The 125,950-nt window shown below is 46.4% G+C and overlaps 2 protein-coding genes and 2 long non-coding RNA genes across 6 annotated transcripts; 1 reads left to right on the top strand and 3 right to left on the bottom strand.

The window, feature by feature from the left end:
• Positions 1-10,539: 10,539 nt before the first annotated feature.
• LOC148516998 (uncharacterized) lies at positions 10,540-14,671 on the bottom strand. Its single transcript, XR_015879349.1, has 4 exons — positions 14,556-14,671; positions 12,847-12,975; positions 12,353-12,474; positions 10,540-11,098 (listed from the first exon to the last, which is right to left on the bottom strand). It is a non-coding gene; the product is annotated as an uncharacterized LOC148516998 (long non-coding RNA).
• Positions 14,672-23,241: 8,570 nt separating this feature from the next.
• LOC148516997 (ciliary microtubule-associated protein 2-like) lies at positions 23,242-32,154 on the bottom strand. 2 transcript variants are annotated; one of them, XM_088479375.1, is made up of 6 exons: positions 32,019-32,154; positions 24,902-24,989; positions 24,250-24,352; positions 24,050-24,172; positions 23,347-23,482; positions 23,242-23,280 (listed from the first exon to the last, which is right to left on the bottom strand). In XM_088479375.1, exons 2-5 carry the CDS (start codon positions 24,982-24,984, stop codon positions 23,369-23,371), a joined length of 423 nt encoding a protein of 140 aa, XP_088335501.1. In that variant the 5' UTR covers positions 24,985-24,989; positions 32,019-32,154; the 3' UTR covers positions 23,242-23,280; positions 23,347-23,368. The 2 variants fall into 2 exon arrangements, 1 of the variants encoding a protein (XP_088335501.1); XR_015879348.1 differs by lacking the exons at positions 23,242-23,280; positions 23,347-23,482; positions 24,050-24,172 and having other exon boundaries at positions 24,189-24,406.
• Positions 32,155-32,320: 166 nt separating this feature from the next.
• LOC148516996 (uncharacterized) lies at positions 32,321-79,054 on the top strand. Of its 2 annotated transcripts, none has more exons than XR_015879346.1 (5): positions 32,321-32,367; positions 40,887-40,934; positions 49,714-49,837; positions 78,727-78,798; positions 78,897-79,054. It is a non-coding gene; the product is annotated as an uncharacterized LOC148516996 (long non-coding RNA). The 2 variants fall into 2 exon arrangements; XR_015879347.1 differs by lacking the exon at positions 32,321-32,367 and adding an exon at positions 33,360-33,592.
• A 36,477-nt stretch (positions 79,055-115,531) lies between these two features.
• LOC148516995 (ciliary microtubule-associated protein 2-like) lies at positions 115,532-117,148 on the bottom strand. The gene is made up of 4 exons (XM_088479344.1): positions 117,067-117,148; positions 116,413-116,571; positions 116,213-116,335; positions 115,532-115,645 (listed from the first exon to the last, which is right to left on the bottom strand). The coding sequence occupies exons 2-4, from the start codon at positions 116,458-116,460 to the stop codon at positions 115,532-115,534; spliced, it is 285 nt and encodes a 94-aa protein (XP_088335470.1). The 5' UTR covers positions 116,461-116,571; positions 117,067-117,148.
• Positions 117,149-125,950: the final 8,802 nt, after the last annotated feature.

Genomic DNA, 125,950 nt, shown 5'->3' with positions numbered 1-125,950 from the left:
GATAAATGATTTCCTCTGTGTCCTTTTTTTTTATTGTTTTGCAAAAAATTTTTTTTTAAATGTTCAGACTACTGGATCTGATTTGGATGCTTTTCTTGCCCCAAAACGTTATGTCCCACAATCCTTGAAACAGTCTTCCATGATTATTCCCTACCAGTTAGGAATTGGTAATCAGGGGTGTTCGAGGAGTTTAGGCGCCCAGTGCAAATCGAAAAATGGCGCCCCCTCCAAAAAAATTTGTGGCCTGGTCCTATTGCCCAAGGTCACTTACAGGAGCATGGGCCTGATGCCCACTAATCAGTGCCACAGACCTAAGGCCTGATTACAACCACGGGTCTAGTGCCCGACAACCTGGTGGTCTAGGGAGGGGTTAATGACGGGAAGGCCTCATAGAAGGCTTACCTGTCTGGCGGGAGAGGCTGCAGTGGAGAGCTTCGTTAGCTCTTTTACTTTCCCACTCTCCAGTCCTCTGCTGCATTCTTCTGCTAAATCAGCCACGGCGATTGCATATGCAGCTTGAGAGCCCACTGTGTGCTAAGACACTTGCAGTGTCTGCATCAGGTCAGACCAGCTGTAAATGCTGCGTGAGTGGTCGATGTGCATCAATGGTACCGATGTTTATACAGAAGACCGACAGTGGACGGATGTGAGATAGCAGCAGTGGGAGTCTTTATGTCGGCGGTGCTTTGGCAAGCATTAGCCAAATGCTTGCCAATTAGCGTTCACAGCTGTGATCGCCCGCTGAATCAGGTCCACTGTCCCAGCGCCGGCCACTGATGTGTCCCACTGGGGACACCTCTCACTGGACTGCTGGTGCTGGAATCACACACTCGATCCCAGTGTGTAGCACATCTACACACTCTACATTGCCCTGGCCGGCGGCGCTCCTCTCTTCCGGGCCTGTCATGGCACCCAGGGCACGTGCCCCGCTCACCCTGGCCTCGTTACGCCACTGTTGGTAATGGCTCACCTGTAGACAGATGGTGCCCCTCCTGCTACCACAGGAAGGAATACTTAATATTTTGTGAGAAAGTGAGGCTAGTAAGGAATGGACATTGGAGGTCAGCTGAAACCTGGGTTTTGACAACCCTCATGCACTGAAAACCTGAAATATATCGGATCCCAGAGTCTGAACCCTTTCCAGAAAGAAAAAAAAATTGTGTGCGACACCCCTAATGTGGACAGTGGTGGAACTTGCACCCCACCACCCAGAGATGGAATTACCTCCACCTTTTAAACACACGTCCAATTTTCGCTGGGAGTTCTGCTTGCCCTGTCTACTAGGCCCCAATAGAGCCACACTCTGTAGCCTGTTAGCTGTTGGAGAAGACTCTCTGCTAAATCATTCCCTTATCTATAGTAGGAAGGCAGGTTGCCCTGGGTTGCTATCCAGGACTGCAGGAGGATACAGGCAGGACAAAGTCCTGATTAATCTGCAGGTAGTTTACTCTGACATTTGTCACAGCCATTATCTGCATCAAGCAAGGATTAAGGCTCAAGACAATCCTGTAGATCACTAAAATGATTTAGGCTTTCTAGTTGTCAGAGTAAAAGGACAAAACCCTTCCCTGAGTAGGTAAGAAACAAACAGGAGACCATCCTCATTGGGTAGTTACCATTGGTCCGGTCCATATGCAGGCTGATGTGGCAGGACAATTGGGAGGAAGAAGCACTGGGAGACTGGTTATAGATAGTAGGCACATGCATCTGTAAAGTGCAAGGTCCCCGACCAGTCCGAAACTGCTTCTATAACTCCTACTATTGAACACGTCATGTGTGCAAGACTCAAATGCTGCTGTGTTTATTTGTAGCCTGATTTGTTGCTAACTCTTTTAAATGTGATATACTTAGATATTAGTGAGAGCTTATCATGTTGATGGATCTTTGGTGCAATATTTCTACATACAGTATATCCTGTTTGTATTTCATTTCAGTTGTAGTCAGTGTTAGTGGTATATTTACTGAAGATCATATTTAATCGATTGAAAATCATTCAAAATCCATCAACATTTTTATTGTGTTTTTAAGTATTAGTAAATGTGTGATTTAGCCCCACACACAACATCGATGGTAATCTATTTTGAGTGATTTTCGAAATCAATTAAAATCAACTTTTAGCAAATATACCCCTAATGCTGGGTACACACTAGACGATTTCTCGGAGGATATGGCGAATTGGACGGACATATCATCTGGATCGTGTAGCGTGTATGCACTATGCGCACCCCTGCACAGCGACATGGGGGTCATTCCGTTGACCGTGCATGTATGGCAGATGGAGCGAGCCATCTGCCGAAGCCAAGAGGGTGAACAATGTATCGGTCGGTGGGACACCGGATAGTGCAGTGTGTACGAACTGCCCGGTATATCGTTCCAATCGTACCATCAGGTGTCGCATTGGCGGGTCGGGTAATGTGTACCTGGCTTTAGTGTCAAGAATTCTAGACTAAGGGCCTGATTCCCTACGGATCGCTATTGCGATTACACACACATGTCTGCTGTGAAAATATGCTAATGAATGCAATCGCAAAGCCGTCGTACAGCCAGCATAGAGATGCCCACTACCACTATCTCACATCTGTAATACCTTGCAGTCCTGTGTCTACATTGGGAACATCGAGTAACATCGGCCCCTCACGCACAATTACAGCAGGTCTGACCTTACTCGGAAATTGCTATCCGCATTGCACGCAGTGAGTACTCAAGTTGCGTATGCTTTCGCAGTGGCTAATTTATGCACGCCCATGCAACGGCGTTCAAAAGGACTGGCACGCCTGCGTTTCTCCGACCACTCCCACGTCACCACCCCCAAACACTGACCTCCATCACTCACTCTGCGATGGCTTTCTTTCTGCGTGGGTGATCACTGTGCGATCACAATGCTATCACGCACACGGCGTTTCATACGCAAGTGCAGTACGCCCCATCGACCAATCTGCGCACGTGGTTGCAATTGCGATTCGTGATCAATCAGGCCCTATGAGTTGAGCTTGATGCAGCTATGTCCAGGAGCAATTTTGTTTTTACACTGGAATTTAAATTTGAGCTAGCACGTGCTCTTCCCAACTAGGGGATAAAGGGCCTGGTTCAGAGCTGAACGCTCTGAATCAGGGCCCTCCTACCTGTTTTAGGAGCATCCTCATGGACGCTCGCATAGCTGTGGGTTACCACCCACAGCTTATGCGAGCGTCCATGATGATGGTCGCGATGGTCAAGACCATCGCGACCATCGGGCTTGCGACAGAGACCCTGCAGTAGGGTCTCGCTGCCGCAAGCCCTGGAGTGATTTTGGCTCTATCAGAGCCAAAATCGCTTCCACTGACATCACTAGTGATGTCAGTGGGGCCGGCTTCAGACGGTAGGCGTTCCCATGGGAACGCCTCCGTCTGGCAGCCACGCCCCCGGCACGCCCACCAAAGGGGGCGTGCTGTCAATCAACATCGACAGCACGCCCCCTTTGGTGCGAGACCCGGAGCGATGGAGAGCCCGTCGCTCTCCGGGTCTCGCGCATGCGCACGACGGAGCTCCCTCCATCGTGCGCATGCGCAGTGGGGCAACATCGACTCGTTTGCGAGCGTCCTTTGCTCGCGAACGGGTCTGAATGACCCCCAAAGTTACTTATGGTCGTTTTTAGTCTATTAAAAAAATCGATCAATATCGATGTTGTGTTTCAGAGACTAAATCACATATTTACTAACAGACAATTTTTTATATACATTTTTCAGTGTTAGTAGATGTGTGATTTAGCCCCTAAAATCAATCTTGATTGATTTAGAATTAAAATCGACCTTTAGTACATTTTACCCCTAAATCTCTCTGCAGATTAAGGGCCTGATTCAGAGCCGCTCGTAAGCGGCCGGTCGTTCGCTCCGAGCGATGTTTGCCCAACTGCGCATGCGTACGGATCGTTATACGCATGCGCGAACCAGTCAGTGCGGCTGAAAATCGTTTGTTCGCTAAATAGCGAATGCCTGCTAATGAGTGACAGGAGGAGGCGTTTGTGGGTGGTAACAGGGGAAGGTGCTTGAAAACGGGGAGTGGAGATCCGAACGCAGGCGTGCTTAAAGGTCAAAACGGGTGTTTTAAGGGTGTGCATAATTAATACTGGAGCGTCATTGACCACGTCACTGGGTTATTTTATAGCCAGAACTGCTCGCAAATTTGTGGTAGCAAACACCAGCCACAAGAATAGCAAGCAGTTCATACGCTGGTCGATGTACTCGATTAATCTAATAAATAGCAGACATGACGTATGATGCGAGCGGCCAGGGGGCGTCTCTTTCAAAATTACAACCGCAAGTTTTGTTCGCTCGTTCAGACATAGAGGCGTGAACAGACCGCAAAGAGCGAACGGTTCATTTGAATAGCCACCCCTTTTTGTTGAACGAACGACCGCAAATAGCGACCGGCTCTGAATCAGGCCCTAAATCTGCCCTGTCTGCAGTGCAATGTGGTTTTCCAAGGCTCAAATTCCTTTTTTTGCTTTGTTCCTAACCCTGTATCAGCCCCTTTGTTGGGTTTTAAATCATGTAAATCTAGGGTAATAAACCGTGGTTCTTGGGCTTTTGTCAGGACTCCTGAGTCCCAGGTTGCAGCACATTTATCTTTCTGCTCTGTAACTGTATATTACATTTTGAGGCATATGTTCTTTTCTTTATTACAGGTTTACCCACTTTGGCTTTGTCCATTCATATTACCAAGTCAGCCAGGCATGGTACATCCCAAGGGCAATGAGGCTGAGCCTATGTAGATATTGGAGCATATGGGGAACCCAAGACAAAGCACTTTGATGCCAAGGCTTCAATGCGCCAGTTAGAAATGTTTGTCAGAGATGCTCATGGGTAAGTTACCGATATAAATTCCAGTTGTAGCCTCATTGGGCAGTTACTTTACCTGTATTATTTGCCTGGACTTATTTGGTCAGTATCACAAAAAACTATATTATTCCAGTACAAATGTGCAATACTACACTATTTTACCCTTAATCACTGATCTGCCTATTGAGGAAATGGATAGAATTTTGGGGCCTATTCATCATCGATAAATGGCCCGGTAATCATGTGGAAACGCTAGTTTCCACATATTTTAGTTACCGGGCCATTCATCATTAGGGGTCCCAAATGGGCCACCTGATATTCAGCAAACTCCGAAAACTTTTTGGAGCTTGCTTGCAAGAACAAGCGCCATGTTCAGATGGCGCTAGTTTTCTGATCCCCCGCTCCTTCATATGGGTTCCTATGGGAAGGAGTTCCGGGGATGCGAAGAGGGATCCAAGCGGATCCCTCTGCCGCCTTCTCGCTACCTTTGCACATGCGTAGCCGCGCCAACGTGGAGGAGGTAAGTAATGCAGCTACTTCTCTAGTTGCGATACTAACCGAGGGGACAGTTGCCTTTCAGAGCAGTTGTCCCCGCACCGAAGAAATGATGAATTAAGTTTTCCCCGCTGCGAGTTGGATACTTAAGTATCCCTTGCAGCGAGATCAATACTTAATCATCAGGGACCATGCGGCCTCCGATGATGAATAGGCCCCTAATTGCTGTAGCATCTGTTGTACAGCTGCCGGAAGCATAGAGTGTGATTTGTTTATTATAACCCTCCTGTGGTTGCTTTAACTGGTGCTTTAACTGATGTTGCAACATTAATTTACTTGGGGTCTGATTCATGAGATGTACGGAAACCCGTTTACATACATCTCTGATGTTTTTAGATCTGCGCAGAGACCGCACTACGCATGCGCAGATCTGGGGCTGTGATGTTGCTTGCAGTGCCCCACATGCTGCAGCATGATTGACTTGCTGCTGGCATTTGGGGGTGGCAACAGGTAACGTCCTCGGATGCATCAGCGAATCAGAGAAGCCTACAGGTGACGTCTATTTACAGAAGACGCCTCCTGTGGCATTAGTCTATTATCACACAGCTGCTGAGTACAAAGACGCGGCAACTGTATGATTTCCATCCGTTTCTGACACAGGCCATTGGTGCGCATATACAAGCAGACCAAATGCATATTTACATCCTGTAGTTGTTTATTTGCCTCCAAATGATAATTATTTCTTTCTCTGTTCAGCTTCCAAATGCTGTATGCAGACTGTTACATGAGCCGTGATGAATTCTGGGAGATGTTTGACTCTTCTTTGTATCAGAAGCTGCGAGAGAAACTGAACTGCAAAAACGCTTTTCCAGAGGTGTATAATAAAATCTGTAAAGCCGCACGTCATTGATGGCAAAAGACATAAGCTACAGAAATGGACTGTATACAAAAACCCATACTACAAGCCTTTTCCCAGCCGCTTGTAGGGGCTCTGAGCCTAATATTGTGCCATCACTGACGCAAAGACTCTTTAGAAGCTGCACCTTGTACAACCTTGTGCAATTACACCTTGGCAGTCCCAGAGTAACCTATTGTTGTCCAACGCCACAGATTTTTAGGACCCATGTAATTCAGACATAATAATTGTGATAAGAGGTCCAAAACGGAACACAAGTTTGGGAAATGAAGACCGAATTTCTATCCGGGGCTGAATGTGAGTTTTTTTTTTTCAGAAATGTGAAACCAAATAATGGTAATGTTTGTGTATTGGGAAGTGCCAACAAGCATAATGGTTTAATCAAGTGCTTTGTTTGTTTCTCTATATTTTATTATGTCATAATAAATATTGAGTTGTGTGTAGCCACCTATGACTATTTATGAAATGCATATGAGCAATGCTCGTACACCAATATACTTACAGCATCTGCCTGTACAAATCATTCCGTGGGCCCGATTCAGAGCAAAGCATTGGGCACAATTGCGCATGCGTCCGAGAAGCACTACACGTGTGTCCTGATGGTTACCAGTAGGGATCGCAGATCAATATTGCATAAAGATCCATGCAATTGCAGTGGGGCTCTTGGGCGATGACTGTGGGGTGGGGGCTCACGGCAGCGGTCATGCCCGTGACACTGGCAGCCATGGACCCACTGCAGGTCCAATGGTGCGGCCATGGATTCGCGTTGCAGCCGGTGAGCTTCTCTATAAAACACACATCCGCCGCAGCATTACCCTACAGCCGCTACCTTCCTGCCTCCACCTCGGAGTAAGGCCCGTTACCTCTGTTTGTTATGTTTAGTAACTTCCATAATTATAGAATCTCTCATTGTGCAGTGAGAGAAACATTTCATTGGGTGATCTTCTCGCATCTACATCTATATCTGCCTGTTATCTGCGTACAGCTCAGTCTTTCCATATGACTTTCCATGCAGTTGCTCATCATCTTAAAGTGAGATTAAACTGCTAATTATCTTTGCTTTGCTCTAGAGCTGTGGTGTTTAACTTCTGGGAAGTAATTTGGGGGGAATTCAGGGCCTGATTCAGACCCGGTCGCTCTGAATCAGGGCCGGGGTTTTTTTGTTTTTTTTAGAACGGCCTCCTGGCCGCTCGCATAGCTGTGGGTGACCACCCACAGCTACAGCGAGCGGCCATGATGAGGGTCGTGATGGTCAAGACCATCGCGACCATCGGGCTTGCGATGAGACCCTTGTGGTAGGGTCTCGTGGCCGCAAGCCCCAGAGAGATTTCGGCTCTAACAGAGACGGAATCTCTCCACTGACATCACAAGTGATGTCAGTGGGGCTGCCCCCAAACGACAGGCGTTCTCATGGGAACGCCTCCGTTTGGGCAGCCACCCCCCCGGCCCGCCCACCAAAGGGGGCGAGCTGTCACTCAACATTGACAGCTCGCCCCCTTTGTTGCAAGACCCTTAGCGATGGAGTGCCTGTCACTAGCCGGGTCTCGCGCATGCGCACGACGGAGCTGGCTCCGTTGTGCGCATGCGCTGTGGGCCACCATCGACCCCGTTGCGAGCGCTCAGCGCTTGCGACCAGATCTGAATCAGGCCCTCAGTTCTATGCGATGTGATATCAGGCAGTTACAGGAGTGCCCACATCACAAGTATCCTCTCATCTCTATCTGGTGGAAGAAGAGATTTACGATGCAGGCGGATGCTATATGCCGTTTTGCGACGGTAAAGCGCATGGATGGTGGATAATTTTATTTATTAAATGAAATAACCTCTCTCTTATTGACAGTACCAAGCCTGGCATTCCTGCAGGTCTCGCTGTATTCCATCTCGTCTCTGATGATTACCGGTCATTACTCCATGTATTGGCTCCCCGGAGATCTATGAATGAATGCTGACTCAGAGCTGTGCGCTATTGCTGCCACAGATGAGATTTTCACAGTTGAGGATTTGTGAGAATATGCTAATGGCACAGCGGCCGGGACTTGTACTGAGATGCCCACCTGAGCCATCACACCTGCCGCAATTGCGTGCACATTCGCTGCATCGGACACAGATAATGCAAACATCGACTCCCTGAGTGAGTCTTTGGCCAATCAGAATGTCCACCAGAGCCATGTTATCTGCGTACTGGATCACAGACACAGCTGGAGAACCGCCCGGAACATACCTCCATTTTAGTTGACACTCCCAGTTACCTCCCACAAAATGTTCGCTTCCTGTCCATCACTTGCAAATCACTGCACCGTAATCGCAATTCAATCGCCACGTGTGCTCATTGTGGCTGTGACGCATGCGTAGATCATCGATAATCGCTCAATTGCGTGAACATCAGATTAGCGTACAACTTTGAACCCTACACTTGCTAATGACTGACTTTTGGTTTGTGTACTGATTCCCAGTGCTGTGCTGCCAGCTCCTGACCCCCGGCCTATCCCTAACAACATGTCTCATGATTCTATTGTCACCTCGGCCCAAACTTCTCAGTTGCTGCCTGGAGGAGCCAGGGGGCCACAGAATGTGCATAGCTCACAACAAAGCAAATTATGTCCTTAGGGTGGCCCTGTTCCATACTGGGGTATTCACTAGACCCATCCCCCATGTGAGCCAGCACAAACTACTAGTAGAAAGTGGGTATATTGCTGGTGCTGTGACAGCAGGTGTTTACTTGGTTCCATCAAAGACCACATCAAACTGTAAGTCCTTTTAACAGAATATTACAACTTTCGCACATTTAGTTATTAAAGATTCCACATATATCTCTCTTCTGTGCTCCTGTAACACTTTCATGGGTGCTCTGATGTCCTACAATATGACTTGCAGGATCACGCCACCTATATTAGAGCTTTAAATACTAGGGAAAAAAATACAAAAGAATTGAACAGAGGTACAGGAAAGTGAGAAAGATGTAATTATAAGGCAACCTTGTGGGAAGTAGCGTAAGCCTCCACAACTCTGTGTGTGAGATGTGATGGGTGTAGTGTATGCTATAGTAGATGACTTGGGGGGTGATGTATCAAACATTCTAAAGAGTGGATAAGTTGGGCTTAGCAACCACTCAGCTTCTACCTATCATTTTATAGAATATACTAGATAAATGCTACCTCGGAGCTGATTGGTTGCTATGGGCAACTTCACTTGTCCACTCTTTTTAAGCAAAAGAGGCCCTCCAGCTGTTGTTAAACTACAAATCCCAGCATGCATTGTAACAGTTTTAGTAGGGCATGCTGGCATTTGTAGTTCTACAACAGCTGGGGGGCCGCTTATTGCCCACCCCTACTTTAGAGGGTCTGATTAATTTCCCTCTAACAGTCATAAGTCCTCCTTTTTAATTAATTGTATATCAATTTATGTGGTATGAATATTTGCATTTCCTTACAGTGCATAATTGCAGGCTATACAAAGTTGGATGGAAGCGTAAATACAGCTAATTCAGACAATTCTTTTACCCCAAGTATAGGCTGGTGCACGTGTGAGCTGATGTTGATAAGTAATAAGCTACGCATATGGATAGTGGGCAGGGCAGAGCACAGATGCATACAGCTCTGCTTCCAGGCGAACATACGCATCCTTTTCCATGCACGTAAAGAGGGAGCATCTGCGGTAGAGTTGCGTTCAACTCTGCATTGACCCTGTAGTTTGTGTAGGAGAACTATCTCCTCTATAGACCATGGGGTACATTTAATAAGTGGTGGGTTTGGTTCTGGTTCTGGTTGCGATTGTGGTGGAAAATGAAGGGAAACAACAGATCTGGTATTCTGCCTTTTACAGATACATTTTTCACATAAAAAACACTCACATTTACAACAATAAAATATAGCCCTGCATAAAATCTTTGTTCTCTCCAACCATAGTAGTGCACATCTTCCTACCAGAGAGCAGGGTTATGTCCTGCACCACTAGGAGATTCCTCAGATTCGTTTCCTTTGTCATCCACATAAGTACAAGTAGTGAGATCTGCTTCTACTGTGCTGTCATTCATTTATACTTCAAGTTGGAGGCACTCATGTATATAAAGTGTGGTTTTAAAATTGGATCCTTCTAGTGTGTTAAAGCATAATACTGTGAGTTCTATTCGCTGAAAAACTTACTATGGCTTTCCTTTGTTTACCTCTTTTTCTTGTTTGTTGGGCTTTTAGTATATTATTATTTAATATATCATTAAAATTTGTATTGCAGTATATAATTAGTGGGTTACTTATGTACACCACCATAGTATAACTTCCTTTCTCATTTCATTGAACATGATCATGTTGTAGTTATTAGCGGTAGCACCCTATGAGTTGAATATAAATCTGTTATAGTGTCAATGGTGAAGTTATTTAATCGGAGGGGGATATCATTGCCAACAATTATTATTGAAAGATAACAGCAGTGACTACTCCCTCATAGGACTCTAATTCATTTACCCATCCATGCTGAATCCCTCAATTACACTGAAGGACAGTGTTATGAATTGAGCTGTTGGAAAACCTGGGAGTGCTTCATAAAATAACAAGAGGTAATAACTATTGAATATCTCCTGGAACATATAAGAAACAGACCACTATATATAACAATTATCCTGATGAAAATGAGTAACGTGTGCAATTAATAGCAATAGACAGATTTTTGCATTAAGATGTTAATGATTAATTCCCACAGTTCCTCTTAACACATAAAACATTAGATTATCCATCATTTCAAGTTCTCAGCCAAAATGATGTCCGGTAAGCCTCATCCTCTCTCTCATGTAGTAGTAGATTGTAGTAGAGGACCATTAGCCGGTGCTACTAATGGCTGAACAGGCAAAGTACTGTGTGATCTCTGGATCCGTTCCCTAGAACAACAAACAGTGGAATTAGAAAATATAATGGCCGTCAGAATGAGAATTCAAGTCCATCTTCTTGTAGGGCACAACTTACATGTTAAGAGGATGTATAAACAATACACTACTGAGGGGGACATTTCTGAGACTGATGCACAGATAACAGAACACAAAAGTTGCTGTAACTCAGCAACCAATCAGTTTTTCTAGTACAGTTTGAATAAATTAAAGGCAGCATCTAGAGCTCTTTAGCCTCAGTGAGCCCACTGGTTGCTAATCACATGTTAGTATATATTATACTAAGGATGTGGTTCCCAAACTGGGTTCTGTGGTACCTGGGGTGCAAATAAATTACTTGGGCCACCATATTTGTAGGCTGGGCCATGTGCTACCTGTTAGCCTTAGAACGTCAGAGTGCAGCCAATTACACAGGCTGCACTACTTGTGTGTGGCTGTGCTGTACAGCCCCATCTGTCTTCTCATTTCTCCTCCCTCCTTCTCTGTGCAGCAAAGTGAGAAGAGGTTAATGAGCACCAAATATTTGCTGCCAATACAACAAGGGTGAATGAGCGCTCTGCACAGATTCCTGTCCTGATGGGAGAATTCATTGTTGTCTCTTCTTCACCAGTCCAGCCCTGACTTTGGTCCACCCACCCAAGTTTGTCACATCCTCTGTGTGCATCTCTGCTCCCTCTCTGTGTCCCTATCTGTCCCTCTCTATCTCCAAAATGTAATATGTACCTGTTTCTCTGTCAATCCTTTGTGGGTATATCTCCCATTGTCCCTCATCCCAGCTATTCCCCCTATGTTTTTTTGGGGGGAGATTCATTTAAGTATGAAGTTCCAACTGTGCACACAGCAGGTTATTACTGATGAAAAGTCTAGCTTACTCTTGCTTGCACCTCTATGGGGTGCAAGAAAAAACGTGTTAGGAATTCCTGTCATAGGACCCACATTGTATTAGTGCACAAGGTTCCAACAGAACCTCGAAGCTAATGGAGGAGTCTATTTACTAAGCTTTAGATGGAGATAAAGTGGACAAAGCTAAAGTACCAATCAACCAGCTCCTAGCTGTCATTTTTCAAACACAGCAGTTAGGAGCTGATTGGAATGCACTTGATCTTAGTAAATAGCTCCCCCCTGGCCTAGGGACGCTGTGAAAAAAATGCTGAGGACCTAAGGGGACCATGTACCAAACAAAGTTTGGGAACCACTGTACTAGGGTATGTTAACCATTGAATGCAAAAGAACCAAATTGTAACTCACTTGAAAGCTTTTTCTTTTTCCCGATCAGAGAAAGAGCGTGCGGTTTTTGAGAGAAATGCGGATCGGTAAGTTTTGCCACTTGTGGGTTTGTTGATATCGTATCGACCAACGCCGACTGGGTTCTGCAATGTGACAAGTACAGTAGATTAACTGAATGTGAGAAACAAGGGGACTGGATAATCCGGAGGTTCTAATACTCTGTCTAAGACATAAGCTTTCAATTTGAAGACAGTACTAATTCAGGGTCCATATTCATAAACGTGGCGAACAGAAGGAAAATGCTAAAAGTATTTGAAACTATTTTTATACTATAAAGCAAAAAAATAAAAAGCTTGCTGTAAATGTGAGTGCGAAATACCCATAGATCTCAGGGAGTTACTGTGTAAGTTTGTGCAGAGCAACCCAAAATCTTAGGAAGAGCTAACTTAGGCCGAGTCAGCACCAGTAATGCAGAAATAAAAAGAACATCTATATTCTATGCACAATAAACTTACATTACTTCCAAAGAGGACTCTGCATGACTTTCTGTCAAATCACTTAGCAGAGGTCAGGAAGGGAACCGAGGACTGCCTCACAGAAGCGAACACTGATTTTACATCATAGGAACCAGGACCTGGGGAATGCTATCATGAAAAACAATAGATCAAGATGCAGTGACACACAGTATATTAGTATAACACAGGCATAACAGGCCGCACAGACACTTCCTGTAAGAACTCTTGCTGCGCGTACATAAACATTGCAGATGTTATTGCCTAGGTGTCATTAGTATTGATACTGGAAGCTAGTCACTAGGAGGACTGTCACAGATCACCCCACTAACCATGTGCACTTTATTGCTCCCTCTAGGGACTGATTCTGAGCCAGACAAAGTGGCGTACGTGTTTGCGCTCTTCTGTCACAGTCTCACCTGTGACTTTATGCTAATTCTACAATAAGCACTTGGTGTACAGCCGTGCGCAGGAATGTGCAAGGACTGAGACAGCCACTTTGTGCATCTGTAGGTGCTACATTACTGCTTGGTGCGTCACTGCTAGGTGCAGATTCTCCGTCAGAGTGTGGCCTCCAATGCACGCAATTAAGCATCTGATTCCAAAACCCCTCCTGCGACACACCCGCAAAACTCCCATAACACACCCATAAGATGCATCTTCCTGTGTCAGAAGAGCCACCTCCCAGTTACCGTTCAGGAATGCCCAATACATTTCTGATTCCATGCAAAGGTATCATTGGGTCCTGCGACTTTGTACCCACATACTGTGGGACGCTCAAGCTGAAATTTAAACGCATGTAAAGTTGAAAAAACATTGACCAATGCGAGAATATCGGCATTGGAACATACTCATAATAGGTCTCAATGGGTACATTTACTCAAGTGAGTTTTTAGAAGTGGAGATGTTGCCCATAGCAACCAATCGGATTCTAACTATTAGATTCTAGTTAAATGTTAAGTAGAATCTGATTGGTTGCTATGGGCAACATATCCACCTCTAAAAATTCTCACTTTATTAAATATATCCCCTAGTGTCTTCATTTACCTTTATGTAGCATATGTGGTGTAGCACTTGCATGAAAGTACGTGATCACCAGCCAGCATCAGTGGGCTACTATAATTATATATGAGACGCAAGAGTGGGATGGCCAAGTATAAGCTTCCCCAATATATCATTTCTGCACGATTCATGCTGCCCAATAGACACCAGCACAGCAGTTCCAATGCCTTATTTAGCCCCTCAGTTCCTTCCATCTTTAACATACTGTATGTGCAGTCCTTTTAAATAACCAGCTCTGGAAAGCTGTGTTCTATATGTACAGTACATACATTTTGTATTAAGGAATGTATCAAATTCAGGATTCTGTTGGAGACTTGGATGGACCTTAACAGCAACTCAAACATTTGGGATTCATTTAGATCCATGGGATTCAGCCAACTAAACCCAAATTCTGAGCTTACAGGAATGTTAGTGCACAAAACACTTGTTACAGCCAGGAGTCAAAATACTATTTTATCATGCTAAGTCTTAATATGCAATTAAGTAATGGAAACATATTATATGGCCCATCCATAGTTGTGTACATTTGCATAAAGGGTGCATTTGTATACATTCACACCCATCCAAGTTTCCATGGTAATACAGGCTAGATTTTGAAGCAGACATCCTGCAAATGGTTTGTACTGGATAATCAAATCCTGAATACTGACAAGTGGCCGGGGACAGTGGGCAAGCGAGCTGTAGAATATCCTGTCCGTTGGAGTTTTTGGAAAGCGATGAATTGTTCCAAACTTGCCATGTTTCTTTTTTTGATCATTTTCAAGATCTTCAATGAATGACTTTGCATCAAAGTATCCTAGCTCTGTCTGATAACATTCCTAGGGATATAATGAAACAGACATAAATACACACACAGAATAACCACCATATTCTGGCCACTTGTTTTTGCCTTTTTGGGAGAATGTAGGTGGGTTGAGTCTAGCACGTGATGTTCTGAAGCTATATCATGTGCACTGTGAATATATTTCATACACTTCTATTAGCACATTCAGTCATATTTTTAACCTCCATCTGTATTGAATCAGGAATACTAGAAGCAGAATTTAGGGTTGGCCATCGACCATTGATGATTGGCAACCATCGATGGTCTGATGTCGATCATAACTAGTTTTACCGTCAATCGGAGGCCACCAATGGTGAACATCAATGGCAAAATCCAAATGGCTAATGCCGGCTGTGTTCAGCGCATGCGCAGAGTTAAACCATTGATGGCTCAATCATTGATGGTTTCTTACTGATGGTTTGAAACCATTAGCCATGGATAACAGAGCCGTTGTTGGTCGACCCTAGTAGAATTTTGTGCACATGATTGGCGTAGCAGCACTGATAGCAGAAAGGCCGAGTTTTGCATAAAAAAAAAATCCTGTGGATATTCATGTCCCTGATGTCCACTCAAAGCACTAATCTTATAGGTAGGCATGGTATGTAAAACAGTATCTATGCTTATAAAGTAAATGCAAAAAAGATGAGGCAGTTTGTGTCCAGTTCTCCAAAGAACAGGAAACCCAATGTAAGGGCCGATGCAGATTTGAACGTAACTTTGTTTTGCAATTGGCTTCTGAGTGTTTTTGTGCTGTGTATGCTCCATAGCTGAGTCCTATGCAACTCAGTCGCATGACCGCTTCGCAGGCCTATCAACAGAATTGCGTGCTATGCAGAGTAGTGTGTACACAGCGATATGGCTGTTATCAGACTGGTGCATTCATAACAATGGTGTCTATGAAAGCGAGCAAATGCATAGGGACAGTGGGCTGAACAGATGGGACAGCACAGTTGGTATAGTGGTTAGCATTGCAGACTCACAGTTCCAAGATCAGGAGTTCAGTTCCTGACCAAGGCCTTCGGCTCTCCCAGTTTCCTCCCAGACTCCAAAAAACATAGCGTAGATTTACTGACTTCTGATAAAAAAGGACCCTAGTGTGTATGTATGTTCATGGGATACGGACCATAGATTGTAAGAACCATTGGGGCAGTGAAGGACTGAATTGTTCTTTGTAAAGCGTAGCATTATATATTCTAAATGTAAATAAATAAATGCGTACAGCTCTGCAAACAGGTGATCAACCACATTAGTTTCCTGTGCGCACAGTAGCGTATAACTGCATCCAACTTACATTCAACCCCTCATCGGCCCCATAGTGTGAAACTTGTGAGATTATTATATATATAAATAATATAAAATAAGAGATATGGTAAGAACTTACCTTTGATATCTCTATTTCTGCAAGGTCCATAGGGTTCCACAGGGATACCTTGGGTTATAGTCATGGCTTGGCCATCGGGCACCACACAGTTAACTTTGTGCTCCCAGTATGCACTGGGTTCCCCTCCCCCAGGCCAAGGCACCTCAATTCAGTAATAAGCCAAGGCCATAGGAGGAGAGAAAAAGAGAGAAGGAAGTCTGGAATACACAAGAATCACATTCTCACAACAGGGAGACGGAAAATCGGTGACCAGAACCAGACCCATATGAAGCACAGGGCGACAGGGTGGGCTCCTTGTGGAACCCTATGGACCTTGCAGAAATAGTGATAACAAAGGTAAGTTCTTACAATCTCTCTTATTTTCTGCAGCAGGCTCCATAGGGTATCCACAGGGATACCTTGGGAGTTCCCAAAGCAGTATCCTCAATGGTGGGGGCGCTCCTGTGCAGAAAGGAGCTGCCCATGATGGACCCACAGACCTCGTAGAATGAGCAGTAACAGAGGGCGGAACAGGAATGCCCTCATGACTGTAAGCCTCAGAAATCGCCATGCGAATCCACCTGGCCAACGCTTGCTTGTTGGCCGGCCAACCCTTCTTATGGAAACCATAGAGGACGAACAAAGTGTCCGACTTCCTAAGGGAACTGGTACGGTAAAACCGTAGAGCTCGTACCACAAGGTCTTGTGAGTTAAAGGCCGGCACTACAATTTCCCCATTAATGTGGAAACTATAGACCACCTTAGGCAGGAACCCAAGGCAAGTCCGAAGCACTGCCCTGCTGCTGTGAAAAACCAGAAAGAGCCCCCAAATCTGACACCCTCCAGGCGGAAGCAATAGCCAGGAGAAACACAGTCTTAGCTGTGAGCCATTTGAGATCCACTGAGCCCAGTAGTTCAAATGGAGGTCAATTCCCAAGGAGCCACAGTAGGCACAAAGGGAGGCTGTATGCGAAGAGCACCCTGCATAAAAGGTGCGAACATCCGAGAGTGGAGCAATCCTCCACTGAAACCACACAGACAGTGCGGAAACATGTACTTTCAATGAGGCTAGACGAAGACCCTTATCTAATCCTGCCTGGAGAAAAGCCAGAACCCTGGATATCCGAAATACCTGGGAATCGTACCCCCTGGGGCGACACCATTCAAAGAAGGTATGCCATACCCTGTGGTAAATCCTGGCAGAAGCAGGTTTCCGAAGCATGGATGTCTCAAGACCCACGCCGTCAAAGACAGACGACTCAAATCCGTGTAAACACAAGGACCCTGAGACAACAGGTCCGGACGTTGAGGAAACAGCAACAGAGCGTCTATGGAGAGACTCTGAAGATCTGAGTACCAGTGACGTCCGACCACACTGGAGCCACCAGCAGGATCATGCCTCCCTCTTGCTTGAACTTCTTCAATACCCGAGGAAGAAGGGAGAAAGGAAGAAACAGGTACGCAAACTGGAAGGTCCACCGAACCGACAGAGCGTCTACCAGGAGAGCCTCTGCGTCTCTTGTTCTGGACCCGTACACTCTTAGCTTGCATTTGTATCTGGAGGCCATGAGATCTATCTCTGGAAAACCCCATTTGTCCACCAGGAGTTGGAAGACCTCCTGGTGAAGTGACCACTTCCCTGGATGTACATCGTGTCGACTGAGGAAGTCCGCTTCAGAGTTGAGTACTCCTGGAATGAACACTGCCGTATGGAATCTCATGCATGAACACCGCACATTATGCACAGTTAAGCTGCTAACATGACGCTCAGTAGCGAATGCACAATATCCTGCATGCGAACGCTGTTTATTAGCTGCATGCGTGCACATCTGCTCCAAATCAGATAAACCTAACTAGCGTCTTTACATCAATCCCCACATACTCACACATTACATATTCACATACAAGGTTCCAAAAGCTTTAAGGTATAAGATTCAAGTATGCACATTTACTATAATTGCTATGAAATAAAGATTATTTTGTAACTAAGGTTTTATATGTGATAAGTAAGCCATGTTTGGTATTGTACTGATGCATACTCTCTCAACAGTATTCCGGTAACATCGATGTAGAGATCGCAACAGGCATTCTCAACTTATGGACCGCAGAGACTTCAAGCAACAAAATGAACATTATATGACCAACCATTAGGATTTGCATGAGGTGGGAAACCAGAGACCACCAGTTGTTAGAGGCTGGACTGTGTATATTTGAACCAACCTGTTAAATGCCTTGTAACATATGCCCTCTCCTTTAGGACCAATGGTATTAGCAACAAACTTCTCTATTGTGTTGTCTATTTCTGGAGGGTATAAATATGTGTGCTCTGACCCTGGGTTTCGAGTCTTCGTGCTGAATGCTGATTGACGAGGGGTTTCTTGCTGATGCCTACATCTGGTCCAGAGCGCTGCGTATGTATAACTGTACTTGGGTCTGTATAATTCCTTTGCGCTAAATTTGTACTTATAACTAGCGTGTAACTGACTGTACTTTTGCTTGAATAATATTTTGTGCTTTGGAACCACAGGTTCTAGGTCTGGAGTCTTTATTTACTGTATAACTGCGTACGCAAAATAGCGTCGTCCTTAGAGGTTTATAGGCAGGATATCAGAAGGTATAGGCAGGGGTGTATAGAGGTTCAAAGGCAGAATCCTTAATCCGACCATGTGATCCATCCCATCTGAAGAGGATCAGCCTCTGTAGAGGTCTTGAACGAAACTGGGCATATTCCACCATGTCGAATGTCGACACCATGGAAATCAGTAATCTCAATGCCAAGTGAATGAACACCTGGCGACCCTGGAGACAGGAACGTAACCTGGTATGTAGGGCTGAGATCTTCTCCTCTGTAAAGAAGATTCTCTGCTGCTGAGAGTCCAACAGTGCTCCCAGATGCATCATCCTCTGAGATGGCATCAGTGAGGACTTTTTCCAATCGATCAGCCGTGAGTATGCAACACCGATATTGTCAGTTGCAGATGATTGCGAAGTACCTCCGGAGACCCTGCTAGGAAAAGCAGGTTGTCCATGAAAGGTAACAGGCGAACCCCCTGTAACCGCAGGCGAGCCGCCATGACCGCCATTACCTTGGTGAACACCTGCGGAGCCGCGGAAAGAACAAACGGCAGCGGTTGAAACTGGTAATGGTGATCCAATACAGCAAATCTGAGAAACCTCTGAGGAGCCGTAGCAATGGGGATATGCAGGTAGGCATCCTGAATATTCAGGGACACCATGAAATCCCCAGGTTCCATAGCTAATATAATGGAACGTCGAGTCTCCATACTGAATCGAGGGACCCTCAGAGACATGTTGAGAGCCTTGAAGTTGAGAATAGGACGGACAGAACCATTCGGTTTTGGTACCAAAAAGAGATTGGAATAAGAACCCATCCCCCTGAGGGACGGGGGGACTGGAACTATGACCCCGTCTTGGAGCATAGAACTTACCACTTTCTGGATTTCCAGAGCCTTTGTGGAATGAAGGCCTACCTCCGGAGTGTAGGAAACAAAACTGATGGGGAGGCCTTCTGTTGAAGGAGAGGGCGTACCCGTGAGAAACCACTTCTCTGACCCAGGTGTCTGTGATAATCATCCACCAGTGCTGGGCAAACCAAAGAAGTCGGCCTCCCACCCTGGGGTTCCCCAAGGGGAGGCCCAACTCATGCTGAGAGTTTGCCCTAGGCTTGGTGACAAGGCGTCTAGCACTCCAAGGTCGCTTCTTGGACTAGGGTGTCTTCCTGGTGGCTCCTGATGGCCTGGGAAAAGACTGCACCTTCTGCTTACCTTGAGGACGATCGTCTTTTCAGCCTAAGTAGCAGTCCTAGACGGAGCCTGAGGCGATGGCAGACATGCAGACTTTGCAGCTGCCAATGTACTTACAATTTTATCCAGGTCTGGGCCGAAGAGGACCAGACCATTAAACGGCAAGCCTTCCAGGCCCTTCTTTGAATGCAGACGTGGAATCTAAGAACGTAACCACCACGATCGGCAAGCCGAAACTGCTGCTGCTGAAATCCTGGAAGTAAGCAGGCTAACATCCAACGCTGCTTCGCTAATATAAGTAGCAGAATCACGGATACTACCAGCACCGTCTGCTCCTCAGAAGCATCAGAGGAGAATGACGATTAAAAAGCATCAGCCCATTTTTCCATGGCCCAAGCCACCCAACAGACCGCCATGAGCAGTCTGGCGGATCCCCCGGCCAAAGAGTAAATGGATGTTAAGTAAATCTCTACCTTGCGGTCCGAAACGTCCTTAAATGAGGACATAGACGGCATGGGTAAGATTGCACTCTTAATCAGGCGTGTCACATGGGAATCCACCTGAGGAGGGGTGTCCCACTTAGTGAAGTAATCCTCTGCAAAGGGATAAGAATATGAGTCTCTTTTGGGGCTGAAACATTCTGCCTGGGAATTTCCACGCTTCCTCCATATGGTCCACCAGCTGACCAGAGAGGAAAAACTGACGCCTTACCTTTTAAAGTATGCGTAAGACGATGCAGTCTCAGGGAGACAGTCATCCTCCATAACCCTGCGGAAAGCTTTAATTAGCCCGGATACATAAATCCTGCACTTATACTCAACCGCTTAAGTGGGTCGTTCCGAGTCAGATTCCGGGAGCTCCCCTTCATCTGACATCATCATCGTCATAATGTGGTAACAGTGGCGCTACTAATGGTCTCTCAGCAGGCCGTAGAGCGGGCACCTGCAAAACGTCCGTTAAGTTCTGTACTGTGGCGGACCGAGGGCCTGATTCAGAGACGGATGCTCTGAAAGAGCGCTCGCTCTGGTTCAGGGCGTTTTTTTTTTTGTGCGGCCTCCAGGCAACTCGCATAGCTGTGGGTGACCACCCACAGCTATTGCGACCGGCCAGGCCATCGCGACCATCGGGGCTTGTGGTAGGGTCTTGTGGACGCAAGCCTCAGAGAGCTTCCGGCTCTAATAGAGCCGGAAGCTCTCCCACTGACATCACTGGTGATGTCAGTGGGGCCACCCACAAACGGCAGGCGTTCGCTTGGGAACGCCTCAGTTTGTGAAGCCACCCCCCCTGCCACGCCTCCAAAATGGTGCGAGCTGTCGATCAAAATTGATAGCCGCCCCGTTTTGGTGCAAGACCCGGAGCAACGGAGCGCCCGTCGCTAGCCGGGTCTCACGCGTGCGCACGTCAGAGCCGGCGCTTGCCTGCACTAACAGCGCTATCATCAACCACTCAGATGCTAAGTCTGAAGTGGGAATAGCGCTACCTGACCAAACATTAAGCTGTAGGAGAGGTAGGATGGTGGGGGACCCAGGCTCCACATTCCTACTCAGCGTTGCTGTGCATCCAAGATGGCCACCGTGCGTTCTGTAGGCGGAGCCGTGGGGAAGGATCCCAAGCACCAGCGCGCCAAGCCTCAGTAGAAAGGCAGCTGGTGCAGTGAGAGAGGGGTCTTTCCCATAGTCTAAAACCGGAAAAGCACCCTCTCTGGCAGGCCATTAACCCGCAGGATGCTGGAGCGCTTCCTTAATGCTCCAGCCCCATATCCCTGGTGGTCTAGTGGTAGCGCAGGATGAGTACCTGGCTCCACTAACTGCACCCCTCAGGTAGCCCCCAGCCCTGAGGACACTGGACTGTGCCACAGTGGGCTCCGTCTGCAGACGCCCCCTGTGCTTACCTTGTTGCTCCCTGTGCACCTGACCACAGTCCTGCTAGCTGGGACCCCCAGAAAAGCCTGCCGAGTTCCCTGGTTCAGTACCGGTGGCTCAGCGCCAGCAGGGGTGTAGGTGGGGGTAGTGGGGGCTTCCGCTGGACTGTCCCCACTAGCCGCACTTGCAGTCTTCTTAACTTCGGGGGTGTTTTTGCCAGCAGCCCCCATGCAGTGACCCGACTATGGCCGGGTACCAACTGAAACTGAGGTGCCTTGGCCTGGGGGCGGGGTTATAGGAGGGGGGCCCAGTGCATGCTGGGAGCACAAAGTTAACTGTGTGGTGCCCGATGGCCAAGCCAGGACTATAACCCAAGGTAACCCTGTGGATACCCTATGGAGCCTGCTGCATAAATATATTTTAAATAAACAAATTCAAATGTTTTCTGTATTAGTTCCCTAATCGTAAACAATTATAGACATTCCACCCATAACTGCACCAAGTGGGACAATAATAACACCAATTTGACCTACAATGTTACAAGTTTCTCCAGATAAAGTTGGCCAAATCTGGCAATTTCCACATACAATTTATTCATTTACCACCCCTGCAGTGTCTTTGATCAAGAGGTCATAAAATCTTGTGGGTGGCTGTATTTTATTGTACTGTATTGTATTGTATAGGGTGCAGTTATTCAACCTCACCTCCTGATGGTCAGATCTGCCTTATTCAGAGATGTACGCAAACCCAATGGTGTGAGATCTGTGCATGTGCAGATCTCGTTCTGAGAGATCGCTAGCAGTGCCCCCTAAGCCACAACATGAATGACAAGCTGCGGCAGTTTGGGGACTGGGTGGTCTTGAAAACAGATGTGTCGGCCCCGTTTTTGAGGCACGCCGTGGCCAGTGTCTGCGTCTTGCAACACAGGGTTACTCAGATGGCAGATGTTCCCACAGAGTGAGCCGATGCTGCACCCCTCGGATCTGCAATGCATACAGTAGGCGTCATTTTAAACTAGACGCCACCTGTGGCATAAGCATATTATTGCACAGCCGCTGCATGCAGAGTCGCAGTCTGTGCATTATCACCCATCTCTGATCAGGCCCAGAGTCTTCTGGATTTCCAAGTTGGCCACAGAACAGAGAAGATTGCTTTTTCTTATTTTTTTAAACAAGGGAATATTGTGATCATTACATGGTAGCCATAAATCACAAACAATACTTAAAGAGAAGTATACCATTTATATAATAATTGAAAATAAAAAAGTACAGGCATATACTATTGTATACCTCCTGTACCGTTCGTCATATACTGGTTCCCTAATTTCTTATATTCAGTTTTATACATGTACATACTATATGTGGTCAGCATCTTCCATTCAATGACCTCTAATGGAAGCGTTCCACTTTGTAGCATACTTACAGGTGTAGCAAAGTGTCCGTACAGGATGTGCTGTGATCTTGGCCCGGTGAATAGGTCATAAGGTCCTCTTTTACCCACAACGTGCTTCAAGGTTTCATCTATGGAGCATTTTAGGTTGTAGGTTCCTGGTCCCGGCACACATTCCTGAAATATGAGCAGTGCATTAGGAAAGCAATGACACACGGCCCCTCTCATCCCATAATCACTTACATTGCTGCTTGCTGAGCCACATTTAGTCGTTTCGCTGTCCATTATACCCTTGGAGCTGGCAGACTCTGAAGCCCTCTCTTCTATGAGTGTGTGGATTCCCTGCTTTGCCGTAAGTTCCAGGTCCTGGGGTACAATTCTGTGTGGAGGACAGAAACAGGAATCATGAACAAAATAGATCACATAGCAAACATTCATCTGCATGTGACATCATTCACACACTGCCAGGAAGGGGGTACAGAACTGATTCAGGTGTCTATTTATTAAGATGAGAAAAGTCCTTTCTCTGGTGTTTTCACCAAAGGGCTTTTCTGTGCTTTTATTACATTATTAACAGATTAGCACCAGTGAAATCAGTTTGTGAGGCTTACCCCCGCCCCTATAAATCTCTATGGAGATGGCAGCTTACTGTAATTTATTCAGATTGCGTTACACTGTACCCGACAATGGGGACATGCAAAAATGGAAATACTTTGCTTCGCCAGCGTCGGGTCAAGCTACCGTGTAAAACAGAGGGGGCGCTGCCAGGGCATGCTTATATTACTGTGACCGTTCGCCGGCAGCACTAGGCTGGGAATTGGTTAATCGGTCCCATAAATGCACAGTGTGTACCTAGAACTAGCCTACAGTTTGGCTGACCCACAATGTGTAGAGGATCATTGTGCATATTCCTAGAACTCCTCTATCACTGTTTAACATGCTCTACCTTTAATTCGTCCTTGAATCGCACATCTTTAGTGTTACACAGTCCTCGCACGCTGGCAGGTTTCTTTTCCATTAGCTCCAGAAATGACTTTATGTTGTATCGACCCGGCCCCATGTTTTGCTTCTAAAGTAATCAAGCATACAAACGTTTCAGAAAATTGATTCATGTTTCCCAGAGTGTAAATTACAGCTTCACCTCACCAGCAAACGGTTCCTCTCCCATGTTTCCTTGTACAGGACATGTGGCATCACAGTCAGCCGTTCTGTTTCTTCTGCTTTTCCATCCAGGCGTAGATGCAACTCGCTCCAGAACGAAAGGATTATAGGGATTATAGGTTCCAGGCCCTAAACGTCTTGCCTGGATTAAATCACAGTCTTTTTACAGATACAATTTATGTCCAACATTCACATTCTTACTTAAAAATAAGAAAAAACGTGAAAAATGTTTTCTTTCTCAAGAAAAACATATAGAGAAAACCAGTCTTACCCTATAAAATACAGCCCTGCAATCAACAGAGGCTTAGGTAGATGAGGGACAGAGGGGGTAAGTGGTGTCCTGTGACCTCTAAAAGGACATTATTGTTATTCGGATGTAGCCTTGAACTGTACATCTTTCATAAACTTTCTTGAATCTAAAATCAACTTCATCAACTAGATCTTATTTAATAACATGGTGCAATGAGCATGAACTGTTTCAATCCACAGCAACCAACCAGATATCACTTTACAGGACTCTAGAGACACAAATTAATTTATGTAGTTGCCATTGGCTACTGCATGTTCCCCTCCTAATATTTTATGAAATATGTTCTTTAGAGTTTCTTAGCCAGTGGTGTATCATATATGTACTCACTGTCTCTGAAGTTGCCCTCTTGCAGTAAGGTACTTGTGTGTAGGAACCAGGTTTCTTAAATTCAGGATAAACCGCAGATACATCAAATCTATGGGATAAGATAGAAAATCTAAATGTAACTATTTATGTAAAAAAATGTATTTGTTGTTCACTCATTGGTTCGTGGCTAAAAAGTGTGTAAACATTAAAGAACAGTGGGGCCTGATTCACTACGGATAACTATTGCAATCGCGGCTGCGATTACGCACACAGGTGTGCTGAAACAATATGCTAATGAATGCTATCGCAATGCCGTCGCACAGCCAACATAAAGACGCCCACTACCGCTATGTCACATCCGTAATACCTTGCAGTGCTGTGTATACATCGGGAACATCGAGTAACATCGGCCCCTCACGCACAATTACAGCAGGTATGACCTTACTCATAAATTGCTCGTTGCACGCAGTGAGTACTCAAGCTGTGTATGCCGTCGCAGTGGACAATTTATGCACGTCCATGCAACGGCGTTCAAACGGACAGGCACGCCAACGTTTCTCCAGCCACTCCTCCATCACCACCCCCAAACACCCTCCTGTCCTTCAGTCTGTGATGGCTTTGTATCGATCGCAATGCTAACTCACGTACGCGCACTGCAATGCATACGAAGTACGTACCATCGGCCGATTTGCGATCCGTAATGAATCAGGCCCAGTGACCGCAAGCCATGACTGATTCTACATAAGTAACTAATTGCTTCCTGACCATATGATAGAGGTTCCCAAACTCCGCCATACAGTCCATGTTTTAAGGATATCCATGCTTGAGCACAGGTGATCTACCGTATATACTCGAGTATAAGCCGAGTTTTTCAGCACAAAAAATGTGCTGAAAAAGTACCCCCTCGGCTTATACCAGAGTCAAGTGTAGCGCTGACCGGATGGAGTTCGGTCAGCGCTACACACTGCCAAACACACAGCCGCCGGAGCCGGCTGCTGCGTGTTTGGTGTAATCAGCAGCGGCTGAGAGTCTGTCAGACTCTCAGCGGCTGCTGCTGCTCCCACTGCGGGAGCCATCTTCCGGCTCCCGCAGGACTGTATAAATCACCGGGACTCTTGGAAATGGTTGCACCAGTTGTTTAGCAGATTAGAACTTAGATGCTGATTAAGTACCGCCGTGTGTAAAGTGGAATCCAGTTCCGACTTATATATTAAAGTAGGGTCATATGTTAATTTTTCATATACTGCAGTGTCCAAAAGTTGATTATCTAATTCCTGTTTGTACTGGAGAATATTTTGAATATTCAGGATTGAGGATGTTCATGGACACCATTGTTAATACACCGCTATTTAAGGTAAGCTTCCTTATTTGTCACACTTTTGCACCCTGATGACAAGACCGCCCAGGTCTTGAAACGTTGGCGAATAAAGTCACTTTTCTTCATTTATAAAGACCGTGGAGTGCCGCCTGTAGCTGTTTTCTGACAGACATCGCATTTTTACATACATACACATATATATATATATATATATATATATATATATATATATACACACTGTACAAAAAAAATAGGCAGCACTCGGAGACTGGATAAGACTCGTGAAACCCTCAGCGAGGGACTTTTAATCAATCATAGGTCGACGTTTCGGGGTCTTGCACCCCTTCCTCAGGACAGCAGAATAACACAATTCAAACAAACAGACATATTTATATCATAACTACTCACCACTAAACAGGCACCATGCACACCTGAGCTCCGTCCAGCAGCCGCACTTCCGGTCGCGGCAAGTCCGCAAAAACCGGAAGTGACAATTAGATATCAGGTCTAAAAAATTTGAGAGGAGAGGGTATCCGGTGGAAGAATTGATTAAGGCTAGACAAAAAGCATTGTCTGAGTAGGGAAGAGTTATTGAGAATTGATCCTAAGGACAAAAAGCTAAATCAGCTACCATGGGTCCATGAATACGATGTTAAGAGCAAATATACCAACAAAAGAGCTAAGAAGTTATGGCCCATTATTACATCTGATCCAGAGCTAAAGTGTTTGCACAATACTAAACTATTACCTAGCTATACCAGAGGGAGAAATATCAAAGATCTGGTGGTTAAAACTGATGTGACAAATTTTTTAAAACCTATGCCTAAGCCCAATTTCTTGACACGTAAAGATGGATGTTTTAAGTGCCTAGGGTGCACGACGTGTTCATATCTTGAGACCGGGGATACCATACTCCATCCATACTCGGGGAAAAGATATAAAATTAAGTGGCCTTTGACATGTACCTCTAGATTCATCATCTATGTTATTATATGCCCATGTGGCCTATATTACATAGGCAAAACTGAATGCCAATTTAAAATCAGAATGGCTCAACATAGATCGGCAATTAGAACAGCTATCTCCACTAATGGTAGTGAACAACCGGTAGCACGCCACTTTGCGCATAACAAACACAGTATAGCGACCCTCAGATATAAGATTATTGACCATGTACCCTTGTCACTAAGGGGTGGTGATAGAGGAAGGAAACTCCTGCAATTGGAGACACAGTGGATCTGTAGATTGGATACTCTTTTTCCTCGAGGGTTAAATGACTCTTTGGGTCTTATTAATTTCTTATAAATTTGTGTAATTTTGGATGGCTTTATATGCCAATGTTGTGGATCTTCTATGACATGAATATGTTCATTAAGGATTGTATATGCATTTAAATTTGGTAGTAGTGGTGTTTTTTTGCCCACTAGATGGCTCCATTTCTCCATTATGTAGTATTGATTTTTTACTTGTCATATTGATGACAATAAGAGGCAATGTCATTAGTGGCAAAATGTTTTTTATAGTGTTACTAATGCATTTTTTATCTTTAGTTATATGTCCACGTTAGAATATGTGTATTTTATTTGAGTATTTATATGTATGTGTATTCACTTTACACTTTTTGTAAGTATCACTTTTTATACACAACAAAGTTTGTATAATCCTTTCTGTGCATGATATTTGTACGCAGATCTTATGTTTTTTACACAGTGTACATGTGCTGAGATATATACACTTTATGGATCTATTGCATTATGATAATGACTAAGTTTGTTCACGATCGCACTGTGTATGTTATTGCAGGTTGCCATGGCGCTGGGTCCCGCCCGGGTGACGTCACTTCCGGTTTTTGCGGACTTGCCGCGACCGGAAGTGCGGCTGCTGGACGGAGCTCAGGTGTGCATGGCGCCTGTTTAGTGGTGAGTAGTTATGATATAAATATGTCTGTTTGTTTGTATTGTGTTATTCTGCTGTCCTGAGGAAGGGGTGCAAGACTCCGAAAGGTCGACCTATGATTGATTAAAAGTCCCTCGGCTGAGGGTTTCACGAGTCTTATCCAGTCTCCGAGTGCTGCCTATTTTTTTGTACAGTGTGTATTGGGGGTGCTGTCCTCCTAATAAGGAAGGCACCGGAGCAAGGTGTGGGCTGTTTGTCCAAGTTACACTGCGTGAAGGAGTGCCGGAGTTGTTGCTTATATATATCTATACACACACACACACACACACACACACGTATAATACGAGGGCAAATAGCACCCTGCCCTCCAGGAGGGCAAAAAGCGCCCTGCCCTCACAGCCTGCGGGTGCCGTCTTCACCCGCGGGACGCAGTGTCCCGCAGGGGGAGAAATGTGCGGTGACCCAGTCACCGCCGGAGAATAGACGCCGGGTAGCATCTATTCTCCCTCTCTGCAGCGCTTGGGGGCTGCCCGGCGTGTCCGTAAGTGCCGGGCACGCCCCCAAGTATGACGAAAAGGGGACGCGTCTTATACACACACCCCCTTTTTGGGCGCGCGCACAACGTTGCCCTCTCTAGCTCCGGCACCCTGCCTGCCGCCGGAGCTAGAGTGAACACTAGGACACTAATATATATATATATATACACACCCACACAGGACACTATAGAATTATATATATTTCTGCTGGTGCCTACCTGGTGCTGCAGTACTGTACAATAATATTGGGCAGTTTGCTGCTGGGCGCTGGCAGCCTGGCTCAGTGCTGCATTACATCTGCTGCCTGGTCTGAAGTCTGAGGCTGACGGCGCAGGGGCTAGAGACAGAGCAAAGGCTCCGTCAGCCATTTTTTTTTTTTTAACTCCATCAAGCATCCAGCTGCCTGATCGCATTGAGGGGGATCAGATATTGAAGGGCGGGCTGAGTGTGAACTGACCTGGCGTCCCGGCAGCCCAATCCACCCCCATCCACCCCCGGAATCAGTCCAGGAGGGGCGCATACATAGCACCAGGACTCAGGGAACATTGAAGACTGGAGGCGGAGCAGCAGACTGGGCCGGCCAATGACATCGCCGGCACAGGACCCAGGCAGCTGCCGCAGCCTCTAGCATTGTGAGCCATATTCAAGTAGAGGTGTAGTTTTCACCTGTCCGACTGTTCGCTTCATTCGCCTGTTTCAGAGGCGAATTTATTCCATGCTCGTCCCCGCTTTTCGCCTAATTCAATTGCAAGACAGGCGAAAACGGAAATAGGCGACTGCGGAACAGGCGAAAAATACTGAAAGAATTGGGGAAATGAGTCTGTACCCCAGAAAAAGATATATTAACCTAGGGAATCAATATAAATGTGTACTAATAGCCCTAATAAGACTATTTTGTGTACTTAAGTTGTGTAAATTGCTTGCTATTAGCGTCTTTGTAAAAGTGGTGAAGAATGGCATAAAGCTGTATTTTTTGGTGAAATTAAGTAAACCAGTCAAATTTGGGGTGCTTGAAAAGGGTGCTAGCATGTTTTTATGTCTCTAAAGTGAACTTTTAAAAAACGTGAAAAATCCACCTGCTGCATGCACCTGCAATCCCAAAAACCCCTGACCCATACTTGGGGACCCCCAAGAAGTCTATTTCGATACTTTTAATGTTTATCCCCCCACTTTTTAAATTCTCACCCCAAAAATGACATGTCTTTTTTGGGGTGTTCTTAGGTTTTTGTTTCTGTTTTTTTTGCAGATTTGTCCTTTGGTGGGCTGTCCCAAGGGGTCAGAGTTTTTTCACCACGTTTACACCCCAAAATAAAGATTTTGCATTTCTTTTCACCAGCTATTGATTGGAGAATCATTTTTGGAGAATTGTTTCCACTTAGGCGAAATTGTCCTGGAATTGAATTTGGCGAATTTTTTTTTAGGCAAATTTTTCACAAAAAAACAAGTGAATATGGCTTTTCGCCTCTAATTGAATTCCCCTCTATGTGTGTCTGTTTAGTTTGTCTTCTCCGCGGTTGGGTGGGAGGGAGCGGGTGTAATGGGCGCCGCCACTGGGATTCACCGGGTCTCAGCCTGCAATAGTGGCTTCTAAGAGAGGGAAGGCAATGCCCTCTCTCCAAGACAGCCTCAGCGGGCCGCCCATCAGGTCCCGACGCTCTTAGGCAGCTGCCTAAAGCTGCCTAATGGAAGCGCCGGCCCTGGAAGTGTCAGCTTATAAAACCTGCCACTACGTAAATAAAGCCCCTATAGTGCGAAGTTAGACTTCAGCTGGAGACTATGGTGTATCCCTTCATGAGTGTTGGTGCAGTATTATATACATCAATTACCAGACCATATTTCAGTTTTTCGGTTATTCCAAAAAAAAATATTTTTTAAAATGCTTTTTGTGCCCTGTTGTATGACACCTGACAGGAAGATCTCAACAGAAGGACAGCACTAGAGCATTTCATGGTAAAAAAATATTTTTCTAAGTTGGTTTAATTTCACTTTATTTTTCTATAAACATTTAGTTCTAATTTTAAGTTGCATAACATATCTGCAACTGCACGTTTAAATGTATTAACATGGGTGGGAGCTTTCATACTGCTAATCCTGCCACTAGCTAAAATACACTATAGGATTTGACGGCAGATAGGAACCACTTGGCCCATCTAGTCTGCCCATTTTATTTTGGTAAAAGAACCGTATATGATGCTTTAGAAACATAGACTCTAGGGAAATAGTGCACATTTATCAACAACATAAAAAATTATATTTCCATTTAAAATTCGATTCGCTGTTTACCAAACATGAAACTGGCATTTCACCTAAAAATTTTCAAAGTGTCTTTTCAAGGTCATCAAGGCAAATTTACATTATTATTGGTAGAGTTCAGTATAAATGGACTTTGTCATTGTGTAATGTCAAAATGCCAAACTATTGGTACAGTGTGGAGGGTCAAAGAGCCTGATTCATTACGGATTGCACAGCGAAAATATGCTAATGTTTGCAATCTCAGTGCCATCGCAGCCTAAAATAAGGATGACCACTTCTCCTTACTCACATCCATAATACTTTGCAAATCTGCATAATCATCGGTAGCAACGAGTACCATCAGACCCTCACGCACACTTGCACAAGGTCAGAATTTGCTAACCTCATCGCACGCAGTGAGATCCCAAGCTGCATATGCCATCGAAGTGGCATTTATGCACGCCACTGTAATGGCGTTCAAATGCACTGGCATGTCTGAGTTTTGCCGACCACCCCCCCAATCACCACTCCCAAACACTCACTCTGTTATAGGCCTGTGTAGTCACTGCGATCGCAGTCCGATCGCAGTGACATTTGCGCACTGCAATGCAAACGCAACAATCGGCCGTCTTCGTGCATAATCGCAGTTGCGATCAGTAACGAATCAGGCCCAAAGTGCAAATAGGGGTGTGTTTACTTAATACAGAGTATTATCCTTTATTTCTTGCGCTGCTTATACATGAATGACTTACACCAATATTGTACCGTGTAAACCTTTTTTTTATCAGGAGACATCTGGGCATTATAGAACAGTTCTCTACTTGAAAGCAACTTCTATTACTATAATTGATGCTGCTATTATTCTAGTGCCATTTCAATTATAATCTATGTGATTCCCACTGTTGTCACATTCTCATTATTGCATATATTTTGCCACATTTTGGACTCAATTACTAAACATTATTTGTCCATATTATCTATTGTAGGCATTATTATTCTTTATAAATGATTGTCTATCTCCCCTTTAAAATACCTTGGGCTCATTTCAGCCATCTACTTAACGCAGGGGTGTATCTAGGGGTCCGAGCACCCCTGGCAAAGTAAAGGACCTGCGCCCCCCCTCCCACTCCCCTCCTTTTTATAGGAATAATTATACTTTCTGGAAGACTGCTGGGCCCTGTCACTGGTAAGCGGGCTGCTGGGCTCCCTGGCTGGTGCTGGCTGCTGGGCTCCCTGGCTGGCAGGTTGCTTGTCTAACCAGATGCAGCATGCAGACTCAGCATAGGGAAGTAGAATCCATGTGCAGGTGGAACGCATAATTCCTTTCTACTTCCCTTCCTGTGTACACACAGCACAAGTCCACTCACCACTATACAGGCAATCATTTGTCCAGTAGCCTGTCATTTAAAGTTTGTCCCACCCCCACCATTGGACCTTATCCAATCAGCGTGGGGTGTAGTGGACGGGTGACAGAGAGGACAGAGACAGAGACAACTTCAAGTACTGTATGTAATTTATGTGTTTAACACTTTGCTGCCAGCCAATTTTATGCGTTGGGGAGGAGGATTTGTGCTATAGAAGCTGCTGCCTGTGACTAAGAGCAGACGCTGCCTCTTGCCTGTCTGCTCTAAATCAGTGATCCCCGCAGCAGCAGTACACACACGATACACAGAGCAGTCAGGGAGGAGGGAGGACGGGCTTAGGCTGCTCAGCTCCAGGACAGCGTGTCCTGTCATGCTGCAGCTACATTGTTTCACATACATGATAGAAGAACTAACCAGCCAGCTGCTGTGTGTGTGTGATAGCGCTGGATGTAGATACGCCCCTGACTTAACGATACATTAAAGAAAGTTAGGCTGTAACATTATAGACCTTCTCATACACCAAGGTGTGCTGTTATGTCTCTGTTTGCTTTAGTTTCCCACTGTCCCAAAAGCATTATATTCCCGCAGCCTGTGCGTCCTGGGCTGGACATTTGTACCTGGCCTCCTGGCTGCCGAAGGGAGCTCCACTAAACTTCTTCTTCTCCGCCATACCTGCGCCTGGTCACCATAACAACGGAGACGCCTGTCTCCTTCCCTGCTACTACCGCATCACGTGATGACACTCACTAGCCAATCAGAGCACTGGCACAGTGGTGTGACGTCAGATGCCATGCAGCGTCCTGTGTGTGTTAGCGCCTGTCTCCTCATAACCTGCAGATGATGTCTCCTCCTGCCCTGGCTAGTGGCTACCTGTCAGTGCATTTTACTGTGATTGCTCTACAGAGAATATGAACTGCTTTATGTACCTTCCCACAAATACTGAGCCGGCCCTAGGCATACTAAGCAAATGCCTAGGGCGACTGAAACGCCTTGGGGCGGGGAGGCATTCCAGGGCTCTGATGCTGCCCCCACACCCTTCGCGACGCTGCCTCACCCCCTCCCCTCCCGTTGCAGCTCCGATCGGGCACTACAGTACGGTAGTCAGCCAGTCAGGTGACTGACTGTGAGCCAGGTCAGAAGAATGAGCGTCTGCATAGAAGCTCATTCTGGCTATTGGCTGCAGTAGGAGAGAAGATGGCCGCGGAGGGTATGCTGCGCATGCCCAGTCACGGCCACTCTTCCCATGTGCCTTTGCGGAGCAGAGCCATGTGTGACCTCACGGCTCTGCTCCCAGACTAACCGCCGGCGCTCCACCCGCATTGCCCAGCGCCCAGCCTTTGCCCAGCAGCATTACCTGCATCAAAAAGTAAGTGTAACCTGCGTAGGCAGGCAATGTTGGCAGAGAGGGGGGCTGAGCTGTCATATATATATATATATATATATATATATCCCCCAAAAAAACAACAATGTCATAGATATGTGTGTGTGTATTTATATCTATCTATATATAGATAGATATACACACACACAAACAAACATATCTATGATATCTTTGTTTTTTTGGGGATATATATAGATATATATCTATAGATATTTATAATATATATATATGTTGACAATGGATCAGCGGCACTCAGGAGTCTTTAAAAGTTAGTGAAGAAAAGGTGTCTTTATTTCGACGTTTCGGGGGTTAAGTGACCCCGTCTTTAGGAACCTGTGTGTGTTCCTGAAGACGGGGTCACTTGACCCCGAAACGTCGAAATAAAGACACCTTTTCTTCACTAACTTTTAAAGACTCCTGAGTGCCGCTGATCCATTGTCGACTTCATTGAGGGGAGTGATCTCTACCCTCTGAGGGCACCTGGAGCAAGGTATATACCCTGACTAGGGTTTGCAGAGTGCCGGGCCATTTGCATATTATATATATATATCTATATATATATATAATGTATCTCAAATAGATATATCTCAAATAGATATATATATATATATATATATATATAGATAGAGATCTCTCTCTCATCTATCTCAAATGAAGTAATTGCAGCACTCTGTGGACTTCAAGGAAATAACCACGGCACAAGGCATAGGGCCGTATTCAATCACCCGATTTTTCGGCGATATTATCGCCATCATGTAAAAATGGAGAAAACTTTCCTTCATTTTTAAAAAGGTGGAAAATGGGCAAAATCCCTATTTTTGTGTAAAAATGTGGGGATTTCTTACAGAGCCCTTTGGACAGCCCCCCCAATGATACTTTGGCAAAACATTTTTACATAAATTGCGTGCTTTGGCGAAAAATGACAGCTGAAATTTATTTATTTTTTGTGAAAAATGCATTTAATGTATTGGGACTGGTATTTTGAAGGGACATAAAGATGCGCCAAGTGTTTTAAACATCGTACGTTGCCGGCACAGGTGGTTTTTTAGTGGTTTTAAAGAACCACCTGCGCCAGCCACGTGCGATGTTTAAAACACTTGGCGCAGCCTTATGGCCCTCCGAAATACCAGACCCGATACGTTAAACACATTTTTTACGGGGAAAAAAAATTTAGACTGAAATTTCAGCGCCTGATTTTTGACAAAGTACGCAATTTACGAAATATGTTTTCGCTAAATTATCATTAGGGGGGCTGTCCAAAGGGTTCTGTAAGAAATCCCCACATTTTTACCCAAAAATAGGGATTTTGTAAATTTTTTCGCCTGCCCTAGGCTGGAGAAAAGGTTTCTCCAGTTTTTAGGTGAAAAATGTCAGTTTTTCGCAGTTTTTCACAAATCGGCCGATTCGCAAACGAAGGCGAAAACGGCCGATTTCGCCTCTGATTGAATACGGCGCTTAATGTTCGTAAAATGATGCATTGTGCTGTGGTCATTTCCTTGAAGTTCATGGAGTGCTGCGCTTCTCTGCGTTTGCGGTCAGCTTTGGTCTCTGGATGTGCACCCTTGCCGTTTATATTTTGTGGCGCCGACCTCTGTCCGTATAGTATATACATACATACAATACTGCGCACCGGCACTCCCACTATCCGTGTCATAGGGCAAGAAGCCCAATACTTGCTCTGGTGCCCTCCAAGGAGGACAGCACCCCCAAAATGTAATAGTAACAAAAGTCAGGCGGCACTCAGAGTCTCAGTAAATCCAATACCCTCACCAGAGGGATTTAATGGTCAATGGTCGACGTTTCGAGGTGATCCACCCCTTCCTCAGGACAACATAACAGTGAAACACATACAACAAGGCATATAAACACATAAAACAATATGCACTTACCCCACTGTACAACCATGCAACCATGGATTTACTGAGACTCTGAGTGCCACCTGACTTTTGTTACTAATATATATATATATATATATATATATATATATATATATATATTGTATATTTATATATGTAAATGTGTGTATATATAAAAGATAGCGAGAGCTATAATGACAAACAGCGGTAATCTTTGATTATAACTGTTTTCTCTAGAAAAGATGGCATAACCCCTTTAGCAAGCGCTAAAGGGGTTATACTTCATTGATAAATAGGGGCCTTAGATTGGTGGTGGGATTATTTGATAGGGAGACCAGTCAAAATTTTGCCTAGGGCCAGCTCTATTGTGCAGCCTTAGAAAGTTTACCTTATGTACATATGCTTAGTCTGGGAGCCTCTGTCTGGTCTTTCCTACTGTTAGAATTGCTAGATTACATGTGACAGAGCTAACAGCATCTGACATCTCCTGAGACAGATCTCCCTTGCAGCAGCAATGTCTGTAATAAATCCCTGCTGACAAAAAGTGCTAAAACTCATGGGATAGATGCCTAGTATCGTGTAGAAAGCCCTCTAGACTGGTGAAGTGCAGCAACTCGACATGACATCGATTTCACAAGTGGACGGAAGACTTCTGGAGAGATGTGACCCATGCTGTCTGGATAGCTTCCCACAACTCCCTGATATTTGTAGATGCAGGAATGAACCTCTCCACCACGTCCCATAAATGCTAGATTTGATTTCATGTTGGGAGAACATGGTGGCCACACCATTTGTCAAATCTCTCCAGAATGCTCCTCGAACCAATACTAGACGACTTGGGACCGATGACACGGTGCATTATCCTGCTGGAATATTCCATCATTGTGGGGGTGCATGAAATCCATGAAGGGCTGCAGATGGTCATAAAGCTATGCAACGTAGAGGTTAACGGTCAGTGACATTTTCAGGTGGCCCCAACCCATGCTAGATGAACACACCCCACATCATTATGAAACCACCACCAACCTAGACGGTACCTTGTTGACAACTGGGGTCCATGGCCTCATGTTGTTTGCGCCATATCTGAACCCTACTATCAGCCCGAAACAACTGGAACCGTGACTCACCGGACCACGCCACATGTTGCCAGTACTCCAGTGTCAAATTAGCTACAGTCAGGTGGATAAATATTGGGACATTGACAGAATTTTCATATTTTGGCCTCTATTCACCACCACAATGGCTTTGAAATGAAACAAACAAGATGTGCTTTAACTGCAGACTTTCAGATTTAATTTGAGGGTAATTACATCCAAATCATGTGAACGGTGTAGGCATTACAACGGTTTCTATATGTGCCTCCCACTTTTTAAGGGGCCAAAAGTAATGGGACTATCAACTCAAAAGCTATTTCATAGACAGGTGTGGGCTATTCCCTCATTATTTCATTATCAATTAAGGTCTGGAGTTGATTCTAGATGTGACACTTGCATTTGGAATCAGTTGCTGTGGACTCTCAATATGAGATCCAAAGAGCTGTCACTATCAGTGAAGCAAGCCATCATTAGGCTGAAAAATCAAAACAAACCCATCAGAGAGATAGCAAAAACATTAGGTGTGGCCAAATCAACTGTTTAGAACATTCTTAAAAAGAAAGAACGCACCGGAGAGCTCAGCAACACCAAAAGACCCGGAAGACCACGGAAAACAACTGTGGTGGATGACAAAATAATTATTTCCCTGGTGAAGAAAAACCCCTTCACAACAGTTAGCCAAATCAAGAACACTCTCCAGGAGGTAGGTGTATATGTGTCAAAGTCAACAATCAAGAAAAGACTTCACAAGTGTGAATATAGAGGGTTCACCACAAGATGTAAACCATTGGTGAGCCACAAAAACAGGAAGACCAGATTAGAGTTTGCCAAACAACATCTAAAAAAGCCATTACAGTTCTGGAACAACATCCTATGGACAGATGAGACAAAGATCAACTTGTACCAGAGTGATGGGAAGAGAAGAGTATGGAGAAGGAAAGGAACTGCTCATGATCCAAAACATACCACCTCATCAGTGAAGCATGGTGGTGGTAGTGTCATGGCGTGGGCATGTATGGCTGCCAATGGAACTGGTTCCCTTGTATTTATTGATGATGTGACTGCTGCCAAAAGCAGCAGAATGAATTCTGAAGTGTTTCGGGCATTATTATATGCTCATATTCAGTCAAATGCTTCAGAACTCATTGGACGTCTCTTCACAGTGCAGATGGACAATGACCCGAAGCATACTGCAAAAGCAACCAAAGAGTTTTTTAAGGCTAAAAAGTGGAATGTTATGCAATGGCCAAGTCAATCCCCTGACCTGAATCCGATTGAGCATGCATTTCACTTGATGAAGACAAAACTGAAGGTAAAATGCCCCAAGAACAAGCAGGAACTGAAGACATTTGCAGTAGAGGCCTGACAGACCATCACCAGGGATGAAACCCATCGTCTGGTGATGTCTATGCGTTCCAGACTTCAGGCAGTAATTGCCTGCAAAGGATTTGCAACAAAGTATTAAAAGTGAAAGTTAGATTTAGGATTGTTTAGTTTGTCCCATTACTTTTGTCCCCTTAAAAAGTGGGAGGCACATATAGAACCGTTGTAATTCCTACACCATTCACCTGATTTGGATGTAATTACCCTCAAATTAAATCTGAAAGTCTGCAGTTAAAGCACATCTTGTTTGTTTCATTTCAAAGCCATTGTGGTGGTGAATAGAGGCCAAAATATGAAAATTCTGTCAATGTCCCAATATTTATTCACCTGACTGTACGTCAAGAGCCCAGGTGAGGCGCTGTGTCTGGTGTCGTAGTGTTAATGGGCACTCTGGTGGGTCTTTTGCTGCCATATCTCACAGATGCTAAAGATCGCTGCATTGACCTTCTGCATTTGCGTGTCTTCTGCCAGGGGTGGATTGGCTGTTGGAGTCAGCAGGAAGATTCCCGGTGAGCCGAGGCAGCCTGCAGTGGGGCCGGACCACATTAAATTACACACGGCAGGCTAAAGTGTGAGGCCAGGCATATATTACAGTCTGCAGTCATCCTGCGGGGCTGAGGGGCGGGCTGACAAATGAGGTGGGCGGAGCTAAGTGGGCCGGAAAGTGCTCTACAAAGCTCCGTACACACGGACCGATCAGCCAGCGATAACGATATCGCTGGCTGATCGTCCTGGTGTACTGGATGATCGATATCGATCATCCAGCACACCAATGACTATAGCGAGGTCCCTATAGTAACCTGCTCGATATCGAGCAGGTTGGCCAGCATGCATGGCCGATGGACGGTATCGCTATCGTCCATACGTGCCCGCACATCGCTGATCGTTGGTAGGCAAAAAATGATCGATAACGATATGAACGATATCGTTATTGTTCAAATCGTTCATTTAAATTGCTGCGCGTATACGCAGCATACGTCAGTCAGCCGGTTGTGCTGGGAGGCCACGCTGACAGATGAGCTGGGCGGCAGATGGAGCTGAGGGGTATAAAGGAAGGGTAGTGGATAGATCCCTTTCATTATTTGTACCCTGACATTAGTTACTGTCCAATGTCATTCCTTACTGCACTCAATCCACGTCACTTCCATAGTGTTCACTCTAGCTCCGGCGTGACGCAGGGCCGGAGCGAGAAGGGGGCGTGGTCATCAAAAAGGGGGCGTGTCTATAAGACGCGTCCCCTTTTCGTCACTCTTGGGGGCGTGCCCGGCACTTACGGACACGCCGGGCAGCCCCCAAGACCTGCAGACAGAGAGAATAGATGCTGGGCGCATACGCCCGGCGTCTATTCTCCGGCGGTGACCGGGTCACCGCAAATTTCTTCACCCGCGGGACACTGCGACCCGCGGGTGAAGACGGCTCCGGCAGGCTGTTAGGGCAGGGCGCTTTTTGTCCTCCTTCTGGAGGGCAGGGCGCTTTTTGCCTTCCAGAAGGAGGGCAGGGCGCCGCGCCCCGCTAAAACAGCCTAGCGGGAACGCTACTTCCAAGTACATATATTGAAGGGGATCTAAACACTCCCATAAAGGAAAGTAAAGGAAGCGCCAGGGCACAGATCTGACAGATGGGCTGCTGGTGCTGATGATCGCAGCTGCAGCCTGCCTCTCGCTCACAGCCACATGTCTCTGTCTGTGAGTCAGAAGCCGCTTGGGCTGGGATCGTTAGCACCAGTGGCCCCTCAGTTTTGATCATTAGACCCAGCCAGATTTTAGATGGGGGCATTGGTGGTGTGTGCTCTCCTCCCCCACTCTTGCAGGGGACTTTAGTCTCACTGTCCGGCTGAGTTTCACTTTCCTCTCCCGACTACTCTGCATGATGCCCCACCCCAAGGTCCCCCACAGCTCCTCCTTTCTCCTCCGCCCCCTACTTCCCCTCGCTGGGCTAAATAGAGGCACTCAGACGTTCCTCACCTGTGCCTCTCCACCTACCCACCCCACGTGTTCCCCTAAACCGCCACCAATGTGTGCCTCTGCCACCGTTATATGCTGTGCCTCTGCCCCTCCCCTTACAGGTATGCCTCATTCCTGTTTCCCATCCTTTGCCACATTTTCCTTCTGTCCTCCTCTATCTGTGCCTCTGATACTTCCCCCTGCTATGTCTCTGCCCCCTTTGTCATCTGTACCTCTGCAACCATCTCCATTTGTCCCTATGCTTCTTTCCCCATCTAGTACCTCTGCTACCTCATCATGTGTGCATATTCCACCTCCCCATGGCTGGTGTCTGCCATCAGAAGTGGTGCAGACCATAGAAATACAGGTGTGTACAGCACCACTTCATTCATCTAAAGGATGGCAGCTAAGCACAATGTTATGTTAATAATAATTTTATATTTCTATTTTATGTATTTTATTATTATTATTATTATTATTATTATTTTATGACCGGACAGGAAAATTAAAGGAAAGGATGGCGGTCCACAGATCAGCCATCCGGGCAGCACTGGTGTTAGTGAACAACCGGTGGCAAGCCACTTTCTAGAATATAATCATCCCCTTACATCGCTAAAATACAGAATGATAGACCACATCCCTCCACTTAAACATAGGGGTGATCTGGGCAAGATGCTGCTTAGACGGGAGGCACAGTGAATTTTAAACTCGATGTTGTCGCTCCTTGGGGCCTAAATGTAAGTATTTCGTACTCATGTTTTCTGTGACAGTTAGACTGGCTTGGACGGCTGGGTTGCAGACCAGAGAGAGGTGCCTATGGATGCAGTCTCCTGGTTCGGTCCCCATACATACTTCTGGCCAATATGTTTCTTCTGGGACTATTCCCTCATTGACATCAATGATAGTGACATGAATATGTGTTGCTTTCCTCATATGGTGTATACTACATACTATACTTTTTGATATTATATTTTTCTTTATGGCTGCTCTATCCTATTGACAGGACCCCCGGCAGGAGGCTGAGCATGGTGAAGGGGAGCACATATAAATGGTGAATACACACTTATTCTTTATTTCTGATGAAAATGTTGGTTTAAACATTGAAACGTTGACATACCAAAGGCTGCTGTTTTATTCTTTTGAGAAACCCTGAGTGCCGCAGTCAATACCTGCATACATCCTCATGTTGGAGACATGACATAATGAGAGCAGCGGGGTGAAGTATAGAATTAGAGAGAGTGCCGGTATGCACTGAAAAAAAACAGCACTTCAAATAACTATGCCAAAATGTAATTTATATATAATGCATGCTCATAAAACAGCCTCCAGTATTATTCTTCAGTCACAAATCAAAGTGCTACATGCAGAAAATACCAGTTAATACTTAACGGACTTCATCTGCCTGGAGCCGATACAACAGCAATTGATCATGATATATAGATAGCCCGACGGCCGCTTCGGTGGCCACTGGCATATTCATCACGGGGCAAATCACAGTTAAACAATAACACACACTACTTGTTTTTAGTGCATACCGGACTTTTTCATTTATCACCTATGACTGAGCACCCATCATTCATTTGATTATTGAGTATGCAGGATTTGACTGTATCTTTATATATATCGTGGTCTGGCGCTTCAAATACCAAACCTTTAACTGCAGACGGTGCCTTCACATAAAATCCAATAAGTATGTCATAGGTGCAGCACTCATCCATAAAGAACCACTCCACTCACAGTTCGTTTCAGTGCTTTAATGCACTATCTTCAGGATGCAAAAGAAGACTAATATAGGGTTAAGGTGCATACACATAGTCAGATCTTCCTTCAGATCTGTACAATAACGATTTTAAAAATCGTTCATATCTGAAGGAAAATCTGACATATCTGACATGTTGGTCAGATGAACGATGCGCGTTCCCGCTTGTCAGATAACGATATCTGACATCTGATGTCTTTGCAGTCAGATTTGGACGATTCCATTCATTTTAATGCAGTCAGAAATCATTCAAATCATTGGTAAAATTGTTTAATTGTTCATTTGACACATCTGACCGTGTGTATGCACCATTAGAATACCTAGCGTTCCCGCTAGGCTGTTTTAGCGGGGCGCGGCGCCCTGCCCTCCTTCTGGAGGGCAAAAAGCACCCTGCCCTCCAGGAGGAGGGCAAAAAGCACCCTGCCCTAACAGCCTGCGGGAGCCGTTCTCACCCGCGGGACGCAGTGTCCCGCGGGTGGACAAACATGCGGTGACCCGGTCACCGCCGGAGAATAGACGCCGGGCGCATGCGCCCGACGTCTATTCTCCCTTTCTGCAGCGCTTGGGGACTGCCCGGCATGTCCGTAAGCGCCGGGCACGCCCCCAAGTATGACGAAAAGGGGACGCGTCTTATAGACACGCCCCCTTTTCATAACCACGCCCCCTTTTCGGACGCGCGCGCCTTCGTCGCGCGCACAACATTGCCCTCTCTAGCTCCGGCGCCCTGCCTGCCGCCGGAGCTAGAGGGAACACTAAATACCATAGATTATTATGGTACCATGATGGGATGGAATTTATCCTTATCTTTTCTCTGACTATTACCCTAACATACAGGTGTATTCAGGGGGTTTCCAATGCCTCACTTCTATAGAACTAAGTATTTGTGAGGTTTGTCACATACAGGAGTTCGTTGCACTGTGCCATATTTGGGCTGTGGGCTCATGCTGCTTAGCCAAGCATAAGACAAGACCAGTATTTTGCATTGCTACTAGTATCCTACAATAACACAGAGGTTGCATTATACCCAGTGCCATATTGTGTGCAATTTACTCTGCAGCTATGTTTAGCAAAGGCAAGAGTAACAACAGGCATCTGCTCACATACTGCTATCTTGCAAGTTATGTGCTGCAGGCTTAAGTGAGGAGGATTTCATACAAGATGGGCTATGTAGTAAGTATTATACTCCACCTGGCCCATCAGACAGAGCCGGTGCTAGGGCCCTCCTGAGCTTAATTTTCTCCAAGGTACTAGCCACTATTGCGGACCGCATAGCGGATCTGGCTGTAATTCCCCCTATGGGGTTATCACAGCAGGCAGTAATGTCCCCTTTGGGGTTGCCTCAACAGGTTCAGGCGATACAAGCCCCCTGTACTGCCACCATGGGTAGATGTACTTTCTAACTCGGTGCAGAGTCTGGTGGCTACATCTAATGGCTTTCACTCCATGTTGCAGGGTAAGAAGCCCCTTCCCAGTAACCCCTTTAAGCGTCCTGTGGTATCGTCACAGTCCACGCAACTTTCAGATTCTGAGGTATCATCCGATGAGGTAAAAGATGCTGATCTCTTTAAACCTGACTCCCTTCTGGAGGAGAATGAGAGTCGGGCAAAAATAATATTCCTGCTTTGGTGCGAGCTGTCAGATCCATCTTATTAATAGAAGATGACGAGCCAGCCACTAAATCCAAGCACCCGCTGTTTAAATGGCAGAAAGGGACTTCAGCAGATTTCCCTATATCGGATCAGCTAGCTGAACACATGGCTGCAGCCTGGCAATCGGTCTGGTAAGAGGTTTCAACCACAAAAATAGCTAACTTCATGTTACCCTTTTTCTGTGGCTCATTGTGCAAAGTCAGAAACACCCCCTGTGGATTCCCATGTTACGTGTTTAATTAAAATACGTTGCCTATTCCTACAATTACTTCCTTGAACTACATAGGAAGGTGGAAGATTGCCTGAAATCGATATGCTCTCTTTAAGGGACTGTTGCCCGCCCACCCATGGCTATCACATGGGTAGCTAAACCTATAGAGAGCTGGGCTGACGCACTTGAAAACACTTTTCCCTCAGAAGCTTCTAGGAATCAGATGTCTTTTGTTGCTCACATTCGAGATGCAGCTTCCTATATTGGTGAAGCAACCTTAGATGCCAGTCTCCTAACCTCCACAGTTTCGGCCGCCTCTTTGTCTGCCTGCCGTACCCTGTGGCTGTGATCATGGAAGGCAGATGTGGATTCCAGGAAAGGCCTTGAAGGATTACCCTATAATGGGGAGATCTTGTTTGACCCATTGACAAATATCGTAACCACGTTGGTAGTATCAAAAGCGGCATTTCTGCCTTCAGCTACCTCTACTACAAGGCCTCGGACTATGGCCCTGATTCAGAGCCGGACGCTCTTTCAGAGTGCTCGCTCTGAATCAGGGCCTTTTTCTTTTATTTGTGTGTGTTGGCCTCCTGGCCGCTCGCATAGCTGTGGGTGACCACCCACAGCTTTTGCGAGCGGCCAGGTGATGGTCGCGACCATCGGGCTTGTGACGAGACCCTTGAGGTAGGGTCTCGTCCATCGCAAGTCCCAGTGGACTTCCTGCTCTAATAGAGCAGGAAGTCCACCTACTGACATCACTGGTGATGTCAGTAGGGCTGCCTACAAACGGCAGGTGTTCCCTTTGGAACGCCTCCGTTTGTCAAGCCAACCCCCCCTGCCCACCTCCAAAACAGGGCGAGCTGTCAATTATAATCAACAGCCGACCTGTATTGGTACCAGACCCGTAGCGACGGAGCACCCGTCATGCGCAGGGGCCAAACATCGACCCGCTTGTGAGTGCTATGCGCTCGCGAGCGGGTCTGAATCAGGCTCTAAATCTTTTTAAGTCCTTTCCTCCTCAAGGAAAGCCTAAAGGAAATCCTTTTCTAGGCATTTGGCTTCCACGAGGGCTCCCCAAAACCAGAACCAAGCAGACGCCCTGCTTCAAAACCCGAGGATAAACCCCTTAGCCTGGTGGGACGGGCCTCCCTCTAGGGGTTCCCAGAGAAGGAGGCCGACTTCTTCAGTTTGCCCAGTATTGGTGTCAAACCACCACGGATGCTTGGAGACCATGAGAGAAGTGGTCTCTCATGGGTATGCCCTCTACTTTCTCAGACTGCCTCCCCACCAGTTTTTATACAAATCCAGAAGGCCATACAGTACTTGCTGCAAGCAGGGGTAATTGTGCCAGTCCTGCTATCTCAGCGAGGGACTGAATATAATTCTACTCTTTTTGGTTCAGAAGCCGAATAGGTCTCATCGGCTTATCCTCAAATCCCTGAACAAATCCCTAAGGGTGCTAAGGTTCAGGGTGGAAACCATATGCTCCATCATCCTAGCTATGGAGCTGGGAGACTTTATGGTATCGCTGGATATTCAGGACGAGTACATACATGTACCTATAGCGCCCTCTCATTACCGATATCTCCAGTTTTCTGCCCTTTGAACTGTCCACAGCTCCATAGGTGTTTCCAAAAATTATGGCTGTCATAGCAGCCCACCTGCATGGTCAGGGTGTCCGACTGCTACCATATCTGGGCGACTTCCTGCTATTAGCAGAATCCCCAGAGGGGCTTAAAAAGCCATCTATAGCTAATCATTGCTTTCCTTCACAAGCACAGTTGGTTAATCATCTGGAAATAAGGGCCTCCCTGAATCCCTCACATAGAATGATTCATCTGGAGGCCCTGCTGGATTCTCAGGATCAGAGAATTTTTCTGAAATCAGACAAGATCTCCACACTTCGAGTACGAGTGCACAGATGTCTTCACAGTCACCGAGTGTCGATCTACTCAGCAATGCAAGTTCTGGGATCCATGTTGTCCACCTTCGACATGGTGGAATATGCTCAGTTCCATTACAGGCCTTTGCAGAGGCTAGTTCTCTCCAGATGGAACAGGTTAAGACATCGGATCAAAGCTCAAACGATGGTGCTCTCTCCGGAGGTGCTTCTGTCTCTATCTTGGTGACTACAGACATCTATTCTAATCAAGGGTTCGCCCCTTTTGGATCCCGGACTGGGTAATCCTAACAACGGACTCTAGTCTCCGGGGCTGGGGCGCAGTGACCAGTCCGCATTCCTTTCAGGGCCGTTGGACATCAGTCCAATCAACCCTGCCAATCAACATATTGGAACTTCGAGGTGTCTACTGGGCCCTCAAACTAGCCCAGCACATACTTCACGGAAAACCTGTACAGGTTCAGTCCGACAATGCCACAACAGTGGCTTACATCACTCACAAGGAGGCACTCAAAGTCGGGCAGCAATGACAGGAGTGTCACACATTCAAACGTGGGCTGAGGGTCACCTTCCAGCCATCTCTGCTGGGTTTCTTCCGGGAGTTCTCAATTGGAAAGCAGACTTCCTCAGCCGTCACGACGTGTATTCCGGGGAATGGTCTCTTCACCAAGTGGCATTTCAACTCCTAGTGAACAGATGGGGCCTCCCAAAGGTGGACCTCATAGCCTCCCGGCACAGTCACAAACTGCCAGTGTACGGGTCCAGAACAAGAGATGCCGAGGCAACCTTTGTAGACGCATTATCAGTGAAGTGGACCTTCCAGTTTGCGTACCTATTCCCTCCAGTCTCTCTTCTTCCTCAAGTTCTTCGCAATTTCAGACAAGACGGAGGCACTGTCCGGCTAGTGGCTCCAGCTTGACCCAGGCGTCATTGGTACTCATATCTTTGGAGTCTCTCCATCAACACAGTTCCTGCTGCCTCAACGACCGGACCTGCTGTCTCAAGGTCCTTGCCTTTACCCGGACCTGGGTCGTCTGTCTTTGACAGCATGGCTCTTGGGACATCCCTCCTAAGGTCCAAAGGATTCTCTAGCTCTGTCATCAACACGATGCTTAGAGCACGTAAGCCAGCTTCTGCTAAGATCTATCACAGAGTGTGGCATAGGTATTTCCAATGGTTTCGTCCCAGAGGTTACGACCTCCAGGTGTTTTGGATTTCCAGAGTCCTGGCCTTCCTTCAAGCTGGATTGGACCCTGGTCTCATTGAAAGTGCTTGTCTCTGCTCTGTCAGTATGGTTCCAACGTAGACTTGCTCCGCTAACGGATATCCACACCTTCCTCCAAGGTGTCTTATGGATTCAACCTCCCTTTGTCCCCCCAGTGGCTCCTTGGGATTTTGCAGTAGTTCTTTGGGCCCTCCATTTGAAACACTAGAGTCGGTGGAATTCAAGTGGTTGACGACTAAGACTCTTTCTCCTAGCAATTGCTTTGGCCAGGAGGGTATAAGAATTGGGGGCGCTTTCCTGTCGTCCTCCCTTTCTGATATTTCACCAGGACAGGGCGGTGCTTCACACTCATCTTGGTTTTCTACCTAAAGTTGTTTCTAATTTCCATATTAATCAGGAAATTGTTGTACCGGCCTTTCAGTCACCAGACCTCACAGCTGGTGAGGCCTCCTTGGATGTGGTCCGTGCTCTCAAAATTTATGGGACCGGACCGGTTCCCTTCGGAAATCTGATTCCTTATTCGTACTCTTTGGATTTCACAAGAGGGAATGGCCAGAAAACAAACACACTTTGGCTAGATGGCTTCGTTTGGCTATCTCTGAGGCTTATACACAGACGGGCCTGCCTGTTCCAGTTTCTGTTAAGGCTCATTCTACTCGGTCTGTGGGCTCCTCGTGGGCAGCTCGCCGTGGTGCCTCGCCTGTCAGCTGTGTAAGGCGGCTATGTGGTCTTCCATCCAGACCTTCCTGAGGTTCTATGCTTTTGACACCTTCGCCTCTCAGGATGCTTCCTTTGGGCACTGGATTCTACTCTCAGCGCAGGAGCGTCTCCATCCTTAATTGGACTGCTTTGGGACATCCCCAAGGTCAACCCTGTGGACCCCCTATGGACCCTGAAAAAGAAAATGAGAGATATGGTAAGCACTTACCCTTGTTATCTCTCTTTCTTCGAAGTCCATAGGGTCCACAGGGCACCCGCCTTGACGCACCTGGCTTCATATGGGCTGTGTTACTGGTCACTGGTTTTCCATCTCACTTTCTGTGAGTATGGTTCTTGTGTGTTCCAGTCTTCCTTCTTTCTGTTGTTCCTCCGCCGGCCTTGGCTACTTATCAACTGAGGTGCCTGTGGCTCGGGGGCGGGGTAAAAAGGAGGATGGACCAAGTGCATCCTGAGAGCTAAAACTTTTAACTGTGTGGTGCCCGTGGATCCAGATCCAGCTATACCTAAAGGTCAACCCCAAGGGTAAGTTCTTACCATATCTCTCAAGCGGGTGTAGCCAGGCTGTATACAAGGTGACTATGCTGGGAGGGTATGGTGAAGGTGTGTAGCCAGGCTGTATACAAGGTGACTCTATGCTGGGAGGGTAGGATGAAGGGGTGTAGCCAGGCTGTATACAAGGTGACTCTAGGCTGGGAGGGTATGATGAAGGGGTGTAGCCAGGCTGTATACAAGGTAGGGTCTTGATCATCGCGACCATCAACCTGATTGCTCGCTAGAGCTGTGGTGGTCACCCACAGCCCAGCGAGCGGCCAGGAGGCCGGCTCATAAAAAAGTAGCGGCCTCCCTCATTCAGAGCGAACGCTCGCATTTTGCGAGCGGCTCTGATTGAGGTCCAGTGTTTCGGTCAGCACTGATCGGGAGGAGCCCGCCCTCATATCATGTTCCTTAGCTGGAGAGAGGCCTGCCTCCAATGAATTCAGCAGCCTCTGTTCAGACAGCTGCCTTAGACTGACGGCTCGGCAGTCCCACCCCACCGGGCCACAATGCCACCAGTGCTCCCGAGAGGGGGGGGAGCGGGTACTAATTACCCGACCCCTGCCTTGATGGAGGGGCCCGGTGCTGCCTCCCCCTCCCTCTTACATTAAAGCAGCAGCCACAGCAGTCTCCAGTGCCTGTGGGGAGAGCAATCATACTGATTGCACCCCCCTCCACTGGCTATGTGCCGGGTCTCACAAAGCCCACCTCCGTGGCGCTGCAAAACTGTGTTGTTTTTTTCTCTAAGGGGGTGTGGCCATGCCTCCCGCAGTTAGGCCACACCCCTTCCCCATGGCCCGGTGCGGCTCTCCTGACCGCCACACCATGCCATGCCACTCCACTCTCAACTCTGCTCCTGGACCTCAGCTCCTGCCTCCCAAATCCCAGCTGAGGTGCTCTGGAGGCTGCTGTGGCTACGGATGCTGCTCCAGTGAGTTTGCGGGGACCAGGCATGCTCAACAACCCAGGTAAGTACTCCCTTCCCTGTGTCTCCACCCCCCTTCAGCCAAGTGTCTCTCAAACCCCCACCATCTCACTGACCCCTTCACCGTCCCCAATCCCATTGTCTCCCCTTTCCCTCCACAACCATCTCCCCAATCACTGCTCCACCTCTTAAAAAAACCCAGCCAGCCCAGTAACAGTGCCCACCCCATTGAGTCCAGTGTTCCCCCTTCCCACCCCCAATCTCACTGCCCTTCATTCCCGTCTAGACAGGTGCACCCCCATCTCACTGTCCCTTCTTCTAGCCCAGTGTCCCTCCCATATATCACTCTCTCCGCCCCCACCCGATCATTAGGACCACTTGGTTGGGCACGGATCCCGGCGGACAAAATCCCAACGCCGGCATCCCGACAGGGTTAGGATACCGACATCGGTTGGTCTGTATCCTAACCCCCCCTTTCCCTACCCCTATACCTCCCCCTCCCACCCCCGCACCCTAAACCTAACCCTCCCCCTAGCGCCTAAACCAACCCCTAACCCTCCCCCAATGCCACTACTTACCTTTGGGATTCCAGCGCCGAGATTCTGTCAGGTGTTGGGATTCCGGCGCCGGCATTCTGACCAGCGGAATACCCACAGTCGGTATTATGACCGCATCCCGGACCGCTGGTAGGATTAGAAAAAAAGGCCGGCGGGTCAATAATCTTCATTAAAACATCAATTCTTAAAACCATATATACAAATGGCACCAAATTAGCAAATATATTTTATTAATATAAAATTGTTAGATCAGAGAAACTCACATTTTGCCCTGCCCCAAAACTTCTGTTATTGTGGGATTATCTGGTTGAATCGCTATTGCATGATGATGATGTTGGCTTTATTCCTAGGCAATCGGGCGGCTTCCGCACCATTTGAACACCTGCATGGATAGTGAATACCGACACTGCCAGTCCAAGAAGGATCTATTCTTCAGAGGTTCCCCCGTTGCAGAGAAACCACAATACAATTAAGGTGTATTTTTATTTAGTACACACAAAAAATAGTTAATTTTTTTTCCTTCAGACATTTCACCCCCTGGCTCTACTTGGTGTAGGCCCGTCCATGCAAGTAGTGAATAGTGCTGGTTGCTATCACTGTTAGCCAACGTGTGCCACTTTATGAAAATTTTCCAGGGTCACTTAAGTTTTCCAATCCGCCCCTGCACTTAGTACACACTAATAGGAATAAACCTATTGTAATAGGTAGCCTATTCAGCTTGTAAGAGTCTGGTAGCATGAACTATAATAATTGTTTTTCTTTTCCTTATGTAGTGCATAACACAGTTCGTGGGCATATATTGTCCTGATGAAAGAATACACCAAATGCCTTTAAACTGAATATTTTATATACTGGCAGAGATTATGGGCTTCATTCAGAGGCGGCCGTACGGTCTACTAGTGATGTCAGTGGAGAGCTTCCGGCTCTGACAGAGCCAGAAGCTCTCCGGGGCTTATGACAAGTGAGACCCTACCCTAGGGTCTCGTCGTAAGCCCCGATGGTCATTACCCTAGCGGTCATTAGAGCTGTGGGTGTAAACCCACAGCCTAACGACCGAAACAGGCGGCCGGTCAGGATGCAAGTGGCCACCCAGTTTCTGAACGACCGCTTGCATCCTCCGACCGCCTCTGAATGAGGGCCTATATGTTTAGATTTTGAGGATATACAATGTTACATTGTGTTACATTCTAATTGCTATGCTGCGTACACACGGTACGACAGCAACGATCAGATAACGATCAGACGATCGTCTGAATGTTCTGCATGTGCTGGGTCGGGCATCCAGCACATGCAGCAGACCCTCCACTACTATAATGACCCCCGATCAACAATCACTGGTCCCTATAGTAAACAGGCTTACCTGGTCGATATCGGCCAGGTCTGCCTGCTTGCACAGACGACGGTAGTTCGTCGTCAACTAACATATGTGGACGCGCATCGTCCATCGTATGGTCGTTAGCAGGGCCCAGAAACTGTCAGATTTTAACAATAACGATAGGATCGTTATCATTGAAATCTGACATGTTATCGTACTGTGTGTACAGGAGATTACTCATAGGTCATCCTTAATGTAAAGCTGGCCATACTCTAGTGCGATTTCAAGCCGATTGCCCGATATGCGACACGTCGTACGATGAATCGTGTGGAAATCGTGTACTTTTTAAGGTAGGATACGATGCGATGCGCGCTCCCGCTACTCTTAAAATGTATCGTATGATCAGATGTGCAGCCCATATTATCCGTCGTATGCTGATCGTGCTGTGCTTTTCAGTATGCGGTGCATCATGCGTTCGAGCTGCGTCATTTGTTAAAAAAAAAATAGACACGGGGAGATCCATGATGCATGCATCTGTCTTTAATAAAATAAACACAGTTGCAGGGATGGTTCAGTGAGAAGGTACAAGTTTTTGTACCTTCTGGGAAATACTTGAGGGATTTTCTTGCCTCAATGTGCTTTTTTTTTTTTTTTTTTTAAACAAATATTTTTAATAAATTTTCTTTTATCAATAGAAAAGAAAAACAAAGTACATATAATAAAGAAATAAACGATCAGTATTGTACAGCATTACATACAAATCAGTACAGTAGCAGAGTATCTGACATTCCGGCAAACATCTAAAAAATATTTCTATAGTACATACTTTAAAGCAGAGGGTGAACAATTACAATCACTCAATTTTTACATTATCACTCTTGCATGTATGACTTACAAAAATACTGTGTGAAAAGCACTTATAAATAAACGGCTGACGAGGCATTCCAAACACAAAAACTAATAAATCATAATCACTATTAATTAGAGAGGGCGTGACGGGATCTCTGCCACAAAGACCAGACTTTATTAAATTTACTCGGACAGCCACGTTTCTGATACAAATAGCGTTCATGGGATGTTGTAAAATTAACCAAGGCGACCCAGGATGCAAAGGTGGGCGGATCAGGGGCCATCCACATGAGGGGAATACAAACCCTTGCCACAATTAAAAGGTTAATGACATATAATTTATGGGAACCAGAGAGTGAATCCTCCAAGTCCAGGCCAAATAAACAGATACGTGGAGTTAATAGAGGTACATGAATACCCGTATCTCGCACACCAGTAACCACACTAGTCCAAAACAAAGCAATACAGGGGCATGACCAGAGGAGATGCCAGAAATCAGCAGACGGAGCAAGGCGCTTGGGACAGGAGTCCACGGCAGAACCTCCAAACTCAAAAAGTGTAAGTGGGGTCCAATGAACCCTTTGCAGAATATACAATTGTATCTGCTGAAATATTGTATATGCCGTAGCCACCTGAGGAGACCCGATAACAATCTTCCAGTCATCATCAGACAGTACCCAGATCATTGTCCCAACGGGCTCTAAGGCCAGCCAAACTCCCTCCTCCCCCAGAAGACAAAAGTAAGGAATAGCCTACCGAAACTGTTCTACTAGAGGGCAGAGTACGCACCAATAGGCGCTTTGGGGCTTCACTAAAGTTAGGAACTGCATCCCTCCACTGCACAGAGAGCATGTTGAATCTGGAGGTATCTATAAAAGAAGTGAGCTGGGAGACCATATTTGGAGGACAAATACGTAAATGAATAAAGAACCCCATCTTGGTACAGCTGCCCAATAGCTACCACTTCATATGACCTCGAAGCCTCTCTACCCTGTAATCCCCTGACCTCAGAAATAGAGAGATTATCCCAAAGTGGGGAACATAGATCAATTGGAGTCTCCCCCAATAGCTTCTCCCGGCCAGCCACACTCTACGAGCCTGTTGCAGCAATGGTGGACACCGTGAGAGAGGTGTACAAGCCAACAAAAATTGTAAGGGGGAAAGCTTCAGGCCCGCTTTTGCAAGGAGAGCCAAGGGAAGATCTCCCCGATCCACCGGAGTAACCCACTCCCTCATCTGGGACATCTGAGCTGCTAGGTAGTAAAGATATAAATCAGGCAACGCTAGTCCACCTTCCCCTCGAGGTCGACAGTGTCTTATAAGCTATACGTTGAGCATTATTTCCCCAAATAAATGAAGTTATACAGCTGGTAATCATCTTAAATTGGGACAAAGGGATGTACATCGGAGAATTTTGTAATATACAGTCAGGTGCATAAATATTGGGACATTGACAGAATTATCATATTTTGGCCTCTATTCTCAGCAGGTCTGCTGTTTCAATGTGTGTCGGTGCTTCGGCCGCCTCTTAGGGGTTCCCAGCAGGACCCCTCTGCTGTTTCAATGTGGGTCGGCGCTTCGGCCGCCTCTTAGGGGTTCCCAGCAGGTCCCCCTCTGCTGATTCAATGTGGGTCGGCGCTTCGGCCGCCTCTTAAAGGTTCCCAGCAGGTCCCCCTCTGCTGATTCAATGTGGGTCGGCGCTTCGGCCGCCTCTTAGGGGTTCCCAGCAGGTCCCCCTCTGCTGATTCAATGTGGGTCGGCGCTTCGGCCGCGTCTTAGGGGTTCCCAGCAGGTCCCCCTCTGCTGATTCAATGTGGGTCGGCGCGTCGGCCGCCTCTTAGGGGTTCTCAGCAGGTCCCCCTCTGCTGTTTCAATGTTTGTCGGCGCTTCAGCCGCCTCTTAGGGGTTCTCAGCAGGTCCCCCTCTGCTGTTTCAATGTTTGTCGGCGCTTCAGCCGCCTCTTAGGGGTTCTCAGCAGGTCCCCCTCTGCTGTTTCAATGTTTGTCGGCGCTACGGCCGCCTCTTAGGGGTTCTCAGCAGGTCCCCCTCTGCTGTTTCAATGTTTGTCGGCGCTACGGCCGCCTCTTAGGGGTTCTCAGCAGGTCCCCCTCTGCTGTTTCAATGTTTGTCGGCGCTACGGCCGCCTCTTAGGGGTTCTCAGCAGGTCCCCCTCTGCTGTTTCAATGTTTGTCGGCGCTACGGCCGCCTCTTAGGGGTTCTCAGCAGGTCCCCCTCTGCTGTTTCAATGTTTGTCGGCGCTTCGGCCGCCTCTTAGGGGTTCTCAGCAGGTCCCCCTCTGCCGTTTCAATGTTTGTCGGCGCTACGGCCGCCTCTTAGGGGTTCTCAGCAGGTCCCCCTCTGCCGTTTCAATGTTTGTCGGCGCTTCGGCCGCCTCTTAGGGGTTCTCAGCAGGTCCCCCTCTGCCGTTTCAATGTTTGTCGGCGCTACGGCTGCCTCTTAGGGGTTCTCAGCAGGTCCCCCTCTGCCGTTTCAATGTTTGTCGGCGCTTCGGCCGCCTCTTAGGGGTTCTCAGCAGGTCCCCCTCTGCCGTTTCAATGTTTGTCGGCGCTTCGGCCGCCTCTTAGGGGTTCTCAGCAGGTCCCCCTCTGCCGTTTCAATGTTTGTCGGCGCTTCGGCCGCCTCTTAGGGGTTCTCAGCAGGTCCCCCTCTGCCGTTTCATTGTTTGTCGGCGCTACGGCCGCCTCTTAGGGGTTCTCAGCAGGTCCCCCTCTGCCGTTTCAATGTTTGTCGGCGCTTCGGCCGCCTCTTAGGGGTTCTCAGCAGGTCCCCCTCTGCTGTTTCAATGTTTGTCGGCGCTACGGCCGCCTCTTAGGGGTTCTCAGCAGGTCCCCCTCTGCTGTTTCAATGTTTGTCGGCGCTACGGCCGCCTCTTAGGGGTTCTCAGCAGGTCCCCCTCTGCTGTTTCAATGTTTGTCGGCGCTTCGGCCGCCTCTTAGGGGTTCTCAGCAGGTCCCCCTCTGCTGTTTCAATGTTTGTCGGCGCTTCGGCCGCCTCTTAGGGGTTCTCAGCAGGTCCCCCTCTGCTGTTTCAATGTTTGTCGGCGCTTCGGCCGCCTCTTAGGGGTTCTCAGCAGGTCCCCCTCTGCTGTTTCAATGTTTGTCGGCGCTTTGGCCGCCTCTTAGGGGTTCTCAGCAGGTCCCCCTCTGCTGTTTCAATGTTTGTCGGCGCTTCGGCCGCCTCTTAGGGGTTCTCAGCAGGTCCCCCTCTGCTGTTTCAATGTTTGTCGGCGCTTCGGCCGCCTCTTAGGGGTTCTCAGCAGGTCCCCCTCTGCTGTTTCAATGTTTGTCGGCGCTTCGGCCGCCTCTTAGGGGTTCTCAGCAGGTCCCCCTCTGCTGTTTCAATGTTTGTCGGCGCTTCGGCCGCCTCTTAGGGGTTCTCAGCAGGTCCCCCTCTGCTGTTTCAATGTTTGTCGGCGCTTCGGCCGCCTCTTAGGGGTTCTCAGCAGGTCCCCCTCTGCTGTTTCAATGTTTGTCGGCGCTTCGGCCGCCTCTTAGGGGTTCTCAGCAGGTCCCCCTCTGCTGTTTCAATGTTTGTCGGCGCTACGGCCGCCTCTTAGGGGTTCTCAGCAGGTCCCCCTCTGCTGTTTCAATGTTTGTCGGCGCTTCGGACGCCTCTTAGGGGTTCTCAGCAGGTCCCCCTCTGCTGTTTCAATGTTTGTCGGCGCTACGGACGCCTCTTAGGGGTTCTCAGCAGGTCCCCCTCTGCTGTTTCAATGTTTGTCGGCGCTACGGACGCCTCTTAGGGGTTCTCAGCAGGTCCCCCTCTGCTGTTTCATTGTTTGTCGGCGCTACGGACGCCTCTTAGGGGTTCTCAGCAGGTCCCCCTCTGCTGTTTCAATGTTTGTCGGCGCTTCGGCCGCCTCTTAGGGGTTCTCAGCAGGTCCCCCTCTGCTGTTTCAATGTTTGTCGGCGCTTCGGCCGCCTCTTAGGGGTTCTCAGCAGGTCCCCCTCTGCTGTTTCAATGTTTGTCGGCGCTTCGGCCGCCTCTTAGGGGTTCTCAGCAGGTCCCCCTCTGCTGTTTCAATGTTTGTCGGCGCTTGCGCCGCCTCTTAGGGGTTCTCAGCAGGTCCCCCTCTGCTGTTTCAATGTTTGTCGGCGCTTCGGCCGCCTCTTAGGGGTTCTCAGCAGGTCCCCCTCTGCTGTTTCAATGTTTGTCGGCGCTTCGGCCGCCTCTTAGGGGTTCTCAGCAGGTCCCCCTCTGCTGTTTCAATGTTTGTCGGCGCTTCGGCCGCCTCTTAGGGGTTCTCAGCAGGTCCCCCTCTGCTGTTTCAATGTTTGTCGGCGCTTCGGCCGCCTCTTAGGGGTTCTCAGCAGGTCCCCCTCTGCTGTTTCAATGTTTGTCGGCGCTTCGGCCGCCTCTTAGGGGTTCTCAGCAGGTCCCCCTCTGCTGTTTCAATGTTTTTTGGCGCTTCGGCCGCCTCTTAGGGGTTCTCAGCAGGTCCCCCTCTGCTGTTTCAATGTTTGCCGGCGCTTCGGCCGCCTCTTAGGGGTTCTCAGCAGGTCCCCCTCTGCTGTTTCAATGTTTGCCGGCGCTTCGGCCGCCTCTTAGGGGTTCTCAGCAGGTCCCCCTCTGCTGTTTCAATGTTTGTCGGCGCTTCGGCCGCCTCTTAGGGGTTCTCAGCAGGTCCCCCTCTGCTGTTTCAATGTTTGTCGGCGCTTCGGCCGCCTCTTAGGGGTTCTCAGCAGGTCCCCCTCTGCTGTTTCAATGTTTGTCGGCGCTTCGGCCGCCTCTTAGGGGTTCTCAGCAGGTCCCCCTCTGCTGTTTCAATGTTTGTCGGCGCTTCGGCCGCCTCTTAGGGGTTCTCAGCAGGTCCCCCTCTGCTGTTTCAATGTTTGTCGGTGCTTCGGCCGCCTCTTAGGGGTTCTCAGCAGGTCCCCCTCTGCTGTTTCAATGTTTGTCGGCGCTTCGGCCGCCTCTTAGGGGTTCTCAGCAGGTCCCCCTCTGCTGTTTCAATGTTTGTCGGCGCTTCGGCCGCCTCTTAGGGGTTCTCAGCAGGTCCCCCTCTGCTGTTTCAATGTTTGTCGGCGCTTCGGCCGCCTCTTAGGGGTTCTCAGCAGGTCCCCCTCTGCTGTTTCAATGTTTGTCGGCGCTACGGCCGCCTCTTAGGGGTTCTCAGCAGGTCCCCCTCTGCTGTTTCAATGTTTGTCGGCGCTTCGGCCGCCTCTTAGGGGTTCTCAGCAGGTCCCCCTCTGCTGTTTCAATGTTTGTCGGCGCTACGGACGCCTCTTAGGGGTTCTCAGCAGGTCCCCCTCTGCTGTTTCAATGTTTGTCGGCGCTACGGACGCCTCTTAGGGGTTCTCAGCAGGTCCCCCTCTGCTGTTTCATTGTTTGTCGGCGCTACGGACGCCTCTTAGGGGTTCTCAGCAGGTCCCCCTCTGCTGTTTCAATGTTTGTCGGCGCTTCGGCCGCCTCTTAGGGGTTCTCAGCAGGTCCCCCTCTGCTGTTTCAATGTTTGTCGGCGCTTCGGCCGCCTCTTAGGGGTTCTCAGCAGGTCCCCCTCTGCTGTTTCAATGTTTGTCGGCGCTTCGGCCGCCTCTTAGGGGTTCTCAGCAGGTCCCCCTCTGCTGTTTCAATGTTTGTCGGCGCTTGCGCCGCCTCTTAGGGGTTCTCAGCAGGTCCCCCTCTGCTGTTTCAATGTTTGTCGGCGCTTCGGCCGCCTCTTAGGGGTTCTCAGCAGGTCCCCCTCTGCTGTTTCAATGTTTGTCGGCGCTTCGGCCGCCTCTTAGGGGTTCTCAGCAGGTCCCCCTCTGCTGTTTCAATGTTTGTCGGCGCTTCGGGCGCCTCTTAGGGGTTCTCAGCAGGTCCCCCTCTGCTGTTTCAATGTTTGTCGGCGCTTCGGCCGCCTCTTAGGGGTTCTCAGCAGGTCCCCCTCTGCTGTTTCAATGTTTGTCGGCGCTTCGGCCGCCTCTTAGGGGTTCTCAGCAGGTCCCCCTCTGCTGTTTCAATGTTTGTCGGCGCTTCGGCCGCCTCTTAGGGGTTCTCAGCAGGTCCCCCTCTGCTGTTTCAATGTTTGTCGGCGCTTCGGCCGCCTCTTAGGGGTTCTCAGCAGGTCCCCCTCTGCTGTTTCAATGTTTGTCGGCGCTTCGGCCGCCTCTTAGGGGTTCTCAGCAGGCCCCCCTCTGCTGTTTCAATGTTTGTCGGCGCTTCGGCCGCCTCTTAGGGGTTCTCAGCAGGCCCCCCTCTGCTGTTTCAATGTTTGTCGGCGCTTCGGCCGCCTCTTAGGGGTTCTCAGCAGGTCCCCCTCTGCTGTTTCAATGTTTGTCGGCGCTTCGGCCGCCTCTTAGGGGTTCTCAGCAGGTCCCCCTCTGCTGTTTCAATGTTTGTCGGCGCTTCGGCCGCCTCTTAGGGGTTCTCAGCAGGTCCCCCTCTGCTGTTTCAATGTTTGTCGGCGCTTCGGCCGCCTCTTAGGGGTTCTCAGCAGGTCCCCCTCTGCTGTTTCAATGTTTGTCGGCGCTTCGGCCGCCTCTTAGGGGTTCTCAGCAGGTCCCCCTCTGCTGTTTCAATGTTTGTCGGCGCTTCGGCCGCCTCTTAGGGGTTCTCAGCAGGTCCCCCTCTGCTGTTTCAATGTTTGTCGGCGCTTCGGCCGCCTCTTAGGGGTTCTCAGCAGGTCCCCCTCTGCTGTTTCAATGTTTGTCGGCGCTTCGGCCGCCTCTTAGGGGTTCTCAGCAGGTCCCCCTCTGCTGTTTCAATGTTTGTCGGCGCTTCGGCCGCCTCTTAGGGGTTCTCAGCAGGTCCCCCTCTGCTGTTTCAATGTTTGTCGGCGCTTCGGCCGCCTCTTAGGGGTTCTCAGCAGGTCCCCCTCTGCTGTTTCAATGTTTGTCGGCGCTTCGGCCGCCTCTTAGGGGTTCTCAGCAGGTCCCCCTCTGCTGTTTCAATGTTTGTCGGCGCTTCGGCCGCCTCTTAGGGGTTCTCAGCAGGTCCCCCTCTGCTGTTTCAATGTTTGTCGGCGCTTCGGCCGCCTCTTAGGGGTTCTCAGCAGGTCCCCCTCTGCTGTTTCAATGTTTGTCGGCGCTTCGGCCGCCTCTTAGGGGTTCTCAGCAGGTCCCCCTCTGCTGTTTCAATGTTTGTCGGCGCTTCGGCCGCCTCTTAGGGGTTCTCAGCAGGTCCCCCTCTGCTGTTTCAATGTTTGTCGGCGCTTCGGCCGCCTCTTAGGGGTTCTCAGCAGGTCCCCCTCTGCTGTTTCAATGTTTGTCGGCGCTTCGGCCGCCTCTTAGGGGTTCTCAGCAGGTCCCCCTCTGCTGTTTCAATGTTTGTCGGCGCTTCGGCCGCCTCTTAGGGGTTCTCAGCAGGTCCCCCTCTGCTGTTTCAATGTTTGTCGGCGCTTCGGCCGCCTCTTAGGGGTTCTCAGCAGGTCCCCCTCTGCTGTTTCAATGTTTGTCGGCGCTACGGCCGCCTCTTAGGGGTTCTCAGCAGGTCCCCCTCTGCTGTTTCAATGTTTGTCGGCGCTTCGGCCGCCTCTTAGGGGTTCTCAGCAGGTCCCCCTCTGCTGTTTCAATGTTTGTCGGCGCTTCGGCCGCCTCTTAGGGGTTCTCAGCAGGTCCCCCTCTGCTGTTTCAATGTTTGTCGGCGCTTCGGCCGCCTCTTAGGGGTTCTCAGCAGGTCCCCCTCTGCTGTTTCAATGTTTGTCGGCGCTTCGGCCGCCTCTTAGGGGTTCTCAGCAGGTCCCCCTCTGCTGTTTCAATGTTTGTCGGCGCTTCGGCCGCCTCTTAGGGGTTCTCAGCAGGTCCCCCTCTGCTGTTTCAATGTGTGTCGGCGCTTCGGCCGCCTCTTAGGGGTTCTCAGCAGGTCCCCCTCTGCTGTTTCAATGTGTGTCGGCGCTTCGGCCGCCTCTTTGGGGTTCTCAGCAGGTCCCCCCTCTGCTTTTTTTCTGCGTGATTATTATTGTTTTATTCATAAGTACAGTGTATAAAGTAATGTGTTACTGTACAAATAGATTATTTGTCACTGTCATCAGTTTACTGCCTAATTGGAGCTTGCACTCTACATTCCCTCTCTCAGAATGTATACACACTAAGGTTTTGAGTCCCATCTCCAGTACACAGGAACCTCATCAGCGCATGTTTTACAGATATTTTCAGTATCACAAGTGAAATAATTTGCACCTTTTGTGTGAGCCAGTAATTAATACACCTGTGCACCATCTAGGAGATCCATAAAACATGCACTGTCAGGGGCCACTGAGGAATGGAGGTGGGAAACAGTGCCATGGGGTACATTTATAAAATAGCAGTATGTTTTTGGTATGTGGGAAGAAACCAGAACAGCCACAGGAAACCCTTATATAAACACCGGGAGAATATACAAACTCCACACAGATAGGGCCCTGGTCATCATATATATATATCGTATATACTAACTATATTTTGCAATATTTATAGCAGATAGAAATTCTGTCTTACAGTCATTTTTTAAGACTATAAATTGTAATGCAAAAGTTCACATATTATTAAACGCCCTCTGAAATGGCAAATCAGTCAGGAATGTGAGTGCAAGCTCTTGGTTCTTGGACCCGAATAAGGGTTTGAGACAATTAGTTTCCCTGTAAGAGGTCACATATTACAATGATGAAAATACAGAAGGATAATTATGATACACATAGTAATAGCTGCATTACAATTGTAATTCTTATTCTGTCCGATTACAAGATATACTCAGGATATCAAAGATAAATATTAGAGATGAGGGGTTCGGTTATGGATCGGATCATCCCCCCAAAATCAAATCTCAGAACGAGGCAAAATGTCATCTTTCACGGACATCTTGGCACAGAAGATAATGTTTTGCCTCGTTCTGGACTCAGCGGAAAGACACTAGCAGATGTACCCAGCTTTGCTCAGGTAGCTATTTACTGTTTCCATTTCCAAGATGGAAACAGACCTCTCCAGTAACACATTAATCCTAAATGTGCGGATCGGTTTTACTCGGATTTTAAAAACGGCATGATATTGGCTATCCGGCTGTGACGTGTTTTTGATAGCCAATAAGATAAATCCAAACTAATCCGAACTTGCGGTAATGTGGCAAAAAGAACCGAGTAAATCCGAACCCGCACATCTCTAATTGTTATGCATCATTGCCATAGTAAGACATTACCCTCCCTCACCTATGTACTAACACATTCCACTCCCTCACCTCTATAGTAAAACACATTACCCCTGCTCACCCCTTTAGTAACACATTCTCCACCGTCATCCATGTTGTAACTCATTCCCTTCCTTCACCCCGTAGTACACATTTGACATTTCCTCTCTCACCTCTGTAGTAACGCAATCCCTTCCCTCACTGTTGACGTAGGGGAGCCACACCAACTGCCAGTGTTGAGTGGCAGCAGTTGGAGTGACAGTTGGTGTTTGAATTCTGAACTGTGCTGCATGCACGATGCGATATACTGTGTGTGTATAGTATATATATATATATATATATATATATATAAATAAATGTTTAAAAAATGTGTATCGTATCACATATATGCGGTAACCTTCCCGAATTACCCCAGCCTTTCAAGAAGAAATTCCCATACTGGTCACTAGGTTTAGGCAACTTATTTTTTGTAAAGTGTTGTCACCGTGACGCAACAGTTAATTTTGCACTAAAGGTATTTTGTAACTTAAGTGTAATTTTTTTACATTGATTTTTGTAATTGTATTGATATGTGCATTGCACTATATGTACTAATCTTTTAGTTGATTGATACAACAATTTACCTCAATACCAATAAATGAATGTATGGTTTATACAATGAGGATAAGTAACTGAGTTTGGGCACTGTACCTCAGGGTGCGTCTCACAGCCGGAAGCCGTCCTCTTCTGTCTGACCACTCATCAGCGTTGATAGGGCCCAGTGTAACTTCCAGCCCCGCCCCCTCAGTTGCCAGATATCTCTGCCCACAGCCTGTCACTCTCACTGGCTCCACCTTAAATCCTACCCTCACATCTCTGACACAGCCTTCTCCTGCGGGTGACCTCTGGAAGGAGACGCTCAGGATGGTGGTTCCCTATACAGCAGCGCATGCAGCTGCCAACTGCCGCCCGTGTGCTGAGAGTTCCGGCTCCTGCCTGCCCACTCAGGTCTCCTGCAGCTGCTGCAGCACTTGCACAATAATGTAAAAGGAGCATTGGGCACTACCATTAATAGTATGGGGCAGCTCTCATAAGTCCTAGCCATATGAACCTCTTTTTAGTACAATTATATTATATACTACGGCTATTGGGTCATGATTCCAGCCGCAGGACAGATTAGATCTACATTTGTGTATTTGTAAATTCATTTAGACAGAGAAAAATGCAAACAGACCGACTCTTTTTTTGCCAGGTTATCACCCCCTCCCCCCCCCCCCCCCCCAATGATAAATTACCAGAAAAATAAATCGTAAGTTGCAAATTTTGGGCAAAAAAAAAAACGTTGAAAAAAGATTGAAAGCTATTTTTTTTCCAGGAAATGACTGTTCCATGTAAATTGGGGGTACGTTAAAATGGGTACAAGTATATTTTCATGTTGTAAAAACACAGTTTTAAAAACTTAAAAAACCGCCTGCTGCGACTGCGTGCGATGTTTAAAACACTTGACGCATCCATATCGCCCATCGAAAAATCAGACCCAATACGTTCAAACCATTTTCAAATGTATTTATTTTTGCCCAAAATTTGAGCTTCTTTTTTGGCTAAAGTGCGCAACTTACAATTTTTTTTACGGTAATTTATGATTAGGGGGTATCCACAGGGTTCTGAAAGAAATCCCCACATTTTTAGGTAAAAATAGGGATTTTGCATTTTTTTTGCCTGGTCTGGGATGGAGAAAACTTTTCTCCAGTTTTTTTTCGCCTGTTGTCGTTTTTTGGGCGGAAACGCCCGTTTTCACAAATGGCGATAGAAACGTTTGTTTTCGGTGCTAATTAATTCAGGCTCTGAGTGTCTATTACTGCATATTGCAAATATATATTTACTACTGCATCCTGGCACCCAATGTAATTGTTATATTTGGAAATCCTTAAACAGACGGCACTTGTACAAATAAAAGAAACATGAGGCAGGGTAAAGTGGGTTAATTTGCCTCATGTTTGTTTTATACTTGCAATATGCCACCTGTTTAAGGATTTTATTATGTCCTGTCACTATGTACAGTAGGAGCTATAGGACGTCACCATGACATTAGAATATTGAAGGAGAGTACCGCTGATACAATATATTCTATATCTATCGATATATACATAACAGGGCTGCTTAACTGGAAAAATAGATTCAGGAAATGGGGGTGGAGCTATAGAAAGTTTTTCTATAGCTATTATATACAGGGCCGGATTAACAATGGGGCGGGTGGAGCTACAGCTCCAGGCCCCAAATGAAAATAGGCCCATATGAACGAAAATACCAGTGCTGACAGTTTATTACTTTTTTTCTGTCCCATCAGCTTTAGCAGCATTGCAAAGTCTAATTCCTACTCTCCCCCAATAGTCCCTAGCCACGCCCATTCAACCCACTAACCCCGGCTGTCCTTAGCTTATCCCCTGCCCATTCACCTCACTGAAGTCCCAAGCCTCATCTATTCAACTTCGCTGACCGAAGCCCGGCCTTAATGCTGGGGAACCTTTCAGTGTTTTTAGTATGCAATATGTAAGTGTGGGGATATTAGATAAAAGATGCTAGTATGCGTCGTGCATCTACGTGTTTGTGGAGTACACCGTGGTACGTGTTTTGCGGGGTTGGTCATATTATGTGTATTAATAAATGTGTGTATTGTTTTAGTAAGGACTTTTAACAGTGTTCTGTTGCGTAGGAAACGCACAATGCTAAATAATAACATAGTGCTGTATATTTACTGATACTATGTGGGATTCGCAAAATGGCCCTGTGTGACTTTTCGCAAAATGGCGTCATGCAGACTTTAATTTTAACAGATTCTGGGCCTGATTCAGAGCCAGACTGTCTGAAAGAGCGCTCGCTCTGAATCAGGGCGTTTTTTTTCTCTTCGTGCGGCCTCCTGGCCGCTCGCATAGCTGTGGGTGACCACCCACAGTTATTGCGAGTGGCCGGGTGATGGTCGCGATGGTCGAGACCATCGCGACCATCTTGGCTTGCGACGAGACCATTGCGGTAGGGTCTCATTCCCGCAAGGCCCAGTGAGCTTCCGGCTCTAAATAGAGACGGAAGCTCACCACTGACATCACTCGTGATGTCATTGGGGCCGCCCCCAAATGGCAGGCATTCCTTCGGGAACGCCTCCCTTTGGCCAGCCACCCCCCATGCCCGCCTCCCAAATGGGGCGAGCTGTCAATCACCATCGACAGCTCGCCCCCTTTGGTGAGAGACTCGGAGCAACAGAGCACCCGTCGCTAGCCGGGTCTCGCGCATGCGCGCGTCGGAGCCGGCTCCGGTGTGCGCAGTGGCCAAACATCGACCCGCTCGCGAGCCCATGGCGCTTGCGAGCGGGTCTGAATCAGGCCCTCTGTCTCAGCCAATCATCCGGCTTCGACAACTGCAATCGCAGTCCCGATCGCAGTGGAGTGTTCGTGCACTGTGATGCATACGCATGTGCAGTACGCAACAATCATCCCATTGCGTGCGTAATCGCAGGTGCGATGCTTGCTGAATCAGGCCCTAGGTGTGCTCCCACACACCGACATCGGGGTCGTTCCATCATTCGTGCATGATGGTCGTTCACCGGATCGTGTAGATATATCGTTCCATCGGATGATCAGGCATTGTGTAGGCGGGTCGCCTAGTGTGTACCCAAACTTTCACTCCCTGGTGCCAACCCTCTCAACACTGGTGGGTTTGACTTTTGTTGGGTTATGGTAGCAGCAGGCAGATAACAAATCCTAGGTTAATAAATGTGGGCTTTACACACAGGTCATATTTAAAAAAGGGATCATAGGGACTGATTCAGAGATGGACGATTTTGTACAGTAGCTGTGACTTTGGACGCAGCTGCTGTGCAAAAATAGTCTAATGTCTGCAGAGGAAGGAAAAGACGCCTCCTGTCGGCATCTCAGATCCGACACCTGCAGGATCAGATCAGCATCGTGACGATCACATCCCCCAAAATGGCTGCAGCCTGTCAATCTCTGCGTGCAAGGACACAGGGACCATTCTGCACATGCGCAGTTTCCCCGCCTTTGGAGATGTGCGCAAACCATCAGGTTCGCATAAATATCTGAATCCGGCCCATAAAATTGCATCCATTTTCTCTGGCATTGTCTATGCCCTTCAAGCCCACATAGAGATCAGTTATACTTAGGGAAGCCAATCCTGGTATCAGCGGGAACCCTGGGATTTACAGTTACAAAGTCTGGGATTTAAATTCCAGGATTGGTGCCTCGACTCACGGGATTTTCGGGATTAACTCAGTGGCCACTGCGGAATGCTCCAGTGCAGGCTGTGCGGCTTTTTTCACCCTGGGCAGCACCAGTCCAGAGGGCTCAGACGCTGCCCCCGGGCCTCCTACAGCTATGCAACTGTGTGTGACGTCATAGGGGTCATGCTGCGCAGACGTACGCCTCAAAGTGGAGGTTGACTCTCTCTGTCTGAGCCTGAGGACTGCAGTGACTGTGAAAGAACCACGGTGACACACTGCTTGCCTGGTCCTGTACTCTGCAAAATGACTATGCTGTGCCTGTAATTGTTCTTCTTGAGGAGGGTGAGTCAATGTGTGACAGTAACACACACACAGACGCTCACAATTTCTTCTCAGTGTGGGCTGAGTGTGAGGGCTGGGCTGGCTGGCTTCCTGTGACTGTTCTGTATATGGGGGCCATGATGGGGCTTGGAGGCCATGAAATAATTATTTTTTTCTGTGGGGCTGGCGGCCTATTTTCATTGATAAACTCAATCCCGGGATTACCGGGATTGAGATTTTTTTCAATCCCGAATCCTGGGATTAAAAAAATGAGGCGGGATTGGCTTTCCTAGCTATACTCATTATTACATTTAGTCCCAGGGCCAGCATCAGGGGGGTACTGCCGGTACTAATGTGCTGGGCCCGTACTCAGAGGGGGGCCCGCAGAGTGCAGATGATACAGCCTGTGAACGGCTTGTTATGCTGGGTACAAATTAGACGATGTATACCTAGTGCAATGGGACCTAACAACATCCTCGACGGGCGATGTCGCTAATGACCTGCGGGAGCGCACATCATGGGTACACACTAGACAATGTACCCGATATGTGGCTCCGATCTGCGGGAACGGGCGATATATCGTCTAGTGTGTGTACCTAGCATTAGTCACAGACACATGTCTGCTTGTGAGGACAAAGCAGTTTGCAGCTAGGATCAGTGGTAAGCTGTGGGCCCCCCTATCAGTGTCAGTCACTGTGACTACTGGCTAGCGGAAGATGTGTGCCCCTTCTCATAGGAGAGCAAAGCAGAGGCTGCAAGACTGCACAACTTAAGGTGGTTACACCCTGGACGATGTGTACCTGGACAATAGATTGGCCCAACAGGTCGAGATATAGTACCGCGAGTGCACATTAGAGAGATGTAATGAACAAAAGAATGATCCCTTGCTCCGTTCTTCATTACCTGCAGGGGCGTATCTATAATGGATGCAGGCCCCTGGGTCCAGGGGGGCCCCGCATTGCACACCCTGCACCCATAATCTTACCTCTCCGAAGTCCCATGTCGGCGCGGGGGTCCGGCGCTGTAAAACGACTGGAAAATGGCTGCGGCGGCCATTTTCCCGTCATTTGTGCATGCGCAGTACAGGAAAAATGGCCACCGTGGCCATTTTCCCGGTGATCTGTGCAGACACTGTAGACTCTGGGCATACTCTAGTACCCAGAGTCTATAACTCTGGCACTGGCAGCGCAACGCTCAGTGCGCTGCCGGACGGAGAGGAGGGGGCCCGTGTCGGAGACTGCACGCGGGCCCCCTCCTCTCTAGAAACGCCCGATTACCTGCAATGGCGCCGCAAACTATATCATCTGGTTGACCGAGTAGCATGGCCGACCAGACGATATCGCATGCGACCACGGGAGGGCATGGATTGGGTGTACACGCGATCGTACGATCCGGCCGATATTTCATTCCGATTTGTTTTCGTAAGAGACATGTCGTGCCGACATCATCCCAGCTTTATAGTGTCTCTGCATGACCTGTCCATACTTCTCCTCTGCAGGGGATGATCATGAGACAGATAAATCCCCTCTCCCCACCCCCTCTCTGAGTCCCCGCCCCTTCCTGCTTTGCCTGTCCTCCCCAGCAAGCTGAGTGTGAAGCCCCGCCTCCCTGCACCCTTCCAGTCCCTATCCCGAGTCCCCGCCCCTTCCTGCTCTGCCTGGACTGGCTCTCTCTCCTGCAGGCAGCATGTGAGGGAAGACACTGAAGGTGCCCACACATATAGCGACATTTTACACGATCTGGCCGATTTCGACGAATCGTGACGACGAATCGGGTAAAAAAAGTACAAATCGTGAGTTTATACTCACGGGCACGATGCCGATGCACGTCCTCGCTCGTCGTACATCGCATTTTCTGATCTGCCGTGCTGTAGGGCAGATTAGCCAACCATGAACACGATGGAAGCAGATCGTGAGGGTTTTTTCCCTCATGATGAATCGTACGATTCATCACACAATGCGGAATTTGACTGACAGAAGCCTGGACACGCCCCATCGCCATCTTGTGCAGCATCGTGTATGGAGCAAGACAGTCGCACATTGAGGAGCCTGCACACTGGATTCTTGTTTTGGACAAGTTTTGGTGAGTATTGGTACAGTTGAAATACAACCACATTGACCACCAATATGTGCTCCCCACTGCCCACCAATGTGTGCCACCAGGTAATAAATGCATGACCCAGCCACCGCCTACCGTATTGAGGCGGGCAGTGGCTGGGTCATGCATTTAAGCTCCCACTGCCCACCAATGTGTGCCCCCAGGTAATAAATGCATGACCCAGCCACCGCCCGCCGTATTGAGGCGGGCGGTGGCTGGGTCATGCATTTAAGCTCTCACTGCCCACCAATGTGTGCCCCCAGGTAATAAATGCATGACCCAGCCATCGCCCGCCGTATTGAGGCGGGCGGTGGCTGGGTCATGCATTTAAGCTCCCACTACACACCAATGTGTGTAATATAACAAAAAAATAAATAAACACGTATTTTACAAAATAATCACCATACATTACATTTAAAAACACATTATTTAAAGCTGGGGGTCTTCTACCTTTCGGTCTCCAGCTGTTGTGGAACTACAGATCCCAGGATGACCTGCCACCCACCTTTGAAACTGTTTTTAGGGCATCCTGGGATCTGTAGTTCTACCACAACAACAGGCCCAAAGGTGGAAAACCCATACTGTCAAACAAAGAAAAACAATAAACACATCACATTCCTGTAAAAGAAAGCATGATTAGAATACCATAACAAACCTTTAAAAACCTGTAAAAAAAAATAATATTAAAACATTAAAAATGTGAACTATAACAACATTACATTTAACAAAACTATATACACAAATATTTAAATCTCCTTTTTTTTCTTATTCATAGATAATGTCCATGGATTCTGAACGTGAATTTGTTACAGGATTCATTGAAATCCTGCACTCGAAAGAGTGTCTGTGGAAGATCAGTTCTCGGAAGTACCACAATAAGTCGCACAAGTTGGCCGCACTAGAGGAACTTTTGGTGTATACGAAAAAATACATATCTGATGCAGACCTGAAAACTGCACGGCAAAAGATTCAAAATCTCAGGACAGTGTACATCAAAGAAAAAAAGAAGGTGGATGACTCCAAAAAATCAGGAGCGGGCACAGATGAAATATATACTCCTGCACTGTGGTACTACCATATGATGTCATTCATCAGTGAACAAGAGCCTCAAAGGGAATCTATCATCTTGATGTCTGAGCGTGAGGGAGAAGAGGAGGTTGCAGAAGTCTTGGTAAGTAGTGACACAGTTTAAACCAAAATCCTTAATGTTTTTGTTGTTAAATCCCAAATGTCCAATTTAGTCAGTAGTTCACAGACAGTCCTCCTGCAATGGTACAGCACCTGGTCCATTGAAATAGGTCATGTACTCCTCCCTCACTTCTTTGGCACGTGCGGTGGATGTTGTTGTAATTGGTGGTGCAGACACAGATGTCAAATGTTCAATGTCCTCCAGGGGTCCTACATCTTCTGCTCTAGCTGGGACAGGTCCTCGTTGAGTAGATTTTCTTCGCAGAAAGTTGTGCAGCACACAGCACGCCATCACGACCCAGTTTATCTTCTCCACATGTAGATTGATGGTGGTGTGGAAAATGCGGAAGCGGTTGCTCATTATTCCAAACGCATTTTCCACAATGCGTCGTGCCCGGGATAGACGGTAGTTGTAGATCCTTTTCTCTCTGGTCAGGCCCCTGTGTGCAAATGGCTTCATCACATGTTCATGTAATGCAAAAGCCTCGTCTGCAACGAAAACGTAATTTAGGCCGTGCTTTGTCTGGTCCAGTGAGGGCAAGTTGAGGGTTTTGTTGGCGAGTCTCTGGTAGAAAGCCGTCTTTTTGAAGGACCCACCATCTGAAGCATGGCCATTCTTGCCGACATCCACAAACAGAAATTCGTAGTTGGCATTCACCACTGCCATGAGAACGATGCTGAAGAATCCTTTGTAGTTGTAGTAGTATGATCCCGTGTTGGCAGGTGGGTTGATGCGGATGTGTTTCACATCGATGGCTCCTCCGCAGTTAGGGAAATTCCAACATTGTTCAAAATCTTCCGCGATGCTGGTCCACTCCTCCACGATGTTAGGAAACTGTAAAAATAGTAAAAAAGGGGTTAAAACATGACTATAATTTTTTTTCATATCTTTTTTTCCTATATAGACTCCCACCCAACACCCTGATTTAGCATCCACACCGGACCTCAGTCTGCTCGGTGGTGACAGTGATCCGGAGAATAGCACACAAGTGAAAACTCCACTTCCACCTGGACCCTCATCTTCTCAACAACCCCAAAAAAAGAAAAAAAAACAAGGGAGAAAGGAAAATCTTACTGAACGTGAGGACAATATTTTACAAAACGCAGAACGGCTTCTGCAGAAACCCCCAGATGCAATAGATGATTTCACAGCTCATGTGAACAGCACATTGAGAAATATGGATACAGATATCCAAAGAAATTTTCTAAAGTTAACCCACGACCTATTGAGTCGCTATATGAGCAAAAATCTCACAAATTCTACATACATTGCAGATCCAATGCTATTTTCCCCTGCCCCAAATAGGTATGTCCGCCCCCCCCCCTGCCCAGTTAGATATTACTCCCCCACCAAGCACCAGCACGACCTTGTATAATGCTCTGCTGGATGCAGATGAGTCGCCCCAATATACAGAGATGTAAATTTATTTGATAAGTAATTTGGTTGTTTTTTCTGTCTTGCTTTTAATGTCACCAAATTTTATGAATTCTAATAGGTGCTTGCTGCATGGGATAGGGTGGTGATGACGCTATTTGGACAAGGTCACTACGCACATGGCACAAGTACACATTGCTGGAAGCTGGGGCCACAATGTACACTTGTGCCATATGTGTATTGGCCTGTTCAAACTGGCGTCTGACCCACCCTATCACATACAGCCGGCTACCTATTGGGATTCATAAAATTTGGTGATAATGTTCTTTTGTGAACTTGTTACAAAAAAAGTATATTGCACACAGTTTAGTGCACACTTTCAGTTGCCTGCAGGTCAGTGCACATTGTACTAAAAGAAGGCAATTTTTTGCTTTATGTTGAGTAAAAAATAAAAATTATTCTTTGCACAACAAACCAATGTGTGGTGTTTTTTTTTAACTTACCTTGCAATACTGGTACTGTAGCACTTTTACGATGGCTTTGCAGGTCTCCGGAATGATGACGCCCAAAGACTGAGGTGAGATGAGTGTCCCAAACTTAGGTCTTCCAGTGATCTTCCTGTAGCCAGGTACCTTAGGGTAGCCACCAGTCTGTCTTCAGCAGGGATTGCCCTCCGCCACCTTGTGTCCTGTCTCTGGATGTGGGGGGTCACCAGATGCAGCAATTCTTGGAAGCTGGCGTCATCCATGCGCAGGTAGTTCCGATAGTCGTCCGGGTTATTCTCCTTGATTTCCATCAGCAGGGACATGTGAGAGCGGGTATCCCTTTGTAGCAGCCACTCCTTGGTCCAGCATGCTCTCGTCCTTCTTCGCTGGGCCCTCTTCCTAATCTCCAGGACGCCAGCTTCAGCGACCAACACTCTATACCGATAGGGATGCATCAGTACAGAATTCAGGAACAGGTTAGAATGCAGGTAGGTACCTCACACTTGCAGGTAGAATAACCTTTATAAAAGGCAAGCCAAATACAAAGAGCACAGTAGCAATGTACAGGATTCAGCAGGAATACACCTAGCCTCATCTAGTAGCAGAGCAGAATGTACACAGAGTTTAAAGGATGCCTGCTTTTTATACTCCCTAGATAGCCCCTCCCATTGTTATGGCTATTTAAATTTCCCACTAATAGTCAAGAGCCTGTTTTTTTGTTTTTTTTTAACTCACGATTTGTTATGGCCAATCTCACGATGTGTACGATCCGATAGATCGTGAGATCGCAACACAGATTGGGTGTCTTCTTTCCAAAATAGTGATCACGACGGCAAGGGAGCTTCCGTGAAAGTTCATGAGGAAATTGGCCATAAAATCGTATCGTGAGGACATCTGTATGTGTGTGGGCACCTTAAGTCGCAATGCGATGCGACTAGGGTGCACCAGGAGACAGTGTGCTGATTAGTCTGATATGTGACACTTGTATTTCTGTGTGCGACTGGCTGTCTCAATCAGCGCGCAAAGTGCGACAATGCAGCGACCACTGATTTTTCCCACGCCAAGCACCGTTTACATTCTCAGTCGCAGACACAGATATACAAGTGTCACATATTATATTAATCAGCACAGTCTCCTGGTGCTTCCTAGTGACATTGCATTGCGACTTAGGGCCATATTCAATTTGAGGCGAAAAGTCAGTTGCCGGTCTTTTCGGAGCCAAAGGAGGTTTTGGAAGTGAAAAGTTATCGCGCTCGTCCACGCGATTCCTCGTATTCCGTTGCATTTTGGCGAAAACGGGACCCGGCGAAAAGGAAATCTGCGATAAGTGCTGTAATTTTAGGGGAAATCAGCCTGACACCCTCCAAAAGATGCTCTGACATGTGGGTTCACTATGAGTACCCCCGAATAGCCCTGCTAAAGGTATGTGGGGTCTTTAAACGGTCTCTACAGGTGCTTTTATGCGTCTTTGACAAACATTTTTTGGGAAAAATAACTAGTCCCATCAAATTTGGGGTACATGAAAATGGATGCAAGCATATTTTTAAGTCCCTAAAGTGAAAAAATCCACCTGCCGCAACAAACCGCAATCAAAAAACACCTGGGGCAAACTTAGGGACCCCCGCACAGTCTATTTTGCTAGTTTAAAAGGTTTGTCACCCCAATTTTTATTTTTTGCTCCCAAAAATAAATACATTTTGCATTTTGTGGAGTGTCCTGTCCTGTGGAACTCTTTTTTTTTTTTTTTACACAGAATACTTTTGGGGGGACAGTGCAAGGGGTGCAGGGTACTTTTTTTTAGTTTGTACCCCAAAACCCCGATTCTGTACTTTTTTTCGCCACCTATTCTATTGTGAAAACTTATCCCTAGATTTTGCCAAAGACTTTTCGCACCTGTGAAAAGTCTTTGAAATTGAATACGGGGAAAAGTGAAAACTGAGAAAATGACGTCATCGGCGATAAAGTATCGCCAATAACGGGTTTTTCGCAGCCTAATTGAATACGGCCCTTAGATGCATTTTCCTACCCTCCAACATGACCCCTTCCACCCGGTACAAATGCTCTGCTCCTGGATTTCTCTCTTAATTAATGATTACAGACACCTGTGTAGAGCTAGCTAAAAGATGAGGCAGGTGTTTCACCACAAGTAGCTGCAGTCATCAATTAAGAGAGAAATCCAGGAGCAGAGCTTTTTGTACCAGGTGGAAGGGGTCACATTGTAGGATCTGCATTTTCGGCACAAAAAGACTACCGATGCGACCAGTGCTGCACAGGACCTGACGGCTCCCTCACGTCAGGCATGTCGCGCTGCATGGCGTATTGAGGATAGATTTAGGAGGACACATCTATCTCCCTGAAGCCTTTTTATATTGGCTGTAAGGGACAGACTTGGCTCAGGCCTGACGTGTCATCCAAATAAAAACATTGAAACACACTTTATTAGTAGGAGAAGTTTTGTAGTATTTTGAAGGCTCTTCAAGCAATTGTTTGAACATCATCTTTGTAGAGCACAGGTTCTCAAACTCGGTCCTCAGGACCCCAAACGGGTCATGTTTGCCAGGTCTCCTGACAGAATCACAAGTGAAATAATTAGCTCCAACTGTGGCTCGTTTAAAGTGTGTCAGTGAGTAATGAGTACACCTGTGCACCTGCTGGGTGACCTGGAAATCGGGAACTGTTTGAAAACCTCTGTTGTAGACTGATCACAAAAAGACAAATTTCAGTGCAAAGTACCCAGTAATATAGTATAGAAAAGGGGTCTTCAACCTTGGCCCTCCAGCTGCTGTGGAACTACACATCCCAGCATGCACTGCCACCTTTTTGATATAACAGCATGCTAAAACTATGGCAGTGCATGCTGGGATGTGTAGTTCCACAGCAGCTGGAGGGCCAAGGTTGAAGACCCCTGGTATAGAACCTTACACCAACCATTAATAGCCAATTTCGGTAACTGTATCTTTGTCTCTCCTCCATCATTAATAAAAATGGGCCAAAGGCTTCTGTACTTTTATTACTCTTTTTTTGGACTGAAATTAAACTTGGCATATTCTCAGTTTAAAAACTGGGTATAAAATCTGGAGGTGCCGGTATATTTATGCGTATTCTGTTGAAGTCTGATCAATCATTTGACGATCTAGAAGAGGCAACAGAGCGGCAAGGGTTTCTGAGGCTTGATCTATTTGGCTTTTGTAAGGATGGCACATAAAACATTATTGTGTTTTCGTTAACAACATTTCAGAAGGTGTATAATTTTATTACGATATAATGAGCTCCCTACTTCTGACTCGGTAATGGAATGATAAATTCGGTTTCAGAAGGGTATCGTGCAGTGCCATTAACGTCTTTTTTGCCAATCGAGTTTTATGCTCTCTCATCTCCCTTGGGTAGAATTTTATTTTATTTTGTTATGACCTAATCAGGAGGGCATCTGAAGACTCTGAGTGACACAAGTAGATCTGCTTACAGCATGAGCGTGTAGGACAAACCTCCAAGCTGAGAATTAATGAGCTGTCGTCTATTTTACCAAAGTTGTATCCGTAAGAAAAATATTTAAAAGAACTGTAACCCTATAATTTGTCTAATATAAACTGAAATGATTAATAATAATAATAATTATTCATGCTATTGAACAACTTCTGTTGGTGCTAGTATAATCTGCTTGCTGAGCTCTCGTTCAGGAGAGGTGCCATTGTTTGCCTTCTCTTCCCTATGCTCAGTTTACAGTAAATCCTGCTGCTGTACTGCCTTCTTTGTGATCATCGCCTCTTCATACAATAGCTTGAAGGAATGGCCTAGTTATATGATTTTTGTAATATAATTTTTGGGGGGAAGGTGGGGGGAGAATTATTTGGGCATTGCAAGGTACATAAATGACAGAAAAAACACAACTTAGGCCAGATAAAGAGGTGGCAGATCCTCACAGATTATATATTATAGTATTCAGGACCATGTGTGAGAATAGAACAGGGCCATGTGCCCCTTGGGTATACCCAGAGTTTCCAAAGTGCTGGGTCACTCCCAGTCCTCTCTATACTGCTCTACAAACACCCTTGCTGTGCCCACCCACCTGTCCCTCACACACACAGCATTGAGGGGAATCCATTAGTGGGGCACAGTTCTCCTGGAATTGGGACAATAGTCCTGATGTGCGGGACAGTCCCCTAAATCGGGTGCATTGGGATGCTGGGTACATGACTGATGCAGCTATGGAGGTTACATCGACCATTCTATAGGCCATATTCACTTAGGTGCGAAAAACTTTTTCGCAGAAAACTGCATCGCGAGTGACATTTCGCCATGCGAAAAGTTTCCTCCGTATTCAATTTTGGAGACTTTTTCTCCGGTGCGGAAACTCCAATGTATTTGAACCTGTGAAAAGTTTTGCCTATGAATAGGTGTCAAAAAAAAGTACAGAATTGGGGTTTTGGGGTGCAAACCTCGGAAAACCTCCCTGCACCCTTGGGACAGTCCCCCAAAGGTAAACTGCGTAAAAAAAGTTTAAAAAATACTTTAGATCACCCCAAAAAAGTGTTTTCATTTTGGGGGCGAAAAAGTCCAAAGTTGAGTTACAAACTTAATAACTAGCAAAATAGACTCCAGGGGGTCCCCAAGTATGCCCCAGGTGTTCTTAAGTTTGCAGGTGGTCGCGGCAGGTGGATTTTTTACGTTTATTAAAAGTTCACTTTAGCAACTTTAAAATATGCTAGCACCCATTTTCATGTACCCCAAATTTGCTGGGACTACTTATTTTCACCAAAAAAACCTGCTAAATAATTTTCTTCACCACTAATGCAAAGACACTAAATAGCAGCTATTGAGACCATTTAAGAACCCCAAATACCTTCAGCAGAGCTATTCGGGGGTATCTATAGTGATCCCCAATGTCGATGCATCTTTTGGGGGGTGTCAGGCTGATTTCCCCAAATCTGACAGCACTTTTCGCATGTTACAGTTTCGCCGGGTCCCGTTTTCGCTGATTTCTTTTTGATTACGGGGATAAACGGGGACAAGCACGATACTTCTTCGCACTGAAAACCAGTGATGTCAGCGAAAAGTACGGGACTTTTTGCATCTAATTGAATATGCCCCTATACCGGTGATACACTGTAGGGGCCAATTTTGGAAACTGTTGAAAAAAAAAAAAAAGTTATTGACAATAAGAAACAATGGGTCTCATTCAGACCCGGTCGCAAGCGCCGATGCGCTCGCAACCTGGTCGATGGTTAGCCCTGCGCATGCGCAGCATGTGCCGCGCTGTGCGTGCGCAAGCCCCGGAGCGAGAGAGAATCTCTCTCACTCCGGAGCTCTTACAAAAGGGGCGGCTGTCGATGTTGATCGACAGCTCACCCTGTTTTTTGGGGGCGAGGGGTTATTTCACAAATGGAGGCGTTCCTTAAGGGACTCCTGCCGTTTTGTGGGCGGCCGCACTGACCTCAATCAGAGCAGGAAGCTCCCTGGGGCTTGCGTTTGCCAAGACCCAACCTTAGGGTCTCGTTGCAGGTCGCGATGGTGTTCACCATCGCGACCATCACCCTGGTCGGTTGCTAAGCTGTGGGTGGTAACCCACAGCTTAGCTAGCGACCAGGAGGCCACACTAAAAAAAAAAGGAAGCGGCCGCCCTCATTCAGAGAGAGCGATCGCTTCTTGCGACCGCCTCTGAATGAGGGCCAATGTTTTTCTAGTGCAGTTTATTAGCGGACTGGCTGCCCTGTTCTAGCCCCTATTGTAGTAATCTCCCTTGGGAGCAGATAGTGGACTGGTGAAGGTGATAATCAGGGCTGGCAGGAAAGTGAAGCAGATCTCGTAGATCCTGATCGATCACACAGAAAGAGACAGAACAAAGCCTTTGCTTAAATTCTGGAATTGGACCATAAATAATAACACAAGACCCTTATGGTAAAGGTACCTGAAATCCCATGGGTCTCCTATGTAGGTGGCAAAAATTAGGGTTGACCATCAATGGTTAGCTGGCAAAGGTAGATGGTTTTACCCATGGGCGTAACTACCATAGGTGTAAAGGATGCAGCTGCAGTGGGGCCCAGAGCTGAGGGGGGCTCATCTTCCTTCTCAAAGTTAAGTGTGTTATATATTTTTCACCATTGGGTGGTACAAAGGGCCCCTTACAAACTCTTGCTATGGAGCCTTCAATTACCATTTTAACACCCCTAGTTTTACCATTGGTTTCAGAGGCTTGCGCATGCGTGGCTGCGAACTATTGATGTTTCAGCCATAAATTGTTGTCCGACTATAGTTCAAAACCTTCAGCTATTGATGGCAGAGCACTCAATGGGATGACACCCTTTCATTGCCAGTATTGACCTTCCTGTGAGTTTTATACTAGGGATACTCATCACAGTCATAGTTTAGGCTTGCTCTGACCCTGGAAGCGCCCACACAAGCACAATATACCCCCTCACTATTGCATTCAATGGAAATCCCTGCCGAAGGTACAGCTTGCCTTATGTCATACTTCCTAACATTTATCCAGGAGATAATACAGAATGTTCCGATATCCAAAATACCCCTGGTCCCAAGCATTTTGGATATGGGAGACTCAACCTGCATTGCTCCTGGCTCTATCTAGATATCTAATAAACGGTTATACATTCAGGCAAATACAGTAGGTGTCACACTTAATAATATATTGGGCATGATCGCATTAAATGTTAAAGCTGTGAGACTGCGTCTTTGATTCAATTTTGTTTAACATAGATAGATGTAGAGTTTTGTTGTAATTTTGCTTCCTGTTAGTATTTTGGAAGTTTTTTTTTCTGTAGTAGCAGCGTTAATTCCTTGTCATGGTTAATAATGTTGCCTGTACTGTGCATTTTTTAATGTCGCTTACACACTTGCAGGGCGCCTGGAACATTTTGCATGAAGAGCCCATATTTGATTTAGCTATTTCCTAATGATCAGTGACATCACTGAGGCACAAGGCACTTTTCTGCCTATTGCCTCGGTGATGAATATTGCCCCAAAATTGTCGGTCTTCACTGTGTGTAGACGAAGGGGGGGCACTTTAACGGTCCCATATCGCAGGTACCAATAGTGATTAGCCAAAGGCTGCACAGTTACTCTTCCCAGGTTTTCATTGGAAGTCTAATAACTTATTTTACGAGCCAGCAGTTAATATGAAGTTATTTTCTCCATTATATTCACTGTACGAACTTTGTAAGAAGCACCAAATGTGTTCTCCTCTGTGTCTCTTTAAAGCAGGATAATAACTTGTCTGGACATTACGTTAATGATGGTACAGTGCCTTTAATGTTGTATTACCGTATATACGCCGAGTATAAGCCGACCCGAATATAAGCCGAGGTACCTACTTTTACCCCAAAAAACTGGGAAAACTTATTGACTCGAGTATAAGCCTAGTGTGGGAAATGGCAACAGCTGGTAGTGCCCCCTATAGTAATTCCCCCTGGTTGTGCCCCCAGTAGTAATCCCTCCTGGTAGTGCACCCAGTAGTAATCCCCCCTTTCAGTGCCTCCAGTGGTAATCCCCCCCTTTTAGTGCCACCAGTAGTAATCCCCCCCTGGCAGTACCCCCTATGGTAATCACCCCTTATAGTGCCCCCTGTAGTAATCCCCCCCTTGTAGTGCCCCCAGTGGTAATCCCCCCTTTTAGTGCCCCCTGTAGTAATCGCCCCCTGGTAGTGCCCCCTGTAGTAATCGCCCCCTTGTAGTGCCCCCTGTAGTAATCGCCCCCTGGTAGTGCCCCCTGTAGTAAACGCCCCCTGGTAGTGCCCCCTGTAGTCCCCCCCCCAATAGAGAGAGACGTGATAAGAATTTAAAAAAAAAATCACTTACCTGAAACTCCCACTCCTGGTCCCGCCGCTATCCACTCCTCCGGCCGCTTTGCATGGTAGAGACGTCGTCATGACGACGTGTCTCCCATTACCCACTGCGGGAGCCGGAAGATGGCTCCCGCAGTGGGAGCAGCAGCAGCCACTGAGAGTCTGACAGACTCTCAGCCGCTGCTGATTACACCAAACACGCAGCTGCCGGCTCCGGCGGCTGTGTGTTTGGCAGTGTGTAGCACTTACCGAACTCCGTCCGGTCAGCGCTACACTTCACTCGAGTATAAGCCGAGGGGGTACTTTTTCAGCACAAAAAATGTGCTGAAAAAGTCGGCTTATACTCGAGTATATACGGTTGTATCCTTCTTTTCCAGTAGTATACGATAGCTCATGTAGCCTATAGCCGTGCTATGCAGAACAGCACAAAACGATGGAAGTCAGTTAGTGGCCACTTCAAAAAATTCCTGTGATGCCCAGTGCTCTCTATCTTCCCAGCTTCGCCCCAGGTGCAGGGCATGGATGTACTGGTACATGGTACTTGCATGGCAGTAATGGCATTTGCAGTAAGATGCACTGCTGTCTTGTACTCTGTATTACATTTGTCACTTTTATTCTATCTATAGGAAACTACCTGAATGGGAAGAAGGGGAAGGAGAGGAGACCCCAACATTCAGCCACTGGAGCGCCCCACGTGTGTATGTCATAGCTGTCAGTGTGCGTCCCTGTCTTTAACCACTTCCAATAACTGCATTACTGTTGTCCAACCATCTCCTGTTTTCTGATCTCCTTTCAGGGTAGAAATTTGGAGAGAGCCTGAAGTTTCCCTTGGAATCAGCATTGTTGGTGGGCAAACCGTTATAAAACGCCTCAAAAATGGGGAGGAGCTGAAAGGGATTTTTATTAAGCAGGTCCTGGAAGACAGTCCCGCGGGGAGAACCAATGCCTTGAAGACTGGAGATAAAATTCTAGAAGTAAGTGTAATAGCAAATACAAACAATACAGTCTTACCGACCAATTGAATTGGAGACGCTGTGCCGCTGTACACATCCCGCAATGTTTGGCTGCGCTCCTATTTGCCTATTAGGGTAGGCTGAGCATCGCTAGTTTTCTATGGGGTGCAAGGAGAAACTAGCGATGTTGCTGGTCGCGATGTAACTTTCCTGGACAGCACTTCACGGCCAGGCCGCTAATTGAATTGCCCCATTATCCAGCTTTTTCCTTTTCAATTCTGCACTGTATTTGTAAATTTGCAGTATGGTTTGCAGAACTGCCACGATCATTTCATTCTACCGGGTGATGTGGTTGGATTGGGAATAGGAGAATTTAAGAGTAAATTCCAAAATTGAAATGTTCAAAACTTACAGCTACAGTTCATCCGGAAAGTATTCACAACGCTTCACTTTTTCCACATTTTGTTATGTTCACCCTTATCCCAAAATGGAATAAATTAATTTTTGTCCTCAAAATTCTACACACAATACCCCATAATGACAACGTGTAATAAGTTTTTTTGAGATTTTTTTGCAAATTTCATTAAAAAAAAAACACTGATGGAGCATACACACGGTCAGACTTTTCTTCAGATCTGAACGATAATGATTTAAAAAATCGTTCAATCGGTCATATCTGAAGGAAAATCTGACATATCTGTCAGATGAACGATTTGAATGATGCGCGTTCCCGATGGTCAGATAACTATACCTGACATCTGATGTGTTTGCAGTCAGACTTGGACGATTCCATTCATTTTAATGCGGTCAAAAATCGTTCAATCGTTCATCTGACAGATCTGACAAATCTGACCATGTGTATGCTCCATAAGAAATCACATGTACATAAGTATTCACAGCCTTTGCCATGAAGCTCAAAATTGAGCTCAAGTGCACCCTGTTTCCACTGATCATCCTTGAGATGTTCCTACAGCTTAATTGGAGTCCACCTGTGGTAAATTCAGTTGATTGGACATGATTTTGAAAGGCATACACCTGTCTATATAAGGTCCCACACTTGACAGTGCATGTCAGAGCACAAACCAAGCATGAAGTCCAAGGAATTGTCTGTAGACCTCCGAGACAGGATTGTCTCGAGGCAAAAATCTGGGGAAGGGTACAGAAAAATATTTGCTGCTTTGAAGGTCCCAATGAGCAGTGGCCTCCATCATCCATAAAAAGAAGAAGTTCGGAGCCACAAGAACTCTTCCTATAGTTGGCCGGTCGTCTAAACTGAGCGATCGGGGGATCGGGGGATCTTGGTCACCTCCCTAGTCAGGGAGGTGACCAAGAACCCGATGGTCACTCTGTCAGAGCTACAGCATTCCTCTATGGAGAGAGGAGAACCTTCCAGAAGGACAACCATCTCTGCAGCAATCCACCAATCAGGCTTACATGGTAGAGTGGCCAGACGGAAGCCACTCCTTAGTAAAAAGCACATGGCAGCCCGCCTGGAGTTTGCCAAAATGCACCTGAAGGACTCTCAGACCATGAGACACAAAGATTGTACTCTTTGGCATGAATGCCAGGCGTTATGTTTGGAGGAAACCAGGCACTGCTCATCTCCAGGCCAATACCATCACTACAGTGAAGGATGGTGGTGGCAGCATCATGCTGTGGGGATGTTTTTCAGTAGCAGGAACTCGGAGACTAGTCAGGATAGAGGGAAAGATGAATGCAGCAATGTACAGAGACATCCTGGATGAAAACCTGCTTCAGAGCGCTCTTGACCTCAGACTGGGACGACGATTCATCTTTCAGCAGGACAACGACCCTAAGCACACAGCCAAGATATCAAAGGAGTGGCTTCAGGACAACTCTGTGAATGTCCTTGAGTGGCCCATCCAGAGCCCAGACTTGAATCCGATTGAACATCTCTGGAGAGATCTGAAAATGGCTGTGCACTGACGCTTCCCAACCAACCTGATGGAGCTTGAGAGGTGCTGCAAAGAGGAATGGGCGAAACTGCACAAAGTTAGGTTGCCAAGCTTGCGGCATCATATTCAAAAAAGACTTGAGGCTGTAATTGCTACCAAAGGTGCATCAACAAAGTATTGAGCAATGGTTGTGAATACTTATGTACATGTGATTTCTTAGTTTTTTTTTATTTTAAATAAATTTGCAAAAATCTCGAAAAACTTTTTACATGTTGTCATTATGGGGTATTGTGTGTAGAATTTTGAGGACAAAAATGAATTTATTCCATTTTGGAATAAGGCTGTAATGTAACAAAATGTGGAAAAAGTGAAGCGTGGTGAATACTTTCCGGATGCACTGTAAATGCACCATGGGACTAATAGTTTGTGGAACAGTTCTGTAAATTTTGTTCCTCCTGGTGACGTCGCCTTCCCGTCTTATTCCACTGAGCTGGACGCCTACCGGTTCCTCACCCCTGGGACTTCCATGGCATAGTTACCAACTTACCCTAAGTTTCAAGGCTTTAAAGATTTGTTCCTGTACAGTTTCTGTATTTTTCAATCTAACCATTTGTACAGTACAATTTGTGGAGCCTATGATCTAATCCCCCGACCATAGGCACACAAGTGCGCACAAACAATAGGGAAAAATTAGTCAGAAGCGAAGCCCAATAACCCAACAATATATTTTTGACTTGTGGGAGGACCTTTTAGAATATGATGAATATACAAACTTCATTTAGGTAGCATCTTGCATTGCAAGGAAGCTTAATTGTGTAGTGCAGGACTCTATAGGGTGTGGTTACATGCATCTGCTTAGCAGCGAAGTTTGAAAATATCTGTAAATATTAAAGTATTACATATGTCAATTGAGACGTTTACCAGGTTCAATGTTCTTCATGTGTCTCTTGCCAGGAGTATAAGGACCTGTCGGATGACTTATGTTCTGATACAGGGCTCTTTTAGTCTGCTGCGGCCCTTCAAAGCTTTTTTTTGCAACCCCCAATATTTGTGACGATCTCCATAATCTTCTGTATGACATAATTGTATTGTTAGTATTTAGCATAGTCATAGCAGAGACCGTAGGAGAGGTAACCAAGTTGTTGGATAATAGTTGCAATTACATAAATTATCTGCCTCTATCGCCGCTGGTGTTACTTACAGGTGCTAACCATTCTGTTACCATTCTAACCATTCTGTTACCATTCTAACCATTCTGTTACCATTCTAACCATTCTGTTACCATTCTAACCATTCTGTTACCAGTCTCACCATTCTGTTACCAATCTAACCATTCTGTTACCATTCTCACCATTCTGTTACCATTCTAACCATTCTGTTACCAATCTAACTATTCTGTTACCATTTTACCCATTCTGTTACCATTACAACCATCCTGTTACCATCATGTTACCATTCTCACCATTCTTTTACCCCAGACAAGTGTGGGAATTGCATCCCACGAACACAGAGTACCGTAAAACCTCTGCCTTCGTTATCAACTAGTGAATTTAGATATTAGTTTAAGCTATGGTATCTAGAATTATTGCATTTTATTATTGTACTCCCTGTCTGGCCATTATGTAGATCATTCCCCCCTTCCAGTTGCATTGTTTTAAATGTTGGTACTAATTTGTACATTACTAAATTTGCAATAAAACTGATTATGTGTTTCAGTTGTTAAAAATGTTTCCTATGATAGAATAGTGACACAGAACCTGTATTTGAGGTGTATAATTTGCCTCTGAATATAATTTCCAGGTGTCGGGTGTAGATCTGAGAGAAACCAGACACGATGAAGCTGTGGAGGCCATTAAAAATGCTGGAATTCCCGTCGTCTTCGTCATCCAGAGTTTATCGGCTGCCCTACGGGTGAGAAAGCGCCAAATGCTGAGAGATCATTGTATCAAATGGCGTATTAGTTATTCGTCCCTGAGCAAGGGAGCTCTATATTTTGTTGGGTTGCTGTGCATACGTAACAGACCTGGCCGTGAGAGGAACACTGGTGGGAAGTACATAAAATAATGTGTAACAGACCTGGCCGTGAGAGGGACACTGGTGGGAAGTACATAAAATAATGTGTAACAGACCTGGCCGTGAGAGGAACACTGGTGGGAAGTACATAGAATAATGTGTAACAGACCTGGCCGTGAGAGGAACACTGGTGGGAAGTACATAAAATAATGCATAACAGACCTGGCCGTGAGAGGGACACTGGTGGGAAGTACATAAAATAATGCGTAACAGACCTGGCCGTGAGAGGAACACTGGTGGGAAGTACATAAAATAATGCGTAACAGACCTGGTCGTGAGAGGAACACTGGTGGGTAGTACATAAAATAATGCGTAACAGACCTGGCCGTGAGAGGAACACTGGTGGGAAGTACATAAAATAATGTGTAAAAGACCTGGCCGTGAGAGGAACACTGGTGGGAAGTACATAAAATAATGTGTAACAGACCTGGCTGTGAGAGGAACACTGGTGGGAAGTACATAAAATAAATAGTTGTAACCTAGCTGCCTCCACACGTTAATGAGTGATAGTTTGCACAGAAATAGTCTTTTAAATTATATACATGGTAAATGGTCCTACCATTATAGGTGGGAGTGTGTCCCACCCTGTACTCTTTCTGTGGCTCACAACCAGTGAGAGAAGGGTCAAGGATGAAATGAATGTGACTGAGGCTACTCCCAAAATCTGGTCCTGCACGTGTATTGTATACCATACATGCTAAACTGCTATCTGGTCCTGCACGTGTATTGTATGCCATACATGCTAAACTGCTATCTGGTCCTGCACGTGTATTGTACACCATACATGCTAAACGGCTATCTGATCCTGCAAGTGTATTGTATGCCATACATGCTAAACTGCTATCTGGTCCTGCACGTGTATTGTATACCATACATGCTAAACTGCTATCTGGTCCTGCAAGTGTATTGTATACCATACATGCTAAATGGCTATATGGTCCTGCACGTGTATTGTACACCATGCATACTAAATGGCTATCTGGTCCTGCACGTGTATTGTACACCATACATGCTAAATGGCTATCTGGTCCTGCACGTGTATTGTATACCATACATGCTAAACTATCTGGTCTTGCACGTGTATTGTATACCATACCTGCTAAAATGCTATCTGGTCCTTCACGTGTATTGTATACCATACATGCTAAACTGCTATCTGATCCTGCACGTGTATCATATACCATACATGTTAAACAGCTATCTGGTCCTGCACGTGTATTGTATACCATACATGCTAAACTGCTATCTGGTCCTGCACGTGTATTGTATACCATACATGCTAAACTGCTATCTGGTCCTGCACGTGTATTGTATACCATACATGCTAAACGGCTTTCTGGTCCTGTACGTGTATTGTGTACCATACATGCTAAACGGCTACTATTGTCTGAACATATGAATTGAGATGTGTAGGTAACAGAATTAAAAAATTTTAACCGGGGAAACCAGGATTAGGGGTTTCAGATACGGAATGCGCTTGGATTGGTCATCTCCATGATACAAACCCAACATTGGGCCTGATTCATTATCGTACGCAACGGCGATTACGCACGCAGTCGCCTGATTGTTGCGTCCGCGCATGCATATGCTTTGCAGTGCGCAAACTAGCTTTTGTGATCGGGACTGCGATCGCAGAGGCTACGCAGACTGACAGGAAGCACCGTTTCTGGGTGGTGACTGGGGGTGGTGGTCAGGGAAACGCAGGTGTGCCAGTTCGCACGCCGTTGCAGGGGCGTGCATAAATTGTCCATTACCATACATGGTCTCAAAGTGTGCGTGGTTGTTAGCAATTTCTGAGTAAGGTCAGGGCTTGTTCAAATGTGCATGAGTCTGCGATGGTACTCGATTGTACCGATGGTTTCGCTATTCTGCTAAGTATTACGCATGTGTGCAATGTAAAGTGGGCGTCCTTATATAGTGCTGAGTTTGCATTGCGATTGCAATGGATTTGCATGTTATCGCAGTTGAACTGCATGCATGAGTGCGCAATATTGCGATCCGTAATGAATCAGGCCTGTTATCTCTTGTCTGGACTTGGCATTTTCTAACACTGACCACTAGATGGCATCAAAACAACCATTAGTGCAGATTTTGATACTTTTTTTTTTTTAACTTAAAATAAATAAAATTAACTTCTACACCCTAGAATGCAATTATCGGAGCGACCCACCCGATATCCACTAAACGCCCCGATAATTGTAGTGTGTGATTTCTTGAAAATGCGCAGGGCCTCTGATTTGAAAATACCTGGAAGCGACCTATATCTCGTGATAACGATTACTTGACTTTGGTTTCTTTCAGCTGCTATCCATCGTGGCTCCTAAACCCTCAAAGTTTGACAAAGCGAGCACAGACCCTGCAGAAAAGGTGAGATCCGCAGCGAGATAGGATTATAGCATAGAGTAACTTGTGCACAAAAGCACAGTCTCATTCCTTACATGTAGTGCTATCTGTGGGTCATTGCGTGGTGCTTTGTAGACACTACCAAAAGAGTGTTACAGGTACAATACGGGATAGCTGTGAAGTTCCTCAGTGGTGTCGCTGGTTCCGTAACGGCGTTCTTGTGTATCGGTTGACAAAATAGCTGCTACAGTTGCTTGTAGGTGACTGCTGCAAAAACAATTTATTTTAAGTATTGGTTATTTATAATTTGTTTTAGAAGTTTTCAGAAAAATTAGTAGAATCGTGAGCAACAAAACTGAAGTTGTTGGTATGGAGAAAGAATTGCGAGGGATGAAGTTGATGGGTTGGAGAAGGTAGAATTGTGAGGGACAATGTTGAAGTTGATGGGTTGGAGTAGGTAGAATCGCGAGGGACAAAATTAAGGTTGATGGAGTCTATGGGTTGAAGAAGGTAGAATCGTAAGAGGCAAAGGTGATGATGATGGGTTGGAGAAGGTAAAATCCTAAGTGACAAAACTAAGGTTGATGGGTTGGAGAAAGTAGAAATGTGAAGGATGAAGTCGATGGATGGAGAAAGTAGAATAATAGTGAAGGACAAAGCTGAAGTCGATTGATGGAGAAGGTAGAATAGTGAGGGACAAAGCTGAAGTCGATTGATGGAGAAGGTAGAATAGTGAGGGACAAAGTTGATGGATGGAGAAGGTAGAATAGCGAGGAGGAAAGCTGAAGTCGATGGATGGAGAAGATAGAATAGTGAGGGACAAAGCTAAAGTCAGTGGATGGAGAAAGTAGAATAGTGAGGGACAAAGTTGATTGATGGAGAAGGTAGAATAATGAGGAAGAAAGCTGAAGTCTATGGATGGAGAAGGTAGAATAATGAAGCAGAGAGCTGAAGTCTATGGATGGAGAAGGTAGAATAATGAGGGACAAAGCTGAAGTTGATGGACGGAGAAGGTAGAATAGTGAGGGACAAAGCTGAAGTCGATGGATGGAAAAGGTAGAATGGTGAGGGTCAAAGATGAAGTCGATGAATGGAGAAGGTAGAATAGCGAGGAAGAAAGCTGAAGTTGATGGATGGAGAAGATAGAATAGTGAGGCACATTGTCGATGGAGAAGGTAGAATAGTGAGGGACAAAGTCGATGGATGGAGAAGGTAGAATAGTGAGGGACAAAGTCGATTGATGGAGAAGGTAGAATAATGATTTATAATGAAGGAAAGGGAAGAATAATGAGGCAGAAAGCTGAAGTCTATGGATGGAGAAGGTAGAATAGTGAGGGACAAAGCTGAAGTCGATGGATGGAGAAGGTAGAATAGTGCGGGACAAAGTCAATGGATGGAGAAGGTAGAATAATGAGGCAGAAAGCTGAAGTCGATGGATGGAGAAGGTAGAATAATGAGGCAGAAAGCTGAAGTCTATGGATGGAGAAGATAGAATAGTGAGGGACAAAGCTGAAGTCGATGGATGGAGAAGGTAGAATAGTGAGGGACAAAATCGATGAGACCCCCATTCACACTACACCAAAACCCGGGAAATTCCAGGGTCGGATACATTAACACTAAACCCGGGTCTGCCCTGAAATTTGGTATGGATTTAAAAGGAACATTTTTATTTTTATTTTTTTTATTCACAGTAATGACATAGTATAAAAATTACCATTTTTAGAGTAAAGGCCACAAACTTTGTTTCCAATGTGTTTTTTTTTTTAATTGAAAACCAATAAATGTTTACATTACAATATAAGATAATTATGAATATAAGTCTTGGTCTATACAAAGACAAAATTTTCACATAAAAAAGTTAAACGTAAAATAATACACACTTAAATTAATTTGCTCCCCTGTCGTGGTCCGGGTGACTGCAGTTGATGTCATCTGCAGGTGCACGGAACAGCCAATGAGAAAGTTTTCTTAAAACCCGGGTCTAGAAACCTGAGTTGGATGTATTCACACTACAGCCTACCAGGGGTTCACCCGGGAAAACCCTGGTACAGAGCAGGGTCATGGACCTAGGACTTCGACCCGGGTCATTTCTGTTCACATATAGCGAAAACCCGGGTTTTTGGTGTATGCCTGAAAGGGGTATGAGAATGCTGTGCAGTTGTTACATAACCTCATGACAAATGCAGCTATTTTGCATGCTGATCTACTTGTTCACTGAATATTAGGCAGGCCTCATGAATATTAGGCAGGCCTCATGAATATTAGGCAGGCCTCATGAATATTAGGCAGTGCCTTTATGATGTCACTGGTTCCTAGTAAATGATTAGGTACATACTGGTCCAGCCAGCATGGTTGCCCCCATAATCTGTATATGTCCATTCCACTACCAGACCCAGATGTGCAATGTTGTCCACGCCTTATGTTCACGTAGAGTGCAAGCGTGGACTTCATCCTTCTGTTTAATGCCAAATTAATCATTAGAGCAGATGGGCATGCTTTATAGCTTGGTGCATCATGTTTTGCTGTAGTTTGCAGCTATTTTACTAATAGCCTTAATCATTAGTATAATTATATTGCTTTATTTACTCAGACAAATCGCTCACATCTATTCATTTTTTTGTGACTAAGCGTTTTCGAGGCGTCTCCAGATGGCGCTTACTTTTAAGTAAACCATGACTTATTCAATTAATATTTCCCAAAGAGTAGCATTGATATTCAGAAACCAGTAATTATCTTCTCTAATCAGGCTTCCTGATTGCATGTCACTCGTTAGTTAGCGGACGTGTTTACTTGCAGGATATTCATTATTAATAATAATAATAAAAAATAATATTATGTATTTGTGCTCTGGTGTTATATTCTTGTTCAGCTAATGTCAAACGGAATATCTCAAAGTGAAAGCCGTCTGCTAGACTGCAGCCTAATTCACTAGGTACCAGTGACCTCACGCAAATGTATGCAACTAATACCTCTGACTTCTGTTATCATGTAGGATTCAAGTATTTTTGCCAATATTGCTGCAGTGTGCTGGAGGGAATATCCCTTTTTTTTCTCTGGTTCAGTGTAAACCCCGCCCTTTACAAGCACCTGGGCAATATCATTAAGCTGATTTGAGCGACCACCATACTTTCTATTTGTAGATATGTCAGATTTTCCTTCAGATATGAGCGATTGAACGATTTTTTAAATAAAGAAAAATCTGACAGTGTGTATGCACCATTAGGCACTAGAAGGGACTGTTAGGCTCAGGCACCTACCCTGACGGTTAGGGTTAAGCACCAGGAGGGAGGGTTAGAGTGAAGATTATGGCTAAAATAAATATAAAAAAATCATGTGGCGACAATTTTTGTCACCGATTTGTACATGTCGACCTTCTTACATGTCGACATTTAGTGTCGACCTATTGACTGTCTAACATCTGGTGTCTATCTAGACACTGTCGACCTTTTTACTGTCTATCTGTTAATCCACACCAATGGCCGCCAATGTGAGCGATTAAGCATCTGTGTGTGCAATCAGTTCAGTGGCACGCCCCTGACACTCCCATAACACGCCCACAAGATGGACCATCTCCGTGTCTGTGAATAGCCGCCTCACAGTCACCGCCCAGCAAATTTCCAGTACAATTCTGATACCTTGCTTCTCCGTGTCATCTGCCCCTCTCTGAGTACACACAGTGGAACGCATGCACTGTAAGAGTTCTTAGGGTTTTTTTTTGCGTATGCACAGTAGCAGAAAATCACTGTACTCCGGGAACATCGGCGTGGAGTGCGGCTCAGAATCAGACCCCATGGCTCGATGGCATACGGTACTTTTGCGTGCACTTTTACTAACTGATCGGCCATTGGCTTTTAACTGGTGCAAGTTGCAATTGCCTTTTTGGTTTCTTATAGAGCAGTGCAAACGCTGATTCCTAAATTCAGGCTTAGCAAGTTATCTGTCCAGAATATAGCCATATCATTGGCCGGAACGTCAGAGGAACATCTGTCCATTCAGTTGTAGGTTATCCTCCACAGCAGCCATTTTGTTGTTGCTGTGAGATGAGGAGATGAGATCCAACCTCCCTCTGCCTATCAGTAACAACCAGAAGGAGAATTGTGGGATAGGAGAAAATAAGAGAGCTGGCACCGCAGGCAGTCTTTATTTGAAGAGCGAAGACAGACCGTCTGCAACTGGCAGTACAGCAGTATACGCGTCAGATATCCATAAATCGTTGCTGTGATATCATTGGTGACGAACGTATATCTAAGCGGAAGGAGGTATCTGAAGTTGTTCCCTGGTGGGAAGCCCTGAAGCTGATTGTTTAATGCTGTCCATCCACTACACGATGCGGGGATGACGGCACGATTACGACGTCGTCGTCTCCCGCGGGGTGAAGTGCATACACTGAACATTCAGTGTATGCAGATCAATTGTCCCCGAACATGGCAACATGATGGCGGTCGTCAGATTGACCGTCATGTTCGGGCGATGACTGATGTTAAAAACGACCTGCGGGCGTGCGTATCGCTGGTCGTTTTAACATTTTACTGCCCGATTTGCAGGCGATTACCAAGCGACAGAGCGATAACGACCGTCGTTATCGATCCATCACTAGGTTTAATCGCCTAGTGGATGGGCAGCATTAGATTTGCTTTATATGCTTAACTGACAAGTGTATACATGGCATGCACAGTGGCGTATCTATAATGGGTGCAGTGTGTGCGGGGCACAAGGGCCCCCGGGTCCAGGGGGGCCCCGCACCGCACACACTGCACCCACATTTTTTTTTAAACTTACCTGTCCGAGGTCCCACATCGGGTGTCACTGCTGCTCTGAACACCGTAAAAATGGCCACCGCGGCCATTTTTCCGGTGTTCTGCGCATGCGCAGTAGACTCCGGGCACACTCTAGTGCCCGGAGTCTACTAATGCTCCAGTGGCTGGCCAGCCGCGTCAGTCGGCTGCCAGCCACCAGGGAGAGAGGAGGGGGCCCCGCACGAGGAGTGCACACGGGCCCCCTCCTCTCTTAAAACGCCCCTGGGCACGCATATACATCGGAATACCTAATTTGGACTAATTGTTACTTAATACTGTATATTACACTATCAGGCGCTTGTCCTTCTCCCCCTTTTTTCCGTAGGTTATCCGTTATTTGTAAGGAGACACAAAACTTCTCAGTGACGGACGGTCGGTTTAACAAATCATACATTAAAAAAAAAAAATCCTACAGCAGAACCACAACATATGAGGCAGCTAAAGAAGGAGCAGAACTGAGACAGAGGGTAGAGAGGGCCCTGCTCATGAGAGCTTACAATCTAGCGTATTAGCCAGTTCTGCCTGAGATTGGCCTGGTACCCATCTTCGTCTGCTCTGTTTGGGTCTAATTTAGGTGCTGAATAGATGGCGTGATTTACATGCAGGCAGCAGCAGAACACTTTGTCAGCCCCGTCTACTACCGCAATGTCCAAGTCCCGTCGAGATCAGTTTTAGCCCTGGGCTGGGAATATAGGCGGTGGAAGCAGTGGTGGTTTGGCACAAGGGGGTCTATTCACTAAGCCAGGGGTTCCCAACCACGGTCCTCAAGGCACACTAACAGTCCTGGTTTTAATGATAGCCATACTTGAGCACAGGTGACTTAATTAGTATCCCAGTTAATTTGATTTAACCATCTGTGCTGCAGCATGGCTCACTGGCGGATCCAGGGGGGGGGGCGATTGTGGCGATCGCCCCACCCTAGAAGTCACCTCCTAGCAGCACAGACTCCGCTGCCGCTGGACAGCGCTCCGCGTCCCCATAGAATCCAGCAGCTGGTCATGTCACGCTGAAGCAGGCACTAGGGGGAGGTCTGGGCACTAGAGTGTGAATATGTATAGTAACAGGTGTGTGTGCAAGAGTTAAGGAGTGGCAGCCATTTTCCCGAGGACCATCTCCCATCAGGATAGCATGCCCGGCTCCCGAGTCCCGCATGCTGAATACACCCCCACCCCCCCTTTCCTTCCTCTCTGTTAGGTGAGGTCCAGGAGCTGTGGGGATCGAGCTATTAGTGAGACTGTAAGAGGGAACTGATTGGGGAGAGTGCTGAGGTGGAGACAGGCAGAGTGCAGGCTGTGGAGGTAGTTGTTAAGTACATCACAGGAGAGCACCCGGCTCAGGGATAACGTGGTACCATAACAAGGAAATAATAGCACATATGTTCCTTATATTTCAGTGTTGGTATAAATGTGGCTGTGTGTATATATATATATATATATATATATATATATGGTTATCTGTGTATATATGTGGCTATGTGTGTATATATATATATATATATGGTTATCTGTGTATATATGTGGCTATGTGTGTGTATATATATATATATATATATATGGTTATCTCCGTTTATATGTGGCTGTGTGTATATATATATATATATATATATTAGGGGTGAGCGGGTTCGGATTTCTGAAATCCGAACCCCTCCCGATCCGAGTCAGACTCGACTTTTCCCGCCTGACTCAGATCTGAAATCGAGGCAATACGTCATCGTCCCGCCTTCCGGGTCTTGCGGGTTTTGGATCCTATATAAGGTACCCGCGTCGGCGCCATTTTCTCACTCGGCTGTGGATAGTCAAGAGGGAGGGTGGGAGTTAGGGCTGGCTGGGCTGTGTAGTGTAGTGTAGTATAGTGCAGTGTAGTGTTGTGCTGTGCTGCGCTGTGCTGCTGTTGTCCATAGGGGCTGTGTCCACTCCTCCAAAGTCCATAGGGGCTGGCTGTGTTGTGCTGTGCTGCTGTTGTCCATAGGGGCTGTGTCCACTCCTCCAAAGTCCATAGGGGCTGGCTGTGTTGTGCTGTGCTGCTGTTGTCCATAGGGGCTGTGTCCACTCCTCCAAAGTCCATAGGGGCTGGCTGGACTGTGTTGTGCAGTCAGTTGTCCATAGGGGCTGTGTCCACTCCAAAGTCCTGTGCAGAGTCCCAGTCCTAAAGGGGTGCTGTAGTGTTGTCCAGGGGGTGCTCTGTCCATCAGGGGTGCTCCCCCCAAGTGCAAAAAAAATAAAAATTTTCTGTGTTTGTGAATTGTGTGCGCAGTAGCTGCACGTGCATCAACAAAGTAGTGCCAAGCGTGCGCCTGTGTCATAAGTAAAGGGCCGGCTGGCTTGACCGTTAAAGGGTGCTGTAACCCCCAAAGTACACTCCAAACAAAATAAAAAAATATTTTCTGTGTTTGTGAATTGTGTGCGCAGTAGCCGCACGTGCATCAACAAAGTAGTGCCAAGCGTGCGCCTGTGTCATAAGTAAAGGGCCGGCTGGCTTGACCGTTAAAGGGTTCTGTAACCCCCAAAGTACACTCCAAACAAAATAAAAAAATATTTTCTGTGTTTGTGAATTGTGTGCGCAGTAGCTGCACGTGCATCAACAAAGTAGTGCCAAGCGTGCGCCTGTGTCATAAGTAAAGGGCCGGCTGGCTTGACCGTTAAAGGGTGCTGTAACCCCCAAAGTACACTCCAAGCAAAATAAAAAAATATTTTCTGTGTTTGTGAATTGTGTGCGCAGTAGCCGCACGTGCATCAACAAAGTAGTGCCAAGCGTGCGCCTGTGTCATAAGTAAAGGGCCGGCTGGCTTGACCGTTAAAGGGTGCTGTAACCCCCAAAGTACACTCCAAACAAAATAAAAAAATATTTTCTGTGTTTGTGAATTGTGTGCGCAGTAGCCGCACGTGCATCAACAAAGTAGTGCCAAGCGTGCGCCTGTGTCATAAGTAAAGGGCCGGCTGGCTTGACCGTTAAAGGGTTCTGTAACCCCCAAAGTACACTCCAAACAAAATAAAAAAATATTTTCTGTGTTTGTGAATTGTGTGCGCAGTAGCTGCACGTGCATCAACAAAGTAGTGCCAAGCGTGCGCCTGTGTCATAAGTAAAGGGCCGGCTGGCTTGACCGTTAAAGGGTGCTGTAACCCCCAAAGTACACTCCAAGCAAAATAAAAAAATATTTTCTGTGTTTGTGAATTGTGTGCACTGTGGTTGCACGTGCATCAACAAAGGAGCAGCGCCAAGCGTGCGCCTGTGTCCCATAAGTAAAGGGCTGGCTGGCTCATTTCTTAAAGGGTGGTGTAACCCTCAAAGTGCGCTCCACAAAAAATAAAAAATTCTTCTTTTTTTTCTGTCTTTGTGAATTGTGTCTGTCTGTTAAAGGATTACATCGGTGACAGCATCCAAGTAGGCATGTCAGTCCTGTACCTGTACTGGCAGGAAAAAGAGGCAATTTGGAGGTCCCTGTACAAACTGGCTCTATTTTACCTGAGTTGCCCCCCCTCCAGTGTGTACTCCGAAAGAGTGTTTAGTGCAGCCGGGAACCTTGTCAGCGAAAGGCGTAGGAGGTTGCTTCCACAAAATGTGGAGAAGAAGATGTTCATAAAATGAATTATCAACTCTTCCAGGGAGACCAGCCTCCAGAACGTACAGAGGGACCTGTGGTTGTGGATTCCAGCGGGGACGAATTAATACTCTGTGAGGATGAGGATGTACACAACACTGAAGAGGGTGAGGAATCGGTGGATGAGGAGGATGAGGACGACATCTTGCCTCCGTAGAGCCAGTTTGTGCAGGGACAGATTAATTGCCAGCTTGTTTTGTGGGGGCCCAAACGAACCAATCATTTCAGCCACAGTCTTGTGGCAGACCCTGGCGCTGAAATTATTGGTTTGTTAAAGTATGCATGTCCTGTTTATACAACATAAGGGTGGGTGGGAGGGCCCAAGGGCAATTCCATCTTGCACCTCTTTTTTTTCTTTGCATTATGTACTGTTTGGGGCCTGGTTTTTCAAACTGCCATCCTGTCTGCCACTGCAGTGTCACTCCTAGATGAACTATGTGTTTGTGCCGCCTACTCGTGTCGCTTAGCATAGTCATCCAGCTACCTCGGTGCAACCTTTTGGACATAAAAACACTATTGTGAGATATGAGGTGTTCAGAATAGACTGGAAATGAGTGGAAATTAAGGTTATTGAGGTTAATAATAGCATAGGCGCAGAAAAACCAACAATGTACTAGTTAAATGATAGCTACACTCTTAATTGGTTGCTACAGGCAACACCTGCACTTTTTAGAAGTTTTAGTAAATCTACCCCCAAGTTTCTGCCTCTGCTTTCTTAGTAAATCCTACATGTCAATGCAGAGAGAGCATTACAATTATTAAAGGGTATTCTGACAATTTAAAGCCGCTTATAGAATTGCTTTACAATGACTATTTGTGAGATCCAATGACTATGAATGGGTTACCATTATGTACTTGTTAAATGTACTCACTGTGGACTTGTTTTAGAGTTAATGTTAGTTGGTTGCACGTGCAGCTGCATTGTGTGCCCGGAGATAAATCCGGATCTTGTCCCATATTCAGAGTTGGGCGCATCTATACGACTGCACCTATCCATCCTACCGTGAACGTAGCCGTCATCACTATCAGCGTCAGTCCTATAAATGGTGTAAAAGATCCGTCTGCTATCAGATGGACCTCTGCAAATGCTCAACACTGCTTAGATCACAATTCTGCATATACGCCAACGACACGCCCCTCTGTAAACCTCGTCTACATGCGAATGCCCAATTGCTACCCAGTTACACCCATTCAACCTCTAGTAAAACGTGACTGAGATTTGCATGGCCCAGAATCACCTATAGATACATTTCAGCTCCTGTTGCTAAAAATTGTAAGATCTGTCTGTGAAACTGACTCACATTTAATTCTGAATCGGGTCCTGTCTACTTCAACATTGGAGAGGTGTAATACCAGCATATTGTAATGTTTTGCTTAGGGATTTCCCATATCTAATATTCTTTTATAAATTGTCTTATTTTTTGACCCAAACCTAATCCTTAACTTTTTTTTATTTCATTTTAAAGATCAATAATATTGGAAATTATTGGAAACCTTGGTTTTTCCAACATGTTAAGTCTTATTTGAAGAGTAACCGAAGTGGAACAGAGTACATCCCCCTACGGCATTACTATCACAGACACACACGGAGTATCTTCTGGGAGTTGCAGGTAGGTGTCCAGCTCCGCCAGTGCACAAGTGCTCTAGAAAGATAGGATTGTACCAGTGCTGCTAGTAGGACTAGATTTGTAATATCATGTCGATAAACATCGCCTGTTCCAAAACGTTACAGAAGTATTAAGAGCTTTATCGTTTATTAATAAATTATTTATTAACCGTGTGTCAAAAAATTTGTAATAAACTTTTCTTTTTGTTCTCCCTTTGTTTTAGGACATAGGGCCTGATTCAGACCCACTCGCGAGTGGCTGTCCGTTCGCAAGTGGGTCGATGGTGTGCACTGCGCATGCGCACGACGGAGGGAGCTCCATTGTGCGCATGCGCGAGACGCGACGAGCGAAGGACTTTCCTTCGCTCGTAGTGTCTGATCAAAGGGGGCGTGCTGTCGATGTTGATTGACAGCACGCCCCCTTTGTTGGGCGTGCCAGGGGCATGCCTGCCAGACGGAGGCGTTCCCAAGGGGACGCCTACCGTCAGAAGCCGGCCCCACTGACATCACTAGTGATGTCAGTGGGAGTGATTTTGGCTCTGATAGAGCCAAAATCACTCCTGGCCTTGCGGTTGAGAAACTCAACCACAGGCTTCTGGTCGCACTGGCGATGGTCACGATGGTCAAGACCATCGCAACCATCATCCTGCATGCTTGTATAGGCTGTGGGTGGTGACCCACAGCTATGCGAGCGTCCAGGAGGACGCTCCATAATTATGGAGGTGGGCCCTGATTCAGAGCGAGCGCTCTGGTCAGAGCGTCCGGCTCTGAATCAGGGCCATAATTCCTTTTGGTAATCACCCAGTGTTCCGGTACCTGTTTGGTTGGATGGTTCCTCCAAAAATCTCCTTATTAAAGCTCACCCAGGGCGAGACCATCCGAAGGCTGTATGAGCAGCACCACGTGGTTCAGGATATGCTTGTTCCCATGAAATGCCTACAAAAATCCATCACTGCTTTCCACAAGGAGATTAATGTGAGTTCTAAACAATTATTACTGCAATGTACAGAGAATATGGCAAGCTTCAAAAAAAATACATTTTTGTTATTGATAAATGATTTCCTCTGTGTCCTTTTTTTTTATTGTTTTGCAAAAAATTTTTTTTTAAATGTTCAGACTACTGGATCTGATTTGGATGCTTTTCTTGCCCCAAAACGTTATGTCCCACAATCCTTGAAACAGTCTTCCATGATTATTCCCTACCAGTTAGGAATTGGTAATCAGGGGTGTTCGAGGAGTTTAGGCGCCCAGTGCAAATCGAAAAATGGCGCCCCCTCCAAAAAAATTTGTGGCCTGGTCCTATTGCCCAAGGTCACTTACAGGAGCATGGGCCTGATGCCCACTAATCAGTGCCACAGACCTAAGGCCTGATTACAACCACGGGTCTAGTGCCCGACAACCTGGTGGTCTAGGGAGGGGTTAATGACGGGAAGGCCTCATAGAAGGCTTACCTGTCTGGCGGGAGAGGCTGCAGTGGAGAGCTTCGTTAGCTCTTTTACTTTCCCACTCTCCAGTCCTCTGCTGCATTCTTCTGCTAAATCAGCCACGGCGATTGCATATGCAGCTTGAGAGCCCACTGTGTGCTAAGACACTTGCAGTGTCTGCATCAGGTCAGACCAGCTGTAAATGCTGCGTGAGTGATCGATGTGCATCAATGGTACCGATGTTTATACAGAAGACCGACAGTGGACGGATGTGAGATAGCAGCAGTGGGAGTCTTTATGTCGGCGGTGCTTTGGCAAGCATTAGCCAAATGCTTGCCAATTAGCGTTCACAGCTGTGATCGCCCGCTGAATCAGGTCCACTGTCCCAGCGCCGGCCACTGATGTGTCCCACTGGGGACACCTCTCACTGGACTGCTGGTGCTGGAATCACACACTCGATCCCAGTGTGTAGCACATCTACACACTCTACATTGCCCTGGCCGGCGGCGCTCCTCTCTTCCGGGCCTGTCATGGCACCCAGGGCACGTGCCCCGCTCACCCTGGCCTCGTTACGCCACTGTTGGTAATGGCTCACCTGTAGACAGATGGTGCCCCTCCTGCTACCACAGGAAGGAATACTTAATATTTTGTGAGAAAGTGAGGCTAGTAAGGAATGGACATTGGAGGTCAGCTGAAACCTGGGTTTTGACAACCCTCATGCACTGAAAACCTGAAATATATCGGATCCCAGAGTCTGAACCCTTTCCAGAAAGAAAAAAAAATTGTGTGCGACACCCCTAATGTGGACAGTGGTGGAACTTGCACCCCACCACCCAGAGATGGAATTACCTCCACCTTTTAAACACACGTCCAATTTTCGCTGGGAGTTCTGCTTGCCCTGTCTACTAGGCCCCAATAGAGCCACACTCTGTAGCCTGTTAGCTGTTGGAGAAGACTCTCTGCTAAATCATTCCCTTATCTATAGTAGGAAGGCAGGTTGCCCTGGGTTGCTATCCAGGACTGCAGGAGGATACAGGCAGGACAAAGTCCTGATTAATCTGCAGGTAGTTTACTCTGACATTTGTCACAGCCATTATCTGCATCAAGCAAGGATTAAGGCTCAAGACAATCCTGTAGATCACTAAAATGATTTAGGCTTTCTAGTTGTCAGAGTAAAAGGACAAAACCCTTCCCTGAGTAGGTAAGAAACAAACAGGAGACCATCCTCATTGGGTAGTTACCATTGGTCCGGTCCATATGCAGGCTGATGTGGCAGGACAATTGGGAGGAAGAAGCACTGGGAGACTGGTTATAGATAGTAGGCACATGCATCTGTAAAGTGCAAGGTCCCCGACCAGTCCGAAACTGCTTCTATAACTCCTACTATTGAACACGTCATGTGTGCAAGACTCAAATGCTGCTGTGTTTATTTGTAGCCTGATTTGTTGCTAACTCTTTTAAATGTGATATACTTAGATATTAGTGAGAGCTTATCATGTTGATGGATCTTTGGTGCAATATTTCTACATACAGTATATCCTGTTTGTATTTCATTTCAGTTGTAGTCAGTGTTAGTGGTATATTTACTGAAGATCATATTTAATCGATTGAAAATCATTCAAAATCCATCAACATTTTTATTGTGTTTTTAAGTATTAGTAAATGTGTGATTTAGCCCCACACACAACATCGATGGTAATCTATTTTGAGTGATTTTCGAAATCAATTAAAATCAACTTTTAGCAAATATACCCCTAATGCTGGGTACACACTAGACGATTTCTCGGAGGATATGGCGAATTGGACGGACATATCATCTGGATCGTGTAGCGTGTATGCACTATGCGCACCCCTGCACAGCGACATGGGGGTCATTCCGTTGACCGTGCATGTATGGCAGATGGAGCGAGCCATCTGCCGAAGCCAAGAGGGTGAACAATGTATCGGTCGGTGGGACACCGGATAGTGCAGTGTGTACGAACTGCCCGGTATATCGTTCCAATCGTACCATCAGGTGTCGCATTGGCGGGTCGGGTAATGTGTACCTGGCTTTAGTGTCAAGAATTCTAGACTAAGGGCCTGATTCCCTACGGATCGCTATTGCGATTACACACACATGTCTGCTGTGAAAATATGCTAATGAATGCAATCGCAAAGCCGTCGTACAGCCAGCATAGAGATGCCCACTACCACTATCTCACATCTGTAATACCTTGCAGTCCTGTGTCTACATTGGGAACATCGAGTAACATCGGCCCCTCACGCACAATTACAGCAGGTCTGACCTTACTCGGAAATTGCTATCCGCATTGCACGCAGTGAGTACTCAAGTTGCGTATGCTTTCGCAGTGGCTAATTTATGCACGCCCATGCAACGGCGTTCAAAAGGACTGGCACGCCTGCGTTTCTCCGACCACTCCCACGTCACCACCCCCAAACACTGACCTCCATCACTCACTCTGCGATGGCTTTCTTTCTGCGTGGGTGATCACTGTGCGATCACAATGCTATCACGCACACGGCGTTTCATACGCAAGTGCAGTACGCCCCATCGACCAATCTGCGCACGTGGTTGCAATTGCGATTCGTGATCAATCAGGCCCTATGAGTTGAGCTTGATGCAGCTATGTCCAGGAGCAATTTTGTTTTTACACTGGAATTTAAATTTGAGCTAGCACGTGCTCTTCCCAACTAGGGGATAAAGGGCCTGGTTCAGAGCTGAACGCTCTGAATCAGGGCCCTCCTACCTGTTTTAGGAGCATCCTCATGGACGCTCGCATAGCTGTGGGTTACCACCCACAGCTTATGCGAGCGGCCATGATGAGGGTCGCGATGGTCAAGACCATCGCGACCATCGGGCTTGCGATGAGACCCTTGTGGTAGGGTCTCGTGGCCGCAAGCCCCAGAGAGATTTCGGCTCTAACAGAGACGGAATCTCTCCACTGACATCACAAGTGATGTCAGTGGGGCTGCCCCCAAACGACAGGCGTTCTCATGGGAACGCCTCCGTTTGGGCAGCCACCCCCCCGGCCCGCCCACCAAAGGGGGCGAGCTGTCACTCAACATTGACAGCTCGCCCCCTTTGTTGCAAGACCCTTAGCGACGGAGTGCCTGTCACTAGCCGGGTCTCGCGCATGCGCACGACGGAGCTGGCTCCGTTGTGCGCATGCGCTGTGGGCCACCATCGACCCCGTTGCGAGCGCTCAGCGCTTGCGACCAGATCTGAATCAGGCCCTCAGTTCTATGCGATGTGATATCAGGCAGTTACAGGAGTGCCCACATCACAAGTATCCTCTCATCTCTATCTGGTGGAAGAAGAGATTTACGATGCAGGCGGATGCTATATGCCGTTTTGCGACGGTAAAGCGCATGGATGGTGGATAATTTTATTTATTAAATGAAATAACCTCTCTCTTATTGACAGTACCAAGCCTGGCATTCCTGCAGGTCTCGCTGTATTCCATCTCGTCTCTGATGATTACCGGTCATTACTCCATGTATTGGCTCCCCGGAGATCTATGAATGAATGCTGACTCAGAGCTGTGCGCTATTGCTGCCACAGATGAGATTTTCACAGTTGAGGATTTGTGAGAATATGCTAATGGCACAGCGGCCGGGACTTGTACTGAGATGCCCACCTGAGCCATCACACCTGCCGCAATTGCGTGCACATTCGCTGCATCGGACACAGATAATGCAAACATCGACTCCCTGAGTGAGTCTTTGGCCAATCAGAATGTCCACCAGAGCCATGTTATCTGCGTACTGGATCACAGACACAGCTGGAGAACCGCCCGGAACATACCTCCATTTTAGTTGACACTCCCAGTTACCTCCCACAAAATGTTCGCTTCCTGTCCATCACTTGCAAATCACTGCACCGTAATCGCAATTCAATCGCCACGTGTGCTCATTGTGGCTGTGACGCATGCGTAGATCATCGATAATCGCTCAATTGCGTGAACATCAGATTAGCGTACAACTTTGAACCCTACACTTGCTAATGACTGACTTTTGGTTTGTGTACTGATTCCCAGTGCTGTGCTGCCAGCTCCTGACCCCCGGCCTATCCCTAACAACATGTCTCATGATTCTATTGTCACCTCGGCCCAAACTTCTCAGTTGCTGCCTGGAGGAGCCAGGGGGCCACAGAATGTGCATAGCTCACAACAAAGCAAATTATGTCCTTAGGGTGGCCCTGTTCCATACTGGGGTATTCACTAGACCCATCCCCCATGTGAGCCAGCACAAACTACTAGTAGAAAGTGGGTATATTGCTGGTGCTGTGACAGCAGGTGTTTACTTGGTTCCATCAAAGACCACATCAAACTGTAAGTCCTTTTAACAGAATATTACAACTTTCGCACATTTAGTTATTAAAGATTCCACATATATCTCTCTTCTGTGCTCCTGTAACACTTTCATGGGTGCTCTGATGTCCTACAATATGACTTGCAGGATCACGCCACCTATATTAGAGCTTTAAATACTAGGGAAAAAAATACAAAAGAATTGAACAGAGGTACAGGAAAGTGAGAAAGATGTAATTATAAGGCAACCTTGTGGGAAGTAGCGTAAGCCTCCACAACTCTGTGTGTGAGATGTGATGTGTGTAGTGTATGCTATAGTAGATGACTTGGGGGGTGATGTATCAAACATTCTAAAGAGTGGATAAGTTGGGCTTAGCAACCACTCAGCTTCTACCTATCATTTTATAGAATATACTAGATAAATGCTACCTCGGAGCTGATTGGTTGCTATGGGCAACTTCACTTGTCCACTCTTTTTAGAGCAAAAGAGGCCCTCCAGCTGTTGTTAAACTACAAATCCCAGCATGCATTGTAACAGTTTTAGTAGGGCATGCTGGCATTTGTAGTTCTACAACAGCTGGGGGGCCACTTATTGCCCACCCCTACTTTAGAGGGTCTGATTAATTTCCCTCTAACAGTCATAAGTCCTCCTTTTTAATTAATTGTATATCAATTTATGTGGTATGAATATTTGCATTTCCTTACAGTGCATAATTGCAGGCTATACAAAGTTGGATGGAAGCGTAAATACAGCTAATTCAGACAATTCTTTTACCCCAAGTATAGGCTGGTGCACGTGTGAGCTGATGTTGATAAGTAATAAGCTACGCATATGGATAGTGGGCAGGGCAGAGCACAGATGCGTACAGCTCTGCTTCCAGGCGAACATACGCATCCTTTTCCATGCACGTAAAGAGGGAGCATCTGCGGTAGAGTTGCGTTCAACTCTGCATTGACCCTGTAGTTTGTGTAGGAGAACTATCTCCTCTATAGACCATGGGGTACATTTAATAAGTGGTGGGTTTGGTTCTGGTTCTGGTTGCGATTGTGGTGGAAAATGAAGGGAAACAACAGATCTGGTATTCTGCCTTTTACAGATATATTTTTCACATAAAAAAACACTCACATTTACAACAATAAAATATAGCCCTGCATAAAATCTTTGTTCTCTCCAACCATAGTAGTGCACATCTTCCTACCAGAGAGCAGGGTTATGTCCTGCACCACTAGGAGATTCCTCAGATTCGTTTCCTTTGTCATCCACATAAGTACAAGTAGTGAGATCTGCTTCTACTGTGCTGTCATTCATTTATACTTCAAGTTGGAGGCACTCATGTATATAAAGTGTGGTTTTAAAATTGGATCCTTCTAGTGTGTTAAAGCATAATACTGTGAGTTCTATTCGCTGAAAAACTTACTATGGCTTTCCTTTGTTTACCTCTTTTTCTTGTTTGTTGGGCTTTTAGTATATTATTATTTAATATATCATTAAAATTTGTATTGCAGTATATAATTAGTGGGTTACTTATGTACACCACCATAGTATAACTTCCTTTCTCATTTCATTGAACATGATCATGTTGTAGTTATTAGCGGTAGCACCCTATGAGTTGAATATAAATCTGTTATAGTGTCAATGGTGAAGTTATTTAATCGAAGGGGGATATCATTGCCAACAATTATTATTGAAAGATAACAGCAGTGACTACTCCCTCATAGGACTCTAATTCATTTACCCATCCATGCTGAATCCCTCAATTACACTGAAGGACAGTGTTATGAATTGAGCTGTTGGAAAACCTGGGAGTGCTTCATAAAATAACAAGAGGTAATAACTATTGAATATCTCCTGGAACATATAAGAAACAGACCACTATATATAACAATTATCCTGATGAAAATGAGTAACGTGTGCAATTAATAGCAATAGACAGATTTTTGCATTAAGATGTTAATGATTAATTCCCACAGTTCCTCTTAACACATAAAACATTAGATTATCCATCATTTCAAGTTCTCAGCCAAAATGATGTCCGGTAAGCCTCATCCTCTCTCTCATGTAGTAGTAGATTGTAGTAGAGGACCATTAGCCGGTGCTACTAATGGCTGAACAGGCAAAGTACTGTGTGATCTCTGGATCCGTTCCCTAGAACAACAAACAGTGGAATTAGAAAATATAATGGCCGTCAGAATGAGAATTCAAGTCCATCTTCTTGTAGGGCACAACTTACATGTTAAGAGGATGTATAAACAATACACTACTGAGGGGGACATTTCTGAGACTGATGCACAGATAACAGAACACAAAAGTTGCTGTAACTCAGCAACCAATCAGTTTTTCTAGTACAGTTTGAATAAATTAAAGGCAGCATCTAGAGCTCTTTAGCCTCAGTGAGCCCACTGGTTGCTAATCACATGTTAGTATATATTATACTAAGGATGTGGTTCCCAAACTGGGTTCTGTGGTACCTGGGGTGCAAATAAATTACTTGGGCCACCATATTTGTAGGCTGGGCCATGTGCTACCTGTTAGCCTTAGAACGTCAGAGTGCAGCCAATTACACAGGCTGCACTACTTGTGTGTGGCTGTGCTGTACAGCCCCATCTGTCTTCTCATTTCTCCTCCCTCCTTCTCTGTGCAGCAAAGTGAGAAGAGGTTAATGAGCACCAAATATTTGCTGCCAATACAACAAGGGTGAATGAGCGCTCTGCACAGATTCCTGTCCTGATGGGAGAATTCATTGTTTCTTCTTCACCAGTCCAGCCCTGACTTTGGTCCACCCACCCAAGTTTGTCACATCCTCTGTGTGCATCTCTGCTCCCTCTCTGTGTCCCTATCTGTCCCTCTCTATCTCCAAAATGTAATATGTACCTGTTTCTCTGTCAATCCTTTGTGGGTATATCTCCCATTGTCCCTCATCCCAGCTATTCCCCCTATGTTTTTTTGGGGGGAGATTCATTTAAGTATGAAGTTCCAACTGTGCACACAGCAGGTTATTACTGATGAAAAGTCTAGCTTACTCTTGCTTGCACCTCTATGGGGTGCAAGAAAAAACGTGTTAGGAATTCCCGTCATAGGACCCACATTGTATTAGTGCACAAGGTTCCAACAGAACCTCGAAGCTAATGGAGGAGTCTATTTACTAAGCTTTAGATGGAGATAAAGTGGACAAAGCTAAAGTACCAATCAACCAGCTCCTAGCTGTCATTTTTCAAACACAGCAGTTAGGAGCTGATTGGAATGCACTTGATCTTAGTAAATAGCTCCCCCCTGGCCTAGGGATGCTGTGAAAAAAATGCTGAGGACCTAAGGGGACCATGTACCAAACAAAGTTTGGGAACCACTGTACTAGGGTATGTTAACCATTGAATGCAAAAGAACCAAATTGTAACTCACTTGAAAGCTTTTTCTTTTTCCCGATCAGAGAAAGAGCGTGCGGTTTTTGAGAGAAATGCGGATCGGTAAGTTTTGCCACTTGTGGGTTTGTTGATATCGTATCGACCAACGCCGACTGGGTTCTGCAATGTGACAAGTACAGTAGATTAACTGAATGTGAGAAACAAGGGGACTGGATAATCCGGAGGTTCTAATACTCTGTCTAAGACATAAGCTTTCAATTTGAAGACAGTACTAATTCAGGGTCCATATTCATAAACGTGGCGAACAGAAGGAAAATGCTAAAAGTATTTGAAACTATTTTTATACTATAAAGCAAAAAAATAAAAAGCTTGCTGTAAATGTGAGTGCGAAATACCCATAGATCTCAGGGAGTTACTGTGTAAGTTTGTGCAGAGCAACCCAAAATCTTAGGAAGAGCTAACTTAGGCCGAGTCAGCACCAGTAATGCAGAAATAAAAAGAACATCTATATTCTATGCACAATAAACTTACATTACTTCCAAAGAGGACTCTGCATGACTTTCTGTCAAATCGCTTAGCAGAGGTCAGGAAGGGAACCGAGGACTGCCTCACAGAAGCGAACACTGATTTTACATCATAGGAACCAGGACCTGGGGAATGCTATCATGAAAAACAATAGATCAAGATGCAGTGACACACAGTATATTAGTATAACACAGGCATAACAGGCCGCACAGACACTTCCTGTAAGAACTCTTGCTGCGCGTACATAAACATTGCAGATGTTATTGCCTAGGTGTCATTAGTATTGATACTGGAAGCTAGTCACTAGGAGGACTGTCACAGATCACCCCACTAACCATGTGCACTTTATTGCTCCCTCTAGGGACTGATTCTGAGCCAGACAAAGTGGCGTACGTGTTTGCGCTCTTCTGTCACAGTCTCACCTGTGACTTTATGCTAATTCTACAATAAGCACTTGGTGTACAGCCGTGCGCAGGAATGTGCAAGGACTGAGACAGCCACTTTGTGCATCTGTAGGTGCTACATTACTGCTTGGTGCGTCACTGCTAGGTGCAGATTCTCCGTCAGAGTGTGGCCTCCAATGCACGCAATTAAGCATCTGATTCCAAAACCCCTCCTGCGACACACCCGCAAAACTCCCATAACACACCCATAAGATGCATCTTCCTGTGTCAGAAGAGCCACCTCCCAGTTACCGTTCAGGAATGCCCAATACATTTCTGATTCCATGCAAAGGTATCATTGGGTCCTGCGACTTTGTACCCACATACTGTGGGACGCTCAAGCTGAAATTTAAACGCATGCAAAGTTGAAAAAACATTGACCAATGCGAGAATATCGGCATTGGAACATACTCATAATAGGGCTCAATGGGTACATTTACTCAAGTGAGTTTTTAGAAGTGGAGATGTTGCCCATAGCAACCAATCGGATTCTAACTATTAGATTCTAGTTAAATGTTAAGTAGAATCTGATTGGTTGCTATGGGCAACATATCCACCTCTAAAAATTCTCACTTTATTAAATATATCCCCTAGTGTCTTCATTTACCTTTATGTAGCATATGTGGTGTAGCACTTGCATGAAAGTACGTGATCACCAGCCAGCATCAGTGGGCTACTATAATTATATATGAGACGCAAGAGTGGGATGGCCAAGTATAAGCTTCCCCAATATATCATTTCTGCACGATTCATGCTGCCCAATAGACACCAGCACAGCAGTTCCAATGCCTTATTTAGCCCCTCAGTTCCTTCCATCTTTAACATACTGTATGTGCAGTCCTTTTAAATAACCAGCTCTGGAAAGCTGTGTTCTATATGTACAGTACATACATTTTGTATTAAGGAATGTATCAAATTCAGGATTCTGTTGGAGACTTGGATGGACCTTAACAGCAACTCAAACATTTGGGATTCATTTAGATCCATGGGATTCAGCCAACTAAACCCAAATTCTGAGCTTACAGGAATGTTAGTGCACAAAACACTTGTTACAGCCAGGAGTCAAAATACTATTTTATCATGCTAAGTCTTAATATGCAATTAAGTAATGGAAACATATTATATGGCCCATCCATAGTTGTGTACATTTGCATAAAGGGTGCATTTGTATACATTCACACCCATCCAAGTTTCCATGGTAATACAGGCTAGATTTTGAAGCAGACATCCTGCAAATGGTTTGTACTGGATAATCAAATCCTGAATACTGACAAGTGGCCGGGGACAGTGGGCAAGCGAGCTGTAGAATATCCTGTCCGTTGGAGTTTTTGGAAAGCGATGAATTGTTCCAAACTTGCCATGTTTCTTTTTTTGATCATTTTCAAGATCTTCAATGAATGACTTTGCATCAAAGTATCCTAGCTCTGTCTGATAACATTCCTAGGGATATAATGAAACAGACATAAATACACACACAGAATAACCACCATATTCTGGCCACTTGTTTTTGCCTTTTTGGGAGAATGTAGGTGGGTTGAGTCTAGCACGTGATGTTCTGAAGCTATATCATGTGCACTGTGAATATATTTCATACACTTCTATTAGCACATTCAGTCATATTTTTAACCTCCATCTGTATTGAATCAGGAATACTAGAAGCAGAATTTAGGGTTGGCCATCGACCATTGATGATTGGCAACCATCGATGGTCTGATGTCGATCATAACTAGTTTTACCGTCAATCGGAGGCCACCAATGGTGAACATCAATGGCAAAATCCAAATGGCTAATGCCGGCTGTGTTCAGCGCATGCGCAGAGTTAAACCATTGATGGCTCAATCATTGATGGTTTCTTACTGATGGTTTGAAACCACTAGCCATGGATAACAGAGCCGTTGTTGGTCGACCCTAGTAGAATTTTGTGCACATGATTGGCGTAGCAGCACTGATAGCAGAAAGGCCGAGTTTTGCATAAAAAAAAAATCCTGTGGATATTCATGTCCCTGATGTCCACTCAAAGCACTAATCTTATAGGTAGGCATGGTATGTAAAACAGTATCTATGCTTATAAAGTAAATGCAAAAAAGATGAGGCAGTTTGTGTCCAGTTCTCCAAAGAACAGGAAACCCAATGTAAGGGCCGATGCAGATTTGAACGTAACTTTGTTTTGCAATTGGCTTCTGAGTGTTTTTGTGCTGTGTATGCTCCATAGCTGAGTCCTATGCAACTCAGTCGCATGACCGCTTCGCAGGCCTATCAACAGAATTGCATGCTATGCAGAGTAGTGTGTACACAGCGATATGGCTGTTATCAGACTGGTGCATTCATAACAATGGTGTCTATGAAAGCGAGCAAATGCATAGGGACAGTGGGCTGAACAGATGGGACAGCACAGTTGGTATAGTGGTTAGCATTGCAGACTCACAGTTCCAAGATCAGGAGTTCAGTTCCTGACCAAGGCCTTCGGCTCTCCCAGTTTCCTCCCAGACTCCAAAAAACATAGCGTAGATTTACTGACTTCTGATAAAAAAGGACCCTAGTGTGTATGTATGTTCATGGGATACGGACCATAGATTGTAAGAACCATTGGGGCAGTGAAGGACTGAATTGTTCTTTGTAAAGCGTAGCATTATATATTCTAAATGTAAATAAATAAATGCGTACAGCTCTGCAAACAGGTGATCAACCACATTAGTTTCCTGTGCGCACAGTAGCGTATAACTGCATCCAACTTACATTCAACCCCTCATCGGCCCCATAGTGTGAAACTTGTGAGATTATTATATATATAAATAATATAAAATAAGAGATATGGTAAGAACTTACCTTTGATATCTCTATTTCTGCAAGGTCCATAGGGTTCCACAGGGATACCTTGGGTTATAGTCATGGCTTGGCCATCGGGCACCACACAGTTAACTTTGTGCTCCCAGTATGCACTGGGTCCCCCTCCCCCAGGCCAAGGCACCTCAATTCAGTAATAAGCCAAGGCCATAGGAGGAGAGAAAAAGAGAGAAGGAAGTCTGGAATACACAAGAATCACATTCTCACAACAGGGAGATGGAAAATCGGTGACCAGAACCAGACCCATATGAAGCACAGGGCGACAGGGTGGGCTCCTTGTGGAACCCTATGGACCTTGCAGAAATAGTGATAACAAAGGTAAGTTCTTACCATCTCTCTTATTTTCTGCAGCAGGCTCCATAGGGTATCCACAGGGATACCTTGGGAGTTCCCAAAGCAGTATCCTCAACGGTGGGGGCGCTCCTGTGCAGAAAGGAGCTGCCCATGATGGACCCACAGACCTCGTAGAATGAGCAGTAACAGAGGGCGGAACAGGAATGCCCTCATGACTGTAAGCCTCAGAAATCGCCATGCGAATCCACCTGGCCAACGCTTGCTTGTTGGCCGGCCAACCCTTCTTATGGAAACCATAGAGGACGAACAAAGTGTCCGACTTCCTAAGGGAACTGGTACGGTAAAACCGTAGAGCTCGTACCACAAGGTCTTGTGAGTTAAAGGCCGGCACTACAATTTCCCCATTAATGTGGAAACTATAGACCACCTTAGGCAGGAACCCAAGGCAAGTCCGAAGCACTGCCCTGCTGCTGTGAAAAACCAGAAAGAGCCCCCAAATCTGACACCCTCCTGGCGGAAGCAATAGCCAGGAGAAACACAGTCTTAGCTGTGAGCCATTTGAGATCCACTGAGCCCAGTAGTTCAAATGGAGGTCAATTCCCAAGGAGCCACAGTAGGCACAAAGGGAGGCTGTATGCGAAGAGCACCCTGCATAAAAGGTGCGAACATCCGAGAGTGGAGCAATCCTCCACTGAAACCACACAGACAGTGCGGAAACATGTACTTTCAATGAGGCTAGACGAAGACCCTTATCTAATCCTGCCTGGAGAAAAGCCAGAACCCTGGATATCCGAAATACCTGGGAATCGTACCCCCTGGGGCGACACCATTCAAAGAAGGTATGCCATATCCTGTGGTAAATCCTGGCAGAAGCAGGTTTCCGAAGCATGGATGTCTCAAGACCCACGCCGTCAAAGACAGACGACTCAAATCCGTGTAAACACAAGGACCCTGAGACAACAGGTCCGGACGTTGAGGAAACAGCAACAGAGCGTCTATGGAGAGACTCTGAAGATCTGAGTACCAGTGACGTCCGACCACACTGGAGCCACCAGCAGGATCATGCCTCCCTCTTGCTTGAACTTCTTCAATACCCGAGGAAGAAGGGAGAAAGGAAGAAACAGGTACGCAAACTGGAAGGTCCACCGAACCGACAGAGCGTCTACCAGGAGAGCCTCTGCGTCTCTTGTTCTGGACCCGTACACTCTTAGCTTGCATTTGTATCTGGAGGCCATGAGATCTATCTCTGGAAAACCCCATTTGTCCACCAGGAGTTGGAAGACCTCCTGGTGAAGTGACCACTTCCCTGGATGTACATCGTGTCGACTGAGGAAGTCCGCTTCAGAGTTGAGTACTCCTGGAATGAACACTGCCGTATGGAATCTCATGCATGAACACCGCACATTATGCACAGTTAAGCTGCTAACATGACGCTCAGTAGCGAATGCACAATATCCTGCATGCGAACGCTGTTTATTAGCTGCATGCGTGCACATCTGCCCCAAATCAGATAAACCTAACTAGCGTCTTTACATCAAACCCCACATACTCACACATTACATATTCACATACAAGGTTCCAAAAGCTTTAAGGTATAAGATTCAAGTATGCACATTTACTATAATTGCTATGAAATAAAGATTATTTTGTAACTAAGGTTTTATATGTGATAAGTAAGCCATGTTTGGTATTGTACTGATGCATACTCTCTCAACAGTATTCCGGTAACATCGATGTAGAGATCGCAACAGGCATTCTCAACTTATGGACCGCAGAGACTTCAAGCAACAAAATGAACATTATATGACCAACCATTAGGATTTGCATGAGGTGGGAAACCAGAGACCACCAGTTGTTAGAGGCTGGACTGTGTATATTTGAACCAACCTGTTAAATGCCTTGTAACATATGCCCTCTCCTTTAGGACCAATGGTATTAGCAACAAACTTCTCTATTGTGTTGTCTATTTCTGGAGGGTATAAATATGTGTGCTCTGACCCTGGGTTTCGAGTCTTCGTGCTGAATGCTGATTGACGAGGGGTTTCTTGCTGATGCCTACATCTGGTCCAGAGCGCTGCGTATGTATAACTGTACTTGGGTCTGTATAATTCCTTTGCGCTAAATTTGTACTTATAACTAGCGTGTAACTGACTGTACTTTTGCTTGAATAATATTTTGTGCTTTGGAACCACAGGTTCTAGGTCTGGAGTCTTTATTTACTGTATAACTGCGTACGCAAAATAGCGTCGTCCTTAGAGGTTTATAGGCAGGATATCAGAAGGTATAGGCAGGGGTGTATAGAGGTTCAAAGGCAGAATCCTTAATCCGACCATGTGATCCATCCCATCTGAAGAGGATCAGCCTCTGTAGAGGTCTTGAACGAAACTGGGCATATTCCACCATGTCGAATGTCGACACCATGGAAATCAGTAATCTCAATGCCAAGTGAATGAACACCTGGCGACCCTGGAGACAGGAACGTAACCTGGTATGTAGGGCTGAGAATCTTCTTTACAGAGGAGAAGATCTCTGCTGCTGAGAGTCCAACAGTGCTCCCAGATGCATCATCCTCTGAGATGGCATCAGTGAGGACTTTTTCCAATCGATCAGCCGTGAGTATGCAACACCGATATTGTCAGTTGCAGATGATTGCGAAGTACCTCCGGAGACCCTGCTAGGAAAAGCAGGTTGTCCATGAAAGGTAACAGGCGAACCCCCTGTAACCGCAGGCGAGCCGCCATGACCGCCATTACCTTGGTGAACACCTGCGGAGCCGCGGAAAGAACAAACGGCAGCGGTTGAAACTGGTAATGGTGATCCAATACAGCAAATCTGAGAAACCTCTGAGGAGCCGTAGCAATGGGGATATGCAGGTAGGCATCCTGAATATTCAGGGACACCATGAAATCCCCAGGTTCCATAGCTAATATAATGGAACGTCGAGTCTCCATACTGAACCGAGGGACCCTCAGAGACTTGTTGAGAGCCTTGAAGTTGAGAATAGGACGGACAGAACCGTTCGGTTTTGGTACCAAAAAGAGATTGGAATAAGAACCCATCCCCCTGAGGGACGGGGGGACTGGAACTATGACCCCGTCTTGAAGCATAGAACTTATCACTTTCTGGATTTCCAGAGCCTTTGTGGAATGAAGGCCTACCTCCGGAGTGTAGGAAACAAAACTGATGGGGAGGCCTTCTGTTGAAGGAGAGGGCGTACCCGTGAGAAACCACTTCTCTGACCCAGGTGTCTGTGATAATCATCCACCAGTGCTGGGCAAACCAAAGAAGTCGGCCTCCCACCCTGGGGTTCCCCAAGGGGAGGCCCAACTCATGCTGAGAGTTTGCCCTAGGCTTGGTGACAAGGCGTCTAGCACTCCAAGGTCGCTTCTTGGACTAAGGTGTCTTCCTGGTGGCTCCTGATGGCCTGGGAAAAGACTGCACCTTCTGCTTACCTTGAGGACGATCGTCTTTTCAGCCTAAGTAGCAGTCCTAGACGGAGCCTGAGGCGATGGCAGACATGCAGACTTTGCAGCTGCCAATGTACTTACAATTTTATCCAGGTCTGGGCCGAAGAGGACCAGACCATTAAACGGCAAGCCTTCCAGGCCCTTCTTTGAATGCAGACGTGGAATCTAAGAACGTAACCACCACGATCGGCAAGCCGAAACTGCTGCTGCTGAAATCCTGGAAGTAAGCAGGCTAACATCCAACGCTGCTTCGCTAATATAAGTAGCAGAATCACGGATACTACCAGCACCGTCTGCTCCTCAGAAGCATCAGAGGAGAATGACGATTAAAAAGCATCAGCCCATTTTTCCATGGCCCAAGCCACCCAACAGACCGCCATGAGCAGTCTGGCGGATCCCCCGGCCAAAGAGTAAATGGATGTTAAGTAAATCTCTACCTTGCGGTCCGAAACGTCCTTAAATGAGGACATAGACGGCATGGGTAAGATTGCACTCTTAATCAGGCGTGTCACATGGGAATCCACCTGAGGAGGGGTGTCCCACTTAGTGAAGTAATCCTCTGCAAAGGGATAAGAATATGAGTCTCTTTTGGGGCTGAAACATTCTGCCTGGGAATTTCCACGCTTCCTCCATATGGTCCACCAGCTGACCAGAGAGGAAAAACTGACGCCTTACCTTTTAAAGTATGCGTAAGACGATGCAGTCTCAGGGAGACAGTCATCCTCCATAACCCTGCGGAAAGCTTTAATTAGCCCGGATACATAAATCCTGCACTTATACTCAACCGCTTAAGTGGGTCGTTCCGAGTCAGATTCCGGGAGCTCCCCTTCATCTGACATCATCATCGTCATAATGTGGTAACAGTGGCGCTACTAATGGTCTCTCAGCAGGCCGTAGAGCGGGCACCTGCAAAACGTCCGTTAAGTTCTGTACTGTGGCGGACCGAGGGCCTGATTCAGAGACGGATGCTCTGAAAGAGCGCTCGCTCTGATTCAGGGCGGTTTTTTTTTCGTGCGGCCTCCAGGCAACTCGCATAGCTGTGGGTGACCACCCACAGCTATTGCGACCGGCCAGGGCATCGCGACCATCGGGGCTTGTGGTAGGGTCTTGTGGATGCAAGCCTCAGAGAGCTTCCGGCTCTAATAGAGCCGGAAGCTCTCCCACTGACATCACTGGTGATGTCAGTGGGGCCACCCACAAACGGCAGGCGTTCGCTTGGGAACGCCTCAGTTTGTGAAGCCACCCCCCCGCCACGCCTCCAAAATGGTGCGAGCTGTCGATCAAAATTGATAGCCGCCCCGTTTTGGTGCAAGACCCGGAGCAACGGAGCGCCCGTCGCTAGCCGGGTCTCACGCGTGCGCACGTCAGAGCCGGCGCTTGCCTGCACTAACAGCGCTATCATCAACCACTCAGATGCTAAGTCTGAAGTGGGAATAGCGCTACCTGACCAAACATTAAGCTGTAGGAGAGGTAGGATGGTGGGGGACCCAGGCTCCACATTCCTACTCAGCGTTGCTGTGCATCCAAGATGGCCACCGTGCGTTCTGTAGGCGGAGCCGTGGGGAAGGATCCCAAGCACCAGCGCGCCAAGCCTCAGTAGAAAGGCAGCTGGTGCAGTGAGAGAGGGGTCTTTCCCATAGTCTAAAACCGGAAAAGCACCCTCTCTGGCAGGCCATTAACCCTCAGGATGCTGGAGCGCTTCCTTAATGCTCCAGCCCCATATCCCTGGTGGTCTAGTGGTAGCGCTGGATGAGTACCTGGCTCCACTAACTGCACCCCTCAGGTAGCCCCCAGCCCTGAGGACACTGGACTGTGCCACAGTGGGCTCCGTCCGCAGACGCCCCCTGTGCTTACCTTGTTGCTCCCTGTGCACCTGACCACAGTCCTGCTAGCTGGGACCCCCAGAAAAGCCTGCCGAGTTCCCTGGTTCAGTACCGGTGGCTCAGCGCCAGCAGGGGTGTAGGTGGGGGTAGTGGGGGCTTCCGCTGGACTGTCCCCACTAGCCGCACTTGCAGTCTTCTTAACTTCGGGGCTGTTTTTGCCAGCAGCCCCCATGCAGTGACCCGACTATGGCCGGGTACCAACTGAAACTGAGGTGCCTTGGCCTGGGGGCGGGGTTATAGGAGGGGGGCCCAGTGCATGCTGGGAGCACAAAGTTAACTGTGTGGTGCCCGATGGCCAAGCCAGGACTATAACCCAAGGTAACCCTGTGGATACCCTATGGAGCCTGCTGCATAAATATATTTTAAATAAACAAATTCAAATGTTTTCTGTATTAGTTCCCTAATCGTAAACAATTATAGACATTCCACCCATAACTGCACCAAGTGGGACAATAATAACACCAATTTGACCTACAATGTTACAAGTTTCTCCAGATAAAGTTGGCCAAATCTGGCAATTTCCACATACAATTTATTCATTTACCACCCCTGCAGTGTCTTTGATCAAGAGGTCATAAAATCTTGTGGGTGGCTGTATTTTATTGTACTGTATTGTATTGTATAGGGTGCAGTTATTCAACCTCACCTCCTGATGGTCAGATCTGCCTTATTCAGAGATGTACGCAAACCCAATGGTGTGAGATCTGTGCATGTGCAGATCTCGTTCTGAGAGATCGCTAGCAGTGCCCCCTAAGCCACAACATGAATGACAAGCTGCGGCAGTTTGGGGACTGGGTGGTCTTGAAAACAGATGTGTCGGCCCCGTTTTTGAGGCACGCCGTGGCCAGTGTCTGCGTCTTGCAACACAGGGTTACTCAGATGGCAGATGTTCCCACAGAGTGAGCCGATGCTGCACCCCTCGGATCTGCAATGCATACAGTAGGCGTCATTTTAAACTAGACGCCACCTGTGGCATAAGCATATTATTGCACAGCCGCTGCATGCAGAGTCGCAGTCTGTGCATTATCACCCATCTCTGATCAGGCCCAGAGTCTTCTGGATTTCCAAGTTGGCCACAGAACAGAGAAGATTGCTTTTTCTTATTTTTTTAAACAAGGGAATATTGTGATCATTACATGGTAGCCATAAATCACAAACAATACTTAAAGAGAAGTATACCATTTATATAATAATTGAAAATAAAAAAGTACAGGCATATACTATTGTATACCTCCTGTACCGTTCGTCATATACTGGTTCCCTAATTTCTTATATTCAGTTTTATACATGTACATACTATATGTGGTCAGCATCTTCCATTCAATGACCTCTAATGGAAGCGTTCCACTTTGTAGCATACTTACAGGTGTAGCAAAGTGTCCGTACAGGATGTGCTGTGATCTTGGCCCGGTGAATAGGTCATAAGGTCCTCTTTTACCCACAACGTGCTTCAAGGTTTCATCTATGGAGCATTTTAGGTTGTAGGTTCCTGGTCCCGGCACACATTCCTGAAATATGAGCAGTGCATTAGGAAAGCAATGACACACGGCCCCTCTCATCCCATAATCACTTACATTGCTGCTTGCTGAGCCACATTTAGTCGTTTCGCTGTCCATTATACCCTTGGAGCTGGCAGACTCTGAAGCCCTCTCTTCTATGAGTGTGTGGATTCCCTGCTTTGCCGTAAGTTCCAGGTCCTGGGGTACAATTCTGTGTGGAGGACAGAAACAGGAATCATGAACAAAATAGATCACATAGCAAACATTCATCTGCATGTGACATCATTCACACACTGCCAGGAAGGGGGTACAGAACTGATTCAGGTGTCTATTTATTAAGATGAGAAAAGTCCTTTCTCTGGTGTTTTCACCAAAGGGCTTTTCTGTGCTTTTATTACATTATTAACAGATTAGCACCAGTGAAATCAGTTTGTGAGGCTTACCCCCGCCCCTATAAATCTCTATGGAGATGGCAGCTTACTGTAATTTATTCAGATTGCGTTACACTGTACCCGACAACGGGGACATGCAAAAATGGAAATACTTTGCTTCGCCAGCGTCGGGTCAAGCTACCGTGTAAAACAGAGGGGGCGCTGCCAGGGCATGCTTATATTACTGTGACCGTTCGCCGGCAGCACTAGGCTGGGAATTGGTTAATCGGTCCCATAAATGCACAGTGTGTACCTAGAACTAGCCTACAGTTTGGCTGACCCACAATGTGTAGAGGATCATTGTGCATATTCCTAGAACTCCTCTATCACTGTTTAACATGCTCTACCTTTAATTCGTCCTTGAATCGCACATCTTTAGTGTTACACAGTCCTCGCACGCTGGCAGGTTTCTTTTCCATTAGCTCCAGAAATGACTTTATGTTGTATCGACCCGGCCCCATGTTTTGCTTCTAAAGTAATCAAGCATACAAACGTTTCAGAAAATTGATTCATGTTTCCCAGAGTGTAAATTACAGCTTCACCTCACCAGCAAACGGTTCCTCTCCCATGTTTCCTTGTACAGGACATGTGGCATCACAGTCAGCCGTTCTGTTTCTTCTGCTCTTTTCCATCCAGGCGTAGATGCAACTCGCTCCAGAACGAAAGGATTATAGGGATTATAGGTTCCAGGCCCTAAACGTCTTGCCTGGATTAAATCACAGTCTTTTTACAGATACAATTTATGTCCAACATTCACATTCTTACTTAAAAATAAGAAAAAACGTGAAAAATGTTTTCTTTCTCAAGAAAAACATATAGAGAAAACCAGTCTTACCCTATAAAATACAGCCCTGCAATCAACAGAGGCTTAGGTAGATGAGGGACAGAGGGGGTAAGTGGTGTCCTGTGACCTCTAAAAGGACATTATTGTTATTCGGATGTAGCCTTGAACTGTACATCTTTCATAAACTTTCTTGAATCTAAAATCAACTTCATCAACTAGATCTTATTTAATAACATGGTGCAATGAGCATGAACTGTTTCAATCCACAGCAACCAACCAGATATCACTTTACAGGACTCTAGAGACACAAATTAATTTATGTAGTTGCCATTGGCTACTGCATGTTCCCCTCCTAATATTTTATGAAATATGTTCTTTAGAGTTTCTTAGCCAGTGGTGTATCATATATGTACTCACTGTCTCTGAAGTTGCCCTCTTGCAGGAAGGTACTTGTGTGTAGGAACCAGGTTTCTTAAATTCAGGATAAACCGCAGATACATCAAATCTATGGGATAAGATAGAAAATCTAAATGTAACTATTTATGTAAAAAAATGTATTTGTTGTTCACTCATTGGTTCGTGGCTAAAAAGTGTGTAAACATTAAAGAACAGTGGGGCCTGATTCACTACGGATAACTATTGCAATCGCGGCTGCGATTACGCACACAGGTGTGCTGAAACAATATGCTAATGAAAGCTATCGCAATGCCGTCGCACAGCCAACATAAAGACGCCCACTACCGCTATGTCACATCCGTAATACCTTGCAGTGCTGTGTATACATCGGGAACATCGAGTAACATCGGCCCCTCACGCACAATTACAGCAGGTATGACCTTACTCATAAATTGCTCGTTGCACGCAGTGAGTACTCAAGCTGTGTATGCCGTCGCAGTGGACAATTTATGCACGTCCATGCAACGGCGTTCAAACGGACAGGCACGCCAACGTTTCTCCAGCCACTCCTCCATCACCACCCCCAAACACCCTCCTGTCCTTCAGTCTGTGATGGCTTTGTATCGATCGCAATGCTAACTCACGTACGCGCACTGCAATGCATACCAAGTACGTACCATCGGCCGATTTGCGATCCGTAATGAATCAGGCCCAGTGACCGCAAGCCATGACTGATTCTACATAAGTAACTAATTGCTTCCTGACCATATGATAGAGGTTCCCAAACTCCGCCATACAGTCCATGTTTTAAGGATATCCATGCTTGAGCACAGGTGATCTACCGTATATACTCGAGTATAAGCCGAGTTTTTCAGCACAAAAAATGTGCTGAAAAAGTACCCCCTCGGCTTATACCCGAGTCAAGTGTAGCGCTGACCGGACGGAGTTCGGTCAGCGCTACACACTGCCAAACACACAGCCGCCGGAGCCGGCTGCTGCGTGTTTGGTGTAATCAGCAGCGGCTGAGAGTCTGTCAGACTCTCAGCGGCTGCTGCTGCTCCCACTGCGGGAGCCATCTTCCGGCTCCCGCAGTGGGTGATGGGAGACAAGTCGTCATGACGACGTCTCTCCCATGAAAGCGGCCGGAGGAGCGGACAGCGGCGGGACCAGGAGCGGGATTTTCAGGTAAGTGTTTTTTTTTTTTATTCTTGTTAAGTCTCTCTCTACTGCGGGGGGGGGGGGACTGTATAAATCACCGGGACTCTTGGAAATGGTTGCACCAGTTGTTTAGCAGATTAGAACTTAGATGCTGATTAAGTACCGCCGTGTGTAAAGTGGAATCCAGTTCCGACTTATATATTAAAGTAGGGTCATATGTTAATTTTTCATATACTGCAGTGTCCAAAAGTTGATTATCTAATTCCTGTTTGTACTGGAGAATATTTTGAATATTCAGGATTGAGGATGTTCATGGACACCATTGTTAATACACCGCTATTTAAGGTAAGCTTCCTTATTTGTCACACTTTTGCACCCTGATGACAAGACCGCCCAGGTCTTGAAACGTTGGCGAATAAAGTCACTTTTCTTCATTTATAAAGACCGTGGAGTGCCGCCTGTAGCTGTTTTCTGACAGACATCGCATTTTTACATACATACACATATATATATATATACACTGTACAAAAAAAATAGGCAGCACTCGGAGACTGGATAAGACTCGTGAAACCCTCAGCCGAGGGACTTTTAATCAATCATAGGTCGACGTTTCGGGGTCTTGCACCCCTTCCTCAGGACAGCAGAATAACACAATTCAAACAAACAGACATATTTATATCATAACTACTCACCACTAAACAGGCGCCATGCACACCTGAGCTCCGTCCAGCAGCCGCACTTCCGGTCGCGGCAAGTCCGCAAAAACCGGAAGTGACAATTAGATATCAGGTCTAAAAAATTTGAGAGGAGAGGGTATCCGGTGGAAGAATTGATTAAGGCTAGACAAAAAGCATTGTCTGAGTAGGGAAGAGTTATTGAGAATTGATCCCAAGGACAAAAAGCTAAATCAGCTACCATGGGTCCATGAATACGATGTTAAGAGCAAATATACCAACAAAAGAGCTAAGAAGTTATGGCCCATTATTACATCTGATCCAGAGCTAAAGTGTTTGCACAATACTAAACTATTACCTAGCTATACCAGAGGGAGAAATATCAAAGATCTGGTGGTTAAAACTGATGTGACAAATTTTTTAAAACCTATGCCTAAGCCCAATTTCTTGACACGTAAAGATGGATGTTTTAAGTGCCTAGGGTGCACGACGTGTTCATATCTTGAGACCGGGGATACCATACTCCATCCATACTCGGGGAAAAGATATAAAATTAAGTGGCCTTTGACATGTACCTCTAGATTCATCATCTATGTTATTATATGCCCATGTGGCCTATATTACATAGGCAAAACTGAATGCCAATTTAAAATCAGAATGGCTCAACATAGATCGGCAATTAGAACAGCTATCTCCACTAATGGTAGTGAACAACCGGTAGCACGCCACTTTGCGCATAACAAACACAGTATAGCGACCCTCAGATATAAGATTATTGACCATGTACCCTTGTCACTAAGGGGTGGTGATAGAGGAAGGAAACTCCTGCAATTGGAGACACAGTGGATCTGTAGATTGGATACTCTTTTTCCTCGAGGGTTAAATGACTCTTTGGGTCTTATTAATTTCTTATAAATTTGTGTAATTTTGGATGGCTTTATATGCCAATGTTGTGGATCTTCTATGACATGAATATGTTCATTAAGGATTGTATATGCATTTAAATTTGGTAGTAGTGGTGTTTTTTTGCCCACTAGATGGCTCCATTTCTCCATTATGTAGTATTGATTTTTTACTTGTCATATTGATGACAATAAGAGGCAATGTCATTAGTGGCAAAATGTTTTTTATAGTGTTACTAATGCATTTTTTATCTTTAGTTATATGTCCACGTTAGAATATGTGTATTTTATTTGAGTATTTATATGTATGTGTATTCACTTTACACTTTTTGTAAGTATCACTTTTTATACACAACAAAGTTTGTATAATCCTTTCTGTGCATGATATTTGTACGCAGATCTTATGTTTTTTACACAGTGTACATGTGCTGAGATATATACACTTTATGGATCTATTGCATTATGATAATGACTAAGTTTGTTCACGATCGCACTGTGTATGTTATTGCAGGTTGCCATGGCGCTGGGTCCCGCCCGGGTGACGTCACTTCCGGTTTTTGCGGACTTGCCGCGACCGGAAGTGCGGCTGCTGGACGGAGCTCAGGTGTGCATGGCGCCTGTTTAGTGGTGAGTAGTTATGATATAAATATGTCTGTTTGTTTGTATTGTGTTATTCTGCTGTCCTGAGGAAGGGGTGCAAGACTCCGAAAGGTCGACCTATGATTGATTAAAAGTCCCTCGGCTGAGGGTTTCACGAGTCTTATCCAGTCTCCGAGTGCTGCCTATTTTTTTGTACAGTGTGTATTGGGGGTGCTGTCCTCCTAATAAGGAAGGCACCGGAGCAAGGTGTGGGCTGTTTGTCCAAGTTACACTGCGTGAAGGAGTGCCAGAGTTGTTGCTTATATATATCTATACACACACACACACACGTATAATACGAGGGCAAATAGCACCCTGCCCTCCAGGAGGGCAAAAAGCGCCCTGCCCTCACAGCCTGCGGGTGCCGTCTTCACCCGCGGGACGCAGTGTCCCGCAGGGGGAGAAATGTGCGGTGACCCAGTCACCGCCGGAGAATAGACGCCGGGTAGCATCTATTCTCCCTCTCTGCAGCGCTTGGGGGCTGCCCGGCGTGTCCGTAAGTGCCGGGCACGCCCCCAAGTATGACGAAAAGGGGACGCGTCTTATACACACACCCCCTTTTTGGGCGCGCGCACAACGTTGCCCTCTCTAGCTCCGGCACCCTGCCTGCCGCCGGAGCTAGAGTGAACACTAGGACACTAATATATATATATATATATATATATATATATATATATATATATATATATATATACACCCACACAGGACACTATAGAATTATATATATTTCTGCTGGTGCCTACCTGGTGCTGCAGTACTGTACAATAATATTGGGCAGTTTGCTGCTGGGCGCTGGCAGCCTGGCTCAGTGCTGCATTACATCTGCTGCCTGGTCTGAAGTCTGAGGCTGACGGCGCAGGGGCTAGAGACAGAGCAAAGGCTCCGTCAGCCATTTTTTTTTTTAACTCCATCAAGCATCCAGCTGCCTGATCGCATTGGAGGGGGATCAGATATTGAAGGGCGGGCTGAGTGTGAACTGACCTGGCGTCCCGGCAGCCCAATCCACCCCCATCCACCCCCGGAATCAGTCCAGGAGGGGCGCATACATAGCACCAGGACTCAGGGAACATTGAAGACTGGAGGCGGAGCAGCAGACTGGGCCGGCCAATGACATCGCCGGCACAGGACCCAGGCAGCTGCCGCAGCCTCTAGCATTGTGAGCCATATTCAAGTAGAGGTGTAGTTTTCACCTGTCCGACTGTTCGCTTCATTCGCCTGTTTCAGAGGCGAATTTATTCCATGCTCGTCCCCGCTTTTCGCCTAATTCAATTGCAAGACAGGCGAAAACGGAAATAGGCGACTGCGGAACAGGCGAAAAATACTGAAAGAATTGGGGAAATGAGTCTGTACCCCAGAAAAAGATATATTAACCTAGGGAATCAATATAAATGTGTACTAATAGCCCTAATAAGACTATTTTGGGTATTTAAGTTGTGTAAATTGCTTGCTATTAGCGTCTTTGTAAAAGTGGTGAAGAATGGCATAAAGCTGTATTTTTTGGTGAAATTAAGTAAACCAGTCAAATTTGGGGTGCTTGAAAAGGGTGCTAGCATGTTTTTATGTCTCTAAAGTGAACTTTTAAAAAACGTGAAAAATCCACCTGCTGCATGCACCTGCAATCCCAAAAACCCCTGACCCATACTTGGGGACCCCCAAGAAGTCTATTTCGATACTTTTAATGTTTATCCCCCCACTTTTTAAATTCTCACCCCAAAACTGACATGTCTTTTTTGGGGTGTTCTTAGGTTTTTGTTTCTGTTTTTTTTGCAGATTTGTCCTTTGGTGGGCTGTCCCAAGGGGTCAGAGTTTTTTCACCACGTTTACACCCCAAAATAAAGATTTTGCATTTCTTTTCACCAGCTATTGATTGGAGAATCATTTTTGGAGAATTGTTTCCACTTAGGCGAAATTGTCCTGGAATTGAATTTGGCGAATTTTTTTTTAGGCAAATTTTTCACAAAAAAACAGGTGAATATGGCTTTTCGCCTCTAATTGAATTCCCCTCTATGTGTGTCTGTTTAGTTTGTCTTCTCCGCGGTTGGGTGGGAGGGAGCGGGTGTAATGGGCGCCGCCACTGGGATTCACCGGGTCTCAGCCTGCAATAGTGGCTTCTAAGAGAGGGAAGGCAATGCCCTCTCTCCAAGACAGCCTCAGCGGGCCGCCCATCAGGTCCCGACGCTCTTAGGCAGCTGCCTAAAGCTGCCTAATGGAAGCGCCGGCCCTGGAAGTGTCAGCTTATAAAACCTGCCACTACGTAAATAAAGCCCCTATAGTGCGAAGTTAGAGTTCAGCTGGAGACTATGGTGTATCCCTTCATGAGTGTTGGTGCAGTATTATATACATCAATTACCAGACCATATTTCAGTTTTTCGGTTATTCCAAAAAAATATATTTTTTAAAATGCTTTTTGTGCCCTGTTGTATGACACCTGACAGGAAGATCTCAACAGAAGGACAGCACTAGAGCATTTCATGGTAAAAAAATATTTTTCTAAGTTGGTTTAATTTCACTTTATTTTTCTATAAACATTTAGTTCTAATTTTAAGTTGCATAACATATCTGCAACTGCACGTTTAAATGTATTAACATGGGTGGGAGCTTTCATACTGCTAATCCTGCCACTAGCTAAAATACACTATAGGATTTGACGGCAGATAGGAACCACTTGGCCCATCTAGTCTGCCCATTTTATTTTGGTAAAAGAACCGTATATGATGCTTTAGAAACATAGACTCTAGGGAAATAGTGCACATTTATCAACAACATAAAAAATTATATTTCCATTTAAAATTCGATTCGCTGTTTACCAAACATGAAACTGGCATTTCACCTAAAAATTTTCAAAGTGTCTTTTCAAGGTCATCAAGGCAAATTTACATCATTATTGGTAGAGTTCAGTATAAATGGACTTTGTCATTGTGTAATGTCAAAATGCCAAACTATTGGAACAGTGTGGAGGGTCAAAGAGCCTGATTCATTACGGATTGCACAGCGAAAATATGCTAATGTTTGCAATCTCAGTGCCATCGCAGCCTAAAATAAGGATGACCACTTCTCCTTACTCACATCCATAATACTTTGCAAATCTGCATAATCATCGGTAGCAACGAGTACCATCAGACCCTCACGCACACTTGCACAAGGTCAGAATTTGCTAACCTCATCGCACGCAGTGAGATCCCAAGCTGCATATGCCATCGAAGTGGCATTTATGCACGCCACTGTAATGGCGTTCAAATGCACTGGCATGTCTGAGTTTTGCCGACCACCCCCCCAATCACCACTCCCAAACACTCACTCTGTTATAGGCCTGTGTAGTCACTGCGATCGCAGTCCGATCGCAGTGACATTTGCGCACTGCAATGCAAACGCAACAATCGGCCGTCTTCGTGCATAATCGCAGTTGCGATCAGTAACGAATCAGGCCCAAAGTGCAAATAGGGGTGTGTTTACTTAATACAGAGTATTATCCTTTATTTCTTGCGCTGCTTATACATGAATGACTTACACCAATATTGTACCGTGTAAACCTTTTTTTTATCAGGAGACATCTGGGCATTATAGAACAGTTCTCTACTTGAAAGCAACTTCTATTACTATAATTGATGCTGCTATTATTCTAGTGCCATTTCAATTATAATCTATGTGATTCCCACTGTTGTCACATTCTCATTATTGCATATATTTTGCCACATTTTGGACTCAATTACTAAACATTATTTGTCCATATTATCTATTGTAGGCATTATTATTCTTTATAAATGATTGTCTATCTCCCCTTTAAAATACCTTGGGCTCATTTCAGCCATCTACTTAACGCAGGGGTGTATCTAGGGGTCCGAGCACCCCTGGCAAAGTAAAGGACCTGTGCCCCCCCTCCCGCTCCCCTCCTTTTTATAGGAATAATTATACTTTCTAATTATAACTTAAATATTTGCAAATAAAAACAAAATTAATCAGTTTTAAAAGAACTAAAAAACTGTTTATGAAGCTATCTGGGGCTGCTATGAATAACAGGCACACAGGAAATTAACTACTGCACAAACTTCTTACCCAGTTACCCCTCCTGCTCATCCCCCTTACTACACTATGGGTGGTATTCAATTGTTATAGTGCTCCCAATCTCCCGTCTAAAGTGACAGGAGATCGCAGGGCGCTTTTCAATTGTTGCAGTTTTTCGCGCTGATCGCGCCCAAAGTGTTCAGGTTTAGCCGTGTAAAGCAGCTTCCCCCGACCAAAGTGCTGGGCGCGACCGCGAAAAGTGATGTTTGGGTGCCCAAACAGGTCACTTCGCACATTTCAGCTCGCAACCCGCTGGGGCTGCGAGGGGCGTAACAATTGAATACCGCCCTATAAGGACAAAGCTATCAGGGGCTACCCACTCCACTTACTTGGGTTGCAGATTGCTGGCAGGTCTCTGGTGGGCTGGAAGACTGCTGGGCCCTGTCACTGGTAAGCGGGCTGCTGGGCTCCCTGGCTGGTGCTGGCTGCTGGGCTCCCTGGCTGGCAGGTTGCTTGTCTAACCAGATGCAGCATGCAGACTCAGCATAGGGAAGTAGAATCCATGTGCAGGTGGAACGCATAATTCCTTTCTACTTCCCTTCCTGTGTACACACAGCACAAGTCCACTCACCACTATACAGGCAATCATTTGTCCAGTAGCCTGTCATTTAAAGTTTGTCCCACCCCCACCATTGGACCTTATCCAATCAGCGTGGGGTGTAGTGGACGGGTGACAGAGAGGACAGAGACAGAGACAACTTCAAGTACTGTATGTAATTTATGTGTTTAACACTTTGCTGCCAGCCAATTTTATGCGTTGGGGAGGAGGATTTGTGCTATAGAAGCTGCTGCCTGTGACTAAGAGCAGACGCTGCCTCTTGCCTGTCTGCTCTAAATCAGTGATCCCCGCAGCAGCAGTACACACACGATACACAGAGCAGTCAGGGAGGAGGGAGGACGGGCTTAGGCTGCTCAGCTCCAGGACAGCGTGTCCTGTCATGCTGCAGCTACATTGTTTCACATACATGATAGAAGAACTAACCAGCCAGCTGCTGTGTGTGTGTGATAGCGCTGGATGTAGATACGCCCCTGACTTAACGATACATTAAAGAAAGTTAGGCTGTAACATTATAGACCTTCTCATACACCAAGGTGTGCTGTTATGTCTCTGTTTGCTTTAGTTTCCCACTGTCCCAAAAGCATTATATTCCCGCAGCCTGTGCGTCCTGGGCTGGACATTTGTACCTGGCCTCCTGGCTGCCGAAGGGAGCTCCACTAAACTTCTTCTTCTCCGCCATACCTGCGCCTGGTCACCATAACAACGGAGACGCCTGTCTCCTTCCCTGCTACTACCGCATCACGTGATGACACTCACTAGCCAATCAGAGCACTGGCACAGTGGTGTGACGTCAGATGCCATGCAGCGTCCTGTGTGTGTTAGCGCCTGTCTCCTCATAACCTGCAGATGATGTCTCCTCCTGCCCTGGCTAGTGGCTACCTGTCAGTGCATTTTACTGTGATTGCTCTACA

This window comes from Taudactylus pleione, unplaced genomic scaffold (genome assembly GCF_031769625.1).
Source record: "Taudactylus pleione unplaced genomic scaffold, aTauple2 ptg000230l, whole genome shotgun sequence".
NCBI lineage: Eukaryota > Metazoa > Chordata > Amphibia > Anura > Myobatrachidae > Taudactylus > Taudactylus pleione.
The sequence above is the reverse complement of the archived record's forward strand: the minus strand, read 5'-3'. Positions and strand labels throughout refer to the sequence as shown.

Coding starts and splice junctions, on each gene's coding strand:
- LOC148516997 (XM_088479375.1), bottom strand. CDS start 24,984: ATGTATCTGCGGTTTATCCTGAATTTAAGAAACCTGGTTCCTACACAC. Junction 24,353..24,901: donor AGAGGGCAACTTCAGAGACA/GTGAGTACATAT, acceptor TTCGTTCTGGAG/CGAGTTGCATCTACGCCTGG. Junction 24,173..24,249: donor GGGAGAGGAACCGTTTGCTG/GTGAGGTGAAGC, acceptor TGATTACTTTAG/AAGCAAAACATGGGGCCGGG.
- LOC148516995 (XM_088479344.1), bottom strand. CDS start 116,460: ATGCCACATGTCCTGTACAAGGAAACATGGGAGAGGAACCGTTTGCTG. Junction 116,336..116,412: donor GGGAGAGGAACCGTTTGCTG/GTGAGGTGAAGC, acceptor TGATTACTTTAG/AAGCAAAACATGGGGCCGGG. Junction 115,646..116,212: donor GATTCAAGGACGAATTAAAG/GTAGAGCATGTT, acceptor TCCTCCACACAG/AATTGTACCCCAGGACCTGG.